The following is a 108,116-nucleotide window of genomic DNA, read 5'->3' as shown; positions in this document are numbered from 1 at the left end:
GAAATCAGCATCTCCATAAAGCCTGTCAGTAGATGGAAGCATGAAGTGCTCTAATATCTCCTGGTAGAGGCTGCAGTGATTCGGACCAACACCAGCAGATGACATGGAACCCCAAATCATCACTGACTGTGGAAACTTCACACTGGACTTCAAGCAACTTGTGCCTCTCCACTCTTCCTCCAGACTCTGGCACCTTGATTTCCAAATGAAATGCAAAAGTTATTTTCATCTGAAAAGAGGGCTTCGGACCACTGAGCACCGGTCCAGTTCTTTTTCTCCTTAGCCCAGGTAAGACCCTTTTGATGTTGTTTCTGGTTCAGGAGTGGCTTGACGCTAGGAATGCAACACTTGTAGCCCATTTCCTGGACACGTCTGTGCGTGGTGGCTCTTGATGCACTGACTCCAGACTCAATCCACTCCTTGTGAAGCTCCCCCAAGTTCTTGAATCGGCTTTGCTTGACACTCCTCTCCAGGCTGTGGCCATCCCTGTTGCTTGTGCACCTTTTCCCTTCCAGTCAACTTTCCATGAATATGCTTTGTTACAGCACTCTGCAAACAGCCAGCCCTTTCAGCAATGACCCTCCTTGTGGAAGGTGTCAATGAGTGTCTTCTGGACAACTGTGAGGTCAGCAGTCTTCCCCATGATTGTGTGTACTGAACCACACAGAGATTAAAGGCTCAGGAAAACTTTGCAGGTGTTTTGAGTTAATTAGCTGATTAGAGCTCTTCTCAGGTCTACATTTCTGTATTATAAATTCTTTATTCTAATATTTTGAGATACTGGATTTTTGACTTCCATGAGCTGTAAGCCGTAATTATCAAGATTAAAACAAAAAGGCTTGACATATTTCACTTTGTGTAATGAATCTAGAATATATAAAAGTTCCACTTTTTGAAATAAATTATGGAAACTAATGAACTTTTCCGTGATATTCTAATTTTTTTCTATTTTTTTTTTTTGCTGGGTCGTTTCCTTGCGCGACCTTTCTTAATGATGTGTACTCCTTTCTGTTATTTTAGTAGTTTATATTGAGTTTAAGTTTGGTGCAATAGAATTAAATTTAATCTAGGTTTAGAGTAAAAACTAAACTGAGATTTAAATCGAATCTTTCTTAATTTCAAGAGATTTAAAGTTTGGTGCAACACAACTTAAAGTTAAACCATGATTTTAATCGGGTTTAAAAATTAATCCTTGTTTGTGCAGCCCAGCCTAAGTTTTATTGAGTTTTATTTTTGAAATTTAAAATCGGAAGCTGTCTGTAGTATTCATTTTTGTCTTGATTCGGATCAATAACAGCTGCTTTGGGTGTGGAGGGCGGAGGAGAGAGACCACGAAATCGTGTCGGGTTGCAATCAGCTGTACCGTGAGTGTAGGTTGGGTGAACGTCTGGAGGGCTGGGATGAGGAAGATACGGAACGGTGTACTACGTTAAACAGAAGAAGTAAAAGGCAGGAGAGGAGAGACAGAAGCGCAGCCTGGTCGGATCTAAGTAGTCAAAGATAAGAGGGCGCTACAAAAAACTAAGAACTAACCGGGAAGACACAGCGGGAGACGGAGGAGTGGGAGAAAGTTAGAATTCTGTTTGAGAGGGAGACGGGGCATTTTCACACAGTGCGAATGACTAAAGCAATTGAAAAAGAAATGGGAAAGATCAGATTTGCTAAATTCCTTAACAACCGACGAGTCCTTATCTCTGCCACAAATAAACAGCACCAAAACAGATACACATGCCGGGGTAAAGATCACAACACACACCTGGTAATTGTTTTTATTTATTTATTGTATTTTATTATTACAGACTAATGTAACTTAGATCCTGTTCTACATATTCCGGTACGGTAGGTGGCGGTATGCACCTAAAAGTTGGTATTGCAATCCGCCAAAAAAAAACGCAAGGAAGAAGAACAACAGCTGCGTTGCCAGAAAACAGAAGGCGATAAAGAAGTTGGCGATGTGATATGTACGTCAACTATCCTGTATTAGGTTTAAAAGTTGTGCGTATGTGCTGTCCGCTGCATGTCCATGGTGTTGCTATAAGGTGTGCTGCAGTCTCTTAAAAGGTGAGTTAAATACGTATAGTTAGCTGTTAACCACTTGTGGCGCATGCAAGTGAAGTTTTGATCGATCGCTGTAACGTTACGGTTACTGTATGAGTGAGCTTTCCTACTATGCTAGCTAGTAGAATAGCTTACCTTCGCTAGCCAGCTAGCTAGCTAGCTAACGTTAAGCTGTCTTGTCCCACCAAAGCAACAAACGTAATGTAAATTCATAATCTTCCAATTCAGCATGTGCACATCTGTTCAGCAATACTCAGAGATCGCCATTTGCAAGTTTGCTGCATATAATCTCTGGGAGCCAATCGCAATGTACAGTAATGTATACAAGCTAAGCTATCTGTCAAACTTGTTGGGACAGCAAGCTTCCCTGCTGCTGACCGATGCGTTCTGCTTTCTTGTGTAGCTTGAGAAGGTAATACCAAAACTCATACAGAGGACTGTAATAAATAAAGACTAACGCTACCACTATTCTCCTTTTTATTGTGAGATTTCTCGGCTAAAAAAAACATTTGTTTGGCCAAATACTTACACATATCACCAAGCAATTCCTTAATTAGTCTTACTGTATCTTAGAAAATACTTGTACTTTTAGGTCTGACAGTTGTCAAAACATAGCTAGGTACTGAGGTGCAAACCCCCCCATAAACTTCTCATTACTCATTGAATTCTGCCATTATTGGATATCACTTCTCTGGAGCACAACTGATGCCTAAATCCCCCTCTGGTCATCTTCCTCATTACTACTCTTGGTTACTGTTCCTTTTCCCTCTCCCTCATCTTTTCCCTGGCTTCTTCTCCTGCCATCCTCCTGCTTCCACAGGAGTACCATGGCAATGTGGATCCAGGCCCAGCAGCTGCAGGGTGAGGCGTTGCACCAGATGCAGGCGCTGTATGGCCAGCACTTCCCCATCGAGGTGCGACACTACCTGGCCCAGTGGATTGAGAGCCAGCTCTGGTAAGCAATAGACCCTGATCTTTATTTTTATTCCAATTTTTCAATGGCAATATCAAACTCCTTGGATAGAACTTGCCTTTAGTTGTACATTTTTTGCCTTTAAATATCCTTTTATAATACGGTGTAGTCCCTCATTCATCCAGGAGTGTTCTATCGTAGAAAAGGTTTCAGTCGTAGTCATCTGGACACTGTTTTCAGAATCAAGACCTTTCGGCTCCCATCCGGAAGTCATTCTCAATTGTGAAAGTTCTCGTCCAAGAAGGGGGGGGGGCTCTGTGGTTTCAGGATTCTGCTAAGGGGCCCTCCTACCTGACCCATGAGCCATGTAAACCATTTGCATCTGTTGGTCTAAGAATAAGTAGACCTCTACAGAACAGAATGAGGTATAACAAACAATATTTATGGAATAGAATATTTTCTATAGAATCTTAAGATAAGTGAAAAATAACTTTAACATAAATAAGAAATTGTAGAAAATATAAAATGTAGAAAATATTAAAATATTTCACTGATCTTTTGGCTCTGCTGCCTGCCTGGTAATTAGTCTAGTTCTCACAATATTATACAATTAGCTTTGGCTATACAATATAAACATAAGCCTATAGGCCATGGCTGCAGCTTTATGTCTCAAAATAGTCAAATAAAACCGATACAGCTGTGTGGCTCCCCCAGATTTCCTTTTATACATCTTCAAATATAAAATATTATGTATACTATGTTTGAGAGATTGTCCAGTATGCCCAGCTGTCAACATTTTAAATTCAATATTGAATCAATAGTTTGTCAAGGTTTAGTTACAACTCTGGACTGATGTAAGATGGAAAGCAATGGATTGACACTGAGAGACTAGATAATCATTGTCTTGTTTTAAAATGATGTGCGCCTATGAGGAGTGCCATCACACCCATATATTGTCTGGACTGGTTCCCACAGAGTTTGCTGCTGGAAAGCAAGAGTTTCATTTTGTGCATGCACATATGAACGCATGTGCATGCATCTTTTCTATTGCCCGTAGGCGTTTATCAAACGTAATAAATAGTTGTATTTCACTCTCACTTTTGTGAGGCACAAAGTCACAGAACGCAGCCCTGGAAGTGGCTGGCATGCAAGCAAAACACAGACAGACCAAAAGATGCACTGCCCAGCTAGGTTAGCAAGACAGACAGATTAGAGAGAGATGCACTGCAAGCTAGCACATCAACTTAATGTTACTGTTATTCGCTGACATCAAACTTGGAGAGGAGAGAACACAAGTTTACCTGATTGCTTTTCCTGCAATTCACTCTGATGGTGGTTTTTCTTTTTCTTTTTTCTCTCTCTTTTTGTGACCAGAAGAATAGTTCCATTTCATCAATTCAGAAATTTTGACAAGAGGGGGAGGCGGGTCACTTGCGGGGCCCTATGCAACTTGTGTAGTGAGTGTGTAGGGCCACCTGGAGTTCAGTCCATTGAAATATGGTTCAGAATTGGAAACAAAGCTGTAGCATGGCTCTCATAGCTTGATAGAGTAGAGAACATGTGGTTTAGTAGAGAGCAGTGGTGGAATGTAAGTACATCTAGTACTGTACCTTAGTACAATTTAGAGGTACTTGTACTTGAGTGTTTCCATGGCATTTTCTGCTACTTCAGCAATTGACTGATACTGAACACACAGTACAAGTGATGTTGCTAGGTACGCGTCCTGCATATCTGACACGTTTAAAATCCGAAAGGACGCAGTTAACTCACTGTTGACTCGTCCAGGGGACTCACCATAGTTTTTCCCTGATAATACAGGGAAAAAATTGTGAACAACAAATTTGTGTTGAAATAAACAAAAGAAACCTCACTGTCAAAAACCCTGTTTCTTACCGTCTGCGCATATACTGTATCTCTCCAGCACCAAACGGGAAGCAGCAAACCGGGTAGTTATTTTGGTAACAACTGAAAAAAACTCCTTAAATACCATCTCTCTCTCTCTCTCTCTCTCTCACACACACACACACACACACACACACACACACACACACACACACACAGGAATTCTTAATTTGTTATATTTCTTAAAGGGACTTTGGTGTAATATTTTCCTGGAACGACGGGGAGCTTCAGTTTAATTCAAACTGGTAATACTGTATGTAGCCTATATTTTTTTGTTTTGTCACCACTTCAGAAACACTAGGTAACTGCTAAAGTATGATAAGGTTGTCTGACGTTGACTGTGGTTAGTTATTGGTTTGATTAATGGTTTACAGTCTAATAATGTGAGTTTTATTGATTACTGACGGTGGCTGATCAGGCTAATTATCAGCTAATTGTACTCAGTTTCTAACGGCAGTATGCAGTAAACAGATGCCCTTTTGTGTGTGTGTTTTAACTACTTTACTAATTAAACTAAATCAAAAAGTGTGCGCATGCACCAACCCGCATGCTGCCCGTTGCCGTAGCGTCGTCTTACTTTTTCCAATTTTTAACTTTCCTTTTTCTTCCAAACTTGAGTAACTTGTGTGTAAGTGTAATTTAAACTACGCTCTTTACGAAAATGAGGGTAGAAAGTGTTTTGGTACTTTTTTTCGCCGTGGAACTTCTTCTTCTACTACTCGGTCAGTGCACCGCTGCAGATCAGCTGTTTGGCTGCACACCAGGGAACAGCTGATCGCGCTGAAGCCGAGCAGCATGGCACCCAGGACTACCGATGTCCCCACTGAGATCTGGAGGAGGACACACCGAGGATGCAGAGGTGGAACAAAGCGGCGAGGGAAGAGAGAGGGGTGCAGACAAAAGAGACTTAAGAATAAGAGATTTAAGCCATGTCTGCCTTCTCTCGTCATGGGCAACGTGAGATCGCTGGCGAATAAAATGGACGAGCTAACGGCGTTAGCCCGGAGTCAGACGGAGTTTCGTGAGTGTAGTTTGATGTGCTTCTCTGAGACATGGCTACACCAGGATATCCCAGATCATAACGTTTCCATCGACGGCTTTCAGACTGTTCGGGCCGACAGGGATCACACCGGATGCGGTAAGCGGAAAGGCCGGCAGGCTTGCTGTTCTGTTTAACAACAGATGGTGTAACCCTGGTCACGTTACAATCAAGCAGAGTATCTGTAGCCCGGACATTGAACTGTTAGCTGTGGGACTCCGGCCATATTATCTCCCACGTGAATTTTCACATGCCATTGTTGTGGCTGTTTACATCCCCCCCTCTGCTAACCTGGCATCGGCGAGCAACGCCACAAGAACAGTGAGGAGATGGTCGGTGGAGGCCTACGAGACACTACAGGAATGTTTTGTGGTGACAAACTGGGATGTACTCTGTGAGCCTCATGGAGAGGACATTGACGGGCTCACTGAGTGCATTACTGGCTACATTAACTTCTGTGTGGACTGCAATGTCCCAACCAAGATGGTCCATTGTTATCCAAATAACAAACCGTGGGTAACAAAGGACATCAAGGACATCCTGAATGCCAAGAGGAGGGCCTTTACTGATGGCAATAGGGAGGAGGTGAGGGCTATCCAGGCCGACACTAATGACCCCCCCACCTGTAACTTCTGCTGTGTACCTGACTGCTGACCAGGTGAGAGGACAGCTGATGAAACTCCACTCAAACAAGACTGCAGGCCCTGTTGGCGTTAGCCCCGGGGCGCTAAAAGCCTGTGCCCCCCAGCTACGTGGAGTCCTTCAACATGTGTTCAACCTGAGCCTGAGTCTTCAAAGGGTCCCCGTTCTGTGGAAGACATCTTGCCTCGTTCCTGTGCCGAAGACGCCGCGTCCCAGTGGCTCCAAGTACTACAGACCGGTGGCACTGAACTCCCACATCATGAAGACCCTGGAGAGACTGGTGCTGGAACAGCTGCGGCCCAAGGTCAGACCCCTCCTGGACCCCCTTCAGTTCGCCTACCAGCCCCGACTGGGAGTTGAGGACGCCATCATCTTCCTGCTGAACCGCATCCACACCCACCTGGACAAGCTGGCAAGCATGGTGAGGATCATGTTTTTTGACTTCTCCAGTGCTTTCAACACCATCCGGCCAGCCCTGCTGGGTGAGAAGCTGGCAGCAATGCAGGTGGATGCCCCCCTTGTGTCCTGGATTGTGGACTACCTGACTGGCAGACCACAGCACGTGTGCCTGTAGAACTGTGTCGGACAGCGTGGTCAGCAACACTGGGGCCCCTCAGGGGACTGTCCTCTCTCCCTTCCTCTTCACCATCTACACCACGGACTTCAGCTACCACACAGAGTCCTGCCACCTTCAGAAGTTTTCTGATGACTCTGCTGTGGTGGGATGTATTAGCGGTGGAGTCTGAGTACAGGGCTGTGGTGGGTAACTTTGTCTCATGGTGTGAGCAGAACCATCTACAGCTCAATGCGACAAAGTCAAAGAAGCTGATTGTGGATCTATGGAGGGCCAAGGCACCAGCGACCCCGGTTTCCATCCAGGGGGTCAGTGTGGACATTGTGGGGGATTACAAGTACCTGGGAGTACACTTGGATAACAAACTGGCCTGGACCAAGAACATTCAAGCTGTTTACAGGAAGGGCCAGAGCCGCCTCTATTTCCTGAGGAGGCTGAGGTCCTTCAACATCTGCCGGACAATGCTGAAGATGTTTTATGAGTCTGTGGTGGCCAGTGCTATCCTGTATGCTTTTGCATGCTGGGGCAGCAGGTTGAAGGTAGCGGACGACAACAGACTCAACAAACTGATCCGTAAGGCCAGTGACATTGTGGGGGTGGAGCTGGACTCTCTGTCGGTGGTGTCAGAGAGGAGGATGCTGGCCAAACTACATGCCATCTTGGACAGTGTCTCCCACCCACTCTGACGTGCTGGTCAAGCAAAGGAGCACCTTCAGCGGAAGACTTATCTGACCAAAAAGCACCACAGAGCGCCACAGGAAGTCATTCCTGCCTGTGGCCATCAAACTCTTTAACTCCTCCCTCTAAGTGTCAGTCTGTATGACCCTAGGTCACTAAACTGGACATTGATTATTACATCTCTGCCATACTTGAATAATTGTGCAATATTCTGTGTATTACTCCCGTGCAATATTTAGTTTTCCCATGTTAGTTTTTCCTATTTATTGATATTATTATTCATCCCTCCATTACTGCTGTGCAATATCTTAATAATCTCAATAATCCACACTTAACTCGACAGTACATGCACCACTGCTTATTACTTATTACTTATATTATTACATTGTATTATTATACTGTATTATCATCATCATCAACCGGTAAACCCACTTGGTACTTCACACTTATTTTATTTTATACTTATACCCACCTGGTACTTAATTTATTTTCTGACCTGTTTTTATAGTGTATTATATTTTTTGCTAGTACTTTCTCCTGTGTGCACTGACGTAAAGGCGAGCTGCTGTAACAAAGAGTTTCCCTTCGGGGATCAATAAAGTATTTCTGATTCTGATAAACATGATGTGCTTGATGGTGTTATCACTCCTGATGAAACTTGAACGCTCAGCATTCTTGTTGCCCTTTAGCTTCCCTTTTTAACAATTATTCACCCAGAAAAAGCTAATATTTCTCTGTATAATATAACCTCTTTATGTCAGCTGCTGTGTGTCTGCAGCGTATTCACAGATTTGGGATTTTATATGCTTAATTTTCAGATACATTTTCAACATACATGAATAACCATAATTGTTAACATCAAACACGAGTTTAACATTTAATGGGTACTCACTCAGTTTCCCTGGGACCCACTCAAATGACCACCTGTGGAGCCCGGGGACTCACTACATTGAAAACTGCAGTACTGATGTTTATATAACTATTTATTTAGTTTTTATTTATTCTTTATTTTTTCAGTGTGCATTTCTAGAATTGGTTGAAAATGTATGTTCAATTATTTAACATGTTTATTAAAGAATATTTAACTTAAATATTCTTTCATTTTTAAGTTATTTGTATAAGAAAGCAGCCTTTTTGCATAGTCATATGATAGTCAAAAATTCATGATCGGCTGCCATATCTGCAATCCGTGAACGTTTCCCCTCTAAAATTGGTATCGGTCTCAGAAATCCTATATTTGTCTGGCTCTATTTTGACCGTAATTTCTATCAGTAATGATGTTGTGCTCAAGTACCAAGTTAATAGCTGGATTTGGGAACATGGTGATATCACTGACGGGGAAAGAAACACAAGCAGACAGACAATCATACAAGTTGTTCTTTCAAACATCAGCACAACACCTTGTTAAGACACTGTTAATTATGTAAGTTATAAATAAAATGATGTCTCTTGCGATTTTGAAAATTGCACTCTTTCAAATCGTTCAGTCCTACCTTAGACATAACTCTGGGTGAGCAGTTTAATCACTGTTTTTTAAATCACTTCTCTAAATACAGTATATTAAACTACAGGAATAATAGTACACCAACTGTACCTACATTACACTCACAAGTGAAACTAATGCATTAACCAGAAACTTAAAAAAAGAATAATGATTTAAATGCAGCCTGCCTTTTCTAAAATAGTATGCCAAATAGTATGACTTAGTTTCTATTAATGCTTCTGGCACTCAATATTTTCTTACATCATGACATTCTGTTATACATGAGGAGTTTAATTTACTTATATTTTTAATAGTCAAAGTTATGGAGAGTTATAAGGAAATTATTTAGTCCTGTAGTTTCCAGATCTGGCATATTTATGTTGATATGCTGCCTTTGAGACATGTTAATGCTAATTAATGTCTTTGGATTGGTTAAAAATGTAATTGTGCCTTTCACAGGGATTCAGTGGAGTTGGACAACCCAGCGGAGGAAGCTAAAGCCAAGCGTCTGCTGGACAACCTGGTGACTGAGCTGCAGAGGAAAGCCCAGCTTCAGGGAGGAGAGGACGGCTTTCTGCTCAAAATCAAGCTCGGCCACTACGCCAACCAGCTCAAGGTACCAGTCAGCTACTGTAAGATGAGGGAAAACTAGCCTGCCCTGAAACCTTGTTTTACCAGTCACTGGCATGTTACACTGAAACAATTTGGTGCATTTAACATCAGGCAGGTCTCATTTCTCAGCTGTAGTGATACTCTTGTCAGCTCAAACAAACCTTTCCTGTGGTTTTATCCTGTGGGTTTTCTGTTACCTTAACTCATGTATTTTGGCGTAGTGGCCACAGTCAGAATTGCAGCTCACGTGATGCCCACTGAAATATTAAAATAAAATAAAATAAAAATTCTGTAGCGCATGACCAGTTTATTGGTCGGCCCAGGGCACCAGGCTAACTTTTTTCACAACCGTCCCGAAGTGAATGTAAACTATCCCAAAATCAAAATGTTGTTTCTTTACTTTTTTTAGTGTCATCTATAGTTGTTAGTGGCATAATAAAAACACCATTAAAATGTTGAGGAAATAAATATTTATTTTGCTCCATTCAAAGAAATAGGTTTAAAACCAAACCTGAAAAACTATCTGTAAACTGTCATGAACAGAATTTAAAAAATGAAATAGGATACAATTTAGTAACACAGCAGCGGCATTTACATCACCACGACCCCATGGCTTATACAAACACAAACAACTAATGGGAGATTGATAAGACAGAGAACTGATGAATATCGTTCAGTCTTACATAAAATCATATTGTGAACTTTACTGGCCATGCTGGCAACTAGGAAAGCTACCATGGCTTTTACCCTGTGGCCGACATTGTTGTTTGTTTTGTCAGCAGACAATTATGTGGTTGCTGCTGCTGGCTGACAGATTACACTCCATTTAAACAATTTTCCTAGCCCTCGCTGTTAAGCGGTGCAGTGGCGAAATGGAGCGGACCCAGTGTTTAGTTCTGTTAGCTGTAAACACACCGAACACCTCGTCCCGGAGTCGTCCCGTGGAAGATATCTGTTCGTCCCAAACACATTTTCTATTGTCCCAGGGATGACTGGACACAGTTAGTCTCAAGTGCTGGTTTGGCCGATTTGCTTTCAGCACTAGGCAGTGCATGCTGGGAAATGTGGGCCGTCACTATCGCTACAATACTCTCAATATTCTTTTGTTTTCTCTGTACATTTCTAGAATTGTTTGACAATGTATATTTAACATGTTAAAGAATATTTAACTTAAATATTCTTTAATAAAGTTATTTGTTCAAGAAAGCAGCCTTCTGCTTTCTTAAAGTACCTTTGCATAGTCATATTATCTCCGCACAATCCACACAGAAACAATCTATTTTCAAAAAAAACATAATAATTTGGACTCTGGTTTGTTTTCCACCTTTTGTACGAATTGTTTGGGCAGGTGTGAACACAATAATCGCCCTTGGGTGCGGACCAAAACAACAGCACCTTTTTTGAGGGTGCTTTCACACCTAACTTGTTTGGTTCGGTTAAAATGAACCGTTGTGCGTTTGCCTGGTTAGTATGGTTCGCTTGGGCTGTTGTGAAAGCTGTCAATTGAACTCTGGTGTGGACCAAACAACTGGACCGAGACCCTTGAGAAGAGGTAGTCTCGATAAACTCTGGAGCTGTTTGTCTGTGGTGAGAACATGATCTGACCTCCATCCGACCCAACTGCAGGAAGCATTGCGCCTTTTTTGGATTAAACCAGCTCCCGTAGCCAGCTGTGCTGTGCATTATGGGTAGGATTGTACGCCTTTCATTTTCTACAACATGCAGCATGATGAATCTGAGTAATCGCGGACAGACGTGGACTCGAGAAGAGGTACAGTGCCTCATAGAGATTTGGTCGGATGACTATATAAGCTCACAACTTTTGACAACTCATAAGAACACTGAAATCTACTCACTCTTTAGCAAATGGTTCAGGGAAAGGGGGTTTCTGAGGTATGCTACACAGTGCCGCATTAAGGCAAAAAAACTTTGTCAGCAGTACATTGAAATGCGCAATGCAATTAATAAAACAGGAAGTTCTGGTAAAGTGAAAGACAAATTTCCTTGGTTTGACCACTTGGACAAAATACTTGGGACAAAACTGGTCGTTGATCTGGTTTATGTTGTGGAGTTGCATGAAAGTTCAACACCATCACCCACTTCCAATGATGCTTGCACAGATGACCTGGCTCCCGCATCTGACACAGATGTTAATGGTGAGTTTATTCAACTTTTTGCAGTTGCCAATGTCAGCCACATAAAGTTAAGAGCTTCATACAGAAGTTATGGTGTAGGCATAGATAGTAGTAGTAGTAGTATACTTTGCAATTATTCGTGCATGACACACGTGGAGGTAGCAGATGTGACAGCAAAAGGGTTACGTTGCCTAGCCTATGTAGGGCCACCTGTCTGTTTGGATAATTTGTGATCTATTGGTCTAAATTTGACCGTTCTGTTGGCATTAGGACATAACTTACACACACACACTCTGTATTGTGTACACAGCATTACAGAATCAGAAATACTTTATTGATCCCCATAGGAAACTCTTTATCCACAGGTGGATATTCAATCAATGTATCCTGTGATACAGATGCCATAAACACCCTTGCTGATGCAGACATGTCTGATGCTCAGAGACTGCCCATTCCTGGAGCACAGGCTCGAAAAAGAATGATGATGATTTACAGACATGCATAACTGACAGTAATACAAGGAGCTGAACAGAGCCAGTTGGCTCAAGAGGCTGCTGCTTTTGAGAAGATACAGAAGGCAGAGGAGAGAAGATTCCGGTCTGTGCAGGCACAGCAATAGGCCACCAACCAGATGTTTCTGCAACTTATGGCCACTCTTGCAACTGCTTTGCATCCTGGTCAACCTAATTTCTCAACAATACCACAATACCTGGACCACAACACCCCCACCAACATCAACCCCTAGTGCCTTGTCCATGCCACAGCTGTGTCAGCCAACACAGCCTACTGTCCTGCCGCCTGTGATCCCTCCACATCAGCACTGGTCACAATCTCCATCCCCCCTAATATGAACATCCCACCACTAAAACACGGCATCGGCGGATGGCCGCCCACCATTGAATCTGGTTCTGTCCAAGGTTTCTGCCTGTTTTTAAAAGGAAGTTTTTTCTTGCCACTGTCATGGTGGGATTTGTTGGGTCTCTGTAATTAATATTATAGAGTACGGTCTAGACCTGCTATATAAGAAAAGCACAATGAGAACTTCTGTTATGAATTGGCGCCATATAAATAAAACTGAATTGAATTCAACTATTCTACATGACACTGATAGTAAGTAGGACTACTACAACCTGTAGGTTGACACTTTTTTTTTTTCAAATTAGGAAAGGCTTTGTTTGTGTAGGTCTTTTAATGCGCACATTTATTTGCGTTGTTTGAATTGCTATGCAGAAGGTGCTGTTTTTGGTTTAGTGTTAAGAATGTTATAGACAGATTTTTTGGAAGAACTATGACTTCTTTGTGTGTTTACTGTTTATATTTCCAATCAATGTGCTACCTCATTTTCATTGGTTTTGTTCTTTTCAAGCTTCTGGGCTACACATGAGGTGAATATATCCTATTAAGAGAAGTACTCTTGAGTATTTGTGATAGAAGTAAAAGGAGGATTGAGTTTGTATTGTATTTGCACAACACACACTCTAGTTAATTGACTCGTTTTAATTTTTGATAGTTATACTGCTTAAAGCTTTATTTTTTATTGGAAGTTCAAGCAATCTACCAAAAAACACTTTTTGAAAAAAAATTTCTAAATGGAGACAAAGAATTTGTACAGATGTGGGAATGTTACATTTGTCTTACAATTTTTGTAAGTTTAAACAGGCAATAAACAGTATTTAAAAGCAAAAGTGTTTCCATTCCATACATTCTCAATCAGACAAACAGCTTCCCAGCCTTTAGAATATAGTAGCTCCTACACTAGCATGCATGAGTAAAAATGAACTCATCAAGGGAGATAACATTCACATTGTAGAAAAGTAGCTACACAGTGCATTTCTGATGTCACTGTGTTGCTGTTCTGCATACCTCCTGATGTCCCTCACCATCTTCCTCTTCTGAGTCCTTTGAGACGCCCAAAGGCACGCTCAACAGTCATATGGGCTTGACTTAATCGGTGGTTGAAGTTGAGCTGCTGTCGTGTTGCTCCTCCTTGTTCTGAGGAAGGTTTCATGAACCAAGTTAGCGGAAGGTAGGCCAAATCACCCAACAGAAGAAGGCACGTTGACCCCCTCAAACGTTTCGGTCCATTGTGGTAAAAGAGTGCCTGCACTGCCAAGTTCATACAATGACAAGACGGAGAAAACATGAGCATCATGTATCTTGCCTGCTCGTCAAACATATCCCAAAATCTCATCCTATGGTCCACCACACTCTGCAATAATTGAATAGTCTCACTTTCGATTGTAATAACAGGACCTGTAACCTCTGCTGTGTGCCTAACTGCTGACCAGGTGAGAGGACAGCTCCACTCAAACAAGGCTGCAGGCCCCGATGGCGTTTGCCCCGAGGTGCTGAAAGCCTGTTTCCCCCTGCTATGTGGAGTCCTTCACCATGTCTTCAACCTGAGCCTGAGTCTTCATAGGGTCCCTGTTCTGTGGAAGACATCTTGCCTCGTTCCTGTGCCGAAGACGCCGCGTCCCAGTGGCTCCAAGGACTACAGACCGGTGGCATTGACCTTTACTCATGATCTCTGGCAGGCAGGGCGGTGGAGATACAGAGCCCAGTGTCCCTAGGTTGTGCCACAAATGAGCTGCCGCCGAGCTCTGGCTCTTCTAGAGAGAGGAGGGGAGGTAGGGGCGACCAGCAAGTCCAGAACCTCAGTAACAGGTTAGTCTGGAACTGGCAACACATCCTCGGCTGAAGCAGCGAACGCGTCCGCTCGCCGCTGCTTTTCAGCCTGAGGAAGGAGAGCACAGAACGGGCATGAAGCCTGCAGAGTGTGAGCCAGGCCAGCGTGCTCCGGACCCAGGCATGACTCGCAGCGACCATGCAGGTCGAAGCTCATGATGTATCCCGTCTGGCAGGCCAGACACATGTGGTTGACGTCCTTGGAGGACATTTCTTAGTTTGTTAGTAGATTCTCAAGTGCTTGCAGCGGTGGTCTAAAGAAAAATGGGAGCCGACTGTTGAGTCTCAGTCCAATTTATAGACAAGGTGAGACCGAGGTGAGGCCCACACAACAGGTGGGCATGGACTAATGTTTTTTCAGTGCTGTGCATTTGCGCAAGGGATAAACCCACTAGCGATAGCTTTAGAGGGTGAAGCCTATACAAAATAGAACAGTGCCAGCTCTTTCTTGAAAACCAGCAACAAGGGTTGTGTCTACATTTATGGATAAAAAATGTACCTTAAAGTGTTCGAGAGAAATTCAGTTTTCTTATCTTCCATTATGATTCCAAATGTAATATAATTTCTGGTGAAATGGGTGACAGAAAAGATTTAGATTTAGATTAATCATAAATATCACACTAGAAAGTATTGCTATAAAGACAGAAGAAAAATAAGTGGTAGGTAGTTTCTATTTCTTAATCACAAAATTTGCAGCTATTGAGCTCAAAGTTGAACCTTTTATCTAAGGAGTTCTCTTGAAGGATGTATATCGTTAACTACTTTGACGTGAAGCTCTTTTGCTTTCGGAGGTAAAGGTAAGTTTAAGAAGTTAATGCGTAATTTCTTTAAGGTAGGTCAACAGAAGGTATGAGAGGCTGAGTTTCTGCTGAATTGCATAGGATATAAAACATTTGTAAGGAGACCATGGATCACTTTGGTAAAATCTTGCTAGAGAAATCATGTCCATCAATCATCAGTGAAGGGGGATGAGGGTGGCCAACCATACAGGGAGTGCAGAATTATTAGGCAAGTTGTATTCTTGAGGATTAATTTTATTATTGAACAACAACCATGTTCTCAATGAACACAAAAAACTCATTAATATCAAAGCTGAATATTTTTGGAAGTAGTTTTTAGTTTTAGCTATTTTAGGGGGATATCTGTGTGTGCAGGTGACTATTACTGTGCATAATTATTAGGCAACTTAACAAAAAACAAATTTATACCCATTTCAATTATTTATTTTTACCAGTGAAACCAATATAACATCTCAACATTCACAAATATACATTTCTGACATTCAAAAACCAAACAAAAACAAATCAGTGACCAATATAGCCACCTTTCTTTGCAAGGACACTCAAAAGCCTGCCATCCATGGATTCTGTCAGTGTTTTGATCTGTTCACCATCAACATTGCGTGCAGCAGCAACCACAGCCTCCCAGACACTGTTCAGAGAGGTGTACTGTTTTCCCTCCTTGTAAATCGCACATTTGATGATGGACCACAGGTTCTCAATGGGGTTCAGATCAGGTGAACAAGGAGGCCATATCATTAGATTTTCTTCTTTTATACCCTTTCTTGCCAGCCACGCTGTGGAGTACTTGGACGCGTGTGATGGAGCATTGTCCTGCATGAAAATCATGTTTTTCTTGAAGGATGCAGACTTCTTCCTGTACCACTGCTTGAAGAAGGTGTCTTCCAGAAACTGGCAGTAGGACTGGGAGTTGAGCTTGACTCCATCCTCAACCCGAAAAGGCCCCACAAGCTCATCTTTGATGATACCAGCCCAAACCAGTACTCCACCTCCACCTTGCTGGCGTCTGAGTCGGACTGGAGCTCTCTGCCCTTTACCAATCCAGCCACGGGCCCATCCATCTGGCCCATCAAGACTCACTGTCATTTCATCAGTCCATAAAACCTTAGAAAAATCAGTCTTGAGATATTTCTTGGCCCAGTCTTGACGTTTCAGCTTGTGTGTCTTGTTCAGTGGTGGTCGACTTTCTGCCTTTCTTACCTTGGCCATGTCTCTGAGTATTGCACACCTTGTGCTTTTGGGCACTCCAGTGATGTTGCAGCTCTGAAATATGGCCAAACTGGTGGCAAGTGGCATCTTGGCAGCTGCACGCTTGACTTTTCTCAGTTCACGGGCAGTTATTTTGCGCCTTGGTTTTTCCACACGCTTCTTGCGACCCTGTTGACTATTTTGAATGAAATGCTTGATTGTTCGATGATCACGCTTCAGAAGCTTGGCTATTTTAAGACTGCTGCATCCCTCTGCAATATATCTCACTATTTTTGACTTTTCTGAGCCTGTCAAGTCCGTCTTTTGACCCATTTTGCCAAAGGAAAGGAAGTTGCCTAATAATTATGCACACCTGATATAGGGTGTTGATGTCATTAGACCACACCCCTTCTCATTACAGAGATGCACATCACCTAATATGCTTAATTGGTAGTAGGCTTTCCAGCCTATACAGCTTGGAGTAAGACAACATGCATAACGAGGATGATGTGGTCAAAATACTCATTTGCCTAATAATTCTGCACTCCCTGTATGAGGCATTGCATTTTTAGCCATCAAAATAAAGGAAGTTAGTATGCTTTTAATAACCTTATATTGGTTACGGTTGCAATGGAAATTAAACTTCATACAGAATATCTGAAAAGGTAAGATGTTTCTAGGTTTATCTAATAAATAGGTGACCAAATATTTTTCTCACTGAGAAATAAAAACCTATTTTTAAAAAGAATCAATCTGCAATTCCAGATGGGAACATCATGCGGTTTGAAGTTGTGGTTGTACATTACCTTCCAATATAACAATACTTGTGAATGGAATGAGGATAATTTTACAGGTAATTTTTGAACAAAAAGTCACATTGTAAAAGAAAATCAGTACCACCAATCTTTTTAATGTTCCTGGGAAAAAAATACCAAAAGCTGTTGTTGTTGTTTACTAGAAATTATCTTAACCATTTGATTTCTAAGGTTCTACAGTCAAAGGCCTGTAGACCACCATCCTCCATAACCTTTTTACCATGATTGCTTTCTTTAAATAATGTTTTCTTTTCCATGTGTAACTTGTTGATGGTCTTTACCGCTTTGTTAGATATGGAGAGAGAATAAGATGGATAAATGCACCATAAGAGACTTTCCATCTTTGTTATATAAATGCGACCAAACAAAGAAAGCCATCTTTAGTCATCTGTTTAAACTTGATTTGGGAACTTGTTAAACACAACTGCAGTACCTGCAGAACGATTGGTTCCATGACAAAAAGAAATCTTATCACCCCATTGGGTTTGTCCAGAAGAAAAATTGCCTCTCTTTTAATACTGTCTCTAAGGCCCCTTGTATTAAGTGATATGGAACAAAAATCTGATTTAACAGAACTTTAGGGCTTCCGGTGACGTCATGAAGATGGCAAACGCTTGAAAGTTAAGCTTCGTCGGATTGTTGCAAAAAATCCTGATTTACATAATCAATTCAGGTATAATCAGTTTTTAGAAATGAGTATGACAACATAACACAAGAATGCTTCTAAAAATTAAAATTCAAAAGAAAGAGTCTATAAAAAAATTTTCACCTAGCCCTACCATACATGCTAAAGCTGGCCCGCGTGCTCCCGAACTTTCTGAAGTGATGGAAGAACTGAAATCATTAAGAAAAGAAAATCAAGAGGGGCATGAACAAACAAAAATATTACTGACAAAGTTAGAGACATTGGTTGAGGACTTAAAAGGCCAAATAAATAGATTGGAGAGCAGAATCGGGGAGACGGAGGAATGGATAAATGTTGCTGAGGAAACTGAAATGAGGCACGAAAGAACGCTCTATCTCCTGGAATGTGAGGCGGATCTTACAGGTAGATGTGAAGACCTGCAAAATAGACTTCGTCTGAATAATCCGTGAATATATCAAGTTCCCGAGGGCTGTGAAGGAGAAAAAACAGCGGAATTTGTTATGGAGCTGCTCACCTCAGTTTTACAGCTACCTCCGGACATGGATATAAAGATTGAAAGAGCACACAGGGCCCTTGCAGCCAAACCAAAAGACTCTACCGCACCTCCAAGATCGATAATAGTGAGATTCCTAGACTATGCGGTTAAGAATGCAATCTTAAGGCAAGCCTGGTCACAAAAAGAGGTCCTGTACAACACAAAACATATCTACTTTGACAATGACTACTCTCCTGAGTTGCAGAGGAAAAGAGCGCAAGTGCAAGATGTAATGAAAGAGCTCAAGATGAAGACTGTGCAAGCGCAGTGCATCTATCCAGCACAGATAAGGATTTACCTGGAGATAGGAGTAAAAACCTTTCCCTACCCTGATGGATGCTGCACTATCGCTGCGGGACCTGGAATCAAAGTTTGAGTGGATGAACTGGACCGACAAGTAAGAGAAATATCGAGGGCTAGATGGTCAGTGCAGGGTAAAGGTGGACGTGGTTTGAGTACAGCATTGTCCGACCCGGATCTTCAAGCATTTTTGCAGAAGGAATGAACCGTTTAATAATATGTAAGCAGTACATTTAAACTGGATATTCCTGCTTCAGAATGTGAGTAAACTCTGGTTAAATTACAGAAGAGAGTGGCACTTTGTTGAGATTCATACGTTTAAGTAACTTTTTTCCCCCCCCTCTCTTTATTTTCGGGATAATAAGTGATTTGTTTCTAAATTGACGGATACTCGCGGGTATTTTGAATTTTGAGTGGAAATCACTCTTGGAGGCGGCCGTGTTTCAAAAACAGAATGGCCGCACGCACATGGTGCACCTTTGGTACCCCAGGGAGTCAGCGTCACAATTCCCTGCCCCTGTTACATCGGGATTTGGCCTGTGAGACGACAACTTGGCCAAATGGATGTGTGGAAGTGTTATTCATTTATATAGTTCATGTTAAATATCGGCTCTTGACTGTTACCAGCAGTCAAAAAAAGTAAAAGTTCTTTTAGGAATGAGAGAATTAGGTTTAACAGATATCTGGCGACACTTGCATCGAAAAGAGAAGGATTTTACTTTTGTCACATGTACATGGCAGTTACTCTAGAATAGACCTTTTTTGTACATCTAGAGCAGATTTACACAGTATTACAGAATGTCATATAGATCCCATAACCATATCCGATCATGCTCCAGTTAGGTTAAAACTTCAGTTAGGACAAGGTAAACAATTTAAATACTGGAGATTAAATGTATTAGTGATAAATGATTGTAAGGCCAATGAAGAAATAAGACAACACTTGTTTGAATACTTTGATATTAATGACAATAGACTGGTTACTCCATCTATTTTGTGGGAGGGAGCCAAAGCAGTGATGAGAGGTAAAATAATAGAAATAACATCCAGGAATAAAAAATTGATTTTAGCCAAACAAAACGAGATAGAGGATGAAATCATAAAACTAGAAATGGAACATAAACAAACATGTAAAATCAAAACTCTAGAATGTTTAAAACAGGAAAGAAAGAAATTGGATGATATATAAAGCAGAAGGGGCACTCAGATTCGTAAGTAGAAAATATTATGAGATGAGTAATAAAGCAAGCAGGCTCCTAGCCTTCCAATTACATAAGGCTCAAGCAAGCAGGGCAGTTACAAAAATTAATCACCCAGATACATTAATGAGGCTAACACAACCAAACGATATAGTTAATGCATTTGAAGATTATAAAAAATTATATGAAGGCCAGAAATGAATAAATAAGGAAGAAAAAGTTAAAAGTTTTCTGCGACCAATTGAATTAAATAAATTAACAGAAGAAGCAAAGGAAATGATATCCCCTATCACAGAAGAGGAAATAAGAGAAATTATTGCAAAATTAAAAAAAATGATAAATCACCTGGCGTAGATGGATTCCCTGGGGAATTTTATATAAGATATTTGTAAATGAAATGGCTTCTAACTTATGTAAGGTGTTTAACTATGTATTACAAAATGAAGACCCCCGCACTCATGGTCTGATGCAATTATTACTGTAATTCATAAAACTGGAAAAGACCCTACGCATTGTATGTCTTATAGACGAATAAGTTTGCTTTGTCAATGGACGTTATGGCATAAATAATATAAGAGAAGCTTTAAATCTACAACAAATTGGAAAAGACAGTAAAACACCCCCAATGCTTCTCAGCCTAGATGCTGAGAAAGCATTTGATAGGGTGGACCGGTGTTTCTGGACTCTTAATTATATGGGATTTCATGGTATTTTTGTTAAATGGGTAAAGACTTTTTACAAAAATCTTAAGAGTTCGAGTTAATGGTCATTGCTCAGTTTTTTTAATTTAGGTAGGGGAACTCATCAGGGACATGCGATGTCTTCAGTCTTATTTGCTCTTAGCATTGAACCACTAGCGGAGTTAATAAGGAGCAACCCCAGAATACAGGGTATAATAGATAAAGGAGGAAAAGATCATAAGATATCGCTACACGCAGATGACGTGCTATTATTTATTGAAAACCCACTTTCATCAATCCCAGCCCGTTTTAGAGAGCCTTAGAGACTATGGTTTAGTTTCCGGATACAAGGTAAATTCTGAGAAATCTGAGGCAATGATGATTTCAGGACATTGGCCCCCTCAGTTACAGTAGATGATGAGGTATCTTTTCGATGGCCTAGTCAGGGCTTCAGATACTTGGGTGTCATCCTTACACCTATGGCATCACGTTTATATCTAGCTAATTACACACGGCTTTTTGAGATGATAAAAAAGGACTTGGCAGGATGGGAAGAACTACCTCTCTCCATGTTCGGTAGGATAGGAACAGTGAACTTGGTACTTAATTTATTTTCTGACCTGTATTATAGTGTATTATATTTTTTGCTAGTACTTCTATTCCTGTGTGCACTGACGTAAAGGCGAGCTGCTGTAACAAATGAGTTTCCCCTCGGGGATCAATAAAGTATTTCTCATTCTGATTCTGAAAATGAATATATTACCGAGACTTCTGTTCTAACGCTGTCAGCATTTAACAAACTAGAAAAAAGGATTTCAAAATTTATTTGGCAAAACAAAAGACAAAGAATAAGACTTAAAATAATTATGTCAAATAAAGAGAGGGGGGGGGGGTTTGAACCTTCCTTATCTTAGATATTATTATTATTATTATTATTGTTATTATTATTGGGCGAGCTATGGCTACTTGGCTTGGTATTGATAAAGAGGCAGAATGGGTTGATATTGAACAGAATTCACTTCCTGGAGTTTCTCTGACAGTTCTGTCATTCATGGCTTTGCAGGCACAGAAAAAAGTGAAAATAACAAATGTATGGATACAGCATACTGTTAAAATTTGGTCCACCATACAAAAGAAGTTTAGAGGAATAATAGCCTTATCACGTGCAATACCCATTAAAGGTAACCCAGATTTTCTTCCTTCTATATGGGATGGTGTCTTTAGTAGATGGGAAGAGAATGGTGAAAGATAAAGAAGATAGTTAATCAATTTTTTGATGGGGAGACCATAAGATCCTCTTCTCAATTATGTGATAGGTATTCGTAGAAATCTAATGATTTCTTTAGATATTTACAATTACAACATTATATCTCAAATTATAAACATTGGGACATAATCAAAAGAACTCCAACAAATGTTGAAAAATATTTTATTAATATTATTGAACATGGACTACCTACTAAAAATCATAAAGAACATATTTATAGGAAGTTAATGCATGACCATTCTAATAACACGTTTCATATCAAAAGAAATTGGGAATTAGAGTTAAATACTGTAATAGAGGATGAGATGTGGATAAATATATGCGCTGGCTGTCATAAGGGTATAAGTAGTCAAATGTGGAAGGAATTTGATTGGAAAATGAGATTCTTTAGAGCCCCATTAGTGATTGCCAAATTTGACAGTACGCCATTATCACAGTGTTGGACAGAATGTGGAATGGTGGGGGATTATGTGCTTATATTCTGGGAATGTCCCAAAGTACTATTGTATTGGCAGGGGATTAAAAGGGAAATTAGTAAAATTTTAAGAAGAGATATACCAATGCACCCAGTTTTTTTTTTTTTTTTTGCTTGATGGTTTCCCCTCAGATCAGTTCAGTAAATCCCACTTATTTGTATTACATATATTATTAATGGCAGCCAGGAAGATAATCACTGTAAACTGGATGAAGGTGCACGAACCTACTGTGATAGAGTGGACACAAAGACTGAAACAGATATATATATTTGAGAAAATGGCCGCGGACTTGCAGGTAAAAAGTGGGCAGTTATTGAAACGTATTTGCTCGAAGGAAATAGTTTTAACATATATTAATGTTTAAACCATGCAGGTAATTTACCGATATGTGGTGCATTTACTGAATTACTGTCAGGGTCTCTTTTTTTTTTTTTAACATAGTGGGTTGTTTTGCTTTTCTTAATGTTTATTTATTACATTACATCTTGTATTAATATTGTATGTAAAAGTTATGTAACTGTTTTGTTTTAAAAAAAGTTCAATAAATACAGTTTTAAAAAAACAGAACTTTAAAGAACAACTTCAGAATATTAACTCAAGGTTTGTTTGCAGGAAAAAGGTTGCTTTAGAATAGGAACATAAGGCAATGTCCCCTTATAGGCAATCAACTGAAATGTCCTTTAGAAATGATAAAAGATCCAAGTATCTGGTCAGTAAAGTGACTTGAGTCGTGAACTTACATAGATGAGTAGGTAATTAGGGGCCCACCATTCTTTTTCTATTCTGTTTATATATCCATCTGGTCCTCGGAAATATGCTAGATGTGCTTCTCTGGCTTGCTTTATCTGTGGCCATACTGCTGCTTTCGCCTCCCACTCAGCCGGTAGGATGTGCTCTGCAAAGCTTATATTCAGTTCCTTGAACACTGCAGAGCCCTTGGTCAGATGCCAGCGCACCTTGGTTAGATGCCAGAGCTCACTCTGAAGTGCCTCATGGTGAACTGCATGATGACATGGCGTGGCCTGCACCCCTCCTTTTTTCCCTGCACTGAGTCAACAATGATGTCAATCTTGTCAGTCCATTGTGGAGCGATCTTGACCAGAATCTGTGACACTTTTTCCTCTCGTGTTTTCATTTTCTTGCTCCTTGAGCCTGTGCAGTTTCAAATTCCATCGGCGTTTGTAACACTCAAGCTCCAGGACTCTGGCTCTCTCAGATTGGCATTTTCTGTCCCGGGTTTTTGGTGGCAATAAATACCTCCGCTTCGTCTCTTGGTTTCTTGAGTGGGACTGGAATTTTTGTGGGGGTTTTGGGCAGGGGGTGGCGTGCCGTTGAGGTTCCCATGTCGTCGTCACTAGTATAACCACAGTGTGCGGAAACAGAGCTGTAGCAGCAGTAATGTCCTTCTGTTTAGGTTTCAGCATGATCGACAGTCAGAATTCTTTCCCAGCAATGTCTTTTAAAAGACGTTTTGCGTTAAAAAGAAGGACTAGTTTTTAAATGTTTAGGACAAAAAAAAAAACGGAGCTATCAAAAAAATTAAAGTGCGCTCAGTTCGCCATTTTGCCGGAAGTCCAAATGTAGTTGTAGTATCAGCAACGTTAAATTACCAGAAGTCCTATCAACTGTATAACATACAAACAAGCCTAATATGATGTTCATACAGAAATAGAACTCATAATGTATTTCAAAGAGGAAAACATTTCTTGGTTATCTTCACATAAAATGTTCGACATCTGGAAACAGTGTCAATCCACTTTGACTGCTCTTGAGCACCAATCAACATCGATGTAAACAGAGTCCACCTCCCCTCATCCCGCCGTAGTCTCGCGCTGGGTGAACCTGCTCAGAACACGGTTCACCCATTGAGTACTTGATCCGGAATGTTGGTGGAGCAGGTCATGGGGATTAAGTGAAATTTGGGATAATTTCTATGATTTGTTGGACTTGAGTTTTACATCAAATCGATGATTGTGTAACTCGTCAGGCTAATAGTGTGCTCACCTGCGTATGGGCCCCCTCTTAACTCAGGTAAACAAATAAAACTTCACATTAGATTAAAATATAGATGATTGTCAGTATGTTTCCTTATTTAAACACTTGCAATAAAACAAATAAAAAGAACATAGAAAATACATAAACAGTACTTTCAAAACCAAAATCTATAGTGCCTAATGTAGTGAATTAAGGCTTAAATGCATTAAACTGATCATAGCAAACTACCTTAATTTTGGTAAGAAGGAGCAGATTTACTTTCACTTACAGCTATCGGAATAAAATCTGCATTCATGTTAAATAACAGAATTTAACTTGCGTTAAATTCACCTCACCTTCTCTTGATAGTCAATCAATAAATTTACAATAAAACAATTGATAATTTAGTCTCGAGCTGATGTCGCTACAGAGTTCTTGTCTCATGTACAGTGACTGGAATGCTCCATACACACAAATCACATAATCAAGTTATTTTATAAATGAAAGGTTTATTAACTACTAACTACACACGCAAACTACTGACTAAACACACAACTAATAACTACTAGACACACAAATGAACGGATAAATGCAACCATGAACGAAAGATATGAAAAGAATGATGAACCATTAATAAATTAAATGATGACCGTTTCATACCAGATAATGCAGTGAATGGTTATTTTGGCAAGCAGTATTAACTTGTGTAAACACAGGAAACCATTACGTGGACAAACTTTAATATTTACCAGTGAAATAAACTTGGCACCATTCAGCACCTGAGAAGTTTTGGAAGTTTCTGCAGCAGAGTGGGGCAACTTTTAATTTGGTAGCAGCAATTTTGGAGCGCTTGTTATTACTGAGTTTCTTTCTTTAAGAGTAGGGAAGAAGAGACTGGTCAAGAGGCTTCCTCTTGCTTTGTAATCTTCTGTAAAAAGGGCCGGGGGTGTTGTTCACGGCGTGAAACTTAGTCCACTCCCACTAGATCTATCTTATGCTACTTCTTTACTTGTTCTAATTTCTTTCTAAAGATGTAATAAAGTTGAGTTTAATTCTCCCATGTTTAAAAGTTTGGCCTTAACAGTTGCTGGAAGGTACCATACACTTCTAAAAATACAATGGAATATTATCCACTTATAAGCAGTGTTGTGCAAGTTACTGAAATATAGTAATTAGTTAGGTACTAGTTACTAATCTCAAAAGTAAATACTTTACCAATTACTGCATATAAAAATAATTAATTACTAGGGAAAGTAACTTTTGCTTTACTTTTAAATGTCTGTTTCAATTATCTTATAATGCACACATGTAGCTATATTATTTTAGTGACAACTGTCAAATTTGATCTATCATTGTACCCATTATGACTCATAGGAGTTATTAATACTCCAGACCACCAGAGGACAGCAGCGACTAGTGTTCCTACCTGTAAGCTACACTTAGACAGTAGTATTTAGTAGAAGACTCACACGAAGCTGGATGTATGTTAACAGAGCGTTGCTACAGTAGTTGATGAACCCACATTTCTTCAGTTTATATTACAATACAAAAACTGATGAAAAGCAAGCTGTTACGCACAGATAGGCTGGAGGCACCAAGATGGAGAAAGCAAGGTTTATTTTACGACACAGCAATGAGGCAAACTGCAGGCAAACTAGCAGACACACCAGAGTGTGGATACCGTCCTTAATCGGCTGAGGAGACAGTTCAGGAGTCGGAGAATCTCTCACCGGAGTGCAGACTAAGCAGGTCTAAGAGACAGGGAGTCTTGGAAAACGAAGATTGTGGGGTTGTAATCGGGAGTCCAACGTTGTCTTGTCTGACTGGAGTCTGATATACAAATGCTATTTTAAATATCTATACTCTTTTCAAAGGTTAATTAGTTCAAATGCATGTAGCAACTGAACTAACTGATCTGAAATACAAACCAAAACTGTCTACTGAACTGTGTCAGTGTGAATATGTAAAGGGCTGTACCATGACCTTTGACATTTCAAGTGGCTGTAGAACTGCTGTGAGAAACTTTATTTCTGACATTCCTGCAGTTGTTAATGCAAATAGCATGTTCAAATTGTAATGCCAACTGTGTTTTTGTTAGTTGGTTGGTCAAAGAGGGATCTTGTACTAAGGGAGTTAAAAAAAAAAGAAAAAAAAGTTACCTTTTTACAACTTGTTTAGGGAGGAGCTTGATGCTGCACCGAGGAGGAACTATCACTCTGAAAGTGATGACTGACTGATCTGCAGCTGTTTGTTTCCATGCAGCAATACACCTGAGCACTTGCCAAAAGATCAGCAGTAGTTAGGCTATACTGAACTGAAGTGTGTACAGCAATGGATGCACAGATGGCGATGTGGAGGTGGGAGAATGGAGCTGGTCCTGACAAGAGATAACAAAGTTGTTGTAATAAACTCAAGACTATGAAACAAAACATGTTCAAAATAATAAAATACCTTGAACACTCCTCCAGGGCAGGAAACCATCTTCTGTCCAGTGCCATTTCACACAGAGAGGGTTTGGACGGCTGCATGATGTTTAGCTTCTTTGACATGTTTAGTCACTGTGCAGTCCTGAGTGTATCCATTATGAAGTGGAGGTTTCACAGTGGACGACCTGAAGGAAGAAGTTGATGTAAATGACAATGTTATACTCCTAGCTGTAACAACAGTGTCACTAAAACTGTTGAATGAATACAAAATGAATAAATTAATGAACACACTTGTATTCAAAAGAAAATGTTAGAAAGCACATATATTTTTAAAAAATAAAAAACCCAATACCTTATGCTCTGTTGTGAAGAAACCTCAGCACTGACGGGGGAACAAATGTCTATGTAGGGTCCAGTAGTGATGGGGCCGCTGTTGGTTGACAGTAAAGATTGTGCTGCAGGATCTGGTAGGATTGTGGCAGCATGATGTCTTGGTTGTAATGAGCTGATCCAGTGTCTCAGAGCCAGAGAGAAGGTGAAGCAAATGCTGGCAGGTGTTATCTCATCCTCTGCTTTGAAGAATGACTGGCACTAGCAGGAAGTAGAATGTGTCCATGTGTGGTCCAGGGTCTGTCTGGGTTTGTTAATTGACTGTTAAACTGGTGCTGCAGCATCTGATCTGTGGCAGTCTTGGTTGTTATGAGCTGATCCTCATAGTGCTGAAGGAGGTGAGGCCACGGCTGGCAGGTGTCGTCACAGAGGATACAGGAGAACTGTGCCTCCCATCCATCCAATATTGCTGTCATTACCCTTAAATTATAGCTGAAAGTCTGTACTGCAAGCACATACTAATTGTTTTATTTCAGATTGACTGTGGTGGTGTACAGAGCCAAAATAACAAAAAAATGTGTCACTGTTGAAATATTTCTTGAGCTGAATGTTTTTCTGCTACAGTAAATGCAGTTTTAGCAGTTTGGCCTGTGCATTTATCAACCCTGATCCAGACCCACCCTCATAATGCACAGGCCAAAACATGTTAGAAATATAGCTCATTAACAAACAATATGGTTACCTAACATGGTAACGGCGTATGGCCGCCCACCATTGAGTCTGGTTCTGTCCAAGGTTTCTGCCTCTTAAAGGAAGTTTTTCCTTGCCACAGTTGCCAAATGCTTGCTCATGGTGGGATTTGTTGGGTCTCTGTAATTAATATTATAAAGAAGTATGGTCTAGACCTGCTCTATAGGAAAAGTGCAATGAGATAACTTCTGTTATGAATTGGCGCTATATACATAAAATTTAATTGAATTACCTGGAAAATATGGCCATATTGTCCAATTCTCTCAAAAGTTAAGAATACCAAACAAAATTTCATTCTACTTTCATTCTACCAAATAAAGTTTTACATGGGCCATTAAATAAACCAAGCCTAACAACAATGTGGTTACCTAAAAAACACATGCTGAACATGAACACCTTCAGGAACTTCAACAGAAAACATGATGGTGACAACTGACATGTTATCACTGTATCAGAATGGAGACATTGATGTGATCGAGAGATGAAAATGGGGTACAGCAGTGTGTTCTGTCAGCAACGAAGACACCTTGCAGGTCGGTTTCTCTCAGAGACTGGAGCAGCCTGGCAAGGTGCTGAAGCCTGGCTGCACAAAGGATACCCCTACTATGGATAATTATAGACCATTGTATTTGTAATTGAAGTATCTGTAAGTAAGTGGTCTGTCAGTTCTCTACATTGTTCTCAGTAAACATAGTCATATATATATATATACTCTGATTTCATTATTGCACGTTTAAATAATTTAGTCTTTTAAGTCAGACTGTTATTACATGTTTTGCACACCATTGTTCTTCTCAATCTGTCTCAGTCTACTCCATTGTGGGATGCTTTATTAAAACAAACTGTTATGATGTACTTTTACACAAAGTTCTAATAAATAATTTTCTTAATCTCTGCGCAGAAAATATTATGGTGGGTTCAGACTCCACATCTCCATATTTTTGTCAAGTCCAAGACCAATCATAGCTTGCTGTCTTTCACGATGTGCGGTAGATTGGGACGTCATAACTATGTAGTGTCCACTATGTGTACACTACACAGGATGAAACAGTCCTTTGTATTTTTCTTTATCTTTAAAACTTCGCCATGAACTGTTAGAGGACATTACACAGTATACAGGGTTGTGATAACTGTAGGTTTTCATTACACCAGAATGGAGACAATGCTGTGGTTGAGAGATGAAAATGAAGTCCAGCAGTGTGTTCTTCTCTGTGGTTGCAACAGTGATGAGTTGCGCATATCCTCTAGACTGAAACAGCTCAAGTATTGGCTTACTTGCGTTGGATAAGAAATTCTCATTGAAATGGCCACAGATAATGATGGGGTGACAAGCCATGATATTCAATGAGTCCAAAAGGCTTCCCAGGTTTGACACATCTCACTCTGTAGTCTGGAGGTCTGTATACAGCTGCAGTCAATGCACTCATTCGGGTTTCAAACTTAAAGCCAAAAACTCAAAGTCGGTTACATTATGTACATACTGTTTTTCACGAACATAAAAGTGGTTTTTCACACAAACAGCAACTCCACCACCACCTCTAATGGCCATTTGTGGAACATTTGTGTAGGACAGGTGTCTGTTGCTTTTGAACATATAGCCCTCTAAATAGAGACTCTGCAACAAAGGAGCCTTGTAGGTGCGTTTCTGTGAAACACAAAACATCTGCAAGACCGTTCATGATGGCTCTTGATGTCATGGACATGAGATGGCAATCCTTCTGTGTTATGGTAAACAATAGTTTAGTAAAAATGTCACGTCTGCTCAATGTTTGCTTGATTTGAATAAGAGACGACATGTCGTCCAAGTTGACTTGTCTCATGTTCTCTAGGGCTCCAGTCATTTCTGGGTTGGCATATATTTTACTCTCATCCAGCAGTCCACTGAGAGAGGTCACTCTACTGACCGCTACCTACAGTATGTATGTACAGTATATGTGTATATACATGATATGTACATATATATCCAAACATTTTGTAACTGTTTAAACAACATGACTTACGACGGTGTAGTCCCTCATTCGTCCAGGAGTGTTCTATCGTAGAAAAGGTTTCAGTCGTAGTCATCTGGACACTGTTTTCAGAATCAAGACGTTTCGGCTCCCATCCGGAAGTCATTCTCAATTGTGAAAAAATTGGACGGGAACTGGAAATTTAAACTACTCTGAGTTACATAAGCCCTGCCCTCAGGAAGGAATCTGCCTGAGTATCTGTAAATAGCTAGTTTCACCTGAAACTGACCTAATAGTTTCAAGATGGCCCAGTAATCAGGCCTATTGTTCTCTGGCTGCATCTACTTCATCACTGCTAAGTGCCTGATTAGCATGTGATAGGCGTGACCAAGGTGATAATACACTCTGATAGACTTTGGGCAGATTAAATCTCAGACCACCATTTCTGTTCAAAGAGGGGTTCTCTTTCTTCACAAAAATGGCTTCCTTGACGCCCCGTTCAAACCAACTCTTCTCTCTACTAAGAATCTTCACCTCGCTGTCTTCAAATGTGTGGTTTGTAGCTTTTAAATGCAAATGCACGGCGCTCTGTAATCCTGAGTTAGCGTGTCGTCTGTGCTGATAAAGTCTTTTGTGAAGTGGCTGTTTGGTTTCGCCTATGTACCGTTCTTTGCAGTTTTCCTCACTGCACTGAATGGAGTAGACAACATTGCTCTGTTTCTGTGTGGGTAACCTGTCCTTAGGGTGAACGAGTTTCTGTCTTAAAGTGTTGCCTGGTTTAAAGAAGACAGGAACATCGTGCTGTCTAAAGATCCTTTGTAGTTTTTCAGACAGTCCAGACACATAAGGAATGGAGACACCGTTCCTTCTTGGTTCAGTTACACTTTTGTCCTGTTTTTGGCTCTTTTAACTTTGTTGATAGCCCAAGTAGGATAACCACAGGCTGAGAGTGCATTCTGGACATGCCTTTCCTCTTTCTTCTTACCCTCTGAGCCTGTGGGCACTTCTTTGGCTCTGTGCTGTAATGTCCGGATTACACCCAGCTTGTGCTGTAGTGGATGGTGTGAGTCAAAGAGCAGGTATTGATCCGTATGTGTTGGTTTCCTGTACACTTCTATCTGGAGCTTTCCGTCCTCTCCTCTGAGAGTAGAACAATCAAGAAAGGCCAAGCGGTTCTCTTTTGCATCCTCACGCGTGAACTTGATGTTGGGGTCCACAGTACTGATATGCTCTGAGAACGCTTCCAAGTCTTGTTTCTTGATTTTCACAAAGGTGTCATCCACGTAACGGTACCAATGACTTGGTGGTGTGCCCGGGAACGAGGGTAATGCCTTCTTCTCAAACTGTTCCATGTACAGGTTGGCCACAATGGGAGAGACCGGAGAGCCCATAGCACAACCGTGAATCTGTCTGTAGAAGTGTCCCCGGAATTGGAAGTAGGTTGTGTTGAGACAGATGTCTAATAGTTTACATATGTGTTCAGGTGTAAGCTTGGTCCTTTGCTGCAAGGTGGAGTCCTCCTGCAGTCTTCTCATCACCGCTGACACTGCTTCTGAGGTTGGGATGCAAGTGAACAAGGACACTACATCATAAGAAACCATAACGTCATCTGGGTCCAACTGGAGATGTTTCACTTTGTCCACAAATTTCTGTGTGTTTTCCACATGATGTACTGTGTTCCCCACCAACGGAGCCAAGATTGTAGTCAAATGTTTGGCTATGTTGTATGTGATGGAATCTGTGCTGCACACGATGGGTCTGAGTGGAACATTCTCTTTGTGAATTTTGGGAAGGCCATAGATGCATGGAATGGCTTCCCCAGGGTATAGTCTGTAGTACAGAGGCCTGTCTATCACCTCCTCCTTCTCAAGCTTCTGTAGACAGTCTATAACCTTCTTCTTGTAGCCATTGGTTGGATCTCTTTTAAGTTTTTGATATGTGGTTGTGTCTTCAAGAAGGTTGTTGACCTTGGTTTCATAATCGGCTGTGTTCAGAATCACAGTGCAGCGACCCTTGTCTGCTGGTAGAATGTTTATGCTGTGATCCTTCTGCAGTGCTGAGAGTGCCCTCCTCTCTTCGGATGTAATGTTGGAAGGAGGTGGTTTGGCACTCTTTAATGTTGCAGTGACACGTAGCCTCAGGTCTGCAGCCTCTGCTTCAGTCATCTTGTTCTTCCTAATGGCTGTTTGGTGGCTGTGATGTAGTCCACTGTAGGGATGTGGTTGGATGTAACTGAAAAGTTGAGCCCTTTGGAGAGCACATCTTTTTCTGCCTGTGTCAGGATGCGGTCTGATAAGTTTTTGATCCAATTGTTTCTGTTAATACATGTCTCACTTTGTTCAGTCCCTGATCTCCTGTTGTGCTGGTCCTTTCCTAGATTCTTCTTATTCAAAAGGATGTTAAATTTCTTAATTTGCCGCTCCTTGCTCTTCCTATGTTGTGCACCCTGTGCTACCTGTGTAAAGTCCATCACTCTCTTGAGGATTTCTTCTGGGACAATGCTTGATAACTTCTTCTGCAAAAATTCTATTCTGTTCTTCAAATTGTCTATTCTTAAGTTGTTTTCCTGATCCTTTCACTAAGCATCTGGGTCAGGTTTCTTCTCCAAATCTTCTCTGCTCTGTGTCCTTTTACTGGTGGTTTAATCTGTAGGCTCTTGGGAATAATCTTGCTCTGCCTGCATCTTAGATTAAAGCGGAGATGGTTCCTGTGGTCTGCTAATTTCCTGGCTGTGTTTTGAGTTCCCGAACCAGATCCACGGTTTTCTGCCCAAAATTCTTCAAAATAAGACGGTGTAGTCCCTCATTCGTCCAGGAGTGTTCTATCGTAGAAAAGGTTTCAGTCGTAGTCATCTGGACACTGTTTTCAGAATCAAGACGTTCAGACCGCATCCTGACACAGGCAGAAAAAGATGTGCTCTCCAAAGGGCTCAACTTTTCAGTTACATCCAACCACATCCCTACAGTGGACTACATCACAGCCACCGAAACAGCCATTAGGAAGAACAAGATGACTGAAGCAGAGGCTGCAGACCTGAGGCTACGTGTCACTGCAACATTAAAGAGTGCCAAACCACCTCCTTCCAACATTACATCCGAAGAGAGGAGGGCACTCTCAGCACTGCAGAAGGATCACAGCATAAACATTCTACCAGCAGACAAGGGTCGCTGCACTGTGATTCTGAACACAGCCGATTATGAAACCAAGGTCAACAACCTTCTTGAAGACACAACCACATATCAAAAACTTAAAAGAGATCCAACCAATGGCTACAAGAAGAAGGTTATAGACTGTCTACAGAAGCTTGAGAAGGAGGAGGTGATAGACAGGCCTCTGTACTACAGACTATACCCTGGGAAGCCATTCCATGCATCTATGGCCTTCCCAAAATTCACAAAGAGAATGTTCCACTCAGACCCATCGTGTGCAGCACAGATTCCATCACATACAACATAGCCAAACATTTGACTACAATCTTGGCTCCGTTGGTGGGGAACACAGTACATCATGTGGAAAACACACAGAAATTTGTGGACAAAGTGAAACATCTCCAGTTGGACCCAGATGACGTTATGGTTTCTTATGATGTAGTGTCCTTGTTCACTTGCATCCCAACCTCAGAAGCAGTGTCAGCGGTGATGAGAAGACTGCAGGAGGACTCCACCTTGCAGCAAAGGACCAAGCTTACACCTGAACACATATGTAAACTATTAGACATCTGTCTCAACACAACCTACTTCCAATTCGGGGACACTTCTACAGACAGATTCACGGTTGTGCTATGGGCTCTCCGGTCTCTCCCATTGTGGCCAACCTGTACATGGAACAGTTTGAGAAGAAGGCATTACCCTCGTTCCGGGCACACCACCAAGTCATTGGTACCGTTACGTGGATGACACCTTTGTGAAAATCAAGAAACAAGACTTGGAAGCGTTCTCAGAGCATATCAGTACTGTGGACCCCAACATCAAGTTCACGCGTGAGGATGCAAAAGAGAACCGCTTGGCCTTTCTTGATTGTTCTACTCTCAGAGGAGAGGACGGAAAGCTCCAGATAGAAGTGTACAGGAAACCAACACATACGGATCAATACCTGCTCTTTGACTCACACCATCCACTACAGCACAAGCTGGGTGTAATCCGGACATTACAGCACAGAGCCAAAGAAGTGCCCACAGGCTCAGAGGGTAAGAAGAAAGAGGAAAGGCATGTCCAGAATGCACTCTCAGCCTGTGGTTATCCTACTTGGGCTATCAACAAAGTTAAAAGAGCCAAAAACAGGACAAAAGTGTAACTGAACCAAGAAGGAACGGTGTCTCCATTCCTTATGTGTCTGGACTGTCTGAAAAACTACAAAGGATCTTTAGACAGCACGATGTTCCTGTCTTCTTTAAACCAGGCAACACTTTAAGACAGAAACTCGTTCACCCTAAGGACAGGTTACCCACACAGAAACAGAGCAATGTTGTCTACTCCATTCAGTGCAGTGAGGAAAACTGCAAAAGAACGGTACATAGGCGAAACCAAACAGCCACTTCACAAAAGACTTTATCAGCACAGGCGACACGCTAACTCAGGATTACAGAGCGCCGTGCATTTGCATTTAAAAGCTACAAACCACACATTTGAAGACAGCGAGGTGAAGATTCTTAGTAGAGAGAAGAGTTGGTTTGAGCAGGCGTCAAGGAAGCCATTTTTGTGAAGAAAGAGAACCCTCTTTGAACAGAAATGGTGGTCTGAGATTTAATCTGCCCAAAGTCTATCAGAGTGTATTATCACCTTGGTCACGCCTATCACATGCTAATCAGGCACTTAGCAGTGATGAAGTAGATGCAGCCAGAGAACAATAGGCCTGATTACTGGGCCATCTTGAAACTATTAGGTCAGTTTCAGGTGAAACTAGCTATTTACAGATACTCAGGCAGATTCCTTCCTGAGGGCAGGGCTTATGTAACTCAGAGTAGTTTAAATTTCCAGTTCCCGTCCAATTTTTTCACAATTGAGAATGACTTCCGGATGGGAGCCGAAACGTCTTGATTCTGAAAACAGTGTCCAGATGACTACGACTGAAACCTTTTCTACAACATGACTTACAGTTTTTGTATTTTCTACCTCAGAGCAACAAGAGAGCCCTTTTAACTTGATCCACACAAATGACGTATCTACATCTTCAGTAAAGTCTTGTGACGCTCACAGTAGGAAAAAGTTTAGCGATACAACTTACAGTTTTAGTTTTGAAAACTCCAGTACCTCAGCAGGTTTCTATGTGGGTTATCACCGATTGTGCCCAACAATGACTCAGGATTTTCAGGTCCAACATACAGAAACACAAGGGACTGTGCCATTTGGTTAATGAATTCAATTCAGTTTTATTCAAATTAGCGCTAATTCATAACAGAGGTTATCTCATTGCACTTTTCCTATAAAGCAGGTGGAGCACTCAGTGGCTGAGTGGTCAATGCGCATGCCACATGACCGTAGGGTATGCGTTTTGACTTCTGACTCATCTGGACAAAAAGTTACTGTAAGAAAAACAGTATTTCAAATCCAAATGTTTCAGGTTCTAAATACAGTAACACTTGGATGATTGATTACACCTGCAGCAGTTTTTGATTGGTGTATTACTGTTAAAATCTTTTTAACAGTTAAGACCTCTCTCCTTTTTCAAGCATGCAGGGGTGTTTGGTGGCAGAATTGTTAGCATGCATGAAAAAAAATTATGTCAAACCTTCACACACACATACTAATATTTTCAAAATATAAGCCCCCAGACAGTAACAGGGCCTTACCGTGGTGCCCTGGAATAAGCTATATTTTCAAGTCCCAAAAGCTAACAGATGCTTAATTATTCTTCTGTACATTTTTCAGTTGACTACTACTTCTGCATACGTTCAGCTACAGAAACCATTAAAGTGTCAAAACATTATGCTCTTTAAGGACATTTATGCTTGTATTCAACTTTTCTCTACCGTCTTTATGCTTTTTAAAGCACAAAGCAGTCTTTTCAGTCAATTCATTTCAACTTTCACCTTTGACCAACTAACTACTATTGCTATGTTACTGATTTATTTTCCACTGCTCAGGGCCAATAACCTGATGACGATGGCAGCGGTGCATACGGTAATGTTAAATGGGCGGCCGCGCAAACACTTGCATGTTATGGTTGCAGTGTATAGAAAATTAACATTTATAACACAGGCATAGTACTTAAGCGACAGTCTTCTTTTACTTATTCGCTAACTAACTAGCTGTTTGGCACTCAATTAGTGTGATGAACATCGTATTATCAGTGCTTATCATTGTGCATTAGTCAACGACCAGTTCCGACTCGGCATTATAATGGAATGACTGGTAACTGTTAGTTGGTTCACTCTCATCAGTGATATTATGTACTGGTTTCTACTTGTAGGGCTAGTTTAACTTGTTAGTCAACTAATTTATTTTCCATTCAGATGGACCGTCTGCACGTTGTAGCGGGCACAAAAAAAATGCTGCGCCTATGCCGAAGGTCCGCTGGTCTGTGTGAATTATGAAATGACAATTGATTGAAAACAAATTTGGAATTCAGATTTTATGTACCTGGGCGGGTCTTAATCTACCTTGGCAGGCCACCCAAGTAGAGCCTATGTATGGGAAACACTGACCACAATGAAAGTTATTTTCACACTGAGAGATGTAACAATAACAAAAAAACCCAGTCTCACTATTAAGAGCAGAGACATGAAAGTTAGCTGGACAGAAAGAGCTCTGGCTCTAATATTTGCCAAATTGTTGGCATGGTATTGGATTTAACTACTGGATCTTATTAATGATTGGTGTGTGTGTCTGCATTTGTTTGTGTGTGTGTTATCTCTGCAGAGCACTTATGACCGCTGTCCTTTGGAACTGGTGCGCTGCATAAAACACATTCTGCACTCAGAGCAGAGGCTGGTTCAAGAGGCTACAAATGTAAGTGTTGAATGGATTGTTGATGTGTCATCATTTGCAGTAATCCTGTGAATGTGGTATACAGTGTAAAGTGTTCATTCCTCAGGTTTTGGCAGGGTTGAGATTTACACATCTGGAAGACGATGAAAAAATGCTGGGTTAGGCCATTATCCACGAACAAAAATGACATTAGTAGAACCAAACTGAAGGGACAAAAAGAAAGCAACATCTAGACCTTTTAAATGTGTTGTGTATAGGCAAGCTGTGGGAGTGGGGGGCAGGCTATGGATAGCCTGTCGCAGCGCCACCAGCAGATCAACCAGGCCTTTGAGGAGCTCCGCCTGGCAACACAGGAAACTGAGAATGAACTGAGAAAGCTGCAGCACAGCCAGGAGTACTTCATCATCCAATACCAGGAGAACCTGCGCATCCAGGGTAAGGATGAGGGACACATACAAACATTAAAACATTCACAAGACATTTTTTTCAGTGCACCTGCTGATTTAAATAAATGTTCCCAATCCAAAAATGAGCTTCTACCCAACATACAGTAATACTTCAGATACACCTTTAACCTTAAGCAGCACAGAACCCACTGATCATTCATTGGCTAAAACAGTATCTCACAGAAGTGAGTACACCCCTCACATTTTTGTAAATATTTTATATCTTTTCATGTGACAACACTGACGAAATTACACTTTGCCACAATGTAAAGTAGTGAGTGTAAATTTGCAGTCCCCTCAAAATAACTCAACACACAACCATTAATGTCTAAACCGCTGGCCATAAAAGTGAGTATACCCCTAAGTGAAAATGTCCAAATTGGGCCCAATTAGCCATTTTCTCTCCCTGGTGTCATGTGACTCGTTAGTGTTACAAGGTCTCAGGTGTGAATGGGGAGCTGCTCTCACTCTCTCATACTGGTCACTGGACGTTCAACATGGCACCTCATGGCAAAGAACTCTCAGAGGATCTGAAAAAAAGAATTGTTGCTCTACATAAAGATGGCATAGGCTATAAGAAGAACATGATCACGACCCCAAACACACCTCCAAGACGGCCAACTGCCTTGCTAAAGAAGCTCAGGGTAAAGGTGATGGACTGGCCAAGCATGTCTCCAGACCTAAACCCTATTGAGCATCTGTGGGGCATCCTCAAACGGAAGGTGGAGGAGCGCAAGGTCTCTAACATCCACCAGCTCTGTGATGTCATCATGGAGGAGTGGAAGAGGACTCCATTGACAACCTGTGAAGCTCTGGTGAACTGCATGCCCAAGAGGGTAAAGGCAGTGCTGGAAAATGATTGTGGCCACACAAAATATTGACACTTTGGGCCCAATTTGGACATTTTCACTTTGGACATTAATGGCTGTGTGTTGAGTTATTTTGAGAGCACTGCAAATTTCCACTGTTATACAAGCTGTACACTCACTACTTTACATTGTAGCAAAGTGTAATTTCTTCAGTGTTGTCACATGAAAAGATATAATAAAATATTTACAAAAATGTGAGGGGTGTACTCACTTTTGAGATACTGTATGTATGTAAGGTAAAATGTAACAAAATCAAATTTTCCACTCCTGTTTGAACCAAATAAAGCCAACTGAAGATGGGATAAAACCCTAAAATTTAGCTTCTGATGTTTGAGTCACACACATCTTTGTAGAAAAGGACCTTCAGTCAGGGGCTGGTTCCAAAGTTACCTTCTTTACCCACGTGAACAGTTTTATTGTGGTAACTGGTGTTTGTAATGTCCTGCCTGTCTCCTGCTTCCGTAGCCCAGCTGAGCAGCCTGTCTTCACTGCCTCCAGCTGAGCGCACCCAGCGGGAGACCACCCTACAGAGCAAGAGGGCCACTGTGGAGGCCTGGCTCACCAGAGAGGCCAGCACACTACAGAAATACAGGCTTGTATGAAGACACGCCATACCCATTTCTCACACACACACACACACACACACGCGCGCACACACACACACACACACACACACACACTGTAGCTATGCAATAGTACAGGCAGACAAGGAACTACAACATAGACACATAAGCTGTGTTGCCACCAAGCAGTCCAGTTCAGTTTGTTACATATTAGAACCATTGGCAAAAGTTGTGGATGGTACCAATTACGGCTGTCACGATTTCAGATTTTCACTACACACTTATCATGGCCAAAAGAATTCACGATAATGATGCTATCGCGATATCTATAGAAAATTTGGGGGGGGAGTTAGCTAGCTAAAAACTAGCTAAAAGCTAGCTAGTTACTGCATCTTCTTTTTTACATTTTATGGCGGGTTGCAACCAGCATTAAGGTGCATTACGGCCACCTATTATGACAAAGTGAGAACGGAAAGAAAAGGAAATTATTTAAGAGGCGCTGGATTATTTACACGATATTATCATACTGTATGTGTATTATTAACATATTAATAATTCATTTTTAAATATCATGATTATTGTCAGTACTGGTATATCGCGATACCCAATAGAACCACTCCATTCCTTTTTTTCCACTACCCCTCTGATGAGGTTCCAAGTGAGCTGAGCCGATACTAAAAGGTGGAGTTAAAACACTGCAGAGCACTGATTGGTCAGAGAGACCAAGAGATTGGTCGGAGTAACTAGAGTCGTCTGATGTAGGATTTTCCCCACACTCCTGTTTTTTCAGCAGTTGTTTGTCCAGTTGCCTGCAGCCTTTTCTCAAACAAAGCTGTCTCCTTGTTGTGATAAACAACCACATACCGAGAAGAAAGAACATAAAACATTAGATGTCCTCCATTGTGTTCTTGTTTTTATAAGAGTAGCGTAGCTCAGTGCGTAATGTGTGTGCGTAGCGAGTGTGTGGTTGAGCGAGTGAGAGAGAGCAAGTGGCAGACAATGAATGTGAGCGGAGCAGAGGAAAGGTCAGCAGTAAGTTGTCAATCTGGCTGTAAATATATAGGTTACAGTATGTCAGTTAATAACTGCTGCAGCTTCTCAAGACCAAGTCAAAGCCACAAAAATCTTGTCTGTTGTTTCCAAGCTGCTGGAAACCTGAAGGGGGTTATGCTCGAAGCCCTGGTAACAACCCTGCCTACATTTAAGTGTACGGTCTGCGGTGGAAAGGCAAAACAGATCTAGGGTTTAGGTACGGGTTAGGTACAGGTTTCAAGGGTACTATAACTGGCTCTCTGTAAAATCCAGAATAGAATTTAAAATCCTTCTCCTCACCTACAAAGCTCTTAATGGTCAGGCACCATCATATCTTAAAAAGCTCATAATACCATATTACCCAACTAGAACACTGCGCTCCCAGAATGCCGGGTTATTTCTGGTTCTAGAGTCTCCAAAAGTAGAATGGGAGCCAGAGCCTTCAGTTATCAAGCTCCTCTCCTGTGGAATCAGATCCCAGTTTGGGTTTGGGAGACAGACACCATCTCCACATTTAAGAGTAGGCTTAAGACTTTCCTCTTTGATAAAGCTTATAGTTAGGGTTGGCTTGGGTGAGCCCTGAACCATCCCTTAGTTATCCTGCTATAGGCCTAGACTGTCGGAAGACTTCCCATGATGCACCTCTTTCCTCTCTCCTTCTCTTGCTCTCCATCTGTATGCATTTTTATCCCATTATTGCATGTTACTAACTTGACTTCTCAAATCTTCTCTCTCCCATAGTTTTGTGCTTTCTCGTTTCTCTCCTATCTCCTTCTGTTGCTTTCATCAGGTATTTCTGCCTCCAGAGCTGCAGAGTCTGGATCTGTGGTTGTGGGCCACCTGCTGCCCCCGTGTTCCTGCTCGACAACTGCTATTACAGTTGTTGTTATTGGCTCTGTTACTAATACTGTCATTATTATTCTTATAGCTGTCATTCCTATCTTTTTTATTATTAATTTCTTAATATTACCACTACCATTACATTATTACTACTTAAAAAAATTCTAAGTGGAATTTGCATTGTGCCCCCTAGATCTGCTCTATAGGAAAAGTGCAATGAGACAACTTCTGTTATGAATTGGCACCATATAAATAAAATTGAATTGAATAATGAAAGTGAAACGCGGTGTATTGTATTAATTTTTTCCCCAAAATTCACTTAAGTAAAAATGAAACGCAGCAATTGACCTATTTTAATATTTTTTAGTTCATGTTTGTGCAACAGCACAAAGTGCAAAATAGCGGAGTGAAGTGGAATATAGATCAGAGGGTGTGCTGATTAATAAATACACTCTCAGCCAATCACATCACTGGTCTCAGAGCTCTGAAACAGCTGAGCTAATCACAGTGAGGCATGATGACAAAATACTGAACTGTCAGAGCATGTCTTCTGCTAGTCATTGCATTGGCTGCCATGAAAATAGGGCCCAAGTTTCATAACTGAAAAGAAGAGAAATGGACAAACTTTTCCTGCTCAAACATTAGTGCTGAAATCTATTTTAGCACATTATTATTTCTGTTGGGTAGGAAGGCTAAGTGTAGGTTCTTATCATCTTCCACCATTTATTCAAAAAATGGGCTCTGTGGAGTTTTCTTGTAAATCAAATTTCTAAAAGCAATGTGTGTCATTGATGTCTAAAAAATGTGTTGAATGCATTTCCTTCCTTTATAAAACATTTGCAAAGCCAAACAGTTTGAAACCTGCATTGTTTCATCCACATTTACTTGCTTGGAGTCTCTGCCTTTGTTGCTGCATTGCTTTGTTTCTCAGCACTTTACCGCTACCGGTACATCAGTGGAAAAGTGTGAAACCATTGGCAGGAATGTGAATCATTTTCTACATGTGCAGAACAATCAAAAAAGCGTGTCCATAGTGGTCAAGAACTCCACAGAGTACCTTTTTATATAATCTGCTATTCTCCTACTTCATTAATTCCTTTCGGTCTCATTAAATTTCCTTCATTTTTTAATTTTAATGTATTTTAATTTAATACATTACACCCCTGACGTTTGTATAATTCCTGGTCATATTACTTTATAATCACATGTCCTTCTACACATAATGTATAATTCTAGTTTGGACATAATAATAAATGTACTCCCACACAATGCTGTGGTTGGTTCAGGAGTTTCTTTCTTCAATGAATAACAAATCAGTGAATGAGAAAAATAACTTAAAATATACATTTTATTTTTGCGTACATTACTTAAACTAGGACAGACTTCAGCACTCATGAATAAATTAGAAAGTGATTTTATTGAGAAAAGTTTTAGTGCAGACACGAACTCAGTGGCCCTTGTAGTTCAAGGCTGGAGCAGATCTTGGCAATTTGCACAGGAAGGTGGGTCAGCCTGCCCAAGCATACAAACAAACACATATTAAACCATCTGTTTGAGGCTAATTCAGTGATAGCTTTGTCCTCCTGGTTTCCCAGGAAGAATATTACTATTATTCAATAATCTTTGTACAGATAATCTAGTCAAAGGACTTAAAAGTTTTGCCAACACTGATTTTTCTTAATGTATTCAAGTCACTGGTTTGGTTAATATTTCCTCACATACAGCCTTCCTCGTGCTGGATGAGTGCTGCTTTGGAGTTCCAAAAGTGTCTTCTCTTCAACCAATATTCCAAATTCAACAGTAGAACACACTTTTCATTTGCTCTCCATTGCTTCAAAAAAAGTCTGATACAAAATGTGGTCATTTGTGACAGGCGTAGTAAATATCCCCTTTTAAGTCAGTTCACAGCAGTAAACACAGCAGCATGTAAACGTGGATTTTACAGTAACCAGGTAACTACAGTGTACGTAAACATGCTGTCCATTTTCTTGTTAACCTAATGTGTGCTCGCTAATGTGTGTATGTTAACATACTGAGTGTTACATATGTAAATGTTTCTCAGCATGTGGCTGGTGGTGTGTTGGCAGGACCTGTCAGAACAACACCAGAAGACCCTGACCCTGCTGAGGAAGCAGCAGACTCTGATCCTCGATGAGGAGCTCATCCAGTGGAAAAGGAGGCAGCAGCTGGCTGGCAACGGGGGTCCTCATGAGGGTGGACTGGATGTCCTCCAGTCCTGGTATATACTGGACATGCTTATTAATAATTTTAACTGGCGTATTATATTATAGGGTGGAGTTTTTATTAAATATTTTTATCTACTTCAAGCATGACCTTTTTTGTGATATAGAGGAAAGTTTGTAGATTTTTTTTCTTTCAGGTGTTGACTTTAATTAGACATTATAATTCATATATATCTATAAAAATAGGATTTATATGCATACATAAATGCATAATATACTCGCAGAAAGGAACCCAGCCTAATTTTCTCCTCTTACCTGTTACCACACTGTGGTGGTATCTCCACCTCCTCTCCCTGTCCACCAGGTGTGAGAAGCTGGCTGACCTGATCTGGCAGAACCGGCAGCAGATCCGGCGCTGTGAACACTTAACCCAGCAGCTTCCTCTGCCAGGCCCTATGGAAGAGCTGCTGAGCAAACTCAACGCTGACATCACTGATATCATCTCCGCCCTGGTTACCAGGTTAAAACTAGAATTCACCTCTTCAGTGTTGTGTGGAGGTTACCACTTTTTAAAAGCCAGGGTTCTGAAAAGGAGACTCAATCCAATTCTGATTCTGTCTTTATTGTGCAACAGTGACTAGGTCTTTACTCTTGTGAGTATGAGTTTGTCCATCCAGTCTACATGTGCTTTGTGTAATTGGATTAGGCTTATTATGGGGGTGACTGTGGCTTAGTGGTAGAACGGGTCATCCACCAATCGGAAGGTCGGCGGATCGATCCCCACATGTCGAAGTGTCCTTGGGCAAGACACTGAACCCCAAATTGTTCATGTAGATGTCTTGTCCTTCTCAAGTACCTTGCATCCACAGATGTTGACCATTTTTACCCCTTTCATACAGGAGACACAAATATTATGCAGGGCTACAGGATTTGCATTCAGCCTCTCTAATCTCTAGTTGTCACTTTTTATCAGAGACTCTGTCTGCAGTGTAGTTCCATATCTGCAATTACTGAATAAAGTTAAGTTTCAGTTTCACTTCTCTCTGTATGCTTACTCTCTCCCTCTCTCTAGCCTGCCCAAACATGCTCACTTTCTGTTTCTCTATCAATTAATCAGGAGACTGCCAAAGGTGGGCAGTGTCTTATCTGTGTTCAACCCAGGTCATTTGATATGCGTTGACCCATTCAGTTCAACTACCAGTGCAGGTTTATGCTGCATTACTGTGTTTTATTTTTCCAAGTTTATCCAAATACAGGCATTCTTTTTAGTTTCACTGAGCTTTTTCCAAACCTGGAAAATATCAACCTCAATCACAACCTCACATTCACTTGTTGAAAACATAATATGCTTAAATAATGGTCTATTTAAAGTAGCTTAAATATTAATCAAATAATGAACTGAATAGCTTTCACTTTCATCTAAAATTATTGTAAGTGACATTCACTGGTCCACAAGCAATATAATGTGTCACTATGCTGTTGTTGCTTTTGCTGTTCTACCGGCTGCTCTACCGGTTATATCACACTGCTCAACCTCCATGGGAAAGTTTTTGCTAGGGTGCTGGAAAGGAAACTGGCCAAACGTTGAGCTTCAGATTCAAGAGGAGAAATGATTCTGTTCTGCTCGAGGTCATGGGTCTTTACCTATCTAGTCTACATGTGCTTTGTGGACTTGAGACAGCTTATTGTTTGTATCTTGTCGAGTATGCTGAAGGAGTATAGAATAGAGGGGCCAATACTACAAGCCCTTTTTATACCTTGTATAACTGGAATAGAACTGTGTCCGTGTTCATGGCAAGAAGCACGTTCTCTGTGGGTATAGGATTTCATCAATATTGTGCCTTCTCACTGATAATGTTGTTGGCTTTCATGGACAGAATCTCTTATCCATACACTGAGCTAATGTCCATTCATCAATATCACTGCCTTTGGATAACTCAGATCCTCTTGTGTGCGAAAATGTTGACTAACCCATTATTTCATTGTCCCCTTTTCTTTTCAGTACCTTCATCATTGAAAAGCAGCCGCCCCAGGTGTTAAAGACCCAGACTAAGTTTGCAGCCACAGTGCGCCTTCTGGTGGGAGGGAAGCTCAATGTCCATATGAACCCACCTCAGGTCTATGAAATGCCATTTTAGTCAACATTAAATAAGTAAATAAATACATAAATAAATAAATATGTCTATGAAATAATTCCTGAAATAAATGATTAATTAAATATATAAATACATGTAAATATAAATATATAAATGATTCAATATAATTCAATAAATAAATAAATAAATAGGTTTTTCAACTGTCTACTTTTATTTATTTCAGGTAACTTTTATTTCATAATGCCATATTTATTTATTTCAGGGAACTTTTATTTCATAATGCCACATTTTTTCCCAGCTCTTTTTATTTCCATCTGTTATATTCAAATTAAGGGGGTGTGGTTATCTCACAGAGCAGCAAGACGATGAGACTCAGAGACGATGGAGGCCAGTTTGCAGTCTGACAACACGACAGAGAATACAGTATAGTGGTGGTTTTCTTGCTAGGTTTGGCTTCTAGCGCCCCTGGAATCGTGCTCTCTCAACTCTCTGGGATTTATGCAGTTTTGTATCTGATGTACAGATAGCTTTACTTGTTGGTAGAGTAACATTAACTGGTAACGGTAGCTGCCGCTAGCTCAGTTAGTCGTCCAGCTGAGCTTGGTTATGTTGTCTGCCCTGGGCCTGAAAACCTCCTCCTTCTGGCGGTCCAAAGCTCCTGTGCTAGAGGCGTAAACACCAACACTCCGAGCTCCCAGTCCAGGCAGAGTCAGCTAATAGGACAGCTAGCATCAAGGCTAACTAGCTAATGGCAGCTACCGTTAATAGCATTCAGCGGTTACTTTAGCAACAAGTAAAGCTATCTGTACATCAGAAACTAAATAAAAAGAGCTGGGAAATAAATGTGGAATTATGAAATAAAAGTCCCCTTAAATATATAAATGCGGAATTAGGAAATAAAAGTCCACTGTAATAAATAAATGTGGAATTATGAAATAAAGGTCCCATGAAATAAATAAATGTCGACATAGTTCCCTGAATAAATGTGGAATTATGAAATAAAAGTCCAAAGAAATAAATAAAAGTAGTGCTTTGAAAAACATCATTTTTTAAAATAAACCTATTTATTTATTTATTTACTGAACTATATTGACTCATTTATTTCATAGTCAAATTTATTAATTTCATAGGCATATTTATGTATTTATTTATTTATTTAATATTAACTAAAATGGCATTCCATACAGGTCAAGGCTGTCATTGTTAGCGAGCAGCAGGCCAAGGCTCTGCTGAAGAATGAGAGCACACACAGGTGAGGGGCACATGCCAGCATGCAGACTTGTGATAATCATAAATGCATTGGTAAAACACATTATGGACGCTGGTTGGGTGATTACAGCAGGTACTTTGTTGGATATTAAAAGGCAATTAATTGATTAATTGGCAGTTACTAAACAAATAGTAATAGTTTCAAGGTGGTTTAGTCATCATGTGAGATTCACTGAGTGTGTGTTCATCCGTTCTAACTGCTTTTTTTTTTGCCCTGATAGTGAAAGCAGTGGAGAAATCCTCAACAACAACTGTGTGATGGAGTATCACCAGGCCACTGGCACCCTCAGTGCGCACTTCAGAAACATGGTAAACCCTATTGGTTATCTTTTTAGAAATGTAGAAGTGATACATTTTATTATATTATTATTATTATTATTATTATTATTATTATTATTATTATTAAAAGGCCCACAACCATTTTTTATTTTATTTTTTATATATATATATATATATATATATATATAGTCATTGTAGGATTGTTTTTACATTATTTGGTTAGAAACCCCATGTAGTTGTTTGAAGTCAAACTTAATGACTAAAATTAGGTTAGGAGTGCCTCAAGGATAATTTGTTGGTCCTATTTTATTTTCCATATATATGCTCCCTCTAGGTTATATTATTTTCCGCCAAGGCATCTTATTTCATTTTTATGCCGACGACACACAGTTATACCTTCCAATAAAGCCTACTGTTTTGAAGTGTGTTACATTGCGAGTCATCTAGTTGATGTCAAAAACTAGATGGCAAAATATGTTTTTCAGTTTTTTCAGTCTTTTTGAGCTCTTCATCAGCTGTGACACTGACAGTTCTTGGCTGCTTCACAGATGATTCAGGCCCTGGTCTGTTTGTGCAGTAAAGATGTTGGGAAACACTTTGACTTGTCTCCACTTGTCAGGAATTTATTTAATCTGCAGCAGTAAAACATGCTACAAAGCCTTTAGAAACTCCTGTAGATTGAACAAAACACTTGTAGGACTGAATAATTCTAACAGACTCAGTTTAAACTGACTTGAAGACACTCGCTAGCCTAGCAACATTAAGGCTAGGCTAACAACAGTAACATTTGTAAACAGTAAGACAATTAGTGCAATGGTGCAGCGTGCAAATGGTGCTGAAATAAATATAATGTAACAGGTTGCTTTGTATACATGAGGTAGGTGGATATAAATTTACAGGTACAGTGGATGTTTTTGTCACAGGGTCAATACAGTATATTTAAAATGCCGTCTTGGCGATGCGGCACCAGGTATTTTCCATATGCGTGTGTATGTGCTCTCAATCCATAGATACTGAAGGAAAAAGATGGTTAAGGCACGCATACCACATTTCTGTAACGTCCACATTTAGATTCCAACCAAGGACCTGTGTTGCATGTCATACCCCTCTCTCTCTTCCCTTGTTTCCTGTCTAGCTTTATATTGTCCTATCTAATAAAGGCAAAAATGCCCAAAACATAATCATAAACAATAAATAAATAAAATAAAGGAAACAGACTGAATAATAAGAAAAACTTCTGGTACGTGTCTGATTAGTAATCGATTACTTACTCGTACTCATCCCCAGTTCAAACTGTACAAAACTATGCTATTGCTCAGTTGTTTCAGAATGCACTATACTGGCTGTGTTTCTATATTGTAATGAAGGAACATGTCTCTAATATCTACTCATGTCTTCATGTCTTTGCTGTGTGTGTGTGTGTGTGTGTGTGTGTGTGTGTATCACTGAAGTCACTGAAGCGGATCAAGCGTTCGGACCGCAGAGGTGCAGAGTCAGTGACGGAGGAGAAGTTCACAGTTCTGTTTGAATCCCAGTTCAGCGTTGGGGGCAATGAGCTGGTCTTCCATGTCAAAGTAATCAGATGGGACATTTGACCTTTTATACTCCTTGGCCAACTGCTCCTGATTTCATCTCCGCTGTCTTGGTCTCCTTTGGAAGACGAGAGTTCAACAAGAGTTTCATGGCTTTGTCTCAGACTTCTCTAAGCCCAATATTTTCTAGCATTAAACATTCATTAATAATTGATTAGTTTAAATGAATCCGAAGGACTCTTTCTTTTTAATCTGTTACTGTCCCTCTTGTGTCTGTAACCTGTAGACCTTATCGCTGCCTGTGGTAGTGATCGTCCATGGCAGTCAGGACAACAACGCCACAGCAACAGTCCTGTGGGACAACGCCTTTGCTGAGCCAGTGAGTTGGTTGTTTTCCACATTGGCCTTTTTATACTTCACCATGTCAGATGGTGACTATCTCAAGTGATATTTCCCTATAACCTCACACACCATGTCAGCTAGTCAGCAGTTTTGTCATATTCTATATTTTCTTATTATCAACAAAATCCCATGTGCATAGCCAAATCAACAATGAATGTATCTACTACGGTATGGTCTAGATCTGCTCTATATGAAAAGTGCCCTGAGATAACTTCTGTTGTGATTTGGCGCTATATAAATAAAATTGAATAGAACTGAAAAGTATTGTGTTTGTATCCAAAGCCTGTAATATCTATTCCTCTGTGCCATATAGTTTCATTGTTCATAGTCCAAAAACTATTGAAACACATCAATAAGCCACACTGTTGCACTGCGTGGCATAATCCTTCATTACCATGAACACACATACACCGTCCTACTGACCCAAATACTCACTAGAGCACTAAATGTGGATTAATCCACACTGAAAATAGTTAAATTTTTTTATACAGTGCCAATTCATAACAGAAGTTATCTCATTGCATTTTTCCTATAGAGCAGGTCTGAACCGTACTCTTTATAATATTATTTACAGAGACCCAACATTTCCCACCGTGAGCAAGCACAGGTGACAGAAAAATTTCCTTTTAACAGGCAGAAACATTGAACAGAACCTGTAGGCTCTGAGTGAGTGAGAGAGAGCAAGAGCAGAACATAAGGACAGTAGTTGGTCCACAATCACAGATCCAGACTCTGCAGCTCCGGAGGCAGAAATACCTGCTGAAAGTAACAGAAGGAGAGAGAGGAGAAAGTACAAAACTACAAGAGAGAGAAGATGTCGAGTCAAATAGTCCCACAACAAATGTAATCTTTCCTCCTGTTTGAATAATGTTAAAAACTACAGTGACCAGCTAAAAAATCAAACTATATATTTTGAGTCTTTTTAAAGATTAACGTCTTAAGTAGGAACTAATGGGCTTGGAGCTAAGAGCCACAGGTAGGGTAGGGAAGGCAAAAAAAAATGTAGGGAGTAGGGTTGCAACAAATTATTTTCACAGTAATTTTTCTACCAAATATTTTTTTCAATTAATTGTTTTGTAAGATGTGAGAAAATAGTGAAAAATGCCTGTTATAATTTCCCACATCCCAAGGTGACATCTTCAGATGTCTTGCTTTGGCCAACCAACAGTCCAAAATTGCAAAGATATTCACTTTAGTGTCATGTATGACAAAGAAAAGCATCAAATCTAGACTTTAGAGAAGCAGCGATCAGTGAAATGATTATTCATTTTAAACATACAGTATATAATAACATCAGACGTATCCTTTAAAGACACGGTCTATTATAAGTGTGGTACGACATGTCTGTTGTTTTCATTTACTATATTGAACTGAACATATTTCATTACTCTCAAGGGATGCTTACTGTGTTTTTGTTAAATCTTCATCTGTTCCCTTGTTTTGGTAGTGTCCCCCTTTGTGCCATTCAGTGTAATTTCCCCATATTTTGTCAAATTAACAGTGGTGAATATGGTGAGAGACAACTGAACTAATAAACTGAGAGTCGGGATCTGAACTCGTCCACTGCCCTGCTTTTTTTCCCTGTTTTTCCAATCATCCTCATCTCTTCAGGGCAGGGTGCCGTTCATTGTGCCAGACAAGGTGCTGTGGCCCCAGCTGTGCGAGGCCCTCAATATGAAGTACAAGGCAGAGATGCACAGTGGCCGTGGCCTGTCAGAAGATAACCTGGTCTTCCTGGCGCAGAAGGCTTTTACAAGCAGCAGCAACAACCCAGAGGACTACCGCAACATGACCATATCCTGGGCTCAGTTCAACCGGGTGAGGCCAGCTTGTTTCCACAGCTCAACAGCTGACTGTAAAATTCACACATTTTTGCTGTAAGGAAAAGTGCTCTCACTACAGACACTGCACCGTCATTCCAAATGCTCTGAGACACACACAAGACAGACAGAGAGTAAGTGACTGACAGACAGACAGAAAAAAAGTTAATAAATAGTTATTAACCAGAGTAACCTGGATTCTTGTATGCATGTAAACATACTGATGGAATATGTTTAATTTGTACAGGAGAGCTTACCTGGACGCAACTTCACCTTCTGGCAGTGGTTTGACGGAGTTGTGGAGCTCATGAAGAAACATCTCAAGCCTCACTGGAATGATGGGTAATGGCTCATGCTGACTTTTGCAAGAAACTGGTTTTATGTTGACAACTAAGACAGCAATTTATGATCAAGGTAAGATGAAAGTATGTAGTATCGTAAAACAGAGGTGAAGAGTAACACTAACATTTCCACAGAAACACTCCAGTGTTTCCCAAAGGTTGAGAATATACTTGTGGTGGTCGACTCCCCAGGAGGAGGGAGAGGTGAGGTCCTCCAAAAGAAAAGGACTGTTTGTATTGTTAAATATTAAATTGACAGCAGGCTGTAAAGCAGTGTTTCATTGCCCCCTGTAGTTTAATTTTTCAAGTCTTTTTCACCTCTGATGACAGCACTCATCACTGCTGGCTGTGGTTGGGTGTGTTCAGAAGTGTGCTTAGTTGCACCTATAACCACACTAGTGTTACTACTAGTGTTAGTGCTAGTAGCAGCTAATGTAGCCTGGACCATTTAGCCTCAAGCAGAGGTGAGCAGTGGGCTACAGAGGTCTGGTAAGCTCACTTTGTTCTAACTCCACACCCCCAGATTTTTTTCATTCTAAAACTTGTCTTCAACCCCAACCGATACTAACTCAAGTGACATCACTTGAAGACATTTATCAGACCTCACACAGCTCCCTCTGGAGACACAAAAGGCTTTATAGAACTTTCTTCACATGTGCAGTAGTCCTCCCAAAGACCTGTAAACACACTTTGATATGTGAAATTGGTGCAGTTCCCACTTAAATAAAATAAATCAAATTTAAAAAACAAGAAATGCAGAAACAAAATAAATGTAGCTGTAAAGCAATAATTAGAACTATTCTTAGATTTTACTGCCCCTTTCAACAGAAGAGTATATATATTTGGTGTTTCTCTGGTTAAAAAAAAGTTATCATTAGTAAAATCGTCTGGTTTAGATGCATTTATGGAACAGGAAGTCTCGTGTTTTTATCAAGTTTGAAGAATGGGTTAAAATATAACATTACAAATAAAAAAGCACAATTTTATCTCTGCCTTCACCTGCTACGATAGGGAAGGTGCACTGGCACTGAGTGTTTGTGTGTGAATATGTGTGTGTGTATAGGGCCATCCTGGGCTTTGTAAACAAGCAGCAGGCGCAGGACATGCTGCTGTCCAAACCCAATGGCACCTTCCTGCTGAGATTCAGCGACTCCGAGATCGGAGGCATCACCATCGCCTGGGTGGCTGAGAACCCTAACAAACCCGGTACCAAACTGCTGTGCTTTTAAGGCCTTCTTACACACTGAGTGTGATTCTTAGGGTGATTAATTCTAATGTCATTAAAATAACATCTAACTGAATGAAACAATACACATACAAAAGATTTTGTGCTGCTGAAATGCAGCATTAATTTTGTTCGCTCAAAGGGCGATTGTCTCCTGTCAATATCGGCCCCTCATTCTACTCATGTGCCTATATGTTCATACATGCATGCCCAAGTCCTCTTAACCTCTGCAACAGCATTATATTATGAGCCTTGGTGAATACAGTGATTGTAATTCTTGGTTGTTCTGTTTGGCTAGGTGAGAGGCTGGTCTGGAATCTGTTGCCTTATACAACCAAGGACTTCTCCATTCGCTCCCTGGCTGACCGCATCAGTGACCTGAACCACCTTCTGTTTCTCTACCCTGACCGGCCCAAAGATGAGGTCTTCGCCAAGTACTACACCCCTCCACTCTGTATGTATCAGCGATGCTTATTTGTATTCACATCAACACATCACTGCTATGAGCTAAATACACACATCTGCAAATAAGATGATTTTCCTCAATGAAATGAAGAATACTATCTTAACCTATTTTTATATAACTCAGTGGTGTCGTAGCAGCTGAAATTATAATATGTTTCTAGGCAGTATGTCTCTCTTGCAGCAAAAGCAGTGGATGGATACGTAAAACCACAGATCAAACAAGTTGTGCCAGAGTAAGTTGTTTTTTTCCTCTTTTCTAAAACAGCCACAGAAAACCTAAATCACTTCAAATGGACAGGACTGAATAAGTAGTGATTTCCTGAAGTTTAGTATGGATTTTGTATTTGAATCCCCAAAATGGCACAAAGCTGAACATGTCCATTTTCCATGTTATTAGAGGTCAGCGTGACAGTCCAATAATACGCTGTCCCCCTCCCTGAGAAATCTCTGCTATTTCTTGCCCCTCACCGCTGAAGTAGAGTGTTGCTGAGGCAGTCAAAAAAGGATGCCTGGACCATTTTTTCATCCCACTGTTAGACAGCGTCGTAGCTGCCTCTGAAGCCTGGGGCGTTCTGCCCTGGGGCTGCGGAGCGCTGGAGGGGCGTCTTTGAGAAGACAAGTCATGGCGAAAGGGAGGGTCTTGGCGAGGCTCATGCTGTTGAGTGAGCGCGACAAGGTGTGAGGTTTCGCAGGCAGGGCAACTGATTCAACTCCTTCTGCTGCCTTTCAACTTGTGGGTTTTGGTGGGAGGGGCTTAGCAGAGTGATACGCTGTGGCAGAGAGAGAGGCGGAAGGTTTTGCATTGTGTATGTTCAAACTGCCTACCCCAGCGTTAAAACTGCTGATCATCACGCAAAAGGAAAATGTGTATAACCACTGCAACGTTTTAACATTTTTTACCAGTGTCTGAATCTGCATAGAAATATACAGAGATGTACAATGGTATTAATTCTAATCCAGTGTATAATGAACTGCGCAAATTTTGAAGTGAGTCACACAATTATGGTCTTAAATGTGTCATGTTACTGTAGCACCACCTATAGTTGGAATCTCATCAAACTGTGCAGGATCACTGAAGGCTATATACAGTATATATCAAGAATGGTTTTGTGTATTTTGGGCCAATCACGAAAAGGACTGTGTGTAATCTAGTTTTGTTGTTTTGTATTGTTGCCAAGTCACCACGAGCCTCTACTGCAGTCACAGAATAAACTCGACGTCGTAGTCTGAGTCATACCTGCTACACAAGAAATGAATGAACTCGCTTTTTGGCAAATGTCGCTTTTTTTCATGTCAATTTGGGTGACTCCAGATCTGAAGAGGTTTTTTTGGGGTGGGTGGGGTGGGGGGAATGATGACAAATCACCTTAACGATTCCCTACAGTGTATTTATGTCACACGTATATGAGTGAACTGCATTGAGCAAAAATTCTTCTTAACTGTCAGAACCTGTTGCGAGGACCTCACATTACATCAGTGGTTGCTTAGTCTTGCTGGACCGTGGCTGTGGCTGACTCAGCAGCGTGTGCGTAGCGAGTGTGTGGTAAAGCGAGTGTGTGGTAAAGCAAGTGTGAGAGAGTGAGTGGCAGAAAGTGGCAGTGAATGGAGCAGAGGAAAAGATAAGCAGTAAGTTGTGAATGTGGCAGTAAATGTAACGTTACAGTGTGTCAGTTAATAACTGCTGGAAAAGTGAAGGGGGTTAGCCCCGAAGTAAGAACCAACTTCTGTACTGGAGGACAGCAAACATCTCCCCTGTGTTCCCCGACTATGGTCTGAGAGTAAGCTATATCATAAGTAAGCTATAATATAAAGAATAACCTAGCATGTAGGAATTGTTAGTAGGCTTCTTCTTTTCCTTTCGGCTGTTCCCTTTCATGGGTCGCCACAGCGAATCATATGCCTCCATCTAACCCAGTCCTCTGCATCCTCTTCACTCACACCAATTAACTTCATGTCCTCTCTCACTACATCCATAAATCTCCTCTTTGGACTTCCTCTAGACCTCCTGCCTGGCAGCTCCAACCTCAGCATCCTTCTACCAATATATTCACAGTCTCTCCTCTGAACATGTCCAAACCACCTCAATCTGACCTCTCTGACTTTATCTCCGAAACATCTAACATGAGCTGTCCCTCTGATGTACTCATTCCCGATCTTGTCCATCCTCATCACTCCCAAAGAGAACCTCAACATCTTAAGCTCTGCTACCTCCAGCTCTGCCTCTTGTCTTTTCTTCAGTGCCACTGTCTCTAAGCTGTACAACATCGCTGGTCTCACCACCGTCTTGAACACCTTTCCTTTCATTCTTGCTGATACTCTTTTATCACACAACACACCTGACCCTTTTCTCCACCCGTTCCAACCTGCTTGCACTCGTCTCTTCACCTCTTTTCCACATTCTCCATTGCTCTGAACCGTTGACCCTAAGTACTTAGGGTACTAAATCTACAAAGACACAATGCAACTCCCTATGACCTTCTCTGTACTTCTCCATCAGCATCCTCAAAGCAAATACTGCATCTGTTGTACTCTTTCTAGGCATGAAACCATATTGCTGCTCACAAATGCTCACCTCTGCCCTTAGCCTAGCTTCCACTACTCTTTCCCACAACTTCATTGTATGGCTCATCAGCTTTATTCCTCTGTAGTTGCCACAGCTCTGCACATCTCCCTTGTTCTTAAAAATTGGCACCAGTATACTTCTCCTCCATTCCTCGGGCATCCTCTCACTCTCCAAGATCTTGTTAAACAAACTAGTCAGAAACTCTACTGCCACCTCTCCTAGACACTTCCATACCTCCACAGGTATGTCATCAGGACCAACTGCCTTTCCACTCTTCATCCTCTTCAACGTCCTCCTCACTTCACTCTTGCTAATCTTTGCTACTTCCTGCTCCACACCAGTCACCTCTTCTACTCTTCGTTTCCTTTCATTTTCCTCATTCATCAACTCTTCAAAGTACTCCTTCCATCTTCCCATCACACTCCTGGCACCTGTCAATACATTTCCATCCTTATCTTTAATCACCCTAACCTGCTGCACATCCTTCCCATCTCTATCTCTTTGTCTGGCCAACCTGTACAAATCCACCTCTCCCTCTTTAGTGTCCAACCTAGCATACAAGTCCTCATATGCTCTTTGTTTGGCCTTTGCCACCTCTACCTTCACCTTACGCTGCATCTCCCTGTACTCCTGTCTACTCTCTTCAGTCCTCTCAGTTTCCCACTTCTTCTTAGCTAACCTCTTTCTCTGTATACACTCCTGAACTTCCTCGTTCCACCACCAAGTCTCCTTGTCCACTTTCCTCTTTCCAGATGACACACCGAGTACCCTCCTACCTGTCTCCCTGATCACATTAGCTGTAGTGGTCCAGTCATCTGGGAGCACTTCCTGACCACCCAGAATCTGTCTCAGCTCCTCCCTGAAAACTACACGACATTCTTCCTTTTTCAACTTCCACCACTTCGTCCTTTGCTCTGCCTTTGTCCTCTTCATCTTCCTCACCACCAGAGACATTTTACACACTACCATCCTGTGTTGTCTGGCTACACTCTCCCCTACCACGACTTTACAGTCACTGGTCTCTTTCAGATTACAACGTCTACACAAGATGTAGTCTACCTGAGTGCTTCTACCTCCGCTCTTATATGTCACCCTATGTTCCTGCCTCTTCTGGAAGAAAGTGTTCAATACAGCCATTTCCATCCTCTTTGCAAAGTCTGCCACCATTTGTCCTTCTGCGTTCCTGTCCTGAAGACCAAACCTGACCATCCCATTCTCATCACCTCTGTTCCCTTCACCTAGATGCCCATTGAAATCTGCACCAATCACCACTCTCTCACCTCTGGGGATGCTCTGCATCACTTCATCTAACTCACTCCAGAATTTCTCCTTTTCTTCTAACTCACATCCTACCTGTGGGGCATAACCACTCATAACATTGAACATCACCCCTTCAATTTCCAGCTTCAGACTCATCAACCTGTCTGATACTCTTTTCACCTTTAGAACATTCCTTACAAACTCCTCTTTCAGGATAACTCCTACTCCGTTTCTCTTCCTATGGTAGAACAACTTGAACCCTGCTCCTAAGCTTCTAGCCTTGCTACCTTTCCACCTGGTCTCCTGTACACACAGTATGTCCACCTTCCTTCTCTGCATCATGTCAATCAATTCTCTAGCCTTCCCTGTCACAGTCCCAACATTCAAAGTGCCTACTGTCAATCCTACATTCTTAGCTTTCCTCTTCTCTCTCTGCCTACGAACACACCTTCCTCCTCCCCTTCTTCATCTTAGTAGGCAATTATGATTAATAATGTTTACTTTATAACGTGATGACAACAGCTAGTTTGTGTTGGTCAACGACGTAGCTTATTACATAGATAGCTAGCGCATTAATTTTCTAAGATGACTCAGTGGAGAAGGTGAAAATGACAACTCCCAACATGTTGTTTTGTGGCAAATGGCTAGCTAGCTAGCTAGCTCTATTGAAGCTATCAGAGAGCACGCAATTGCAAGTTGTGCGTAATCTACGTTCATTCTAGATTACATGCTTTGCAGGCTGTTTTTGAACATCGCCAGCATCACTTTCTCTTATAATATGTAATCAGTATCAGTAGCCTACTATATAACATTTATGAAGTATACCCAGGCAGTCAGTGATGGGTGAGCAAGACCCCCTCATGTATTTTGATGCTTTCAATTGAATCTCTCTAATGTTATGGATTGCTGTGCTGGAAAATGGCCACAGCCCACAGGAGCCTGAATCTTCTATTTTTAATAAATCTTTGATTCTAAAACCTAAACTCTGTCTCAGTGTAGTGGAAACGTTAATAGCAGCCTCTCCTGCTGTAATTTGCATAAATTACCAGAAAGTTGTTGCCCTGAGATGAATCCTGTCTGATCAGGATGTATTATGGAGTTCATGACCTTATCAAGCCTAACTGCAAGGACCTTGGTTAGAATAGTATAATCACTTGATTATGCCGCTGTTTGTATCTCTGCTGTATAAGCAGCTTCAGTAGATTGTCTCAGCTGATGGCAGAGTAATTTACTAGCGCTCTCTTCATATTCATACTCCTTTTGCGTCGATTTCAAAAAACTCTCCCCCTCTGATTCTGTAGTTAGTGTCCAATTCTGTTTGCAGAGCTATACGCTTCATGTAGAGGTCAGCCGAAGGAGCCAGGGCATGTTCCTGGCCTATAGCATTTATTTCAGAGATAAGCAAATTAACCTTTTTGTTCTAACTTTATTTCTGTTAGCATTGTATGATATTATCTGACCCTGCAAGCAGTCCTTCATCGCTTCATCATTCTTTTATCCAGAAATAAGAAATGGATTCTAGAATAGGACTGGTGCGCTGGCGAAATGAATACAGGTACACAAGTGTCTGGCAGGGAAAAGAAAGAAAAAAACGCATGCAAATACACATACCTACAGCATATGTTCTCGCCAGTCTCTAACATGACTCACTGAACAACTCAACAGGCCAGAATTTCAACCACAACATGTGACCATTATTAATAAGTCAAACTGTAACCACAACTTTTTAAGTGAAAACATTTAAATCTTATTAGTGTTCCCATTGCCCTTCTTAGCGATCTGTACACTATAGGCAGTTCACAAATAGTAAAATGGACTGTACTCGTATAGCACCTTTCTAGTCTTCCGACCACTCAAAGCGCTTCACACTACATATCACATTCACCCACTGATGGCAGGTGCCAACTGCTCATCAATCCAAATAAACTAATCATTCACACACTGAAGGCAAAGCCCTCTGGAGCAATTTGGGATTCAGTACACTTCGACAAGGACACTTCGACATGTGGGCTGGAGGAAGCCACGATCAAACCGCCGACCTTCCGATTGGTGGACGACCCGCTCTACCATTTAGCCACAGCCACCCCATATAGTATGACCTCCTCCAAACTTTAACATCATTAAGACTATCATTAAGAGAACTGAAGTGCCGACATGCACCAGAACTTACCTCACCATATAGATAAACCGAAAGCTTTAGAACCACAGAGGGGAGTGTGGACATCAGCCTACCTTTGTGTCAGTACAGATGATTTTGGCTTTTAGCGTAGAAACTAGTAGACAAAAATACCACATTTCAAAAAAATATCAATTTAAGTATGTAGATAATGCTGTTGATGGCAACCAAAATCAACTGACACCCTGGACGCCCTCCAGTATAATCGGTTCTTTGAGAAGGTGGCATCTAACTCAACTTACGATCATCCACAGGCCTTACCACCAACATCAGGAGCAGCAAAGTATCACAGCCTGCATGTGCACAAGAATGGAAGGGATCTACAGATGGACCTCGTCCTACAGAGTGAACTGGCACAAACCCCTCATCACACTTCAACCAACCCCAGACAACCCTACCCCCTGAGCCTGAAAAGCTTCTGCGGGTCATCAAGTGCAACTGCCAAGGCTGACTGCAGCACCCTGAGATGCAGATGCAAAAAGAACAATATTTAGTGCACTCCCACGTGTGGAAACTGCAGGGGATCCAGTTGCAATAACGAGAATGAAGATGACAATGTGTAGTGTTGCGTCGCGTGCACATATTTAATTGGTTTGTTTGATCAGCAGTTGGTCAGTTATTTCTCTGAGGACATTGCTTACGAGGATAATTGATGTGATGATGTGATCATAATAAATTCTCCTCACTGATGTATGTGGTGTTTTTTTGTTTTTGTTTTTTGCTTCAAGGAAAAAAATACAGCATGGTCAAATCTAGCATGCACAACAATGTAGGCTTGTATCGTCAGGGCGTATGACATATTTGGGGGCGCGGGTTGTCAGCCAATCGGAAGGTTGGCGGTTCGATCCCGGCTTCCCATGTCCCTTGTCGAAGTGTACTGAATCCCAAATTGCGAGGGCTGTGTCGTTGGTGTGTGAATGATTAGTTACTTTGATGAGCAGTTCTGCCATCGCTGTATGAATGTGTCTGAATGGGGTGAATGTGATATGTAGTTGAAGCGCTTTGAGTAGTAGTAGAAAGGTGCTATATAAGTATAGTCCATTTACTATTTACATATGGCAAAAAGGTGTTATTGGTAGGATCATATTTTGGCAATTTTCAAAACTTTCACTTCAGATTCCTTATGACTTTTTCTCTCATTCAGAACATATTGAGGACATGAAATCCATTGAGTTTGTTTTTGTTGCAATTTGTGTGAGGTTGACCCACACATTGGGTAAAATGCCTGGACTACTAGTTTAGTTACTTTGGGTTCATTTGTGATTTTGAGTTTCCTGTATCTTTTTTGTTTTGTTTTTTAAACTTTATTTTTAAATGTTTGTAGTCAGTTGAACCTATAATTAGGTCTGTTTCACCTGTAAGAGTTAGCTGTTAAGATAGTGTGACGCATACTGGAAGGTATTGTTGATATGCTTACCTGCCATTTAATGTTTAAGTTGCCCAGACATTTTTGACCGACAGCTGCCAGCCATTCAGAAATTAGTATTTTCCTTAGTGTAATATGTCATTATTAAAAGATGTGGTCAGTCAGTAGAGCTGTTGCAGACATGTGATCATGGACATTATATTAATTGCTGAAGTAATGTGTGGCATATATCTCTGGTAGATTCACCACCCCGAACCCTGAACCCAGTGGAGGAACTCCGACATTCATGGACCAGACAGCTTCTCCTTCTGTGAGCCACCCCAACAACTTTGGTGTCTACCCTTCTATGTAAGCTCTCCTTTACTTCATTTATTTACTTAAAATAAGATACTGTAAACACTACACTGAACAGGGGCATTTTTCCTTCATAAAGAGTACTTTTATTTTTGATACTTAAAATACATGTTGATGCTAATACTTACATACTTTTACTTCAGTAAAATTCTGAATGCAGGACTAGGTTTTTCTTTTTTTTTGTTTCATTATGGTATTGCTGCTTCTATTTAAAGCGGCTATAATCAATATTTTTATAATAACAATGTGTCAAATGACAATGTGAAGACAATGTGAAAGGCCTCCGGAGCTGTAGAGTCTGGATCTATGATTGCAAGCCACCTACTGCCCCCATGTTCCTGCTCGACAACTGCTACTACAAATATTAATAGTCTTATTATTCCTATTATTATTATTCCTATTATTATATTATTAATATGAATATTACCACTACCATTACATTATTAGAATTTTAAAATATTGTTCTACTGTATGCTCTCTTTCCTCCTGCTCTCTCTCTCAACCCAATCAGCAGCGGCAGATGGCCACCCACCCAGAGTCTGGTTCTGCCTCTTAAAAGGAAGTTTTTCCTTGCCACTGTTACTCGCTTGTTACTTGTGCTTGCTCTTGGTGGGAATTGTAGGGTCTCTGTAAATATTATAAAGTATGGAGTATGGTCTAGACCTGTTCAATGAGATAACTTATGTTATGAATTGCCACTATATAAATAAAATAAAATTTAATTGAATTGAAAGGGGTCACTTGTAGTGATGAATCTACAGAGAATAATCACCTGACTCCCTTTGACTTTACGGAGCTTTATAGTTTCAGTTCATTGTTTATCTGTCCGGCCGACAACTTTACTGTTTTGGTTTACTCAGCCAGCATCTTCACAGGGTCTTTTGCTGTTGTCCTGGGGTTGATTGGCACATTTCGCACCAAAAAACATTCCTCTCTGGGATTCAGAATCCGTCTCCTTCCTGAGCAGTATGATGGTTGTACATTCCCATGTTTTTTATACTTGCGTATTATTGTCTGAACGGATGAACGTGGGACCTTCAGGCATCTGGAAATTGCACCTAAGGATGAGCCACACTTGTGGAGGTCCACAATTCTTTTCCTGATTTCTCTTGATTTTCCCATGATGTCAAAGAAAGAGGCTCTGTGTTTGAGGTGTGCCTTTATATGCATCCACAGGTGTGCCACCAATTAACTCAAATGGAATCAATTAACCTAACCATTAACTTAACCCACCACTTAACCACCACTTTCCATTCTGAGCTTCTTAAGCTCAGAATGGAATCATTTGGAGTTTTCTTTTTGTTTAAAGACACAATAAACTTCTGACTATGAAAGTGATAAGAAAAATACATAAAAGTTCTCCCTCGCTCGATTCTGACATTTAACAAATGCAAAAAATATGTTAATATTTATTGATCTAAAACAGAAAAAGTTTACTCTGATTTAATGTATGACAGTAAAGAAAAAAAGTTTTTTTTTTTCTGAAGTGTATGTAAATATCTGGTTTCAACTATGTCTTGAGAGTTGTACTGACCATTTTCTTCTCTTGTCTTTCTGTGGAAGATTTTCCACAGACACAATTTTAAGTTTTGGCTTAATGTTTCATGGGCATATTGCAATATTTCTCTGTTGATCCCCAAATTGTATATACAGTACGTATATGAATGCTGAAAGGAAAATCCCTTGTGGCGGCTGTGTTTTAGAGAAAGAGCGGGTCGTCCACTAATCACAAGGTCGGTGGTTCGATCCCGGCTTCCCCCAGCCCACATGTCGAAGTGTCCTTGGGCTAGATACTGAACCTCAAATTGCTCCCGAGTGTGTGTGAATGAGTTAGTTTCTTTGTACTGATGAGCAGTTCACACCTGCCACCAGTGTATGAATGCGTGTGAATGGGGTGAATGTGATAAGTAGTGTAAAGCACTTGAGTGGTTGGAAGACTAGAATGGCGTTATACAAGTACACTCTATTTACCATATCCATTTTTGTAGACATCATATTTGTCTAATGTTGGTTTGTTGGTTTGAGGTAGTAGTGGAGTCTAGTGGGTCTATCAGAAAGTAGTTTTATTTGTTGTTTTAAACTGACTTTGCCTGACTATGTCCTAAAAAAAAAAATTCCCCATGAACCTCCTTCATGAACGTGTGACCTCTGTCTCTGCTGTTGTCCTCTCAGGAGTGACACCATGTTGGATGCAGATGGAGACTTCGACCTGGACGACACGATGGACGTGGCCCGCCATGTGGAGGAGCTGCTCCGCCGGCCTATGGCCAACCAGTGGAGCAGTCAGCAGTCCTGAACCTGCTTTACACCTTAAGGTCATCTCCATCTTATCTAACAGAAACACCCACACCTGTAATTCCCACTGGGCTGCAACCTCAGCAAGAAATTTCCTGTCTTTATCAGTCACTCTGGCAGATCAACATCACAATTCACTATTCATCTTCAGTTTTAGCTGCCCACAGGAGTTTTGGAAGAGAACAGGTCTGAATAGCCTTCTACTTGCTTAAGTGTCTCTGTAGAGAAAGTAAACGTACCATCAAGAGTCAATAAGACGGTGTAGTCCCTCATTCGTCCAGGAGTGTTCTATAGTAGAAAAGGTTTCAGTCGTAGTCATCTGGACACTGTTTTCAGAATCAAGACGTTTCGGCTCCCATCCGGAAGTCATTCTCAATTGTGAAAAAACTGGACGGGAACTAGAAATTTAAGCTACTCTGTGTTACATAAACCACCATTTCTGTTCAAAGAGGGGTTCTCTTTTTTCACACATGCACAGCGCTCTGCACAGCGGATTACAGAACGCTGTGCATTTGCATCTAAAAGCTACAAACCACACATTTGAAGACAGCGAGGTGAAGATTCTAAGTAGAGAGAAGAGTTGGTTTGAACGGGGCGTCAAGGAAGCCATTTTTGTGAAAAAAGAGAACCCCTCTTTGAACAGAAATAGTGGTCTGAGATTTAATCTGCCCAAAGTCTATCAGAGTGTATTATCACCTTGGTCACATGCTAATCAGGTACTTAACAGTGATGAAGTAGATGCAGCCAGAAAACAATAGGCCTGATTACTGATTACTGGGCCATCTTGGAACCATTAGGTCAGTTTCAGGTGAAACTAGCTATTAACAGATACTCAGGCAGATTCCTTCCTGAGGGCAGGGCTTATGTAACACAGAGTAGCTTAAATTTCTAGTTCCCGTCCAGTTTTTTCACAATTGAGAATGACTTCCGGATGGGAGCCGAAACGTCTTGATTCTGAAAACAGTGTCCAGATGACTACGACTGAAACCTTTTCTACCATCAAGAGTCAATGTTACTGCCATTTGACAGAGGCTGGTTTTATTGTCCTCTCCCCCTACCATACTTTTTAAGGGCTGTCTTGTGGAGCTGGTTTGGGTCAATGGGATTTTTGGGAACACTGAGACATAATTAGTTTTTATGTGCATTCATATGTTTGATGAGCTTTTAGCTGGCACTGGGAGACTTTTGCATAAAAATTCACAGTAAACAAGCTAGCATCAATAAAAAATATTTTAAAGGTTTTCTTTTCCATTTACACAATTAACATTGGTTAATGTGACTAAATGCTAATAATAATAATAATTTTATTAGTATCTTGTAAATCCAGAAAATTCGTATTTAAAAAAAAAAAGACTTAAAGTGAGACTATGTAACCTTTGCTGAACATCAGCCACTGTGACCACAAGTAGTATTTATAGGTCAATGGCAAGTGGTTTCTTAAACCCCAATTCTGTGTCCTCTGAGGCTGCAGCAAGCAGTCCTATTAGCTTTAAAGCTTAAATAAAGCTTCATTCGCTTTATTAAACCTCCTTCTCCCTAGCGGTCCAAAGTTCCTGTGCTAGCGGTGTAAACACCAACACTCCCATGCTGCTCCGAGCTCCCGTTCTGGACAGAGGGGTGGCTGTGGCTTAGTGGTAGAGCGGGTCGTCCACCAATCGGCGGTTCGATCCCGGCTTCCCTCAGTCCACATGTCCTTGGCAAGACACTGAACCCCAAATTGCTCCCCCAGTTACTTTAGCAACAAGTAAAGCTATCTGTCCATCAGACAGGTGCGCGAAAGACGTCAGTTGAGTGGTCTGGGCGATAGGATCTCAGTGCGTCGGGTGCATTCACGCCTGTACTTAGAGCTGTCCACTTGTGATCAAATCACCCAAGACCCATGTTAATGCCGGGCCTATAAAAACAGATGTATTGCAAGACCAATTCCCACCTCAATCTTAATATACTAACGTATTTTGTGGATTATTGATATAGCAGTAGATTTTAAGGTGGAGAGTTATTATTGTACAGGCCAAATGTTTACTACATGATGTACATTTATATTAAAAGTACAGGGTGATGCATTATTTTGTGATAATCAAAACTGCAATTAGAGTGATAATACACTGTATATAGTTTCAGTGGTATTTCTGAATTATTTCCTCAACAGTTAGAGACTTGAACTAAGGGTGAACTGTAAAATCACAAAACTAAAACCAATGAATGCCCAGCAGTATTATGCTGAGTTTCTCATAATCATCATCATTTTGACACAGCAATCAACTGTGTTTTAAACCCCCAGCAATTTCTGGTTTAGCTGAATCCATTCTAAACCACAGCTTAGCTAGTCAGATACTAAGTGACACAGCGGCAGCCTTTGGTGTGTTTACTTTGAGTTTTACTTTTGTGGAAAACCATCAAAATGTTTTCTGTAACATGCTAAAACATAGTGTAACAGTAGCACAATTAGAGATTACTGGTCATACTAGACCAAGTAAGACTGTAGCAGCACAACTCCTAAATGTGTTGAACTGAACAAGGATGAGTTTATTACTTATGAATGCAACTTTTTGTAAGTGAATGATTTGTATTATTTCTTCTTTCAAAGGTTACATAGTCTAGGTTTAAGTACTGAAAATGGAATATAAAATCTAACTGCTATTGTTTGGTCTTTTTTGTATAAAATTTTTTCTTAATTGCTTCTATTAGAGCCATTCTCTGATGCTCTTGTACTACACTGCCTCACAGCAAAAAATGAAGTCAATATGTGCTTATTGATATTAACACAGATCAGATTGCGTTTTTTTTAATACAAATGTTCATACAATCTGATAATTTTAACTGATATTTGGTCATTATTTATACCTTGCATAATGCCCTAATATCCATGAGAGCCTGAAATGCATCCTTGGGGTTTACCAGCCTACTCAAATTGGGCTTCAATATGAAGAGCAGGGAATATTGTCACATTAAAATGTCAAATCATTGTCATTAACACTTACCAATGTCACATCAGTTAAGTGTTACTGTGCCTGAATTTACTAAATACAGATGTTGTAGTCTGTAGTCAGTGAATGCTCTGTGCCTTGGTGAATGTTTGTCCAACATTTTAGAGGCTGGTTTTGGTCATATAAATTTTAAGCCTGGAAATATGGAAAGGAATTCCTGACCGTCACCAGTTAGTGTAATTGTTAACTAACTGGTATTTGTTTACCCAAAGTACTTAAAAAGTGCTGGTTCAGAAGTATTTCACTTTCATAAAGTCAGTAGACTCAGAAGAGACAAACTGCAGACAGCCAAAATATCCTGACATTAATCCCTAGTATAGATTAAGCTCCAAAAACACTGGATCCTACATTTCCCATAATGCATCTCACTAGCATCTCCCTCCCTGGCACGCACATGTCTGTCAAAATCCATACCTCCAGCATACAGGATAGTATAGTATAATATTACAGTTTACTATTTTTCTGACACCAGTTATCAGTCTGTGTTTCATTCAGCTCATGTGACAACTAAATACTACATTTAATTACTTAAAAAGTTTTTGTAGAGAATTATTAATTCCCCACTTTTATTCTGAATGTCAGATGCATCTTCCAGAAGTTCAAAACTAACCCTTACATTTTACTAAACATTAACATTACTGAACATATTAGGGTGTATCAGTACATGTGCACAGTTTATTAATCTGCTCACCCATTGTAACAATCTGTGGCCATGGATTTCCACACCAATATTATTAGATGACCACCTGCAGGTTCCATAAGGCTGAGTTGTCTTCCAAAAACTCACTGGAGTTAGATATGTTTCTAAATGTAGGATATCTTGTTTTGGAACCCAGTGGCAGTATTTACAGGACTGCACTCTCACTGTACATCATAAGTCATCAATCTTTAATCGTGATTTAACAGAATGACTTGAAGTGACCATTGTGTTGTTTCGCTCCTCTGATGTACTGTATTAGCTGCCTGATACTTGATTTATGTCCAAACCCAAAGTGAGCTTGACATTTAGCCTCTTAGTTTTTTCTAAGAGTCAACTCCAACATCTAGTGTTGCTTTGTGGAAGTGGGACTGTGGCAGTTACAGTGAATGACTATTACATGTTCATAGACAATCTTAAACATATTCCATGTACGAATATATATGTTGTCAAAATTGAACCTTAAGTACTTTGTATGTGCTGTCTTACAAGCTAAGCTTAGTTATCTGTCAATGGATTCCTTTGGGAGAATTCTCATACCTCATACTTTGTAATACTTCTTTCAGTTTGTTTGTTTACCATGTGTTCAACAATGCTTCTGAAACTGCCAGAGTATAATCATTTTGTCACATCTGCACCCTCATGATGGATGAATTCATGACCAGGATGAATCCTGCTCTGCATATAAAGCTTTTTATATATTCTCATTTATCTTGAAATAACCTTCAATAAATGTTTTTTTTTCTGTGGAGCTTTTGTGTGGAGATACAGAGGCTCTGTCTGATTGTTAAGGGACAGCACTGTCTATACAGGATATTTTAAAGCCATTGTCATTAACACTGCACTACTACCAGCCTCAACCAAGGAATGTCTAATCCCTTTCAGAAAACACAACTCATCCAGAATGAAAGTTAATACAGTAAACTATGGAAGCATATACTGGACTATATTCAAATGATAATGATAGCTTGAAAATGTAATTCCACAACAGCATTATAATTTTCCACATATGTATGTGTTATTTGAGTAAAAATGAAAATGGAATAATCCAATTTTCATTTCACATACTTGTATGAGCATTTTATGACCATATTAAAATGAAAATAGAAAAGCTATTTGACATTTAATTTTCAAAAAAAGTTGTAATCCACTGTACACTGGACAGTATTCAAATGTTAATTTAAATTTGAAAATATATAAACAATGTAACCTGATTTTCCATTTATGCAAGCAATATTTAAGTCAAAATGAAAATTTCAAAATGAAAACAGCATTTGACATAATTTTATCATTTCATTTTCAAAGACTTAACTTGCTGTACTTTGGACAATAAAGCTGTCTGTCCATCAGGAAACTCCATAAATCACCGAGAGTTGAGACAGAGCAGCCGGATGACATCAGAGGGAAAACCATAAAATATGATCTCTGTGATGTTGCAAATGGAGCTGCTGTGATGTAAGAAACATTTCAGACTCGATCTGACAATAAAGTATCATTATCATCATCAGCCATTTTCACCAAAATCAGTGAATAAAGTTATAGAAGTTGTGTGTTTTTGTACAGTAATCTGAGGCTTGGCCCCCAGAAATGCTGAGACGTCTATCTAATTAATTCTTGTCTCATTTGTGGTCTGATAAACAGTAAATTCATCAAATTCTGTGCCTCATATAGCTAGTTTCACCAAAATCAGTGAATACAGTTATAAAGTTGTGTTTTTGTACAGTAATACAGTAGTCAGTGAGCCTGGCCGCCTTCTCCTCTTTCTGCCATAGCGGACTGTGTACATGAGCAAAGCAGAAGATGTTCAACCAAGTGACTGAAGACCCGCTTTGATGAGAGCACTGACGATTTTCATTTTCATTTTCATTTGACCCCAAAAGAGCATGGTGACATGTAAATGCAAAGACTGGGGGCGCTGTTTCGCTTTTTGCATTTGAATATTGTCCACTGCACAGCAGGTTGTCTTTGAAAATGAAATGTCAAATGTAGTTTTCATTTTCAAATTGTTTGAAAATTCATTTTTATTTTGACTTAAATATTGCCTGCATAAATGGAAAATCTGGTTACATTGTTTATATTTCATTTTCAACTTTGAATTAACATTTGAATATAGTCCAGTATACACTTCCATAGTAAACCTCAGGAAAACTCACTGAAATAAAGGTAGATGAGTCTAAATCAACCAAATAATACTTGATGACTCAAGTGTAGATAGGATATTTTTCTAACTCTCGTGCTACTTTTGCCTCTTATGCTTTTTGTTAGATTGTTAATTAAAAGCTGAAACACAAACTTTCATGGTGTACTAAATCAGCAAAGCGAACAAGCACTTTGATGCTCACACCACCAGTTATTTGATGTTGCTAACGCAATACTTCTCAGTACTGTTTTTGTTTGAATCAACTTAATGTATGTTTGTCTTCAGTGTAATTCAGTTTTCTAGCTTGCTGCTACTGTGTCTTTGCTACCTTCTGTACAGTTTGTGGCTTGTTTGGGAGCAATTTACTTCCATATTGTGCAACATTTTGCTGTAAGTTTGATGCCGGGATTGGGGACATGATAATAAAAGTTTTTCTAATTAACCATATTCCATTGTGGTTTATTGTCATTGATTTTTATTTTTACCTTGTTCCAAGTAGTGTATTGTTGAATGTCCCAGAGTCATTTATTTCATTATATATTTTACCTAAATAACAGAGCTGGCATCACCTTGCACATATATTTCTCTTGCTCTTCCTACTAATACATACATTCACATAGAAACTCTGTTCCAACTTTAAAACGTTCACTAGGGACCTTGGGACTTTCACATATTCACATTAATTCAACTTTTTCATATCTTTAATATTTTTTACACAATCACAGTTAAAAATTCATGACATTTTCAGTCCTTTTCTGAGTTTACAATGAGTGTGTATTGGGCGCAATATTCAGAGCTAGAGTGAGGGACCAAATTGTCAGAGTGCAGAGGATCTGTACAATAAAACTTTATTTATAGAGCACTTATCAAAACAAACTACAAAGTGTTTCACAGAGAGAAATAAAATACCACAATGAATGATAAAATACAAAATAAGTAAAATGCATATAATACATAAAAACAATAAACGGACAGCTCAGGATATGCTTTCCGATAAAAATGCATTTTGAGAAGACACTGACTCAGACAACCTAATTTCTTCAGGCAAGTTGTTCCAGAGCCTCGGGGCCCTGATGACAAAAGTTCTTTCCCCCTTAGTTTTCATACTGGACTCAGGAACAGACAGAAGATCCCTGCCTGAAGATCTCAAACTACATAAAAGTTCATAAGGGATTAAAAGGTCTAAAATATAATCTGGAGCCAGGCCATGAAGAGCCTTAAAAGTAATCAATAAGATCTTAAAATCAATCCTAAACAAACAGGGAGCCAATGTAAAGAGGCTAAAACAGGTGTGATGTGGCCATACTTCTTGGTCCTGGTTAACAGCCTAGCAGCTGAGTTCTGTACAGTCTGCAGTTGTTTTGTGATATGATGCTTTTTAAAACTCTTCTCTTCAACTAGCTGTCATTCCCGCAATTTTCACTCTTCATGCATAATTTATACATGGCCGGTTGAAAACATGTAACTAGAGTTACTCAGTTGCCACAGTCAGCTTCAAAGTGACAGCAGTGCCAGCCAACTTCCGTACAGACTTGCATATTAACTGAGACCCGAATTTTCAGGGAGGAGGCAGAAAAAGGGACATTTCTAACCTGCTCTCATTCCCACATTTTTGACACTACACACACAAATCTCACACAGCCTCAGCAGCAGGTTTTCCTCTGTCTTAAGGTATTTTAACACACAGCTGTTAGCATCACAATGGCAACCTTGGATCTCAGGCGAGTCACAGATGATTGACATGAGCTACACACACACCTACCGCTTTCTGTCTCCTTCATCTGTCTCTCTCTGTTTTTTTCTGTCCATCTCTCACACTTCCTGTCTGTCTCTCTCTTTTCAATAAACTCCATTTCTACATCCATTTACAGTGGTGTGCAAAAGTGTTTGCCCCCTTCCTGATTTTTTTTTTTTGCATATTTGTCACACTTAAATGTTTCAGATTATCCAACAAATTTAAATATTAGTCAAAGATAACACAAGTAAACACAAAATGCCGTTTTTAAATGAAGGTTGTTATTATTTAGGGAAAACAAAATCCAAACCTACATGGCCCTGTGTGAAAAAGTGATTGCCCCCTGAACCTAATAACTGGTTGGACCACCCTTAGCAGTAACAACTGCAATCAAGCGTTTGCGATTTCTGGCAAAAATTAGATTAGCCTTAATGTTCTTTTTGCTCAGCAGTGGTTTTCGTCATGGAACTCTGCCATGCAGGCCATTTTTGCCTAGTCTCTTTCTTACGGTGGAGTCATGTACACTGACCTTAACTGAGGCAAGTGAGGCCTGCAGTTCTTTGGATGTTGTTGTGGGGTCTCTAAATGGCTGAAGAAGAACAAAATGAAGACTTTGGAGTGGCCTAGTGTGGATAAGTTGAGCAAACTGTTTGTGAATGTTTATTCAACATCTGTTGCATAATAGCCAAACCTTATATGGATTCAGATGTGAATTTGATACAGCATGACCTGAATCCTGTTGAGATGCTGTGGCATGACCTTAAAAAGGCAGTTCATGCTCGAATTTGATTCAATTTTGTTTTCCCTTAATAATAACAACCTTCATTTAAAAACGGCATTTTGTGTTTACTTGTTATCTTTGATTAATATTTAAATTTGTTTGATAATCTGAAACATTTAAGTGTGACAAACATGCAAAAAAATAAGAAATCAGGAAGGGGGCAAACAGTTTTGAACACCACTGTAGCTACAGAAACCATTCAAATATCAAAATGTTCAGCTCTTTAATGACATTTATGCTATGATTCAGCTATTTTTTACCTTTGGTCCTGTAAGCCAGTGATTCACCCAAGGGGTACTTCTGCAGTTACCAAGGGATACGTGGAAACATTGTGCAGCTCAACTAATTTGAAAATATAGAAATTTTGATTTGATGATATATATATTCACATACAGTATTTTTGTTTAGGAGAAAAAGCAACACACAGGTAAGATTACAAATGTGTGATGGCAATCTTTATAGTTGTAGAAAAGGTTTCAGTCGTAGCCATCTGGACACTTTTCAGAATCAAGACATTTCAGCTCCCACCTGGAAGTCATTCTCAATTGTGAAAATGGTCTGAGAACTCAGAAATTTAAGCTACTCTGTACTGCTTAAGCCCTGCCCTCAGGGAGGAGTCTTCCTGAGTGTCTGCTGTTTACCCTGCCTAGTTTCACCTGAAACTGACCTTCTTTTGTTTCCATGATGGCCCAGTAACCTGGCTGCACTGTCCAATCTGCCTCTAATTTCAAATGTTTGATAAGAGTCCCACCCTGGTCACATCTACAGGCCAATAATGACGTTAAGTCATAGCGCCACCTAGTGGCAACAGAAAAGTAAGTCTTCCACGGCAAAGATGATCCAATTTGCACAAAATCTTCGTTGGGTGGTCTGCGCATGATATCCTTTAACATAACACAAAGTGTGTTGTCTAGCGCCACAGAGTGCACACAGGAAGTGACATTTAACTCCTACATGCAGTGACCAAAACACATCACAATTCAGAGCCACGTCCAACAGCGTCCTTGCTGGAAGCCACGCCTGTAGCACGCCCCGACGTGCGTGGAGGTGCATGGGCACGATCATTACTTTTTTCAGAGCGGCACTCAGCAGCATAGGCCCTATTGGCATTGATTTCAACTTTTTACGAATGAATCACATTTTGAGAACCTAAAGATGATGTGATTGTGAAGTTGTGAAACTTTGCACACTTATCAGGACTGGTGAAAAACTTGATATTTTATGGGTTTCGGAAATGGCCGGGGCAAAATGGCTCTATAGCTTTTCGTCGAACGGTGTGCTCATTATGGGGCGGCAAATTTCAATGTTTCGCCATGAAACACACAGTCAATCTCAACCAGACTTCATATGTATGATAAGAGTCCCGCCCTGAACACATCTATATGACAATAGTCAGTTATTGTCACAGCGCCACCTACTGGCAAAAGGAAATGGCAAGTTTTACATTGAATGTCGATGACACAGGAAGTTGTTGTAACTTCAGTATACGTGGTCAAATCTGCCCCAAACTTCACGTTTTATGCATTGATTTACTCCAGCCAACAGGTTGAGTACATCAACTTCAAATGTCGTCAGAAATGGACTTAAGCCTTTCACGATGCTTCATTGTAAAGATTGTTTATCACCACATAGTGTACACAGGAAATGACATTTAACTCGTACGTGCAGTGATCAAAACACATCAGAATTCAGAGCCGCATCAAACAGATGGCAAGGACTGGCAAGGACACCGCGGCTGCAACACGCCCCGACATGCATGGAGGTGCGAGGCTCCGATCATCGCTGCTTGCAGCTTTAATTAGGGCCTGATCAGTGACCGGTGTGAGGACCATATTGGAATTGCTTGGATTGTTGTTGTTATTAGGGCCTCAGCAGCAACCGTTCATCAACATGTATGAAATTTGGTAAGTGCATGTATCACCCCAAGACAAGCAAAAAGCCTTTTGGAGCCATACCCTAAACCCAACAGGAATTGAATGTGCACTTTTCGGCCATTTTTCACCATTTACAGGCTTTGAACTAGCAAATTCCTCCTAGAGAATTAATCCAATCAACTTCAAATTTTCACAGTGCAATCTAAAGACTGTTGCGATGAAAGTTGTGCTAACCGAGTTTTCGTTGAAGAGCGTGTCCATGGCGTCGAATTTTGATGTTTCGCGAAGAAACAGGATGTTGCTGTAACTTCAGTGTACAAATCTGCTCCAAACTTCACATGTTTGCCACCTACTGGCAACAGGATATTACGCATTTTATACTTTGATGTATTCCTCCTAGCAGGTTGACCAGATCCACCTCACATTTTGGCAGAAAAGCCTTAAGACATTGATGACGCTATGTTGTGAAGCTTGTGAGTTTTCGTTAAATGACGTGTTCGTGGATTGGCATCGAATGTCGATGTTTTGCCATGACACAGGATGTTGTTGTAATTTCAGTTTACGTGGTCAAATCGGTCAGGTGCAAGGGCCTGTTCATCGCTGCTTGCAGCTTTAATTATTATTATTATTATTCTTTGCACCCTCAAATGAAACTCTGCACACTTGTCAGAAGTGGCGAAAATGTATGTTTTTTTGTGGGTCTTGCGAATGGGCATGGCATCATGACTCCATAGCACCCCCTACAAAATTGAAAAAAGCAGCCCTCTGCCTACGTTTCACCTACACCTACGTGTACAAAATTTGGGGAGTACATATATCACCCCAAAACATACAAAAAACCCTCTTGGTGGCATACCCTAAACCCAACAGGAAGTCAGCCATTTTGAATTGAATGTTCACTTTTCTGCCATTTTTCGCCATTTTACAGGCTCCATACTAACAAACTCCTCCTAGAGAATTCATCGGATCAACTTCTAATTTTTTCAGAGCAATCTAAAGACCTTTTGAGATGAAGTTATCAAAAGCTTGAGTTTTCACCAAAGGGCATGTCTGTGACATGGCGTTGAATTTTGATGTTTCACCATGAAAATGTTACGGTCAAGCAGGTAACACAAGGGCGTGGACGCAGATGCAGACAATGGAGACAATGGTAAGGTTCAATCATTTAATGAAACAAAAAGACTTACAAAATTCTCAGGTAGGCAGTAATCAAACACCAGGAATGTAGTCCAACAAATGCAAACCAGTCCGAGGGAGCAAACAACAGAGTCAATAGAACAAAGCTGGCAAGGTCCAAAAGTACTCCAAAATTCAGGGGAGGGAACATAGGAAACCAAGACCAGGACGCTTGACATGCAGGCAATGAAGACAATCTGACACTGAACAAAGGAAACACAGGTAAGAGAGACAATGAGACAGTGATGAAATGATCAGGGCGGAGGCTGATGCTGAACAGGAACGGGATTTTGCTGCAGCTCGAGGGGATCAGGAGACTGCTGTGACTCCACAGAAACTGGTGATTGCATCAGCTCAGGAACAGGAGACGGCTGCAGCACAGAAACAGGGAGCAGGTACAGGAGATTGCTGCAGTGCAGAAACTGGACACAGCTGCAGCACCACAGGAACAGGAGTCAGCTGCAGCTCAGGCTTAGTGGGTTGCTGCAGCTCAGGAGGTTCAGAAGGCTGCTGTGGTACAGCAGGTTCAGGAGGCTGCTACAACTCAGCAGCATCAGATGGCTGCTGCAGCTCAGCAGGATCAGGTGACTTCTGACGCTCAGGAACTGGTGATTCCAGCAGCTCAGGAACAGGCAATTGCTGCAGTTCAGGAGGATAAGGAGGCTGCTGCTGATCAGGAGGCTGCTGCAGCACAGAGAGTTCAGGTGGTAGCTGCGATCCAGCAGCGGCATGACTTGGCGGCTGCAATCCTGGACTTGGCAGCGGCCCAACTGGGACAGGAGATGGCGGCGGTGGCAGCCCAACCGGGACAGGAGATGGCGGTGGTGGTCCAACTGGGACAGGACTTTGTTGTGGTGCAGGAACTTATCAAAAATTTGAATTTTTGTTGAATCCTTGGCATCGAATTTTGTTTCACATTTATATCCCCAAACTGACTCATAGTCATAGTGCTACTATGACAACAGGAAGTAACAAAAAAGTCAACGGGTTATTCCATTCTTGTCTAATAGGGGTGTTAGAAAGGAAGTCTGAGGCACAGTGATTTTTGTTACTAGCTGAATAGTTTGTAGAGCACACAAACCAAAATATTAGGCTAAGCTATGGATCACATTGTGTGGCTGAAGTTAACTTTATCATGATGATGAACTGTTTATCCCATTCACTTTCAACTTCAATATCAATATTTGTTAATCATTTCTAAATCTGACTGCTTGTAACATTACCAGTCCTACCACTAGGTGTCACTACGTACAATCACATGTTTGTTCCATCAGTGAATAAAGATGAGTTCCCAGCATGTATGAGCAACCATGTATAATACTGTATGCCTTACCTTTAACATGGAATTCTGCTTTATATTGATGATCCTGTAATGTTTTGGTATCTACATATGCATCACAATATTTCTTCAGAGGAAAATAACATTAGATTTTTTAGAGTTTCTACCATCTCCTACTTCCTGGGGCTCATAGATCTTACAGATTAAATAAATTATCAGAATCAGAATCAGCTTTATTTCCCATACAAGGAATTTGCTTTGGTATTTTGGTCCAAAACAATAAACATAGTAGAAATATATAAAAAAATAGTGGTCAAGAAACATAAATATAAAAAATAAAATGGTCAATAAGATTTTAAAAGAATATTATATATATATATATATATATATATATATATATATATTATAGGAAAATAATAAATAATATGTACAGTGACTTATTTAAATAACAGCTTGTGCAGGGATGTGCAGTGTGCAAAATATTTACATGGGAATGTGCAAAAGCACATCCTGAGTCTTGAGGAGTGGACATGGAGGTTGTTAAGGTGGCTCACTTCCTTCACCCACTTTCTCAGGGATACGCACAAGTTTCAGTCCAGCGACTGATAAGGAGGGGTGAAATTTGTCAGTGGCTAGTAGAGGGTAGGATCACATATTAAAAGACAATATTTATGGCACATTGGAACATGAAAATTAGAAGTAGAAGTAATGACTCTGACCCAACATTTAGGTTCTTACTTTATCAGGGATTCTCAGTTATGCAAGAGCTGTGAAACTGAACATTTAATTCCCAATTCTTCAAACATGATTCCAGTCAGGTGAAATGGCCATTGTGATGTATACGCACACACACACACACACACACACACACACACACACACACACACACACACACAATAGCTATTTTTACAATCAGATATTTCACATTATTTATTTTTTTAAGGAAGGTTGCACTGAATGGCAAAATGAGTTTCGGGACATAACAGGAGCAAAAAAGGTTAGTTAGAAACCACATATGGTGAAGACATTTTGATCTGTAGGTCCTGAAAAACAGCTGAATGGCCACTGCATGTATACTCTTAAAACCTCAAGATCCTTGAGAACTTTTGAAGGGTCTTCAATTTGAAACTTATTTGTCATGCTATGAGTGTTTGGTTTTCGATGGAAACTGGAAAATGGACTTTGTTCACATTTAAGCACGGCAGAGGAAATAAAGAGATTGTTATTCTGCCCGCCCTGTGGATTCTGTACTGAACGCAACAGACAATGTACAGTAACATTAAGTTAAAGCTAAGCTCGTCAACCAGGTCACTCCTGGGTTAGACATCTCAGTAGCTAAATCATAGGCTGAGCTCCTTTAAAATAATGTCAATAAATCCATTAATCCAACAATTTAATACAACAGACTTGACTCAGAACTAGAGTGTGTGCTTGTGTGCCAGGACTCATTATGAGGCTCACTTTTTTTGTACTTGTTCCATTAAAATACTTTCATGTATTCTGACTGACAATATAATGTCTCAAAATAATCACAGGCAGCTGATGAAATGTCTGTGTATCAACATCGGTATAAGTCATTTAGAGCAAGAAATTAGCCATTTTAATTACCCCTATTGGAACTTTAACATTCGCATATCTAACTCCAAAGTTGAAATAGATCCCCAGTAGGGCACCAACTCCCACTAAGATGTCATCTGGCTTCGCAATGTCAACTCCATGTGAAGAAAGATCACCTCCTGCACTGAAGGGGTTCACGCTCACCAGCAGCACAGGTGTTGGAGCCTTCACCACCTATGAAAAGCACACAACAAATACAGTATCTGACATGAATATGACATTTACAATGAGGTGTTTAAGCACTCTGTGTGATTTAACTGTCTGCAGTGGCAGCCTAAGTGCTGCTTCTATTGTATTAATCTTATATAGGTTAATTAGGCATTAATTAGATACCAAGTTCAAAACAATGACATTATTTTGCAGTTAAGTTGTAAAGTGCTGGTAAGCGTAAGGTTTGAGGGGTGTTGCAGACGTGAATTGCTGAAATCTTTTGTGTGCCACTGACCACTTTTCACATAATGGTATTAGATATGTCTACTCTTTGTTCATTTTCTCTTTTGATACAGGAAAATTTGGGCACTTCAACCAACCATAAGATTTAAAAAGTTTCTTTTTTAAGTTGTTTTGATTTGCTCATTGCTCAAAAACAAAACAGACCACACATTGTATACCTAAAGCCAAATGCTTGCAGATGTCTGTCGTTCCTTGTTCAAGCATTTAGAGAGTCAATGGAAATACATTAGTACCATCATGCATGTTGGAAATTGATTCTCTTTTGCTTACAACAGTTTTGCATATTATGAGCTCTTGCATACCTGCTGTGTTTTGTTTGGTTTAATGGCTCTCTGGAGTGTATTACTTTGTGTGGTTAGGAAGTCAGGCATTTTGGATTTCCTGCATCAATTAAAACATTTTAAACACATGTTTGAGGCCTTTAGGATGCTGAAAAAGTCACGAAACTTTGCACCCAGACTTGAACTGGTAAATACTAAAATTTGAGATAACTTTTGGGCTTGGGGGTGGCATGTCAGTTCTATAGTGCCCCCTTAATGACTTTTAGCATTCAAAGCGGCTAAGGATAATGGAAAACTCACAAAACTTGGCACATGCGTCAGAAAGAGTGTGTTTTGTTTTCTGGTATAGTCTGGGGCTTGGGTGTGGCAAAATAGCTCAATAGCACCCCCCAAAAAATTTCAACGAAGCAGCCCACACAGCACGTTTTACCTAGATGTACAAAATTTGGGAGGCAGATGTATCATCTCTAGACTTAAAAAAAAAGCCTCTTGGAGCCATACCCTAAACCCAACAGGAAGTCAGCAATTTTAAATTTAACGTGCCATATTTCGCCATTTACAGGTTTCGTATTTTAACGAACTTCTCCCAGAGAATCGTATCGACTTCAAATTTGGGCAGTGCAATCTAAAGACTTTTGCAATGCTAATTTGCAAAGCTTTTTAGGTTTCCTCAAATGTTGTTGCTGTGGCGATACGGCAAAGATTGACTATTTTTAGCACTTCTTTATGTTGAACTCCTCCCAGAGAATCGGATCAACTTCAAATTTTAGCAGTCTAATCTAAAGACCGCTAAATTGTGAAACTACATCTGTTGATGTGTTGAACGGGGTCACCATGGCAGATGTGTGACGCCATGCAACAGGAAGTGGGAATAAATGTTTGAATTGAATTGAATTGAATTTTGTGAACATTTAATTTATAGGAAAAAATAACAATAACTTCTTACTTTGAAACCTTTTCTCTTGTCTGCTGGTGCCTTTGAGATATCTGGTTGTTTAAAAAAAACCTTTTATTCCACATTGGCTAAAACCATCACTTATTAACATCATATAATGTCGCCATATGATTTGTTTCAATCGCGTTATTTTTTCCCACAAGTCCTGGCCTGCTGTGCTGTGATTGGCTAGCTCATTACTTACTTACAAGTTCCGCTCGCAGCACTAGTGACATTGATGATAATGTGATAATAATACAAATATAAATATTTTTAAAATTCTTCTATCTACAGAGGGGATGCAACTCAATTTAACTCTACGCAATTTAACCCCTTGTTCATATAACATTTGCTTCTCAGCAAATCATGTATTCATGACAATAACTTTATTCAATGAACATATTACACTCAATCTTGAACCGTGTGTTTGCTGTCAAGAAAAACAAAGGGTTAGAGAACTGTATAAGATAACAAGATAGGCAAGATAGTCTTTATTAACAGACTATGTACCACAGTCCATTAAAGTAGCTGTAATTAAACCTCTTCTTAAAAAGCCCACTCTTTTAGCCAACTATAGACCTATATCTGACCTTCCCTTTCTCTCAAAGATCCTTGAGAAAGCAGTCGCCAATCAGTTGTGTGACTTTATAAATAACAATAGTTTATTTGAGGAGTTTCCATCAGGATTTAGAGTGCATCATAGCACAGAGACAGCACTGATGAAAATTACAAATGTCCTTTTCATTGCATCAGACAAAGGACTTGTCTCTGTACTTGTCTTGTTAGAGCTTAGTGCTGCATTCGACACCATTGACCATCACATCCTATTACATAGACTGGATCATTTAATTGGCATTAAAGTAACCGGACTAAGCTGGTTTGAATACTATCTATCAGATCGATCTCAGTTTGTACATGTTAACGGTGAGTCCTCCGTGCACACCAAAGTTAGTCACGGAGTTCCACAAGCTTATGTGCTTGGACCGATTCTGTTCACCTTATATATGCTTCCTCTAGGCAACATTATTAGGAAACACTCCATAAACTTTCATTGTTATGCAGATGATACCCAATTATATCTATTGATCAAGCCAGATGAAACTAACCAGTTAACTAAACTTCAAGCATGCCTTAAGAACATAAAGATGTGGATGACCTGTAACTTTCTGATGTTAAACAGACAAAACTGAAGCTATTGTACTTGGCCCCAAACACCTCCAAGACGCATTATCTAAGGATATAGTTACTCTAGATGGCATTGCCCTGGCCTCCAGCAGCACCGTAAAGAACCTCGGAGTTATCTTTGATCAGGATTTATCCTTTAACTCCCACATAAAACAAACTTCAAAGACTGCCTTTTTTCACCTACGTAACATTGCAAAAATCAGTCTCAAAATAATGCTGTGAAAATTAGTGCATGCATTTGTTACTTCTAGGTTGGACTACTGCAATTCCTTATTATCTGGCTGCCCGAATAAGTCCCTTAAGACTCTCCAGTTGATCCAGAATGATGCGGCACATGTACTGAGAAGAACTAGGAAAAGAGATCATATTTCTCCAATATTAGCTTCTCTGCACTGGCGCCCTGTAAAATCCAGAATAGAATTTAAAATCCTTCTCCTCACCTACAAAGCTCTTAATGGTCTGGCACCATCGTATTGTAAAGATCTCATAATACCTTATTATCCGACTAGAACACTGCGCTCCCAGAATGCAGGGTTACTTGTGGCTCCTAGAGTCTCCAAAATAGAATGGGAGCCAGAGCCTTCAGCTAACCAGCTCCTCTCCTGTGGAATCAGATCCCAGTTTGGGTTCGGGAGGCAGACACCATCTCCACATCTAAGAGTAGGCTTAAGACTTTCCTCTTTGATAAAACTTATAGTTGGCTTGGGTGAGCCCTGAACCATCCCTTAGTTATGCTCCCATAAGCCTAGACTGCCGGGAGACTTCCCATAATGCACCTCTTTTCTCTCTCCTCCTCTCCCTCTCCATCTGTATGCATTTTTATCCCATTACTGCATGTTACTAACTCGACATCTTCTCTCTCCCGTAGTTTTGTGCTTTCCCAATTTTTTCCTCTCTCCTTCTGTCGCTTTCAACAGTTATTTCTGCCTCCAGAGCTGCAGAGACTGGATCTTTGGTTGTGGGCCACTTGCTGCCCCTGTGTTCCTGCTTGACAACTGCTACTACAGTTGTTGTTATTTGCTCTGTTACTAATACTGACATTATTTTTCTTATAGCTGTCATTCCTATTATTATTAATTTATTAATATTAATAGTACAATTACAATTCTATTTAAAAAAATTCTAGGTGGCACTGTGCCTCCCTCTCCCCCACACCCACCCCCTCGCCCAAAACTTCTCTCTCTCTCAACCTCTCTCTCTTTTGTTCTCTCTCAAAACCGCACGGCAGCGGCGGATGGCTGCCCACCATTGAGTCTGGTTCTGTCCAAGGTTTCTGCCTCTTAAAGGAAGTTTTTTTTCTTGCCACTGTCGCCAACTGCTTTCTCATGGTGGTATTTGTTAGGTCTTTGTAAATAATAGTACGGTCTAGTACGGTCTAGACGTGCTCCATAGGAAAAGTGCAATGAGATAACTTCTGTTATGAATTGGCCCTATATAAATAAAAAAGAATTGAATGTTTCTTTGTAAAATCGTAATCTGAAAATCACCACTTACTTTAGCTGTCAAATAAATTAAGTGAAGTAAGAACAATGTTTTACACTAAAATGGAATGGAGTTAAAGTATAATTTAGCATATTAAAGAAAACACTTAAGTTTAGTACAAATACCTCTAAATTGTACTTAAATGCAGTACTTGAGTATATGTATTTAGTTACTTTCTGCCACTGGTGTTAAGTTTACATAAGATAAACTAATGAAACATTTTCTCAATCCGTATTTTCATTTGTGTGTCAATTTAGATCACAATGAAGCTGGCTGGGATAGGCAAGGGGACTGCATTCTGAATTATCTCTGTGGGGAACGAGAGGAGGGTGTCAGAGTCATTAGTGTTGGCTTGGTGGACAAGCACATGGCAAAGAAAGATCTGGCCTTCTACTGTCAACGGTGAACTTGTGGAGAGGAAACTACCATCATCAATCAGCTGGTGCAGGAGCTCATGGGTGACAAAGGAGGAGACCTCCTGGGTGTCCCTCTGCTGGACAGGTTGAGGATAGAACATATCTGGCGTGTTCAGCAGTGACACATCAGCTGTATTCAGGATGTGCCAGGGATACCATTTTCAGGAGAGTTAATTGGAGTGGACAGGACAGAAGTTAGTCCAGACTCAGAGGATACTGAGAACTTGCTGGAAGACCTAGTAGAAGAGCGTGGAGAGGAAGATGAGGGCTTTGAGGAGGATGATACACTGGACCCAACACTTTCAGGTCCTAGTTCCACCACTGTGCCCACAGACCAGCTCCATCCAGTCAGCTAGTTTTACACAGCCCCTGAGCCAGCCAGCAGTTTAGCCCTCCAGCCAGCCTGCTGTCCAGCCTGCTCGGCCCCCCATCCAGTCTGTTGTCCAGCCTGAATCCTTACTTGGTGTCTCAGGTGCCCCTGCGCAGGTGCCAGAAATAGAATTGGTAAGTAATGTTTTACGCAAAACTCACTATAAAGCAATAGTAACAGTTGTGTCCAATTCATTAAACATACGAAAACAACACACAAACAGTCAGCATACAGGCAATAAGACATTATATGTTATATGTAGCGTAAAATAGAAGTGCCCTTGCCTCCCCAGCTCCGCTTGCTCAGTGGCCAGACTGTTGGCGTGTGATTGAGGCAATCTTTGTTCAACTTTGTGAAATCCAAAGAAAGTAGGAAAGATGGGCTCTCTCACAAGGCGGTCACTGATCTTGCAGGACTACCACAGGATATGGCAGCTGAGGGACTCCTCCCTGCAGTTGGTGGAGGTAATGGAGGTATGCAGTGGCACGACCACAAGGTGAAGAGGCAAGATGAAAGGTTTGTGCTTATGTATGTGCTTCTCCCAGCCATTGCTCCACAGCAGCCGGTAGAAGCACATACATAGTCTACCTCAAAGTACCCTGCCCAACTTTTTGTCAACCCCATTCCTCCCATTCTCCGTGGTTTTCTTCTTTTGTTCCCATACCAATACGAGTGTTGCGAGTCAGTGTCAGTGAAGGCAAACACGGAGGCAAATGCACTCTCCATGTCATCAAAAGATTATTTTGTTCACTTGCCTCTCCGCCGTATTTTACGCATACCTGGCACAGTGTGAATACCTTCATTAATTATTTAAAATTTCCAACATGGAACCAGGATTTAATGGTAATTATCAAAACAAATAGAATGCCGACACTCACAGATAAATAGTCTTCTTTTTTATTGTGGGCAAAAACGAACGCTTTTGAATATATTTTTACGGGTTGAGTGTGCAGTTTCTCTACCAAACACTTCTGATTACGTGTTTATCTTGCATTTGCCAACACCTCCAACCCTAAAGGGCATGCTGTGCGCAAAACTTCTTTCTCTTTTTTCCTCTTTTCACATAATAACATATGCATACAGTATGTTTTGTTGTGGTTCCTAACCGACCCGTATCAGCCAGGTCTCTCCAATCTACCCACACAGTTAAACATTATGTTAGAGCATGCTTAAGAGATCTAAGTTAACTGGCGATAACCAGCTTGGTTGTATCACTTCTTTCAGGTCCAAAATGTCTTAGTAAATGTTCAGAGACTGGCCGGATAGCAACTGAGTGTATGTGCTGCAGTTTGTAGGAGAATCTGGTGGTGCCTCTGATAGCCTGATATAGACTGCCAGAAGGAGACTCGAGACTGGGTTTAAGAGCCTCGCCCGGTTTAACAAGGCTGTATCAAGCCTCTTATAACCCTATCACTTTCACATACTAGCAACAAATCAACTACTGTACAAATCAACACCCCTAGCAACCAGCCAAATCAAATCAATAGCTGTAACAACAGAACAAATACAATTCAATGCTTTCAGCAACTAATCTAATTCAATCCAGTATCTTCAGCAAGGAATCAAATATAACTCAATACTTTTAGCAACAAATGAATGATTATTCAATGCTATTAGCAACAATCCTAATATTATTCAATACAATTGGCAACAATCCCAATTTTATTCATTACTATTAGCAACAAATCAAATATTATTCAATAATATTAGCAACCATTAAAATATTATTAAACAATATTAGCAACAATTCATGTAGTTTACTTAGAGTATAAATGTTCAATCGTACATCAGGTAGTGGAACTGAGAGGGTTCAATTTTGGCATTTAGCTGTTCAACACCAATTTGATAATTTTTGCACAGCAAGATGCCCATAGTTCAACCACCTGCCCAATGGTTAAATAGGATGCTATGCTCAACTAGAGACGAGAACTTAACCGTTAGCACAGGTCACAATTAAATTTTATTTATATAGCGCCAATTCATAACAGAAGTTATCTCATTGCACTTTTCCTATAGAGCAGGTCTAGACCGTACTCTTTTTAATATTATTTACAGGGACCCAGCAAATCCCACCATCAGCAAGCGCTTGGTGACAGTGGCAAGAAAAAACTTCCTTTTAACAGGCAGAAACCTCGAGCAGAACCAGACTCAATGGTGGGCAACCAACTGCCGCTGCCATGTTGGGGGAGAGGGAGAGGGAGGGAGAGAGAGGGAGAGAGAATTCCACCTAGAATTTTAAAATAGTAATAATGTAATGGTAGTGGTAAAATTAATATTAATAAAAAAAAAATAATAGGAATGATAGTCATAGGAATAATAATGACAATAATAGTAACAAAGCCAATAACAACTGTAGTAGCAGTTGTTGAGCAGGGGCAGCAGGTGGCCCACAATCAAAGATCCAGTCTCTGCAGCTACTGAGGTATAAATACCTGCTGAAAGCGACAGAAGGAGAAAGGAGAGAGCCAAGAAAGCACAGAACTACGGGAGAGTGAAAATGTCAAGTTAGTAGCATGCATTAATAGGATAAAAATGCATACAGATGGAGAGGGAAAGAAGGAGAGACAAGCTCAGTGCATCATGAGAAGTCTTCCGGCAGTCTAGGCCTATAGCAGCATAACTAAGGGATGGTTCAGGGCTCACCCAAGCCAGCCCTAACTATAAGCTTTATCAAAGAGGAAAGTCTTAAATGTAGAGATGGTGTCTGCCTTCCGAACCCAAACTGAGACCTGATTCTACAGGAGAGGAGCTTGATGGCTGAAGGCTCTGGCTCCCATTCTACTTTTGGAGACTCTAGAAACCACAAGTAACCCTGCATTCTGAGAATGCAGTGCATTTCTATAGATTTATATAATTCTAGCAAATATTATAATTAAAACTGGTTATTGTCTTTTCCATAATAATAATGGCCAACTAACAAAAGATAAAATGCTATGTAAATTGCTGCAGTACTGTATTAACCAGACTGAATTATTTTGTTTCACTTCATTCTTATGAATACAATGACAATATACAAATACAAAAATATAAAAGCACAATCAATAACAATTAAAATAACAAATAAAAGCAAATCTCATCTCACTCTCTTTATGAGAGTGAGATGAGATTTGCATTTATTTGAGAAGATTAATATGAACCTCTGTGTGTAGAAGTACAGAAATGGAGTCAATCAATCAAGTTTATTTGTCACATGTAATCATATAAGGTACAGTCACAATGAAATGTAATCCCGCCAGTTCCTTCAATTTGTGCATTAAAAAGAGTTTAAATAGAATAGGAATAGTAATAAATATATGTATATGATTGGGGGGCAGTCTTAGGCAGTGACTTCGTTTAGGATCCTACTGGCCTGAGCATAGAAGCTCTTCCTGAGACTCTCAGTGCTGGCCTGGTGTATCAGGTACCTTCTTCCCGACCGCAGCAGGGAGAAAAGGCCATTATCTGGGTGGTTGGGATCCTCAATGATTCTCCTAGCCTTATTCTTGCAGTACCTGGTGTAAATATCCTTTAGGCTGGGTAGAGCACTATTGTATGTTCAGCCGAACAAACCCCTCTTTGCAGGGCCTTGCGGTCTTGTTCAGTGCCGTTTCCATACCAGGCAGTGATGTTCCCTGTCAGGACGCTCTTGATGGTGCAGGAGTAGAAATTCCTCAGTATTTGAGGGGTTACCCGGAATTTCCTCAAGCATCTGCGGTGAAACAATCTCTGCCTTGCCTTTCTCACCACTGAGTCAGTATGCAGCACCCAGGTTAGGCCCTCTGTGATGTGGAAACCAAGGTACTTGAAGCTCTCCACCGAGGACCCATTGATATTAAGGGGTGTGTAGTTCCTTCTCTGCTTTTTCCTAAAGTCCACTATCAGCTCCTTAGTCTTGCTGACGTTCAGGAGTAGGTTGTTGTCCTGATACCAGCAGGTCAGGTCATCTGCTTCCTTCAGGTAGGCCTTTTCATTGTTATTTGTGATCAGTGCTCCGGTGTTAAGGATGAGGATGGAAGAGGTGTGTCTGCCCATCCTCACCACCTGGGGTCTGCCGGTCCGGAAGTCAAGGATCCACATGCACAGTGAGGTGTTTAATCCTAGGTCCTTGAGCTTTGTGACAAGCCTGGAGGGAACTATGGTGTTAAATGTTGAACTGTAGTCAATGAACAGCAATCTCACATAGCTCCCTTTCTTGTCCAGATGAGATAGGGTAATCAATCAATCAATCAATCAATCAAGATATATTTCTATAGCACCTTCCAACAACCAAAGCTGAACCAAAGTGCTGTACAACATTAAAAACAAGATAAAAAAAAATAATAATGATAATAAAATAAATAAATAATAAAAGTACAAATAGGTCAGCAGAGCACATTACAACATTAAGATAAAGAGAAATGTCACAGGGCCACTAAGTGTTAAAAGCTATTCTAAATAAGTGGGTTTTAAGTTTGGCTTTGAACAAAGGCAGGTCAGTGATGGAACGTAAGTCAATGGGCAGAGAGTTCCAGAGTTTCGGACCGGCCACTGCAAAAGAATGGTCGCCCCACTGTTTGCACCAGGACTGGGGGACCTCCAGCAGATGTTGCCCAGCAGATCGTAGAGCTCTGCCGGGTCGGTGAGGGCTCAAAATCTCACACAAATAGGTAGTAGTAAATAGGGTAGTAGGTCCTTCCACCCAGAAGTATTTTCCTCACTGTTAATTCCCATGTTAAGGTTTTCAATGATATCCTCAACATTCCATTCAACAATAAGATAGGTTAATGTTACAGCTATCAGTTTAGATTATTTCTGTATCAAGAGGAATCCAGCTCACCACTAAACCTTAAGTCTGGTGGGAAACATTTAAATTACTTAATAAAGTACTTATTGTACAATTAATTTACAGTCATAATCAGCTAGACATAGTGTGCCACATAGTTTTTTACAATGTCGTTTGTCACATGAAATGCTCCCTGATCCAGGGGAAAACTTATTTTCTCTTCCCATTGGCTGTTTTCGATGTCAGTCGTTGACGTAATTTGGAAGCTGTAAACCACGGGGTGTTCGACTCCTGTTTTGGCTAAAATATCTTAAATAAACCAACATTTTTACTTTTTTAAACATATATCATCGAGATGAAGTGTAATCACTATTTCAGCTTGAGTATATAGTTGATATATATATCTTTTTATGACCCTATTTACAACACTACTTTGAAAACCGGAAGAACTACAAGTGTGATGCTGATTTGTATCAAGCTGTATAGCAGGCCTCTAGGGAATTGTAGAGGAAGTTGGAAATTTTTGAGTTCAGAGTTCTCTGGAACGCAGCATTTGACTTCAGCAAGATGGCCACATAGTTGCTCTTCCCAAACACGGGTAGTGATTCCGCTCTGTAGCCATTTTTTTATTCTGTGCAGCTGATATCCAGTGTATATTTCCCTTGTGGCGCAGTCAATATGATGATGGAAGGTTAGCCGGACTGAAGTATCCAGCAGCAATGAATGCAGCATCAGGATAAACGTCTGTAAGCAGTTCAACTTTTTGCAAAGATCCGACAGGGCACCCTCTGTACTCACCTGTGGTTGGATGTAGACAGGAAATAATTCTGCAGTGCACTTTTTGAGTTTGCATCTGATGGAATGCAAACAGCAGATAGAGATAGTGACGATAATATGGTTTCCATCATCACAGATGGTCCCACTTGTCCATGTGATCAGTATCGTAGCTGGTGTTTATCCCCTCCAGCTTTTTTTCGATGATTACTCTGATGTTTACAAATGAAAACCTCGACCAGCAAGGTAGTAGAGTCGGCAGGAGGAGAGTTTACAAAGTAGTGAGTTGACCATTAGGGAAATGGTCATCCTGATGAGTGACTCAGTCATGTTATCATTGTCCAATATATTCACAAAAAGTTCAACTAATATTTGTAAAAATTATCATAAAGAACATAAATTTAGCAGAGCTAATAGAGAGGCGACTGGGGAGGTAGGGGAAAGGGAAGGGAACAACTCTAAAGCTCACTAATTATGATGTATCGCTTTTGTTTGTCAGTGTTTCACTGTCTCTTTAGTTAGAGGCTGCAAGTCTGTTTCACCTCTGACCACAGCCAGTATCCCTGATGGGTGTGGTTGGGTGTGATCAGAATTGTGCTCTGCTGCAACTGTAAACATGTCCAACAGTGATGTCACAGTGTACTGACACACCTTGGAGTACACTTCTACATCACTGCAGCAAGGTGAGAGGATCGACAATCTGACTTGAGAACATGCTTGCAGACAATATACAATCTACGTAAATTGTAACTTTACTTGTGAGAAAGTAAAGGATAGTCAAATACAGGAAAGGGAGAATGGGCTGACATACCCTCTGATTTGTATAGGGGAGGGGGAAATCTGCAGACAGTACTCTGGGCTTAAGAAACTCTTCTGAATTCCATCTTGTTTTATTCCAGGGAAAATGTGGGGTAAATCTATAGAAATGCAGGACATTCATTGAATCACCACCCACATCTCTGATTTTCTCAGTGATAGGTATAGATATGTTATGTGAAAAAGAGAGAAAAAGAGGAAAAAGTTTTGCGCACAGCATGTACTTCAGGGTTGGAGGTGCTGGCAAATGCAAGATAAACACATAATCAGAAGTGTTTGTGGCAGAGAAACTGCACACTCAACCCGCAAAAATATATTCAAAAATGTATTCATTTGACAAGAGCAAAAATGTTGAAAATGCGTAGTGGGTCTAATGGTTAAATATGCACACAAAGTTTGTGTAGTGATTAGCAATGCCATACAGGTGTGCAAATCTGGCTTGACCATTTCAGACAATCAATATAGGTGCAAATGTCATAAAAATGTTTCAGAAGACCACAGACTATTGTCATTGTATTCATACGAATGAAGTGAAACAAAATAATTCAGTCTGGTTATCAGGCAAGGAAATTCACATAGTATCAGTATTTCTTGTTGTTGAACAACCTAAAAGACATCATTGTGTCCCCACCACTTCTGAAACCAAACTTACACCATTGCTTATAGTGAACATCTAAATGTCTTGTACTGTTTACACAGTAGCAACACACATTTTTTTTTAAAGAAAATACAATCTATTACATGAACAAAATATAATATTTGAAACATTTTTTAATGTTTGATCCTATAAAGATGTCAGTCCATCTTCAGCGTTGGATCAACATTATTTCAGGGTGTAGAACTAGTGCTGAATCAGTTTTAGATTTGCTGATGAGTGGTGAAAGTATTCAGATCTTTTACTTGAATAAAGTAGCAATAACACAATGTAAAGATACCCATTACATGTGCATTCAAATTTTTACATGAAAGTACTATTATCACCAAGTATAAAAGCAAAAGTACTTGTTAGTTATAACAACGTGGTAGATTTCATATAATTTTAGAAGGTGATCATATGTTCTTTGTGTAACTGTAGTTGTTGAATAAATGTAGTGAGGAAAATAGTGCAAGTACCTCAAAATTGTACTTAAGTACAGTACTGCTAGTAAATGTACTTCATTACATTCCACCACAGGTGGAATTAACATTGGCTCTGTAGATTAGAAGTCCGTGATCTCATTAAAGATCTTTAATTTGGTTGGTCAGTTCCCATTGCATGCTGTATGCTGTTTTCATTTTGTGTTATCAGCTGTTATGCAAGATGCGTCACTTGATGCACTTGTGTTTTGTGCTTAATGAGCAAAACTTCTATGCATACTATAGAGCCATTATGGAATTGTTTACCTCATTTGTTGTGGAGGCTTTGGGTAATAAGTAGATATGAGCCTAACATCTATATCAACCGTAAACAGAAGAGCCTGTTCCTAATTTTTACCCTACTGTAAACATTGTCTGTCCAGTCAAAGCAAATATGTGAACCATTTGTCCTGGATGTGGTTTGAACTTTCTGATTCACTAAGTTCAAAGGTTTTGACTTTGTTCTTTTTATTACCATATTACATCAAGTTTGTACCTGAAATCAGGACACTTCTGTAATATTATCATCATATGACAAATTGATCACATGACAAACAGTTGCTTCTCACAGGAATTTGTTTTACAGAAACTGCATCCTCTGACTGGCTGTTAGTTGTAATCAAGGCAGCAGCTCTCTCTCTCTGATTGGTCAGCAGCCCTTCGGTAAACCAACGTTTCCTGGTTATTTGCAAATGGAGAAATTAACTTGTTTTTAAACCTGTGCTACGGTGGGAAACTCTGGCTTCATTTGACTGGGGATCAAAATGTTACCCAGAAGCGGCTGTTGCCTGATTCTGGTCGTCGTGTCGTGTCTTTTTGTAACTGCCTATTGCAAGTTTCCTACTCTAGACCACATCAAACCGAAAGCTAGTGACAAGGCACAGGGGAGAGCAGTGGTCGAGCTACTGAAACGCCTGCTCGGGAACAGATCTACGGAGTTCATAGTGTCAGTCAACAGGAGCATTTCCAACGACAGCCTGGATGTGTGTGAGCTCAGATCCACTAAAAACAACAAGATAGTCGCTACAGGCAGCACCGGAGTGGCCGTGGCTTCTGGCATTTACAACTATTTAAAATATTTCTGCAACTGCCATGTTTCCTGGTCTGGTGACCAGCTGACTCTGCCCCGTCCTCTGCCAAAGCTCACCGGCGTCCTGCGCATCAACACCCAGCATAGGTCAGTGACCCACGATGTTTTTGTACTGGCAAAGGTAGCCACGGTGTAAAGAACCATTACAATCAGCTCTTTAATTCGGCATACATACAGTAGTCTACACCAAGCAGAGCTTATTTAATTGAAATTCCTTAGACATTTTGAAATTTTCACATTGCCAGTTAAAGTTTTGATGTGAGGGTCGAGCGCGACCGCTTAATTTTGCTGTCTTACTACTAACTAAATTGCTAGTGCATGTCTAATTTACCAAACCTTACCGATTCGATTAAGTAACTACTGTTTTAATGTCTTAAGTAGTATTCTACAAGGAGTAACGTTAACCTGTAGGCAGTTGTAATACTGCATATTTTTATTAGGGGTGGAAAGTAAGTACACTTACTCAAGTACTGTCCTTAAGTAAAATGTTGAGGTACTTGAGTATTTCAATCATCAGTATGCTGTCGTGCCTTTTATTCTTGGTTATGCTACTAGTTACTTAAAATTTGTTATAGATTAAACTACTCAACAGTATATAAAGTGGTTTAAAAAAGTAGCTTCACTTCGACCAGATAAAACATTAAAATGCTGCTTATAACAATACACTAATAATTGAATAATACAATAATAATTTTGTATTTTTACACAGAGGTATTACCATTTTGCGCAATTTTAAATGAAAGTTGAAGTGTTGTTCTGCTTTTTTGGAAGAGAGAGAGGATAATGAGCCATACAAATTTTAGCTCCATGAGCTATAAAAAACATAATAATGTGCCAGACTCTTATTATTCTAATTTTAATCTTTCCATAAAAACAATCTAAATTAAAGAACAAAACATTTTATGTCACATTATTAAAAATGATCCCCATCATAGTCCAATTTAGCTATATGCTCAAAGGCAGATGAAGACTGGTGTGGCTGTTGCATTTGTAAATACTCCTTTTGTTTGGCCTGTGTGTATGCTCTGTAGACTGACTGTGCAATTTTACTGGCATCAGCAACACCTTTTGAAATTGTTGTTTTCCCACCAAATCTATTTCACACTGCTGTACATCAGATGTGTACCAACTCCTCTCAGTGGCAGCCAATAGAACTTCACCAGATAGAGGAGCCATTCCTGTTAAAATCAGTCACTGAATGACCAGTTGTTGAGTCATAGAGGGGCTGAGATAGTTAATGTATTTTATCAGCAGCTAAGAACATCTAAAAATCTGAGTTTCCATGCTGCCAAAAAAGACACAAAGTATTTTTTTAAAACACTATCATACCTTTTGATGGGGGTTTGCCATGGTATGTCTATGTGTTAGAATTTTATGTAACCCCAGCCCCCTCCACTGCAACACAGCACAGCAAAACCCATGGGTGAATGACAAATGGAGCATTGTCACATTATTTTTCATTGTTTACTGTGAGCACTATAGACACTTGTACCATGGTCGGGCCCTTTAAAGTACCCTTCCTTTCAATTATCTATTGTGCATTAGACATGCATCAACTCACCCCAGTTATGTAATGTGCACAGTAGTTTGATTGAAAAAGCCATGGCAAGCATGGCACAGTTTAGTTTTCCCATGACTATAAGTTAGTGGTGAGAGCAACTCTTAGCCAGTAGCCAGAAGCTTCAATCATTTACCAGCTGCAGGTTACCAGGGCAGGGCTCCATTGGTTTAAAAACCAACAGTGCCTACTTTTGGTTGAATCTCAAGCAAGTAAGGAATAGGTGTAGTAAGTAAACTTAGTAGTGTTTGTGACTTTAATCATATGAAAAATGACCATGGTCAAACTGGATCTGTCTACCTCGTTTTAAATACAGTGCGTAAGTACTTGCTGATATAGTGTAGATGATAAAGGTATGAAAGAGCAGGCCAGTGATGTCTCTGCTCTGAGGGAAAGTACCATGATACAGCAGGCTGCCCTCAGGTGCATTCAAAGGTCGTAATTTGGTATTTAATCAGGCACAAACTTGTAGCTCATACAGATGGAGTGAATCCAAGAGTCCAGCTGAAGCCATAAAAATGTATATTTATTAATTAAGAGATTTAGATGCTTTGCTCTGTGACTCAAATCGTGATAATACATGAGAGGCACAAACAAGGGCTAGGTGCCACAGTGACAAAATGGAAAGGATAATACCTTTTTGCACTGGAAGATTTTACGTTTCACAGCTGCTTGAATTACAGACTGCATTTTTTAGCCTAATGCTAACAAAGCATGATTTTCTTTGTTTGTTTTTGATTTCTTTGTTGTCTCGTAGCTTCATTTGTTTTAGTTTGATGGGTTAGATTTTAGTTTTGTTTATTTGTTTGTTTGTTTTTTGCATACCTGTTTGGTATATTATCATTTTATCAAATTTTTTAAGACTTATCACTTTTATAATAAACAATATATTTGTGTTTGTATCTAGATTCCGGTATTACCAGAACGTCTGCACTTTTAGCTATTCCTCTGTGTGGTGGGACTGGCCAAGATGGGAGAGAGAGATCGACTGGATGGCACTCAATGGAATCAATCTGCCACTGGCTTTTACTGGCCAAGAAGCCCTGTGGCAAGAGGTAAGAACAAACCTGTTAGGGTGAAAGGGATGATATTCCTTACCAAATTAACAGATCTTAATATCAATGTACTGTATGTTCCATTATTGGCTCGTGTAAAGCTGGATTCTAATATATATATTTTTTGGAACAGATGTAACAACAAATATCAATATGCATTATCAAAATTATCTGTGCTTCTAAAGTGATCATGTTTTGCAGGAAAGTGCTAGATATCAAATTACAAGTTGAGTAGATAAGTTACATTAGTTTTGTAGTAAGTTTAACAAGATAGATGCATGATTCTCAGAGCAATAAGAGGAAGACAATAAAATCAAAGGGGAAGAGATTCCAAGACATGGGGGGACACGAAGTAATTAAGGCAAGAGCAGGAAGAGGAACTTCTGACTTCTTTAATTTGACCTTTGCAATGACTGTTGGAAGCAAATACATGATACATACCTTTGATATGTGAACATCAACTTATTAACTTGTGTATGTTTTAGGTTTACCGAGCTCTTGGGTTAAACCAGTCTGAGATTGAAGAGTTCTTCTCTGGCCCGGCGTTTCTTGCCTGGAACCGTATGGGAAACATGTTCAAGTTTGGTGGGCCTCTGCCACTGTCCTGGCATGTGAACCAGCTCTACCTCCAAGTACTAAAACCTCCATGTTTGTCAACACAGTTTAAAGCCACTATATGTAGAATCAGGACATTTCTGAATTTTGCACCGAGTGGTAGTATTAAACACTGAGACTGAAAATGAATGGGCTGAAAGCAGCACGTAGACTGCACCCGTTTTCACCTGGATTATCTTATTTTTCAATAAAGAGAAACTTTTGCCGATCAGAATCAAAGATACTATAATCACATCACTATTCTACATATAGTGGCTTCAGTTTGAACAGTTGAACAGTTAGGGAAAATTTAAGTGTTAAAATAATTTGCACTTTGACTGGCACTTTGTACAGAACTAAGAATTCTTAAAGGTTAATTCCAGATTATCACAATTTGGGTCTTATTTTTATAGTTTTTAAGGTCATTCCTATTGTTTATGATAACATTTTACTAGCAAAAGTTTTGAGATCTCAAAAACATGGTGATCGCTACAATGTCAACAAACCCCCAGGTTGGCCAGACTAAACCACTTTATTTGGAGGTAAAATTGAAAGTGAACACACCTGAAATGTTGCTAATAATCCCTCATTGCACAGAAAAACTACACTAGTTGCTTAAAGTTAAGCAGGAAGTGGGTCTATAAACTGTGATGTATGCTTATAACGGACAGTTTGGGTCATAATTTTAATGTTGCCTTTGCTTTACTTTATTCTAAAGTAAATTTGACTGATCTGGGGTTTGTTTCCAGCCTGTCTGATCATCTGACTGCTCATGTTCCTTGACCTTTTGTTCTTTTTGCAGTTTAAAATCTTAGCGCGAATGAGATCCTTTGGCATGATTCCTGTGCTGCCAGCCTTCTCTGGAAGCATTCCCAAGGGAATCCTCAGGTGACTCTTGCTTGTTTATGTTTCGACATTTCTAAATTATACTGCTCTATTTATATATATATTTGTATTAGAGCCTGACCACCACTGGATTTTTCAGGCTGATACCAATAGTGATATTTAAAGTATCCAATCCGATTCTTACCATATATAACCTTACTTTTCACATCCAAAAATTCAAAAGTGTTAAGTTTATATGCTTAAATTATTGATATGATATGAATGAAAGTTAAACAAGAGAATGCGTCTCCTGAAATTGATGTGACTTGATCAGCTTGTGAAAAGATGTCTCACTCTGTTGGAGTTGTTGGAACTACAGAAACACTCAGCCAACTCACAAATGATCTTTGACTGAGTACAGACACTGGCTTGGAGAGAGCACTTTAACCCGACAACAGACAAGTTTAATGTTATATATGACCTGCCACCAGCAAAGTTTGTTATTTTAACCGGTGGAAGCAACCGTCAGTGCTGGCATAAAATGAGAAGCTGCAACCTGAATGTTTTGTACACTGCTCTTTGATAATGATAATTAGCATTGTAGTTTAGCAAATCCTTGCATTTTGGCACCCTCAGTGTCTGAACTCACCAGTGTGCCCAAAATTGTTTTTCACATTCACACACACTTAATTTTCACTCCACTGTAGGCTGTGGTAAAGGAGAACAGTACTACAACACTCGCAGGCTGACATGGACAGATTTTGTCATTTTTTGTCGTGGAAGAAGTATTCAGATCTTCTACTTAAAGTACCAATACTGCAATGTATAAATACTCCATTACAAGTAAAAGACCAAGTATTATCAGCAAAATGTACTTAAAGTATCAAAAGTACTCATAGATATGGCCTCTGTGTTATACTATTATGTATTATATTATTGGAATATTATTACTGATAAATTGTATTTTACTGTTGTAGTTGATTGGGGTTGAGCTAATTTGAACTATTTTATATACTGTTGGCTAGTTTAATCATAAACATATTTTACAAAGTCATCCCATGTTTTATATGTAAAATGTTAATCTGCAAAATAACTTGTAACTCCAGCTGTCAGATAAATGTAGTGGTGTAAAAAGCACAACTTTTCCCTCTGAACTGTAGTGGAGGTACCTGAAATGTGTACTTAAATACAGTACTTAGTTACTTTACATCACTGTTCTTCATTTATTCCTTTACACTCACACACACTCAGGTAGTTCCATAGGTTTCATCTATTTCAGAATCAGAAATACTTTATTGATCCCCGAGGGGAAACTCTTTTGTTACAGCAGCTCACTATCACGTCAGTGCACACAGGAATAGAAGTACTAAGAAAAAATATAATACGCTATAATACAGGTCAGATAAATTAAGTACCAAGTGGGTATAAGTATAAAATTAAAATAAGTGTAAAGTACAAAGTGGATTTACCGGTTGATAAGTATGTACGGTATAATAATACAATGTAATAATACAAGTAGTAGGTAATAGTGCATGAACTGTTAAGTGTAGCCTATTAAGATTATAATGAGATGGTGGATATTGCACAGTAGTAATAGAAGTATGAATATATATCAATAAATAGGGAATTTTAAACTGAAAAGAGTATATTGCACAGTAGTATTAACACAGAATATTGCACAATTATGTCAAGTATTGCAGTGATGTTAATGATCAATGTCCAGTTTAATGACTTAGGGTCATATAGACTAACACTTAGAGGGAGGAGTTAAAGAGTTTGCTGGCCACAGGCAGGAATGACTTCCTGTGGCGCTCTGTGGTGCTTTTTGGGGGGATGAGTCTTCCGCTGAAGGTACTCCTTTGTTTGACTAGCACGTCATGGAGTGGGTGGGAGACACTGTCCAACATGGCATGTAGTTTGGCCAGCATCCTCCTCTCTGACACCACTGACAGAGAGTCCAGCTCGACCCCCACAATGTCACTGGCCTTACGGATCAGTTTGTTGAGTCTGTTAGCGTCTGCTACCCTCAGCCTGCTGCCCCAGTATGCAAGAAAATAGAGGTGGCTCTGGCCCTTCATGTAAAGAGCTTGAGTGTTCTTAGCCCAATCCAGTTTATTGTCCATATGTACTCCCAGGTACTTGTAATCCTCTACAATGTCCACACTGACCCCCTGGATGGAAACCGGGGTCACTGGTGCCTTGGCCCTTCGTATTTAAGAAGTATTTCAATTGAATTTAATAAGTCAAATAAATTAATGACCTCATAACAATTCTAAAGGCATCAATATATTTCAAACAAAGTGCTTGACAGATTGTCATACAGTGTCTGAAATAGCCATGGATACTTATTGCCTCTATTTTGATTGACAGGGTGCCGTGGTAGCGACTTGTCAAACACAAGGTAGCCACGACCTAAAGCATACACTGCTTTATCATCTATTTTACTCTAAATGGGGCCATACTTTACAAAATGAACATCTTGCTCACATAGACTTCTATACAATAAGACTTTTTTTTTTCAGATTACCAATCTGTGAAGATATGGCAAGGGACAGTAATGCTACTGTTGCATACAAAGATAAATATTTCTGTCAAAACAAGTGTCTCTTATATTTCAGGTTGTATCCAGAAGCCAATGTAACCCGACTGGGGCCTTGGGCTCATTTCAACTGCAGCTTCTCATGCTCGTATATCTTAGACCCTCGGGACTCACTTTTCCTCCAGATCGGTTCCCTCTATCTGTCCCAGGTGGTGAAGCAGTTTGGTACAGATCACATCTACAACACTGACACCTTCAATGAGATGACTCCACCTTCCTCTGACACCACCTACCTGTCAGCAGTCAGTCGTTCTGTCTTTGCCTCAATGACCGCAGGTGAGTGTCTGGATAACTAAGGCTACATCCACACTACTATGTTTTCGTTTTAAAATGCATAAGTTGCTACGTTTACACCTAGCGTCCTCACTAATCCAGCGTTTTCGAGCCCCTGAAACGGAGAAGTTTGGAAAAGCTGCTGGCCCTGTTTTTATTTTAAAACTCGGGGGTTGGACAGGCAAAAACGGAGGCTTTTGGAAACACGGCCATCCACATTCATTTCTTGATTGGGTCTTATCAGTCACAACCTGTCCTTCACTGATTCGTCATGACCCTATCACGTAACCCTTTTCTGGAAGAAAACAAACATAAAGCATGGCTAATTCAACATGGATAACAAATTACAGGTGTTGCTGATCTTGTTGTCTATGCTAGCAGCTGTTGTGTAGTTAAATTCTGCATTTTATAATGCTACAACTGCCTACATGCGCAGGAGGCAAACTATTATTCGAGCAATTTGTGACAATTCCCAAATTCAGCGGCGTTATGAGCTCTACATGACCAGTTTTCGGTGAAGAATTAGTGCCTGGTGGGATCATTTTATTAATGACATTGTGGTTCCTAGGGGAATTACAAGAAAACTTTTGAATGTTAAAATGTGGAAGGAGCATCAAAACACAGAGTACAGAGCCCAAAGTAAAGAATCTTGTCGTCAACTTCTACCACACGTTAAAGTTATGCCACAATGCTAACCCCAGACTAAATCACCAGAAACGGGAAACATTCTTTGAATGTACAAGTGTTGTGTGACTGCAAGTGCTGTTTCATGGACGTTGTTGTCAGTAATGGATTCGTATTGATGCATCAATATTTAACGTTATCTAGGCTAATAAGCATCATTGGCAAATGTGAACTCAGAGTATGTGCTATGATATTGTGGAGTTTTTGAGTTTGTACATTGACAGAATGGATGTTATATTGTCTATATTTAGAAAGACACAAAAGGACTTTGAAAATACAATGATGAAAAAGAAAGACAAAAACAAAATGCTATTGACAATGTTTTAATAAAAACAACATTATCTGGGAGGATTTTGTGAAGAACAGTTAAGTTTTTCTGGCTCATTATTTTTTTCCTGCCTCCCGTTTACACCAGCATGCAGCATGCCCAGTGTACATGAATGGTCATGTGATATGCGTTTTCAGGCATGTTAGTATGGATGGAGAGTATTTCTGAAATGGTGCTGAAACAGTTGTCTGAAAAGAGATCGTTTTCATTTTAAAAAGCCGTTTTTAAATGAAAACGTAGTAGTGTGGATGTAGCCTAACATTCTGTTCACATTCGTGTGATTGTACATTGAGTTTTAAACCTGACAGTGCCTGTCTGAATGCTGATATTTTGTGTAGCGAGTACAATAATTGCCCTAGTTTGATGACCCATGGATGACCTGTTGTCCAACTCTCTTACACAGACAGCCTCCCCTGAGCTCCCCATTCATTTCCAGCCATGTTCGAGAACTGTCCCCCTCTTGTCCCTCATCCAAATCTGATTTTTCTTTCCAGTCGATCCTCAGGCAATTTGGCTGATGCAAGGCTGGCTGTTCTTCAGTGATGCAGCGTTTTGGAAGCCAGCCCAGATTCAGGCCCTACTACACGGAGTACCCCTCGGAAGAATGATCGTACTGGACCTGTTTGCAGAGACCGAGCCCATTTTCTCCTACACTGAATCTTTCTATGGACAGCCCTTCATCTGGTGCATGCTGCAAAACTTTGGGGGCAACAGTGGATTCTTTGGCACCGTTGACATCATCAATTCAGGGCCCTTCAAAGCCTTACAATTCCCAAACTCCACCCTGGTGGGCATAGGCATGGCACCTGAGGGCATTGAGCAGAATCCTGTGATGTACGAGTTGATGAGCGAGTTGGCTTGGCGCAAGGAGCCAGTCAGCTTATCCAAGTGGGTGTCGCTGTATGCAGTACGCCGCTACGGTAGCACACAAGAGAACCTGGCTGCTGCATGGAGGCTCTTGATCGCCAGTGTCTACAACTGCACAGTGCCACATTACCGAAACCACAACCATAGCCCACTGGTGCGCCGGCCTTCTTTTCACATGAATTCTGGCCTTTGGTATGCCCCAGCTGACTTGTACAAAGCCTGGAAACTGATTATTGAGGCAGCTCCATCTCTCATGTCCAAGGAGACCTTCCGATACGATCTTGTGGATGTGACTCGGCAGGTCCTACAAGTCCTGACAACATCCTTTTACCAGGATATTACAGATGCCTTCCAGAACCAAAAGCTACCAGAGCTGCTGACTGCAGGTGGGGTGCTGGTTTATGACCTCTTGCCTGAGCTCAATCGTTTGCTGAGTAGTGACCACAACTTTCTGTTAGGATCATGGCTGGAGCGGGCCCGAGCCTTAGCCCTAGATGAGAAGGAGGCACAGCTCTATGACATGAATGCCAGAAACCAGCTCACTCTATGGGGTCCCAGTGGTGAGATCCTGGACTACGCCAACAAGGAGTGGGGAGGCCTCATGGAGGACTACTATGCCCAGCGATGGAGCTTGTTTGTTCACACCCTGGTAGAGTGTCTGGACAGTGGACGACCATTTAAGCAGGATGCCTTCAACCAGGCAGTTTTCCAGGTAGAAAGGGGATTCATTTACAATGGCCGAAGGTACCCAAACAAGCCTCAGGGAGACACATACGAGATCGCCCGCAGGATTTTCCTCAAGTACTACCCACAGGCCTTGAAGAGACTATAGTGAGCAGAGACTACATTTTGGAAAAACTTGTCTCAAGTTGCAGCAAGAAGAATGTCTTTCTCCACCTCCAGTTTTCTATGGCTATCCCAAAACATTCTGATGTAGAAAATCTAACAGCCTGAATTTACAGGAACAATCTGTTCTACTACATGTGCAAAAACATATAGTAAAATCAGTAATGGGTAGTTGTGCATGTTGTAGGGGGAATAAAAGAATTTTCACTTTACATTAACACTGATGAAATATCCAACCATGCCTTTATAAAAGAGGAGAAGGAAATTAGAAAAAGACATTGTAATGAATTACAGACGACTGTGTGAAGGTGTTGATTTGGTGTGGAATTTCATGTGTACATCCCTAGGTGATGTTTTTGATTCAACTGATCTTAAAGAAATAGTTCAACATTTTTGGAAATACGCATATTCACTTTCCCAGAGTAAGATGAGAAAATTGATAGGAGTCTCGTGTTAAGTATGGAACTGGAATCAGGACGTGGTTAGCCTAGCTTAGCATAAAGACTGGAAGCAGGGGGAAACAGCTAACCTGGCTCTGTCCAAAGTAAAAACAAGACTAAAGCTGTGTTATTTACGCATTGTATATTGTTTATTTAACCTGTGTACCAACAAAAATGTAAAAATTACAATTTGTGGTTTTAGGAAAACTTAGGTGCTGGAACTATTTCTTGACGAACAACATTTTGTCCATCTGCCCATGATGTACAGACACGATGGTACCATACATGGCAACCTCACTGTGACTTCAAGAATCTGCTCACAGTCACTGTGCTTGGCTGTTCACAAAAAATAGTTCCAGCATTAAACTCCCCCTAAAACCACAAATTCTCATTTTAAAATTTCAGTTATGTACAGGTTAAACAAATGAGATACAGCTTGTTAATTAGTGCGCTTTAGAGGTGTTTGTAGGTGAGGACTGTGTGCTTCATAAACATTGCACTAAGAAACATTAGAACACGTAGGCTAGTAGCATAGTTACCAAACAATTGGATGTCTTTCTTTTTTGCGTAACAATTTTCTACTTAATTTACAATTTCATGCTCATATCGTTAGTGAGATTGGACACAATAAGTTTCTGTGAAGGTTTTATGAACAGAGGCCACCATTGGCTCATGGTGCACCTTAGCAGATAACTTTGTCTTGTCGTCCCTAGCTGGTTTTTCTTTAAAAAAATATATTTTTATATGAAAATTCATGGATGTTCAACTGAGACATTTCACATTTACATCAATCACTTGAAAAAACTGTCTATTTTTATTTGGTTTTGTTTTGGTTTACTGAAGTGTAGATGAGATTTTTCTTTTTGATAAATGTAGTTTTAGTTAAGGATTATCCCAGCATGCCTTGGGTGAGAGGCAGGGTCCACCTGAACAGGTCACCAGTTTGTGCACACACACAGAGAGAGCGTTCAAACTCCACGCATAGAGGCTTCCAGCTGTTGATTCTAACCCATGAGATGTCTTTATATGAGGTGTAAACCAGGACTTCCCATAGGTTTTTATCAGGACCAATACCAGCTCCTTTTACTGGTCAAACCCTCAATTACCAATAAGTTTCTTATGGAAAATTGTTAATGTTTGTAATCAATAACACTAATCCATAAAAATGAATGCAGCATTGGGCAATATTATGATATACAGTGGTGGAAGAAGTACTCAGATCATTTACTTATGTAAAAGTAGCAATGCCACACTACTCTAATACAAGTAAGAGTCCTGCATTTAAAGTAATACTTTTGTAAAAGTACAGAAATATTATTAGCAAAATGTACTTAAAGTATCAAAAGTAAAAGTACTCGAAAAATGGCCCTATGTCACTGATAATGAATTATTTTTTATATTATCATATTGTTAATATTGATGCATTAATGTGCAAGTAGCATTTTACTGTTGTAGCTGCTCGTGGTGGAGATAGTTTTAATTACTTACAGTTAGATAGTTTTGTCCAGTGGTTCCCAAAACGGGGTCTGGCCCCTCCAAAGGAGTTACAAGATAAATCTGAGGGATCGTGAGATGATTTAATGGGAGAGGAAAGAAGGAAAAATAATTCATCTACACAAATCTGTTTAAATTTTTCAGACTCTCTCTAATCTTTGCTGTTTTTGTAAAGTATTGGATACATTTTCCTCTTTGGGCCTTTAACAGTTATTGAAATGAAACCATGTGAGAAGTTTCGAGGAAAAATGTCTCTTTGATGGAACTGCTGACAACTCAGACATCTGAAACATGACAAGGAGACACAACTACACTGATTTTGTTAGGGGGTCACAAGGCAAAAATGTTGAGAACCACAAGGTTAATCTTTTAGCAGGTGTTGTATTTTCTAAGTGTATCATATGATTTTTATTCAAGAAAGTAACCAGTAAGCAGTAACAGGTGTCAGATAAATGTACTGGAGTTAAAAATACAATATTTCAATTATAAAGCAGCGAAAAACATGGACCTCAAAATTGTACTTGAGTGAATGCACTTCACTTCCACCACTGATTACATACATTGTCAGATGATATAAACCGTCAGAGATTTTGCCATACACTGTGGTAGCTCTAGATTGAATGGCTTTATTAGACTGTTGTGTGTTGCAAATCAATTGACAAGACTGTTCAATAATAGGTTTTTATGTGATTTTTGCATCAATGTGATGATGTACTTGTCAGGTATTTAATTTGCTGGATTAGCCAAAAAGAGAGTCTTGTGGTTAATTTATCCATAAACATGCTTCTCAATTGATTTTTTTTTTCAGAAAATATATCACAATATTTGATGATATAAAATAACATTATATACATTAATAAAGGATTTTATCAATATCAACCACTTCCAATGGAGCAGTTATGTGGTGATTAACTGAAATGCACTTTTGTATAAAAGTGAAACCTCAACACCACCTATGGAATGGAGCATATACTGGACTTGTATGCCCATGAGCAAAGCAGCAGATGTTCAAGCAAGTGACGTCCTAACTGAAGACCCGCCTTGATGAGAGCACTGACAGATTTAATTTTCATTTTCATGTTCACGCAAAAAAAAAGAGTGTGGTACATGTAAATGTAAACGCAAAGACTGGGGACTTAAATATTGCTTGCATAAATGGAAAATCAGGTTACATTGTTTAGGTTACATTGTTTATATTTCATTTTCAAATTTGAATTAACATTTGCATATTGTCCAGTGTACAGCGGGTTACAACTTTGAAAATTAAATGTCAAACAGCTTTTCCATTTTCATTGTAATATGGTCATAGAATGCCCATATAAGTTTGTGAAAATGAAAATTGGATTATTGCATTTTCATTTTTACTCAAATAACACATACATATGCGAGTATACACTTTCATATCCACCTTTGATTTTTTTATGTCCATAACTGGTCTCTTATATTTTATCAACAATGATGCAGAACTATTAGATATTACAAGGATATCAAATGACTGTAACCACTTAACATGATTTATCAGTTATCATATGGTCCTGTTTTTAAAAAGCAGAAATAATAGTATTATAGTCAAGTCAATTTTATGAATAATAATAACTACTTTATTTATCTGCCAGAAACCGCATATTAAATCCTATATAGTCAGGGTTGGCGGTTCGATCCCCAGCTCCTTCTGTCCACATGTCAAAGTGGCCTTGGGCAAGACACTGAACCCCAAATTGCTCCTCATGGTTGGCCAGCACCCTGCATGGTATCTTGCTGCCATCAGTGTGTGTGTGTGAATGAGCAGCAAAAACCTTGTAACGCGCTTTGGGTAAAAGCGCTATATAATAGCCATTTACCTCAATTTAGAGTATGACAATTAACCACATTAATCAAAATGTCTTTTTTCATACTTGAATCTCATTCTTATTTTATCTAACTAAGATACATTTCCTTAACTTATTATTTAAATATAACAAATGATAAATAGAAAAAGTGATTTTATTAAAGGTAAATAAATAATAAGTTGTTAAAAAATCCATGTACAGACCAGTTCCTTTATGTACTACCATCCAACATAGTTCCCCTCATCGGGCACACAAAATTGGCACCCATTAGTGTTTGAAGCCAAAGGACCAGAATTTGTAACTTTGGACAGGACTGGACAGGATTTCCCTGACTTGTTCAAGACTCTCAGCCTGCCGAATTACCTCCAGCTTCACCTGCAGTGACTGGGAGAGCTGGACAAAGTCCCTCTGTACAGTCTGGCTGGTGTCGACCTGACTGATCGCGCAGACTGATCACTTGGCTACGCAGCTCCAGACACTGTTGCTTCAGGGCCGCTTTATCATTACTGATGGCCTTGTTGTGAAATCAGGGACTCACCAGACAGACTGGTGTGTCGCAATGGTTTGAAATTCAATTCAATTCAATTTTATTTATATAGCGCCAATTCATAACAGAAGTTATCTCATTGCACTTTTCATATAGAGCAGACCGTACTCTTTATAATATTATTTACAGAGACCCAACAAATCCCACCATGAGCAAGCACTTGTCAACAGTGGCAAGGAAAAACTTCCTTTTAACAGGCAGACACTTCAAGCAGAACCAGACTCAATGGTGGGTGGCCATCTGCTGCTGCCGTGTTGGGTTGAGAGAGAGAGAGAGAGAGGGAGAGGCAGAGGGAGAGAAGGGGGGTGGGGGAGAGGGAAGCACAATGCAAATTCCACCTAGTTTTTTAAAATAGTAATAATGTAATGGTAGTGGTAATATTAAAATTAATAAAGTAATAATAATAATAGGAATGATAGTCATAGGAATAATAATGACAATAATAGTAACAGAGCCAATAACAACAACTGTAGTAGCATTTGTCGAGCAGGAACACAGGGGCAGTATGTGGCCCACAATCAAAGATCCAGTCTCTGCAGCTACTGAGGTAGAAATACCTGCTGAAAGCGACAGAAGGAAAGAGGAGAGAAACGAGAAAGCACAAAACTACAGGAGAGAGATGTCGAGATAGTAACATGCAGTAATGGGATAAAAATGCATACGGATGGAGAGAGAGAGAGAGAAGGAGAGAGGAAAGAGGTACATTGTAAGAAGTCTACCGGCAGTCTAGGCCTATAACAGCATAAGGGATGGTTCAGGGCTCACCCAAGCCAGCCTTAACTACAAGCTCTGTCAAAGAGGAAAGTCTTAAGTCTACTCTTAAATGTGGAGATGGTGTCTGCCTCCCGAACCGTTCTAATGTCTTCCTGTTCTAATGTTACTTAGTGCAATGTTTATGAAGCACACAGTCCTCACCTCTAAAGCGCTCAGTGTCTCAGTGTGTTGTTAAAAGGCCACTCTTTTTCCCCCACCCACCACACTAATGAATTTAATACCAAGGTGGATCTATTTAGATTCTACCGCAGCCTCCATCTGAAATTGTGGTACCACCAAAACACTCAGAGAAATGTCACTACAGCCCCACCGCCCACCATTGAGTCTGGTTCTGTCCAAGGTTTCTGCTTCTTAAAGGAAGTTTTTTCTTGCCACTGTCGCCAAATGCTTGCTCATGGTGGGATTTGTTGGGTCACTGTAATTAATATTATAAAGAGTACGGTCTAGACCTGCTCTATAGGAAAAGTGCAATGTTATGTTATGAATTGGCGCTATATAAATAAAACTGAATTTAATTGAATAAGACTGTTTGGGAGAATTTGACCAAATCCCCAAAACATGCCTTGTACTGTCTAGCCAAGAATGAGTCAGTTATCATAAAATTAGCTGATAAACGAGGAGCAGTGGTGGTAATGGATAAGGACAAATATGTTGAAGAAGCCTTACGGCAATTGGATAACCCTGAATATTATCATAAACTGTCCTCAAATCCATGGGGTAACACACAGGAGACATTGAGAGGAATGTTATCCACAGCTAAGGAGGCAGGGTGGCTTACTAAACGAACATGATTTCTTGTGGTGTGAACATCCTAGCATACCCACTTTTTACATGCTCCCCAAGGTCCACAAGAATCTTGAATCTCCTCCAGGAGGGCCTATTATATAATCTAATGGATCCCTTACACAGCCTGCCTCTCAATTTGTTGACTATCATATTAAGCCTTTGGCTCAACAACTGCCTTCATACATCCTAGACTACTCATGTTCTGAAGGTCCCACATGAAATGAGAATTTCTGCTCATTGTCTCTTAGTAAATTTGGATGTGGGAATCCTTATACACTAATAGAACAGGCCCACAGACTCTTTGCCTCCCTTTCAGTTTATTACCTCACAGAATGGACTCTTAAAAAGGGAGGGATAGAGCAGGAGGAAAGAGAACATACATTAGCACAATGCAAATTCCACTTCGAGATTTAAAGTAATAGTAATGGTAATGGTAGTGGTAATAATAATAATTATTATATTATAATATTAATATTAACAAAATAATTATGTTAATAATAATGATAATAATAATAATTAAAGCTGCAAGCAGCGTTGAACGGGCCCTCACCTCCACGCATGCCTCGGAGGGGAGCAACAGCCACGGTCTTGTGACTGGAGGCCGACTGACACCGCCCTGAATGTTCACGACCATCAAGCACTGCGAGAAGTAGTTAAATATCCCTTCCTGCGTCCAGTGGAGAACACGCACTAATCATACATGATGTTTCCGTATATCAAGTGTAGACCAATTCAATTCAATTCAATTCAATTTTATTTATATCGCGCCAATTCATAACAGAAGTTATCTCATTGCACTTTTCCTATAGAGCAGGTCTAGACTGTACTCTTTATAATATTAATTACAGAGACCCAACAAATCCCACCATGAGCAAGCATTTGGCGACAGTGGCAAGAAAAAATTTCCAGGCAGGGCGGCCATCCGCTGCTGCCGTATTAGGTTTTGAGAGAGAGAGTGAGAGAGAGAGGGGGGGTTTTGGGGGAAGGGGATAGGGTTAGGGAGGCACAATGCAAAGACCACGTAGATTTTTATATATATATGTATATAGTAGAATAGTAATTATAGTGTTATATATAATAAATTAGTAATAATAGGAAGACTAATGTCAGCATCAGTAATAGAGCCAATAACAACAACTGTAGTAGCACACAACGTAAATTTCATGTAGATCGGATGATGTTTGTTACATGTGGCTTGCTTCCTGTTTCCAGTAAGTGGCACTATGACTATGACTCATGAATGTCACATAAGTGTAACTGGTCCATTAATAACCATATGAAGTTTGAGGCTAATCAGTTGAAACATTGCTGAATTATTCCCATTTCCTGTTTGGCATGGCGTCACGTGTCTGCCATGGCAACCCCGTTCAACACATTAACAGATGTTGCTGTATATCAAGTGAAGACCGCACAATGTAAATTTCATGTAGATCGGATGATGTTTGTGACATTTGGCTTGCTTCCTGTCACCAGTAAGTGGCGCTATGACTATGACTCACGATATTAGAAAGACAAATAAATCTGATTGACAAGAGCTGTGACACTGTTTACAAAAAAAGGTTTGTAAACTTTTGAAGTAAAAGGCCTGGACTCATAAGTGTAACTGGGAGTGGTCCATCAATAACTATATGAAGTTTGAGGCTGATCAGTTGAAACATTGCCCAAATTTGAAGTCGATTGGATTAATTCTCTAGGACCAGTTAAACATTAAAAAAAAATCACTAAAATTCGCCAAACTTCGCTGCATCACCACGGCAACACCGTTTGAAGGAAACCTAAAAAGCTTTGCAATTTAGCATCCCAAAGGTCTTTAGATTACACTGTCAAGTGAAGTTGATCCAATTAATTCTCTAGGAGGAGTTCGTTAAAGTACACAGCCTGTAAACTGTAAACGTTTTTTAAGTCTAGAGATGGGATCTGCCTCCCAAATTTCATACATCTAGTTAAAACGTACCGCGAGGGCTGCTTCGTTGAAATTTTGTAGGGGGTGCTATGGAGCCATTTTGCCACACCCAAGTCCCAGACTATACCAGAAAAGAAAACACACCCCTTAAGATGCGTGTGCCAAGTTTTGTGAGTTTTCCACTATCCCTAGCCATTTTGAAAGCTAAAAGTCATTAGGGGGCACTATAGAGCCGACATGACACACCCTAGCCCAAAAATGAACTCAAATTTACCAGTTCAAATCTGGGCACAAAGTTTCGTGACTTTTTCAACATCCTAAAGGCCTCAAACAAGCATTTAAAAAATGTAATGCAAGATATTCAAAATGGCTGAATTACTGTTGGGAAATCTCTCTCAAAACAAACTGAAAT

The 108,116-nt window shown here is 40.1% G+C and overlaps 2 protein-coding genes and 1 long non-coding RNA gene across 5 annotated transcripts; 2 read left to right on the top strand and 1 right to left on the bottom strand.

Annotated features, from left to right (window-relative positions):
• The first annotated feature begins 1,886 nt into the window (after window positions 1-1,886).
• On the top strand, window positions 1,887-68,629 carry LOC122867482 (signal transducer and activator of transcription 5B-like). 3 transcript variants are annotated; one of them, XM_044178324.1, is made up of 20 exons: window positions 1,888-2,061; window positions 2,879-3,013; window positions 9,749-9,905; window positions 36,914-37,003; window positions 37,240-37,417; window positions 38,763-38,893; window positions 42,820-42,971; window positions 43,280-43,435; window positions 44,918-45,032; window positions 46,199-46,263; window positions 46,502-46,589; window positions 48,011-48,133; window positions 48,378-48,470; window positions 50,105-50,311; window positions 50,561-50,655; window positions 51,718-51,860; window positions 52,178-52,333; window positions 52,526-52,577; window positions 59,950-60,057; window positions 62,236-68,629. In XM_044178324.1, the coding sequence occupies exons 2-20, from the start codon at window positions 2,886-2,888 to the stop codon at window positions 62,357-62,359; spliced, it is 2,361 nt and encodes a 786-aa protein (XP_044034259.1). In that variant the 5' UTR covers window positions 1,888-2,061; window positions 2,879-2,885; the 3' UTR covers window positions 62,360-68,629. The 3 variants fall into 3 exon arrangements, with proteins under 3 accessions (XP_044034260.1, XP_044034261.1, XP_044034259.1); XM_044178325.1 differs by lacking the exons at window positions 59,950-60,057; window positions 62,236-68,629 and adding an exon at window positions 58,598-59,032 and having other exon boundaries at window positions 1,887-2,061; XM_044178326.1 differs by lacking the exons at window positions 52,526-52,577; window positions 59,950-60,057; window positions 62,236-68,629 and having other exon boundaries at window positions 1,887-2,061; window positions 51,718-51,915; window positions 52,178-52,318.
• LOC122867489 lies at window positions 23,111-28,228 on the bottom strand. The gene is made up of 2 exons (XR_006375931.1): window positions 27,380-28,228; window positions 23,111-27,212 (listed from the first exon to the last, which is right to left on the bottom strand). It is a non-coding gene; the product is annotated as an uncharacterized LOC122867489 (long non-coding RNA).
• Window positions 68,630-89,813: 21,184 nt separating the features above from the next.
• naglu (N-acetylglucosaminidase, alpha) lies at window positions 89,814-102,744 on the top strand. The gene is made up of 6 exons (XM_044178327.1): window positions 89,814-90,389; window positions 92,768-92,915; window positions 93,401-93,547; window positions 94,312-94,397; window positions 96,953-97,209; window positions 98,713-102,744. The coding sequence occupies exons 1-6, from the start codon at window positions 89,977-89,979 to the stop codon at window positions 99,915-99,917; spliced, it is 2,256 nt and encodes a 751-aa protein (XP_044034262.1). The 5' UTR covers window positions 89,814-89,976; the 3' UTR covers window positions 99,918-102,744.
• The last annotated feature ends 5,372 nt before the right edge of the window (window positions 102,745-108,116 follow it).

The sequence above is a fragment of the Siniperca chuatsi genome, linkage group LG20, assembly GCF_020085105.1.
Source record: "Siniperca chuatsi isolate FFG_IHB_CAS linkage group LG20, ASM2008510v1, whole genome shotgun sequence".
Taxonomy (NCBI): domain Eukaryota; kingdom Metazoa; phylum Chordata; class Actinopteri; order Centrarchiformes; family Sinipercidae; genus Siniperca; species Siniperca chuatsi.
Note: the sequence above shows the minus strand (reverse complement) of the source record. Positions and strands in the feature narration are given on the sequence as shown.

What these genes read in the sequence shown, in the direction of transcription:
- naglu (XM_044178327.1), top strand. Translation starts at nt 89,977, where the DNA reads ATGTTACCCAGAAGCGGCTGTTGCCTGATTCTGGTCGTCGTGTCGTGT. An exon ending in AAGAAGCCCTGTGGCAAGAG is followed by an intron (nt 92,916 to 93,400) that starts GTAAGAACAAAC and finishes TGTATGTTTTAG; the next exon opens with GTTTACCGAGCTCTTGGGTT. An exon ending in TGAACCAGCTCTACCTCCAA is followed by an intron (nt 93,548 to 94,311) that starts GTACTAAAACCT and finishes TTCTTTTTGCAG; the next exon opens with TTTAAAATCTTAGCGCGAAT.
- LOC122867482 (XM_044178324.1), top strand. Translation starts at nt 2,886, where the DNA reads ATGGCAATGTGGATCCAGGCCCAGCAGCTGCAGGGTGAGGCGTTGCAC. An exon ending in CTGGATGTCCTCCAGTCCTG is followed by an intron (nt 42,972 to 43,279) that starts GTATATACTGGA and finishes CCTGTCCACCAG; the next exon opens with GTGTGAGAAGCTGGCTGACC. An exon ending in CCTGGGCTCAGTTCAACCGG is followed by an intron (nt 50,312 to 50,560) that starts GTGAGGCCAGCT and finishes TAATTTGTACAG; the next exon opens with GAGAGCTTACCTGGACGCAA.